The 121,896-nt window shown below is 36.3% G+C and overlaps 2 protein-coding genes across 2 annotated transcripts; both read right to left on the bottom strand.

Annotated features, from left to right (window-relative positions):
* Nucleotides 1-3,630: 3,630 nt before the first annotated feature.
* Nucleotides 3,631-53,165, bottom strand: SCFD1 (sec1 family domain containing 1). The gene is made up of 25 exons (XM_038137488.1): nt 53,062-53,165; nt 47,887-47,957; nt 47,089-47,177; nt 46,007-46,097; nt 45,124-45,246; nt 43,969-44,056; nt 40,225-40,314; nt 38,967-39,022; nt 37,903-37,988; nt 36,074-36,173; nt 32,773-32,912; nt 31,653-31,743; nt 31,228-31,301; nt 30,601-30,682; nt 23,945-24,041; nt 20,606-20,676; nt 19,633-19,712; nt 19,001-19,063; nt 17,930-18,005; nt 15,750-15,803; nt 11,272-11,324; nt 8,743-8,776; nt 7,438-7,503; nt 4,774-4,842; nt 3,631-3,841 (listed from the first exon to the last, which is right to left on the bottom strand). Exons 1-25 carry the CDS (start codon nt 53,090-53,092, stop codon nt 3,818-3,820), a joined length of 1,899 nt encoding a protein of 632 aa, XP_037993416.1. The 5' UTR covers nt 53,093-53,165; the 3' UTR covers nt 3,631-3,817.
* Nucleotides 53,166-53,698: 533 nt separating this feature from the next.
* G2E3 (G2/M-phase specific E3 ubiquitin protein ligase) lies at nt 53,699-76,088 on the bottom strand. The gene is made up of 16 exons (XM_038137487.1): nt 75,971-76,088; nt 73,260-73,318; nt 71,794-71,891; nt 69,766-69,867; nt 68,101-68,225; nt 66,860-67,025; nt 66,087-66,193; nt 64,881-64,997; nt 63,942-64,066; nt 63,703-63,835; nt 62,904-63,026; nt 61,445-61,755; nt 60,630-60,811; nt 60,295-60,467; nt 58,334-58,533; nt 53,699-57,750 (listed from the first exon to the last, which is right to left on the bottom strand). Exons 2-16 carry the CDS (start codon nt 73,297-73,299, stop codon nt 57,518-57,520), a joined length of 2,235 nt encoding a protein of 744 aa, XP_037993415.1. The 5' UTR covers nt 73,300-73,318; nt 75,971-76,088; the 3' UTR covers nt 53,699-57,517.
* Nucleotides 76,089-121,896: the final 45,808 nt, after the last annotated feature.

Genomic DNA, 121,896 nt, shown 5'->3' with positions numbered 1-121,896 from the left:
GTTTACATAAGGGGAAAGACACGAGCAGAAAAAGGGAAAGATAAAAATTTATCAATAGAATTTAAAATTCCAGTGGCAACCGAACTACCTAATGGTTTATAATTGTAGAAAAAAATATGATGCAATGGTGGATTCAACATGCAGGTTTTTGTATGCTAGTGAAGGATGGTATGTGCTGCAGTGACATGCGACCATATTAAGGAGCAGAATGTATCTGAATGTTCCTGAAAACAACTGCAACTGCTGCACAGAATGGGGTTACTAAGCCACTTCCAAATAAAACAGAAGTGGGTCAATTAATCTACTGATTCACAGTAAGAAACATCTTCTCTTATCTCTGAGGCTACACAGAATTCACTGACACTGTGGCTAACTTTTCTGTACCACTAGAACACTGGCCAGGCTTGGCTTTCTCTAAGCCAGAGCCATCTGTCAGCAACAAGTCACAACTAATGAATGATCCAAATAAAGAGAGGGAGTGGATGTCTCCACTGTCAGTAAATAAAGGATCTGGTGCTGTTCCAGTCCAACACCTTTTATTTCAGATCTCAAGAATGCAGTTGAGGTAGTTTTGAAGTAAGTTCCCATGTACCCTCTTACAAACCTTTTACCTCCTTGCTCTAGCCAGCACACTGAACTAACCATTAAGCAATTCCACTTTGGAGTATATCATTTAAGTGGAAAGAGAAAAGCTGCCCTTTGTTCAGCTTTATTCCTGAAGCCGTGCATGCACAGCTGGGTTGGCTGTGTAACTGTGACTGATAGCAGTGCTCCCATTCTCCGCAGAACCTATGGGTTTTGGGAAAAACCTGCTACTTTACATTCCACTCAGATTGATGGAAACACCATCAAAGTATAGCAAGAATTTACTTCTAGCCTAAGAAAGATTTCTATCTGATTTGCATCAGAGAGTATCATACAAATAAGGCCATTTAAATGAAGTGCTGGTCTCCAGAAGCTTTTTTCCTTTATTCTGATCTAATATTTTATTGTTACTTTTTTAGTGTCTAATTCTGAAAAAATCAGAATTTTCACTGAATTCACCATTAAGTCACAAAATATCCACCTAAATATTCTAAAACCTTCCTATTAAAACAGGAAAGCAAGCAGAGGGTTATGTAAAAATGTGCATGTATTCTGAAGTATGTGCAACTGTTTATAAGATTTGTCTATAGTTCCTGAAAGATCGACTGTGAATTTTCCACAGCTGAAGACCAGACTACTAATTTGCTAATTTTCTTCCTGAGAAGAGTTGACACCTGTTCTCCTTCCTGAGAACACTTGACACTCATCATTGTGCTAATGGGAAAGCAGATACCAACGAAGAATTGCCTGTCCTGAGATGTGGAAGCTGGAGCTGCTGTGCCAGAAGCTGGCACTGCTGCTGACGCTGCCTCACCAGCTGGCCCTGTCAGAGCTTTATCAATAGAAGAAGGGGCTAGAAAAGTTCCAAACCTCACTGGTCTTCCATGCAGCACTTAAAATATTTATCAGCAACATGAATGCTGCAATTTTACTTAAAAGACTCCATTAGCCAGGCATAACCTCTCCTTTAAGCACAGGCCTTTAAGAGACCTTTGAAGATACAAAGGGCACTGTGACAGCTGTAAATTGAAGCAGCTTACCAAAGAGAGAGCTTATTTTTAACATCCTTTGCCTCTAGATTAACCAGAGACTTTTTGTACAACCTACTACATTCCTAAATCCAGAAGTACTTGGGAAAAAGGGCCGTGTAACAAAAACTTGCACGCCGTAATTCAGGTTACGTAGCAAGAAAGAAGCATGAGGTATGCACACTGTTACAGGGACAGAGAAGTACTTGCACAACTTAAAGGTTAACAGAGAGTTTCAACTACTACTTCAACTAAACTGGAAAACTATTTTGGAGATGAAGGAGAAGAAGGTTTGAAGTACAAAAATTGTATTTTTATTTTTTTTTAACTACCTGAACCCCAAACTGACCAGTGCCTGCTCACACAGCAGACCCAAAGATCCAGTTATGAAGCTGGGCACGAATGAAGCCCGTCTCCAGTCACTAAAGACGGAAAACAGATTTTTGAATGTAGCCACCAAAGTAAATTCTTCTATCTTTACACAGTTTACTGCAAAAGCAAATTATGTAAGCTGGGATTTAGGAGTGCTTCTTGTTCAAGTGAGCAGTGCCAAGATCTGGACAAAAAACAAGCAGCAGATTTTTCATAAGCTGGTTCAGCCACAAGGTTAAAACTCTTTGCACAGGAAGCACAGTTGAGGAGGGATTATTTCAAGCGCCTGGAACCAACTCCCACAAGAAGCGATAAACACTTTAAATGTAATTTTCTTTTCCTGACACACTTTGGCCTTGTTTTTGCTAACAAACATAGCATATATATGTGTATATACATGAGATTAGAATAACAAACTGCATTTGACAGTGAGTCCTTGCTTATTGAAATCTGGGACAGTGTTCACATGCAACAACTACAATGAACACCATAGTAAATATATTTATTGACTCGGCAAAATTAGAAATTTATAGCAGAATTGTGGAGTAGATTACAACACTTAGACAATTAAAGAACATTATTACTTTTTGATAACATGGTCTAGATTATGGTCTAGATTATGTATATTATTCTTGCAATAGTTTTAAGGAATAGATAAACTGCATTTCTTGTACAGATGTTCTGAAAAACAATCTAGTTGGGGAAAAGGCATTGTGTTTAGTGCAAAACTAACATTCAACACCAAAAAACAGTGCAAAAAGCACTACTGAAAAATTTACAGTAAGACAGTAATTCTCAGAGTTTGCTAATAAACCCACAAGAAATGTTTTCACTTTTGAATGTGTTAGGCCTTGTTTTGAAGTCATATTATTGCTTCACCAGTAGCTTCCAGAGAGGAGGTTTCTAAAGACAGACACCTCCATCTATAAAAAAGAACTTTCATAAGTAATGATAATTCTTTCATAAGTAATGATAATTCTCCAGAATTATCATTAATAATTCTGGAGAATTATCATTACTGGATTCTTTAAACTACTAAACTGCCCCTACTTAATGGAATTGTTAAAAATGGTATTTTAAATACGTGCTGATACAAGTTAAGTGAGTTTTGTGAGTATGACTTGGGTTCTTCCCAAACATAACAGTCAAAGCAGTTACAATAAAAAAAAAGAAAATTATTAAAGATTTCAGTTTTACAGTTTGAAACTGACATGGTTGGCAAGCAATCTTCTCTTAACCTTAAAAGAAAAGCTAAATTACTGTACCAGAAACTTGTACTGAAGGTATCTTCCAGTACATCTTTCAACCATAATGCAAAGACCGCACAAATCAAATTACTTTGGTAAAATAAAAGGGTAAGAACTAGAAGTAGTTCTCTTACACTAAGGCTCTTTGTCTGTGGTCCTGAAAGGCAGTTCTGCTCTTTTGAATTTTGTTAAATAAAGATATTCTGGCTTGCAAGAAGACCATAACTCCTAAAGTCAGACCTGACCTTTTCTTAGAGCCATTGCCCTGCTTACCCTATCAGAAACTTACACATACAAACTTGAAAATGCCATACTTTTCAGCCAGTTCTGTCATATACCATAGCTAGTACTGCAATAAAAATGCAATAATAGTGAAACTGACCTCCACCAAAAACACAGTGGTTTTAAGTTTTATTTCTGAAATGCTGATATACACCGTATTAATTACACATTTTTTTAAAGTTATCATATTAATGAAATAGGTTTAAGTTTTAATATAAGGACAAAATTAAAGATATGAAGATATCTGAATGTTGTAACAATTCTCTGTTGCCATGTTTCCATCCAGGTAATGGTGTTTCAGTCTTATTTCTGGCCAAGTTGGGACAGCTAAACATGAAGAGAAAAAAGTCATTAGATTGCTAATCTTATTCTTTCAGTCAAACAAATATCCAGTTCATATAGCAAATATTTCTGTCCTGTATGCTTTGTTTGTCTCTGAGAACCAAATGTCTTCTGGTGATAGAATATTTAATTCACAACCTCAGAGGAGAAGGCCTGAGCTTCAAATTTTCATGACTGTATCTCATGAAGTAAAAAGTACAGTGTACACAGTCAAGACAAAAAAAAATATTAATTAAGCTGAATGAGGACGTAAAAGCCAGCAAGTACCATTTGTCTCCTTGAAGTGTAACAAGAATTAATTTAGTTCTTTAAAATGTAGTTTTTTGTAACAACTTACTCTCCTCTTAGCAGGACATAAAACCATGGGCAGGGACAGCTACTGAAGGGCTTCTATTTGCTGACCACCATAATAATTTTTATTTTGTATTTGTATTGGAATGAGGCGTAGAGAAGTAATGATGTTTTTAACAGCACTAAAAGACAGAGTTTAGTACAGGTATGGACATCAAGCTCCCACCAGGCCAGTACATTTATATCTATATATCTGAAGATATTTATAAACCAGGACAAAAGTTTAAACATCTTGTAACTTGAAAAAGTTGCAACAAAACCCTAGAAAGAGATACTGTTTGTGAAAGTTCCAAGAACTGACTCAATTTTTTTTTCAGTAGGATTAAGACAATTATTATGGACCTATTTACCTGCATTACCTGTGTGAACTCACATTGATAACAAGTCTTCAACAGCTAATTAAAAATAATGACTTAAAAACCCCACTTCAAGCAAATGAAAATAGGTAGCATGGATTAATCTTTTGCAGATTAATTTGAGTTTTTTTTCAGTAAAAATCCATGGAGATGTAGATAAATCAACTTAAAGAAGTAATAAATATTATAGAGGTTATCAAAGTTATCTACCTGTTTTATAAATTGTGTGGCATTAAAAAGTTCACTGCAGCCATACAGGACATGTTTGCCTTGTTTACCCTAAAAAAGAAAAGTCCATAGGAAATCAATTGTTTAACAGAGTAGTAGATGATTAACAAGCAGTACTTTTTAAAGCATCTACAAGGGGAAATTACATGATCTACTAAATTCTTTTGCACACAACAGTATGCTAGCCTCCTCTTGGAGGCTCCCTATGCCTTGCAATTTTGATGACACATTTTCAGCATGTTGAATTGAACTTTGACTATACATTTATTTATAGCACAATCTACCTCAATGACAGTATAAATATTTGCTTCTTGACATTGTGAGATAGTCTATTCTAGCACAGAACCACAAATAATTAGATTTGAAGGTTTCTCTTAATACTTCTACAAAAAAAATCCCGGATTGTCAAAGCTGAATGAACATTGCTTCCTGTTTCAGAAAGTTTTAAAATACTTTCTCTATGCTTTCAGGAGCAAACTGGCAAAACAGATAGTGCTTAGAAAAATAAAGCCGTGAATAAAATCTTTGTGGTATCTGCTTGCAAGAACAGAGCTGTTGATTTTTCTCTTTTTTATTCTGGAGGAAGACTGATTGAATTCGAGAATAATTAATAAGCTACATCTGTGGAAACAATAGATGCTGAAAGTCTACCACATGGAAAAGCAAATTTTCTTGGATAAGACTGTAAGTGTCACCTGGGAGAGGCACACAGGTTTCCAGGTGGTGGGAGAGAGAATAAAGGTTTTCATTAACCTTCCTTGTCTTTTCAAGAGCAAAGGGCTAAGTGGAATAAAGGTGAGGGAGTCTTCCCCCTTGGGAGGTCAGCTCCCACTGCTCAAGTACACAGTCTGAATGGAGAAACATATAGCACACTTCAGCTGTGACAACTGTGATGAAAAACCTCTGTTCACAGGTTCCCGAAGAAGAAAGAGTATTTTCAACTTCCGACTCTCCATAAGATCTAACATTACCATTTCCATAGTTTTCAGTTCCTTCTATTTGATAAATGACCTCCTGCTTGCCCTCTTATTCCTCTGAAACTTCAGCTTCCTGACACTTTGTATGAAGTGCTGAGTGTTTGTCATCACACCAGTGCCCTGTATATACATATACACAGCAAACCTCAGCTCTGCTAGCATGCACTTACAATCAAGGAAGTGAACTAACCTCTAGGGGATTCAGAAGATTCTTTTTAATAGGAAGTAACAAATAGTCATCCTCTTGGGCATCTTCTGGATTGATATAGTAGCTGAATAGGCTTTGTGTAGACTAAGGAGCAAGCTAAAGGTTTGCCAATACACTCTGCCACAGGCAGATACCTCACAGAATTAGTTATTGAGGATAGTGATGAGTGCTAAGGCAAATCTCAATGATTTATTTGATTTACACTTCTCTTCCTATCCTTTCCTCTACCCAGACCAGCTCTGTTTCAAAATGGCTGCCTGTCAGAGGGAGAAACTCAGCACACAGATTCTGACTTTGCATTCTTCAAAATTTACCTGGACAACAAACTCTCATGTGCTTTGCAGAATAACTGTTTTTCAATGACTAATGCTCCATATCTACTCTTATGTGTGAAAAGCCTCAATCCAATCTACCAGAAGGCAGGACAACTGCACCATGAACAAGGTTAAGATCTGAAAGAAAGAATGGTGTGCTGCTGCTGTTAAATAATTTATTACCTTCAGAATTTTACTATGGTTACTTTGGCATTTTTTTTTAATTCCTGGAAAGTGCTTGAATGCCACTCCTGCCTTCCAGGAACTGTAATGATTTAGTTCTTTTTCTCCATCCACTGATTTTTGGTATCCATGTGTTCTGCTAGTCTGGCCAGTTGGAACCAGAGAAATTAAATCTGTTACACCAGCATTACACAGTTGATTGCATATTTTCTTACTTGTGAATATGACACCTTGTATGATTTCTACACAGAATTAAATAATGCAGTTTAACAGGAATGAGCTTCTATTAACTTAGTAGGGAAACCTTCTAACTGTGGGTAGGTAGTAAATGCTTAGATATTGGTACCAATCTGGTATTTGCTTTAACAGATAGCATGTATTTGCATTATACTGGTTTCTGAAACAACATACTTTATGCTCAAGTAAGATTGTCATACAATAAAATACTGTTATCTGCTGGTCTGAGTTTGAACTGAGTCCATATTGCAAAGCTGCATGCAAAAAAAGCACTGGCATATCTCTTTTACAAGATTTATGAAAAACAGAGAATTCTCAGCAGTACCTTACTTTCAAGGCTATGATATGCTACAGCTGCTTTATTTAACACCAGCACATGAAAACTACTAACACAGCTCTGAAACAGGTTAATTCAGCTTGCATCTGCTGGCAGCTTTCAACCACGTTGATGTGTATGAACACAAAATAAAAGAGAATGCAGTTTATTTACTCAACTCCAAAGGGCAACATGAGCAAAACATCATAAACAGTAAGTCTTTGTTGGTCTGAATTAGTAACCCACAATTTCTACTGATTTCTTACATTCCTTTTTTCCCAGACTCTGTATAGAATAAGGATGTTAAGGCTAAATTCATAGACTTTGTCTCCTAAATACTAAATATTACAGAAAACATGCTCTATCTGGTTTCTTTCAGTTAAGGACTACAGCTGACAGAAGTACACATACCTTTATGTAGTCAATAAGATTTTGATATTCAATATAGTTGCCTCCTCCAACTACAAACACTATGGCCTAAAAGGCAACAGACACATTATTAGAGTATGCATTCAAGTTCTTAAAATTTCAGTAGTGATATAGCAGATACAACCTACAACAAAAATCACCACAATCACACTGCTTCCTATCTGAAAAAAGATATCTGAAGTTTTGGTAGGATGCAGAATAGCAAGCTGAGAGCTTTTAACATTTCACTCTCTTCTATTAAGACATACTCATACATACACATTTTCAACATGTTCCTTTTTTGTCCAGAGATGTCTCCAATGACCACAGGAAGAGATAAAATATCTCCATGGATGTTTATTTGGGCCATAAATAAAATACTTCTATCACAAAGAAATACACCTTTTCATAATTTTTTTATCTTCCCACCTACTACTGGTAATAATTTCTGATATTACAGGCAAAAGCCATCAGTATTTTCTGGGCTGTGTTTAAAAGAGAATTCATGTCAAGAAAAAGGAGACTTAATAGTTGTATTATTGTTGTTAATATTCATTATCCAAAATTGTTTGACCATACTATACGAATTTTATATAGACTTTATCTTATTACTGACATTTTTGGTATGACCATCTGTAGCCATACATATATCTTGGATACCACATGGTAATTCTTTCGTTCCTGAGGATAATTAGGACATTTCATGAGAAATCTGAAACATTTGTATTTTGCCAAGGCAAATATTTTGCTTACAAAACTTCACAGTAACCAGGTAAGACTTTTTCTATTTGTAAATGTTTACATAGAAAAACACAAGAAGTTAAGTTACAGGCTGATAACATTCATTATTTTGCTGATAATAGGCTGATAGTTACAGGCTGATAACATTCATTATTTTGCCTTTTTTCCTTTAACTGCAGACTCCTTAATATAGTCATTTACATCAATGCTGTTGTTAAAGGCTGGACAAAGGATCAAATCTAGAGAGCATTCTGAAAATCTGGTCTAAAAATGGGGAATTTAAATTTCTCACTCAATTATGATATTAGTAAATTCCTATAATTACCTCCCAGAAAATTTTCTACTTTTTTTTCTTCAGTATTAGTTAATACTTACATAGTCCTATGAAGATGAAAAGCTTCAGAATAACAGCTAATTATAATTAATACTAGATATATTTAGTCTAAATGCTTTTTTTGCAAATAAGACCTCTCATTTTCTTAATCATGATCATCATAAATGACTGCACTTCAGGATTTATTTACTTTTAACACATGAACATTGAAAAATAATTTCTACGTGACTTACCTCCTGGAATGGATTTTTATTTCTTGGAACTGAGCTATAAAAAATACAGCACAGATTGCATTACACATTAACAGAAATATGCAAAATAAGAATCATGTACCCATCATATTTATGGAATAATATTAGACAAAAATATAAGATAGAACAATAACTGCCTTTCCATTTGTTATGGAAAATCCTTCATTTTACAGGACTGAATACATGAGTAAATAGGAATTTTACATCATAATTTCTAATGTTGCTGTTTGAATAATAAGCTTTATGACAACAATTCTTCCATAGTTTAAAAGCTCCAACTATAGTGCTGCTACCTAGGAGCAAATACAATGAGTAAAAAATGTGATCAGCATTAGCACAACTCATGGCACCTAGAAATCCTACCTCCTGGAATCTTAGCTAGGTAAGCCAGTCACATTGCAGTGCCTGCATACACACTTGCTGATGCTTCCAGATCTCAAAAACTGCTGTAGACAGCAGGTATGCAGGGTCAGAATGATAAAGGGAGGAAGAGATGGAAATTACAAGTTTGGGTGGTACAGACTCCTCCATTTGAATAAAAGGACAGGCAGCAGGTAGAGGGGGAGAAACCTCTTTTCCTGCATCACCTTGAAGCTTCCGGGGAAGGGGAAAGTGAAGAACAAGTTGTGAAGGGTCAGTCTGCTCTCTTGCCCTTTGCTCACACACTACCACTGCCCTCCTGCCCTGTACTGGCCTGTAGCCCCAGGGAGTCTAACACATCTTATGTTCTAACATAGCTTAAAACCACTGCACGTTCCCCTTCACATTACCTCTTCCCCTATTGCAAGACGTTTTCTCTGAGTGACCAAGAACAACTGATTCAACACAGATTCCAGTGTATCAGAAAAATAGGTTTTAAAATGGAATGGCTGTCTCGAATGTGTTGTTGTGTCTGTCAGGAATACTTCAGACCTCCCATAAGTAGAACCGTTACCCCAGTCCTCCCATTTCTTGAGTATGAGACAACAAATCCACACACATTTTGTGTCATCCTTTCAGAGGACAAAGCCTGTTTGTACTTGAGGCAGGCTTTACACAGGGTAGAAAGATACTGTTTTGCTAGGACTGAATTACAGCAATGCAGTTACTCCTCTATTTAAAACATAGTAAGTAGAAATGCCAGTATTTCTTAAAATGGGAGGAGATTAGAAGATAAAATCAGTAACTTTTTAATTAAATCCATTAATTATATTACTATTTTGTCAAGAAAACTAACATATGTTTTTATTGTCTACAAAATATTTGAAGGGAGAATTAGGCAAACCACTACATGAGTTTTGCTATCATGCCCAAATATGATTTAAGGAACATAACTTGAGTTTACGTACAAATCCCAAACCAGAAATTAAAAACTATCCCCTGTAACGACTGTTGTAGCTACACAGAATGCCACATTTATGAACTGCTGTAAATTAATATTTCTACATTGTTTAAAGCAATGTGAGAACTGTACAGAGAGGGTAAAAAATTGAAAAAACCCTTCAGCTTGAGTAAAATAAATCTTTGCACTTTTGCACAAAATCCCCCAAAATGCTATAAAAGCATCACAAATCAGTGACAGTTGAAATCAAAATGAAACATAAAATACTAGTACTTTTCTCTTTAATAATTTCAAAATTTGATTGTCTTTGAAATTATATAATCTGTAATACTTTTCAATAAAACATACATATAATTTGAAATTTATGTCCTCTTACTTTTCATGTTTCAAGAACAAAGTAGAGACAGAATATTCATGCAAATAACTAAAACCGAGCCTGGATCTACTTTATCCACACTGATCCTGTAATAAAGTGATGCAACCAAATGAGATGATTGCTTTCCCACAGGTTTGATGACAGTTATTTTTAGAAGGAATATCAAAATTAAGTATCTTCTCTGTTGCTAGAATATTAGCTTAGGTGAGACTATCAGACAATTATTAGTTAAAGATACAAAGCAAAATTAAGATTTATAAACTTCTGATGCAACTCCTCTTCCTCTCTTTTACTGGCAAAATAAACTCCAAGCCCCCCCTTCATATGCACATGAACATAAAATGTGCACCTACCAAAACAAAAGTGAATGCAGTCAAATTTTAATATTTTCTTCCAAACTTATTAACGAATTACTAAAGAAGGGCTGTATTAAAATCAAAATTGCCACTGTTCAAAGTGACAAGGAAATTTTGGTGCACTATCCAATGACAATTTAACTTAACAGTGAAAAATCACAAAGTCTCTAAGAAACCAAGCAGTACAACTATGAAGAACTATAACATTTATTATTGCTAAATATTAATGCACATTTCTGTGACTAATGTACACATTAGCACTTATTTTTTCGATTTTTTTTGCAGTGTTATAAGAATTTATCTGACTGATCCAAGTTCACAGTTGTAAATTCCTTCAAGACCAACTGTCTTGACTTAGAATTAATGATTTAAATAATTACTTGTAGTCAGCAAGTAAAATAAAATAGATTTCTTATGTTAGTCTTTTCATGGAGTAAAAGGAAAGAAGCAAAACTCACCTGTCACTGCCTCGCAGCATCTTGGGGTCAAAATACCGGTAGTCATCTGTCTCCTATTAAAAATATGTTTTTATCTCAAAAGATTGGAATTTTGGCTAATGAATTTTTGCTTGTATATATTACATTAAACATTGTTCAAACCGGTATCATTTCCCATCACATCATTCAACATTAATTGTGGTGCCCACTAGTATTTAAAAAGTTTGTATATAACTGAACCGGTACAGAATAAACAACAGTGAGAAGCTATGAAGGGTGCTATTGAGCTTTTTATTTCTGGTTCATCTAAAACTGACTATCACACACTTTCCAAAAAATACACTGGTTGCATAATAAATCCCCACAGAAAGACAGCATGCAGAAAGAAAAATTGTTACCAGCTTTAGAGGAACACTGATGGTTAGTAACAAACATGAAAATTTTCCAGGTAACTGAGATCTGCTATTGATTTAACATTATAAAACATAACACTTCTGTGGCAATGAGTGCTAAGGACAAGACAGATCAAAATCTGCTACTGTTATGTAACTTATCCTTCTCATGTCATGATTTATGACTACTATTAAACCAAAATTAAGCTCTTGAAGAAGAAATGAGTTCCACAAAAATTTGAAAAGTTTGACTCTCTAAACTACAGAAAAAAATATCTTCACACAGAACACTGAGGCACTTCCAATATTTTTACTGGCAACAAGCAGGATTTTTGCCAATTATTATGGATGAAAAACAAAACTTCTTAGTAACTCCTTCTGACAACTTCTTGGCTTTCTCCTGTTTCTATACTACATTTTCATCCAGGTACTGTGAAGTTTAGTTTGTTGATAAACTGCATGCAGAACTACAGTTGATTTTATCTGTGTGCTTACATGCAAAAACCTCTGAATTCTGATGGTTCCGTAGAGCAGAAATAATAATTCTTGAGTAGTAAACAATTTATCTGGGGAATTTACTACAGCTCACATAGAATAACTACCTCTAATATTAAAAATATTTAATATACATGTGGTGGTTACACACACACAAAATACATGTTTGACATTACAAACTTTTATATAATTACATAAAATAATTCTCTTATCCTGCAGTTTGGCTTTTAAAAAGAAAATAATTTAGATCTAATTTCCCACTGAATCTCTGTAAAATGCTTTTATATGCTCCACTGGGAATTTCAGCTGCCGGAGTCTGCCAGCATTCATGATTTTGCAGCTTCATACTTAAAGGTGGTAGAGTGACTCTGGGGTAAAGAGAAAGCTGGGAATGGAGAGATATTGATAGACTTAAACTGAGAGGTATTTGAGAAACCTTTACCTGGGATAAAGAGATTCACTTTCTCTGCTTATTAGAGTGAATTACAGATTAATGACAGAGCTAAAAATCAGAGTTAATAACCATATAACAATTACTCCTGAATGTTAATAAACATATTATATTTACTCCTGAATGTATTACTGCTGTGTTTTTTCACTGTGGGCTTGTGTAAGTAGACACATAGAAAGTGGTAAAGCAATAGAAATGTGATAACCTAGGGATTTTCCACTGTTGCTGTTTAAATACACCATTCCTGCTGAAATCAGTGCTGAGGGTGCAGGGAGAAGAAAGCCTAGTAGATTTTATTTTCCTTAACAAATAGCAAGTCTGCCAATAAAAACAAGAGTATAGTATTTTCCTCACACACAACTGAATTTGTGACTTCCCTGAGCAATTCCAGAAGAAAATAAGTACTTCTGAAGGTATAAACTTAGTTTCCAATATTTCAAATTTAAACGGAAAAAGACCCATGGAAATGTCATTGACTTTCAGCCTGTATTTGTTTTTCTGCAGAATCTAACAGGACCAGTTTGGATTAGAGTTTTTCTTTGTAATGCATGAAAGGTATATCCTAAGTCAGATATGGTAAAGGTACCATATCTGCTGAAATGGACAGTATTAACCAAAATACAGTTTCATTAATATACATCACAAATCACATCTATCTACTTCTTAAGTCAATACAAATGTACACACTGTATTGACAGAGGCTAAACCACTTTTTAAAGGTTCACTTTTCAAAGATTTTCCCCACTCAGTAATCAAATCATTTTCTAAAAGATCCTTAGAAGGATCTCTATAACTCTGTAGTAAATAATGGTCAATTTCACAGATATGAATTAAAATTTGTGTATACTTTTGTTTGTTTATGAAGATTCAATGTTTTAATCAACCTCTATTTAATGACACCAAAACAAAGCAACTATGTTTTAGTTTTATGAACAGAATATTCCTTTATTAAAATACAAGCTTAAAAGAAATTGTCTAAAATCGTGCTTTTAACAATAAATATTATTATTTAAAATATTCACAAGTAACTGATTACTTTTAAGGTCATCAAGGAATGTTTCTGAATATGTTTTTCAAGAAAAGGTTTAACTATAGTTAAACAATCTAGAAAAATTTGAAAAGTTACAAGACAGTATTATGGCCCATAGGATCTGTTCTAGCTGTTCCTGCTTCTGAGAAACTTGAAAAGCATGTGTGGCATGGACTTATTTGTCCTTGCCAGAGAGACAAAAGAAACAGCAGAGACAAGTAACACACAAAGTGATTTACAGACAACTCCACAGAGTTTTGCACAGGATATCATTCTAAATAGGTTTAAGATTTCAACTGACAATAATATATATTGAATGTTTGTGGTATAACTTGTATGTACATTTCATATATTTCCTTTATTGTTGCATAATATCTAGAAAATAAATTATTTACATTCATTGTATGTAAATACAATGTAATTGTATTTAATTGTATGTAATTGCTTGACTTTTCAATAATCTGCTCTAATTTTGCATTACACCTTTTATCTGTATGTACATTTCATACACTGATTACTGTAGTTAATAAGATTTCTTGAACTATAAAGGAGACTTTTTCCTGTGTTGTAAAAAAATAAAATCTTGAACTTTTTTCCTCTCCTTTTGTGTTTTGCCTGCAGTGCAGTAGTTTTCTATTCTGGGAAACAGAAAAGGATCCCACACATCAGAAGATGAACAGAAGCCACAATGGTGTATTTCCACACATTGACCTTTTCCAGATACAATTTCACTTCTGTTGATGGTACAGCAAGTCTAAACACATTCCACAGTGACTCTCTGGCTTGCTTCCTTTAGCTGAAACTTACTCCCAGACTTGCTGTCAGTTTTCCTGCAGGTTAAGGAGAATCAGTCTTTAGGGATTGCCTGGTCTCCTACGACTCAAAAAGTGGGACTCCCTGTTTTGTGCCATGAGTATCAGCCTCTGCCATGGCAGTGGAACAGGAAGCTGCTGACAGATTGGCCCAATTGCTGATTTTTTAAGTAAGAAGATCAATGTTTTCTCCAAATTATCAAAGTGCTGGTAGCTGTTTTCTACTAAGTAAAATGTGAAAAAATCAAGTCAGAAAAAAACCCTCATATGACTTGTAAACTTTTCTCAATCAACACCTAAACTTGTAGCCTGAGGAAGTTAATGTTGATTTAAAAAAAATTGGTTTAATTTTTCACCTTCTTGTAAGTTATCTATAGTTTTAATTTCAGCCTTCTATAGTAAGTGTTCTGGGTGACCTCTGCTGGTTGACTTAAATAATTTAAGTTAGCCTTGTACATCTTTTCCAAGTCTTTCAAACAGAAACAACAATCCACTAACTCTGGCAACAGTGTAAATTCCTTTGTTCGTTAAGAGAAAGCAAATTATCTGCTAAGAATCATGACATATATCATCTGTGAAGTACAACTGAAGAAGATAAATGATTACTTGCATGTTGATTTTCACATTTTACCATTATTTTTCTCTCTTACATACAGTTAATACATGCAGATGAAAGTGGACTAAGAAGAATGCTTTAAATCTAATAATCAGGCCCACTTTTAGTTGCCTTGACTTTGTAGCTAACACATAAGCAATTAAAAAATTGTAACATTTAAATTTAAAATATCTGAGTAAATTTTCACAGGAACAAGGCAAGAAGAGGAATTTTCTGACAAAAACCACCTCTGTCTGCAAACAGAATGACTGAATCAGTAGTAAAATATTTTCCTCTACATAGCCAAGTTTAAAGATGTGTGAAATGTAATTTTCCCTACTAAAACTCTAAATATTTCACTTCTGAAACTGTGCTCTTTAAAAAACCCAAACACTTTGATGCAAAGAAAATTTCAGTCTACAGCTTAATGTAGAAATTTAGGAGCAACAGAAGCTTAGTATAACACAAGTGTAATAGAAGCTCAGAATAGGAAAAATTTAAAAATTATTAGCTCCAATGAGACACAACAAATTGTCATTGTTTAGACTATTTTAATGAAAGAGGTCTTATTAAATAATTATGAAAATGGTGCTATTCTTGAAATAGAGCATGATTGGATTTTTTCTATCATGAAAAAAAATTAGCCTAAGCATATTACACATCGCAGCCTCAAGATTTCATTTGCACCACCTCTCTCTATATTGTAGAAGTCAATTGTACTCACAGGGTTTGACTTCATCTCCATAAGGTTGTCCAAAATACGTGTGACCGGCAGATTCTGTAAAACACAATGTGAAATTGATGGAATGCTGAAAAGCTTACTAAAAACTATTCCCAGGCACACCATTACTTATGGAAGAGTTCACAGAGCATATGAAATACTATTTTAAACAGTTTTCCTCTTACGCTTTGTAAAAGTTAAGCTTATTTATTATCACCTGAATTACTTTTCTGTAAAAAAATGCAAACCTCTGAGGTGCATATAGCTAGGGGATAAAGATAAGACATAAAGTGCAAAAAAAGTGTGAAGACAGGAACAGAGCTGTATTTAGGTATTACCAACATATGCAGATGTGATCAAATACGAATTATTTTAACAATAATTAATATTTAAAAAAAATACGTTGCAGTTAAAGAAAGAATTTTAAAACTGATGCTGATTATTGTGTGATTCTAAAAAAGAACTAATGTTGTCAAAGAAATGGGTAAAAAAAAGCAACCCTGGCAGCAAATTTTTGGATGACCTGCAAAGGAATAAACTGAGATGAAATTCAAGATTACTGTTCCTTATTTAACACAGGAAATCTCAGCTGGGACAAATGACCTGAATATTAAGGAGTTAAACTACTTCAGTTATAATAAACTGAGGGTGAGTTTACATAGCAACAGGATTGGAAATGAGTCTTGTTGACAGAATGTATTAGAAGAGGACATTCCAAAGGATGATCTACATATTACACTGGAAAATTGATGTGAATCCCTGAATTACTGAAGGAAAAATAAAAAGTTAGCTTTAATAGAAATACCACAGACCTACGTTAGGCTTACAAAAATGAGGAAGAATGGCTTCTCATGTGGCTACCCTAAAATACCTGGAGAAGAAATTAAAAGCCAGAAGGGCACATCCTGAAAACAAAGCAAATTGGTTTTTGTGCTCCCTCAGAATGCAAAACATTTTGTACAGAATAATATTAACTCTTTAAAGCCACACATTTAAAGACATGACAAAATGTTTAATACAAGGACAGGAGGAAGTCTCCTGGAGACTATACTTGTTTTTGTAGAGTTCTCAATAAAATATAACCCACAGGCAAGCTGCATATTTAAATTTTCCTCAATCATATTTCATGATATACCACTGAGTTGTAACTCTGCAATGCAGATCATCATTCTAGTCATGGTGAAATTCCTGCAGAATTAACTTCATTAACTGCCCTACAAATCTGAGACCCCAATTTTAAACTTTTCTGTGATAGCTGACACCTTCCATGTATAAATTATGTGTATAACAGGCTGAATAAACATACAATGGCAATGATAAAATTAAGTAAGTCAAAAGGATAAACCTTTAGTTAAGATTTCATTTTTCTTAGTTCTGATACGTTGTATTTCTAATTTGAATTCTGACTCTTCAACTGAATATGATGAATGATCTTTTTTTTTCATGTGAAAATACTACAGAACTAAGATTTTAAACCATAAATATTTATTTATTGCCATCTGATGAAAGTACATATTGGGAAAATAAGGTATCCTCTGTAGAGAAGGAGGTTTCTGGGAACCACAATTCAACATTCCAGCTACAAGTTATACAACCATTTTCTTTTTTTTGTTGTTAATGCTGTTTGTTATTTACATGCAAGTTATGCCCAGAAATATTTTACAAAGTTAAGTGAATATTTGAAGGTGGTCATGTCATTATAAACATATTTGAATTTTCATGCACATTACAAGATTATGGTTGCTGTACCTTATACTCACATGGGAAAAATAAATATTTGAATTGCAAGTAAACAGAGAACTAACACTTTCAGCCTTTTAATCACTCTGAAATAGATTAAATAAATGCATGTAGTTCTAAGTAAAGACACAGATAGTTATATTTTTTTTTTATTGTTTGTTGCTTGAAGGTCTAGTCTACTTTGAGTATTCCACAGCTGTTCTTTTTATAATGCTGAAATCAGTCTTAATTGCTACAAAGAGGTCTTCAAAGAAAATGTGACTTATTCATTACTTATTTGATCTGGAAGTTACAAAGTGGCAGATCTATTCATAAGCAGAGATTTATGTTTACTTTTTTCACTGCACAATGAATTATATTAATATGACAAAGGTACTGAAATTTGTTTTTCCAAATGTTCACAATATTAATGATACACTTTCTGATTGTTTTTTTAAACTTACTTGTTGCTTCAGTACCAAGTTCTTCACTCCTTCCATTACAAACTGTGATCCTGTATTCATAACACGTGAAAACAGACTGAAAAAAACAAAATAAAGACGATGTATAAGATCTTTTTGTTTGTCATTTGTATTCTTAAGCTTTATACTGACATCCAATTCCCAATGAAGTCAACAGGACGTAAGTACCAAGTAATTCAGTTTGTCATAAAATATATTTTTCATATCACACGGCAATCAAGCGTATGGGAATACACTTGTAATCTACCAGATAGATCCTCACCTATCAATGGGAGCTTTGGATTTAATCCACTGAACAGTTTATTTCACAACTTCAGTAACATAAGGATTTGAGTGCTCCTTTCAAGTGGGTATCCTAATGACCAGGGTTATGAGCATCTCCAACAAACCAAAGAGCAATTTTCCCAAGTGAAACAGCACCAGAATTCTCTCTAACCATACTGTCCCACAGATTCCTTACAACAGTGACAGGGCATTCCTGAAAGCAAAGCTGGTAATGAGGATTGAAATCCTCTGAAGAATGGAAAGACCCTAGTCCTATATCCTGTACTGGATATCTATCTTTAGCACAGTAATTTTTTCTCATGTCTTGAAATAAATAACTACACCTTTCAACAAGTAGTCAGACACCCAGTCCAGGACATTCCAGGTGTTCTTGCACCCCTGACAGTCTCCAACCCAGAAGAGAAATGATTTTGAATATACAGGCTGTTTTTATCTTCTGCCACTGACTGCTTTAGGCTCAAAGCAATAGCTGTCACAGATCCAGCTCCTGCTGCTGAATTCCTGTGAGAGTGCATTTAATGTGCAGGTGCAGAGAGCACTGTATTAAGATAGTTTGTGAATTTAGTCACAGATCCTTTTATTTTCCTCTCTATGTGTACTATGCACTGTTAAGGGGAGATGAGTGCTTGTAATTGTCTGTAACTTAAAAATTTTACAAATAGGGAGATGTTTTTTTCTGGGCCCTGTATAACACTAACCACACTTTCAGCACTACTAAAATAGGATAAAAGAACCCAAAGGCTTACAAAAAATTAATCAAAAGCATACCCCAAAGGTTTAGGTGTAGCATTTCCATAGCTGGTTGGAGCTGAAGCCATCTTAGTGAAAGCTCTGTGAAAGCAGGGATAGAAATCAAGTATTTATCTCACACACATACTTCTGTAGAATGTTTCATTCTAGTAATCTGAAAGTGAAAAAACTTCTGCCTTTTGAAGTCTTTCAGGAAGTAATTATTTATTATATGCATCCCTCTTGCCTACAAATATAATGGGAATTAGATTTTGTAGTTAAAAGAGAAGTATTTCATTTAAATAACATGTAAAACTACAATAACTGATATCCAACATGACTCCTTGGTATGAACTGAAAAAACTTTGGAGTTTGAACTAAAACTTTGGAGTTCGAAGTAAAACAAATTTTCAATTAATTAAGTTGTTTCTGTCCTGGATCATTAAGGGCACTACTACATGTCATGTTCTATAGTGTTCTGGCAATACTGGAGCTTAGTTTTAAAATAAGATTTGCATGTATTACCATAACAATGTCAGTAAAAACGTCTACCAAATGAATATTTAAGGATAATTTACAATTTAACGGAAGTAACACATAATTCCTGAATACAATGCTGGGTTCTATATTAACCAGGTAGCCTCATACAGGAGAAAAAAGAAGTGACTTACTTCCATTGTTTTATGTAGCTCAAAGGAGCGAGATTACAACCTGCATCCATCAATGCTTTTTTATACTGCTCCAAGTCAATCTGAAATCATAAAGTGGAGAATTATAAAAGGTTGAAGTTACTCTTAACTCCATGTACAAAGACAAGCTCTCCTTATCTAAATATCAAATTAGCAGTGCAAAGTTATAGCATTGACCCAAGTTAAAAAGTAATTATGAATCTTAACCCCATTTCCTACCAAGTATGGAAATGCAACTTGAAATAAAGTTTGCCATGAGCAGAACCCATTAAACTGAACAGTATTTGTGGAATTAAATCCTGTGCACTTTCAGATATGGAACAGTCTTTATACTAGCACCAATAGAATGCTGGTTTCTGTACAATGTCAAAACAGTAAATAATAAACAAAGAGGAGCTAATATACATGAATACAAACACTTTCTATTCGCCTCACCAAACATTTTTTCCATCACATAATGCTTCTACAGTGTAAGAATTTTCCTTGAAATTAATCACCCTAAGTACAAAAGAAATATGAAGAAATTGTTTCCTGAATTATTCAGATATTGGCAGATGCATTTCTCCTTCATTCACCTGCTAGTCAACTGACTCAATCATTCTTGAATACATGAAGATGAAGTGAAACAAGTCATATTATCATTTTGCTCTACCTACTTCTTTGACCAGTGGAGCAGAGTAATAGAAAGCATGCTACGATGTGTCTTGCAGTAACTCTGATCTAAATATGTCACAATATATTATTCCTTCTTACTAGTCATTAATATTCTTTGAAATGGTGGCTAAAGCTTTGTGAGCAGGCTTCCTGACAATATGACAAAATTTATTTAAAGTTTTAGAATTTCCTGGGCATTTCATACTTCCCTTTGCAAAGAAACAGAAATGTCTACTTGGTGCTGAAATGAAAATCCTTTGTGGTAGAATCTGGTGTTGGAAGCTGTAAAGAACATAGGTACCTCTGAAGGTGCCTGAGCTGAGCTTATGTAATAGATGAGAAATAATCGCATTTTGTCTTCAGGAGTTCCTGCTGCAGTAAGAAAGAAAGAAAAAAGAATTATAAACTACAACTGTAACTATGCTGTTACATAACTGCTCTTCAGCAGTCATACATATGTACATGCAGATCTTTGGTTATGACAATAAATGTTATTGATAACCATGGCCTTCTTCAATGTGTAAAAGGGTAGAAAGACATACAACAATTTCATTAAGAGTTGGGTTAGATATGCTCATTCTTTCTGCAAGTTTTACATTTCCCCCTTTTGTCTGTAGTAAATATTATTCTTCATATAACATACTAAATAAATAATGTAGAGAAATTATGACTTATTTTATGTGGAGATTGCAAACGCTATCTGGAAGTAGGTCCATGAAAAAGCAGACTAAAGAAAAATCATAGAAGCAAAAGCCACAGCATATTATTTTTTTAGTTCTACAACTTGGTTACATAGCTCTATGGTTCCCTGCACTGAAATACCTGAGGACTGCAAAAGCACTGGTATGAACCTCTGGTCAGGAAAAAAAACCCCTGAACTTCCAACTTGCCTTCAGAAAGGATTTCACCTCCTAAATCCTCTTTTGTTGGAGAAAAACACTTTCCATTCTTAGGAAGCATTATTCATATGCAATCATATTCATCTCTCCAGATCAAAAGTTAGACTATAAACTACTACATCAGATTTTGAACACCATCTTTTTTATTTTTCTAGATGAGAATCACTGTTAGTAAAGACAACAGTTTCAAATGAAGTTTTCAGAACAACTTCTCAAAACAAACATTTCAAATTAGAATTCATTATAAAAGCCTGATACTTTTAGTACAATATTTTATAAGACTGCACTTTATTGTACTTGCAGGTAAGAAAATTACTTTCCCCCCCCCTGTTTTTCTTTTTCTGTATTGTTTGTTTTGGGTTGTTTTCCCCTACTATGGAATGTGGATTATGTCAGCAGGAGACCATCTGACCTAATCTGCAACTTTTATTTATAAGTGAGCATATATTTAGTCTGGCAGAAGTTAAGAGTAAGAGCTGTCATAATGAGCATTTATGACTTGGTACAATCTTCTCAAAGTAGGTTTTACTAACCTTTACCAAACACCACCAAGTCATAAGATCAAGAACTGAAGAAACCTTGTACTATCAAAACCAAAACCCAGCTTTCAGGGTAGAGATCCATCTGGAATTCACTTGGGCACAAAAAGCTGTGATAAACACCTGTTAGACTCAGGTCAATTGCCTGTCAAATATTCACTACTTTTTGCTAGACTATGATCTGTGACAGCACAGAGAGGCAAACTGCTCAACATTCTAAAGAAAACCTAACTTGACAAACCTAGAATGGACCACTTTTATATTCAATTGAAAAAACAGCAGGCAACCCCTAGCTCCCATTTTATCACTACTCCAGGGCATGGTAATACCCACTAAAGTGGGGGGCAGCTACTAGTCCTGAGTGGCAGATGAGAACAACACAGTAACAAATGGGAGGCTGAAGCCTGCAGCTGTTGCGTGGTCACATCTAAGTGCTTTCACTAAGAGCTCTGCAGATCCCATCATCTACCAGACAAATATCCCCACACATAATGCCAATAAATAATCCATCAGAACCACAGGAAGACTTGATGTAGTATTCCTCAAAAATGTTTTCTGATGGTATTTCTCAGTGAATCACGCAATATGAGGCTGGACAATTTAACAAGACAGCATGCCTGGAAATAATCACTGTGATTTAACTTAAATCTTTTTCTTACATAAACTTAAACCTAGACAATGCATACAAAATGCTAACATAATACTGTGAAAACCTGAATACTTAGCTTATAAAGAAAAACTAGCTTGTGAATCTAACCTTTCTTTTGTGTAAAACCCAGGAACTTTGCCAATAGGAATGTTGGTAAGATACATCAGGCTTGGAAAACAATTTGCTCTACACTGAACTCTAAAAAGGCATAGAAAATGTGGATTCAAGTAAAAAGTAATTGTATTGATGCTTAATAAAAGTACGGATTGTACATATTCTTAGTAACTTCAAATAAAAAAGTAATGTATGTACTGAATTACAGCTTGACGTCTGACATTAGATTTTCTGAAAGCTTATTAGTTTGCAGACTTGACCCATTATGAGATCTTAAAAATTTTAGCTCAGATTTCTTCCAACTGTGCACTATTTCTCCTACTGCCCTTTGATTATATAGCATGGACACTATTAAAAGATTTTTGTAGAATGTCAGCAGGATGTATATATACTCTTTCAATAAATATGAATCATCATACAAACTCCAAGCAGGCATTAAGCTCAGTATGTAGCTGCAAGACTACACACATAATCATGCAGTAACAACACATTTTCTTGAAGAGCACACTGGAAAAAGAGCAGGAGGAATCCTGGGTCTCCAGATGCTTGAGGTTTGCCAACATAATTGCCAGTGTGTAGACAAGTCAGACATCTTAATTTAAGTTTTACAATTTTGCTCTGCACGTTATTTTCTTCTTCCAGTCAACTGGTATCAGACCACACTGAAATCTGTCAGAGGGTTTTGACACACATCAGGGTGTGACAGACTGAAAGAAGAATTGATGCTGGAATAGTACAAAAAGCTGAGAAGTCATTTGGGTCAGCCTTTCAGAGAAAGACCCCCAGTGACTCCTGCTAACAGAGAACCCGAGCACCCCTGGTGTGCAATGCTCTGATATGTATGACCCATATCTCACACAGAAGCTGGGATGCATTGCTTGTGCTCTTACATGATGAAAACAGACATGGCACAGCTGAATCAACACATGCAAAGCTTCAGGTGAGTCCCAGTGAACTGGCCAATTTACATCTTGTGTCCCTTCTCTCCACTTGTCCCATTCATCTCTTTCCTCACACAAGCAGGAGCTGCCTACATTACAGTCCCTTGATCTCACCAAATTCTATGTTTTTATTGTGTTTAGGAGGTATGTATATGTCATAAAACACGCAGTAGGATTTTAAAGAATTAGTATTGTTCAGAGCACAGAATGCCATGCTACACTACTGAATACGGCAAAAGCACAAAAAATAAAATACATTGACCTTCAAAATAAGGGGTTAGGATAGGATTTTAGTAGAGCTGCAGAAGTAGCTAATATTTTGGATATTACTCAACTGAAGCATTAAACTCTCTAGACTGCTACTGAAGATCAATCAAAAGCTGTTTTCTTTACAAATCTTGCACAGGTTGCTCTTTACCAACCCTGAAATCCAAGCAGGTATAAATTTATTGGATAGCTTAACAAATTTTATACCAAGTTCAGATTTAAAGTACTCACCATCTGGGTCAGAAATCATGTCCAGAAGAGATTTATCCAGAGTGGATTTGCTCATTATTTTTTCCTCATATTCAAAATACACATCCAGCTTTCGACTCTGTGTTTAAGAGTAAGTGTTAGGGTTAACATCTTAAAATTGCGAAATAATATTTATTTTCCCTTTCAAGAGGTATGTAGTTAAAGTTATAAATAAAGTTTTAAAAATTTTATTTTAAGATAAATTATCACTAAAAGTAAGCAATGCTGGCATTATAATATGCTTTTATTAACTCTCAGAAAGTTGACGTGTATTTAATTATCATACTAAGAGTGAAAAAGCAAGTTAAGCAAGGGGTGTCTGCTGTGAATATTGAACTGGAAAAGAAGCTTTATTTTCAACTATGGCTTTGCCACAGCTGAAAACTACATGCCATCATATACATTGCTATGTTGTAAAAGGAAAAAATAATGGTCAAATTAATATTATGTCCAGTTTATTCTGAACCTCCAGGCTCTCAGACCACAAGACAATATTCAATGCATATAAATACGGGAAATTCCCTTATATATTAAGGCATCATCCCGAAGAAACGCTGGCAACTGCCAACTTGGGCTGATATGGAAATACTACCTCAGATCAAAGGCTTGCCATAATTCATTCACACCAAAGATGGAGAAGTTGATAATTAGATTACCTTGTTAACACTGGAAAAGAAGTCTCTCATTATACAATGACACATCTAGATGTTGTGAAAATCCTTTTTAGGGAGGATGGCACAGGGACTATACAAAATGATTGAGGCAAAAGCTTTATGGAAGATATCACATGGCCATGCAAGTAATGACTGCATTGCAGCACATCTGCACAAACAGACAAGCTTTGCACTTATTGATTGTGATCTTACAAGCTAAAAATAGAAAAATGCACTCCAGAACTTATTTTAAAACATTCCATTACAAACCATTTAAAACTGCTATGGCATATTTTATTCAGTGCAGTAGTAGTTGTAATGACAGGACATAAAAACTTTAGAAGTCTGGTTTTCACATATTTCTGAATTCTACTAAAATTATTCCTGAGATCACAAACAAAAAAATTAATTTCAAAAAAGTTATTTTACCACCTCTAAAAAAAAAAGGTAGTTCTCTAGCATAAGGCTATCAGGATATTTCACCTTCTGAGTACTGTAAGTTCCTCAAAAAAAGAGCTAGAGAAGAGAAAGTAAAACAAAAAAGATATGAAGACAAGATTATTTTTATATTGAAAGCATATGGTGATTAGCTTTTGATGCAGGTAGCTATACAACGCTTCCATTTCTCAGTCACCACTTACTGAACTCCTTGAGAAGAGCAGTTACTTGCAAAGCAACAACTTAATTGAAAGCTTTTGTGGATGCTTGCAATTATAGCTTATAAAGTAAATTACCATGAAGAGCACTCAGATATGACCCCCTGCTACTTTTAGGGACAGAAGAATGTCTTCTGCTGATTGTTATAGTGACTATGACTACACAGAAGGTGCATGAAATGAGGAAAAAAAAAGGACTAGAGCTTCTTTCAAGCTATATTTACCTTGAGCTTATGTTAAAAGAGTAGTACGAAGTCTGAATAGAACCCAGCTACCAGCCTTTTTCCAAGACCTTACACCACATGCAATTTGGTATCTGGTAAACCATCTGAGACCTCAATTCTACAGTGCCTTGGAGATTTTCTGTGTTACAGTTTCCTTAAATCTCTCTATAGACATAAAGCAATTGCAAAGAAACTAGTACAATTTTTTAAGTATTTCCATTCTATTCACTTGCTTTCTATGCTTTATCTACATTTGTATCTTGGTATGTGAGGCTAAATTCAATGTTTTTAAGTTAAAATATTTTTCCCCAACAAAAGGCATCCAATAAAAAAGAGATTGTCTTGAAATGTGGAAACTTGATCTTATAAAGTTGAATATATTACTGTTGAATTTGGCAAGGCCCATATTATCTTAGCTGGTGATCTGTTTACGAGAAATTTATTCAGATGGCACGTAAAAATGTACAACATAAAAAGATTCACTGATTCTCTGTATTTGTTTACAGATCAACTTCTAAATAAAATTTTGTAATTCAAACATCAATTACTTTCAATTTTAAGAACAGACTGACAATTGTTAACTTACTTGGAGCACAGGCTAGGTAAAATTCTTCTCAGCCATGTGCAACTTTATGACTGTTTGACTATGGCTGCTGAACAAAACAGATTACCAGCAGCAAAGCAAATTCACTGGTTGCATATATGTGCTATACTTTGAGCCTGAACTGAAACATTAATGATACATGTACACTCACTCTCTTCAAAAAATTTTCCACAATTACTTCTGAAGTGTGAACTCGGCACTCTTTGGCGGAACATACCTCAACTGAAAATCCCACAACTTCAGGTCCACGGTTTTTTTTCTATCCACTGTCTGGTTTTTTTTCTAACCACAACAGGGACATCAGAGGTAAGCAGCAATGTAAAACTTTGAGAACTCTGTCTGATGTGACAAACTAAAGAGACGGATCAATACAGCAAGTCAATTCAGCTGCTTCTTCACTAGATAACTAATGAAAGTTACTAGCAAAGACCTAATCAGGGCATAATAATTTTTCTTATATTTGTCTGCTAGGAATTGGGGGGACACCTAATCAAATTTCATATGGGTTACTGAATAGCCTTAAACACTACTAGTTACCTTTTGATAGATATCCCAGATATGCCACATCAATGAGACAGTTCTCGAAGAGCCAACTTGTCTAACAGGTGCTGATAAGAAGCAGATGTCCCATTTAATTTAAGTAAGTGCAATTTTGCTCACTCAATGGCAAACTCACAGACATGCCAAGAGGAAAAGCTGGGGAATAGGAGCTAAACAATCCTGTAGATTCAATAAAAAACACAGCAAAGAATATGTTCTTATGGGTGCCAAACTGGCAAGCAATGTGACGAAAATCAATAATAATAAAAAATAATAAAATAAAGATGCATTTACATTTACAGTTATTACTTTTTTGCCTCTTGCTCTTGACTTTCTACTATGCCATCATGTTCCACACCAATCTCATTCAAGAGACCTTTCTGGCTGCCCTTTCAGGAACAGGATTCTATATTGCAGTTAAAGTGCCACACTTCAGCTTGCTTTTTAAAAAAAAAAGTATTTGTGAAAGCTTTCAACTTATCATCTTTAGAAACAGGCTGTTTGTAAGCCAAAACTTATTTTAGGGAAAATTACTGAAGTGCATGGGAAAGTCTACTTGAGCACTGTACTCCAAAATGAACACAAAATTCCTTCTTTTTAAAGCAAGTAAGCGGAGGCAGGACCCATTAAAATCTCTTAGAGGGTAATTTTTGTAGAGACTTGCTGGAGGCTCTTCTATCCTCCTTATACTACAAAAGTTCTTAATTTTAGAGAGAGAGAGAATATGCAGAAGAGAGAAGACATTTTCTAAGAAACTATCTGAGGTCTTTTTCAAAGATGCAGACAGAGAACTACCAGAAATAACTGCCTCCAGAATGAGGGAGGCTGGTCAGGTAATTATAGTGTGCTGCTATGGAGAGGAAGAGAAACTCTGGAAGAAGGCTGGGAGTGGCAGACACAGCCAATTCCTTTTCACTGAACTGCACAGAATGATGATTGGAAGGTCACTGTAACTGAACTCAGAAAAAGCTGCTGTTACTAGGAGGTTAATGAATTATCAGTTCTGAACAGAACAGAAAAACAGCCTGGCCCACTATGACATACATATTTCACAAATACATACTAGTTCACATGGTGTAAGACCAAAATGCAACCTTATTTAAAACAGAGTACTTAAAATAGTGGAATTCCTTTAAAATATGAATTTGAAAACTTGAAAAGCTATTGTCAATCCCAATTAAGGGTATCCCAATTAAGAGATTATTCAAAGTATCAGACCTTGAGATCAAGCAGAAGTAGAGATACATAATAAAACCATGTAGGAATTAAAAAAAAAAAAACTAAACCAAAGAAATACAAGTAATTTAAGACAGACAACAATATATATAAAAATCTGTACAATTCTAGCAAGAGATTATCTAACCTATCCCCCAACCATCATTTTAGAAAAGTGTATGTGTGCATCTTTTTATATTCATGATTTAACATACATCAGTAATTCTATTCATATTAGAATGACATGCAAAAATAAGCATTACTTGAAACTTTAAAGCAGCTAGACAGGCAACTCTAGCTCTAAATCTGTTATCTGTTGGGTCCAGACCTTCAGTCACCAGCTTCAGCAGAGGAAAAAACAATAAATGCAAAACAAGGATGCATTTGTTCTAAGCACTGACAATAAATACTCGATGGTTCGCTTCATGAAAAAGTGATGCATACTTTCCATTATTTCACTAAAATCTTAAGCCAAAAAACTGCCAGGACGCGTAAGTATGTGATTAATTTCTGGTTTCCTCTTGCTGTGTCTTAGAAAATGATCCAAGAGAAATGTGGAAAGCAGCTGTAAACCGAACATTAAAGTATAACCACAAGAAAAATTAAATTCACTTAGTATATCCAAAGCAGGTCATGTTGCATTCTTTGCATAGAACCTTATATATATAGTGAAAAAAATGCTCAAATAATTAATATAGTAAAACCCCATAATGGATAATGCAAATAGTCTATTTTAAAGTATGAATGCACTTCCTGATTATTTTAGAAGTGAAAATATAGTAACCTGAAGAAGAGCATGGCGCCCCACTAGCTCCTCACGACCTTAGCACTTACTGGCAAAAAAAATTCAGCCTTATCCTAATCTGGTTTCATTATGTAACTGTGTATAAAACCTATTAAGCACAGAGTCAATGTCTCATCAAAATTTCTTTTAAAAGTACTGGATGAGACACTGCCCTTATAGAGAGTATTTTTGAGGAATCCATTAGGTAGCATACTATCCTGTCTACTAAAATTCCACAGCTCAAGATTGAAGGATACTTTTTCTAACACTGGATGGTGAAAAGAGAGGAGAAAATGGTCAGGAGAAAGCAGTTGGAATAAACGTTACATTGATTCAGTTAAAAGGCTTTGCCATAAGCAAATTTCAGTAGAAAAAATGGGTCCGTCTGCATTAGTTTAAGACAGTTTCCTAAATATCTGGAGATGAACTGATGCTTTCTAAATCCAAAGAAAAGATGATGGAGATTTACATATCAATATCTTGAAGAAACTGCATGGCCATTTGTCTCACAATTTTCTTTGACATTTATACATGAAGAAGGTAAAGAGCCTGAGCACTTTGCAGTACCAGAATTAAGAATTGTGGAGGAATGGACCACCACTCCTAGGGCACTCCCTAATAGCAGGCTCCCTATCAGAGCAGCAAGCCAAAGGCTGGCTGAGTGTCCAGACAAGGCAATTCCTTCAACCTCTAAGTAATCAAGGGTGTTGTTATCATTTAATGCATCTGACTCCAGCTCACTGCCAATAGGGTACTGGAAAGACCAACTGATGTTACTGCCATTCTACATCTTGCTCTGAAACCTGTTTTCAAACCAACAAATCATATACAGAATACTACTGGTTTAGGCCTGCTATTATCATGCCAGAATCTTTCCTGGAAAACTGAATTTACAGTCAAGGTATCAAAATATTAATATTGTTGACTTCCATTTTTTCAGTGGTAAAAAGTACTGCTTTTAAATTGTCAGATATGAAAACTGACATACCTAATAGTGTAAAAGCCCATATATTAACCCCTATAGTAATGACCTAAGCACAGATACTTACCTCTTCTCCAACTTTATAAATATGTAAAATGAATTTATTTATTTAACTGCAGAATTAATCCTTTGTTCATATGGAGTACTTAAAAAATAATTCAGTAGCAATAATAACTGAGGACAGATCTTACATTCTTAAAAATGTTAAAGCTAGCTTCAAAACACATTGCCTTCCAAGAATTTTAAGTAGCTTGGGGTAAAACTCTCTAATTACTGATTTTCAGTGAGACCTGGCGTTTGAAACACCTTCCAAAACTGAAAAGAATTTCAGTGTTTCTGAAAGCCTCATCTATTCACGCTGTGAAAACAAATCCATTTTCCAAGTTATCCTAGCAGTAACCAGGGCCTTCACTAGACAAGAATCCCTCTGCAAGGTCTCTGACAAAAACAGCAGACTTAAAACAGGAAAGACAAACCCTGTTGTGATGTTCTTAAATTATGCACAAGATATCTAACACAGACCCTCCTGGAAAGACCACTCCAGTAACTTGCATCATTATTGCCACATCTCTGGCTACAAGTTTTGTTGGTGAGCAGTGCCCTTCTGACAAACACATATAGAACAGAAGATTGCTTAGACTGAAGTAATGAATTGCCATGATGTATCTCTAAAATAAACAAAACACTACCATCATAAACTTATTTTTTGAAAGACTTCAACCCACAGTAACAGTTGTGGACACCATTAAAAAATGAGAATATACTAGAACATTCTGATAAGGAAAGAACTGGTGTTCTTGGCTTTCCATGCAGAGGCATTCATTCTCTCTCACCCTCCAACAGTAAGTAATGCTACACAGTGAATTCTGAAAAAGTAGCACCATTGAGAAGTCTCACTTCCTTACCTTCACTACCTCAAATATATTTCTTAAGTTAAAGAGTACTACTGACAGAAAACTCAAGTTAGAGAGCAATTGTACCTTTATGTGCTCCAAAACAGCTGTTGCAACATTCGTATGAAGATCAATGAGCCTCTTCTTTTCCAGAAGTTCTGGAAGAGAGCTGAAGAGATTAAATACAAACTAACCTGCTGATTTGCACTGTTAGTTGAATTGTGCACTGTACACAGTAGGTACTAAAACATTTATAGAATTATAGAACAGTCTGGGCTGAAAAGAACCTTAAAAGGTTATTAAAATCTAAAATTACAGAATAGGGCTGGAACTAAAAAATGACAATACAGATGTAATGATTCTCATAACCATACCTGAAAAAGGGAATTTCACTAATTTTTTTTTATGAAGGAATGCAGAGGTTGGTGATTTTGGTGGAACAGTGCAAGCAAATCTATGATGCACTTAGATTTTTGTCTTTGCTGAGGAAAGACTCCAAAGTCAAACACATTGTAGAAGTTACATATGCAAGCACTAGTTTAGGACACTGCATTTAACTTTATCAGAATTATAAAGCATTTAAACTACATTATAGAGCCAAACAGCCTCCTGTGAAAGATATTTTTTCAAAGAATACAGAAAGTACAATAACAAAAAAAATTAGAAATGGTTCACAGATAATTAAACAACATTAATGCATTAATGACTACTTACCTGACAGCTGAAGTTAGCTTAGCTGTATTATCTGAAAGCATACTTATTGCTCCTTCATCCTCCCCTTCAATGCCCTGGGTTTCGAGGAGGGGTTTGAAAAGAGGAATAAAAATAGTCATAATAAATACAAATATCACGCATGCAGATAAAGTCAGTACATTTAGAATCTATTTTCTCATGATGGTAATAATGTCTGGATTGTGCATTTCAGTTAGTATGGAAGTTATATAATTGCAACACAAATGAACAAGAAATCATAACTTTGCATAAAATATGGTACTTCTAGTCCTACTTTTAAGATCATATTATGCTTAAAATTCAGCATGCAATGAAAATTTTTGTCCATGGGATGACAAGGGTGGGCTAGGCATCTCTACAAGCCCTATTATGTTTTACATAAAACACATACAGGTGATAAAACTTACCATGATACTTTTAAGTCTTTTGACTTCATCTTCTTGGGCTCTGTAAGATTCCAGTTCTTGCTGAACAGACTCGGCCACCTCTGGAAAAGGACTAATGCAATAGTCTGCATTAAGCTCAGTTAAATCAACAAACTGAAATACTAGAACCAGACAATAAAAACCTTTTTGGAAATAACAATACACAAATTATGCAGCAGAATCAAATCAGTGAAAATAATGACATCTTGACATAATGTAGGTTTACTTGAACTTTCTAAGACATATTCACTGCTCTCAATAATTTTATGTAGTTTTGTTAAGAACAATTTTGAGCTCTGTAACAAAGAAATAACAGATAAGTATCATGGACAATGAATACTGGCAAAGATCATTCCTTATGTGGTGGTTTGACCCTGGTTGCATGCCAGTTGTTCACCAAGTGACTCTATCACTTCTCTCCTCTGCAAGACAGGGGAGAAAGCAAGGTAGGAAAACCCTCAAAGTCATGGGTCAAGATACAGGCGGCTGAAATAAGGAAAGCTTATGTGTGAAAGCAAAGGAAAGTGACAGGTTTTATTCTCTACTTCCCACCAACAGATGGTGTTTGGCCATTTCCCAGGAAGGCTTCAGTAGGCAGAGCAGTTGCTCCAGAAGAAAAACATTTACAAAAAATCCCATTGAATGCAGCATACTTCTTCTCCTTTCTCTTAGCTTTTATTGCTGAACGGTGGAATGGAAGGGATGGTACAGTATGGTATGGAAAAGTATGGGGTATCTCTTTGGTCAGATTGGGTGAGATGTCCTGGCTATGCTCCCTCCCAAGATCTTGCCCACCCTCAGCCTGCTGGTGAGGGGTTATGTTGGGGAGACAGTGCTGATGCTGTGGGAGCACTGCCCAGCAGTAGCCAAAACACTGGTGTGTTATCGACACCTTTCCAACCACCAGTGCAAAGCACAGCACTGTGAGGGCTGCTGTGGGGAAATGAACTTCATCTCAGCCAGACCCAATACACCTTAAAAAGAAAGGCCCCCAAGCTAGAAAACATTTTCAAATAAGCTTAAAACAGAAATGCCATATATGAAGAATACTTCGAATTTACATTGACTAAATTAATATAAACTGTATACCTTTACAGCTTACCTGCCCTTATGCTTTTGCCAGAATTTATCAGATGTAGTTAAATCATAGGACTTCTTATTTTTTTTCTTAGGTCTAGCACCTGCTGGAGTACTTTCTGTTCCTGCTGATTCTTCCAAGTTAACTCTATTCAAATGGAAATCCTAAAATAAAGAAGAATCTTATGTAAATATTTGACAGTTTAATTGTTTATTCAGTTCTTTATACTCAAAAAAATATTTTCTAGAATATTTTCTAAGAAAACATTAACACAGCTATTTACTAGAACTTCATAAGAAGGCAGGAAACAGTTTACTAGTTAACTAGGTAATAACAACAGCAATATAAGGGCTCCAAAATTACTCACTGTTACTGAACTGTGATCAGTTCAATACTAAACAAGGCAATGAATGTTATGCAAAGACATTTGATTATCTCATATGCAAGCACTCTTCTGACACTGAACTTTGAACACTGTTTTCTGCATAGAAAATGAGTTATTTAGCAAGGATTGTGCTCTAGCAACTCCCCCAAACTTTAAAGTAGAAAACTATCTATGTTGCAGACAAAAAGTGTTTCTAAATCTGTTCACTTACATAGCTACAACATATGTATCAAAGCTGCCAAGAAGCTGATGACATCAGCAACAGGATTAATCACTATAAGGACTATTCAGCCACAACTTCACAGCTCTTTCCCTAATTTTTTGAGCACTAGTAAAGTGGTGAATGCATGATAAAGCAAAACTTTGCAACAAAGCTGCTATTTTCCCATATGGTTTTTTCTTCTTCTACAGATGCATGAACATAGAAACCACATTGCTTTGCTAGAGGACACAATTATGCTCACATCACTAACTGCTCCCTGTGGGTCTTCTAGTTCTTCCCCCCTCTGCCAGAGACTGCCCTGTATTTTCTGCAGCTTACCTATTCTCTCTGCTTTTCAACAAAGAGTATTAACTAGTATTCCACTTGCTGACTCTGTCCTAGCTTTTTTCAAGGACATTTAAAACTTCAAAGGTGCTCTCTGCTTGACAAATAATGATAGAGTGAAATCTTCAACTACACAGAAACTGTTATGAACCTTTTAGAATAGATTTTTTTTCCAGAAATAAAATATCACTTCATTATTGTAAACAGAAATGGATCACTGTGAGTGAAACTGTCAAATATAGTATTAAAATGTTTCTATTTATCCCTTGGCAGGGACTTGAATACTACAAATGATCCATGTCAGAACAGAAACATAACTGAGCAGCTAGTCAAAGGAAACACATGCAGTTAATGAGCATAAACCTCATGTTACAAGAGGTATTTAATGTTTCAGCAAAAAAATAGTATATTTCAAGTACACCTATTTGATAAAAACTTGAAGAGAAAAAAATTAATTTGACTGCATATTTAGCCGTAATTTTAATGGAGATCTATGTTTTGGATCATTTAAACTCACCAGTGACCCGCATTTTCAAGTTAGTTTTGGCATTTACAAGTTTTCCTAAAATAATTCTTATTGATTAATGTTCTTCCTTTCAACTCCCCATTTTGTCCTTATAAGGCTTTCTAACCATGCCTCCATGCCTCTAACCATTTCTCTGTATCCACTGATGAAAGGTTTTTTATTCATAAATAGAAATCCTTTCATGTAAGCATGTTTCTATGTAGAAACAGCATGGTTATAATCTCAATGGATGCAGCACTCAACTTTGTGCCTGGGTAGTTCAACACTGCACAGCACTCCTGGACTATCGTAACTAAGACATTAAACAAAACCCAGTTTGTTTGAAAGCATAGTTTACATAATCAACATCTTGGTAACAATTTCATGGTTATAATTTATGCCCTCTTAAAAGACTACTGCAGTTATTTCACGAAATATTATGCTCAGTATGTGAAGAGTTTGGCAAGCTGGCCTATAAGGTCAATAACTTGACTAGTTTTGAAATTAAACTTTTGCCCTTGTCAAGGAACCACAGACCACTTGGTTACAATTTCACTAAAAAAATTCCTAATCTGTGCACTTTTAAGATGCAACATTTAACAGGTTGGTCCAGAGAAACTACAGAAGCCTGATGCAGTAGAGATCCAATATAATTGAGTAAGTCTTCCAGGGTTATTCCAATACCCCACCAGATCTGTAGCATGAGCTGCCCTTAGCTTCCAGTACATCTTTGATCAGTCTGCATCTTGATGAACTGAAGTCCTATTCCCACTCATGCTTGAGGCCACCCAACACTTATTTAAAAAGAAGCTTGTAGAAATTCACTACTTCTATCTGCAAGTCTCTAGCCAGTTCAACACTTACTGGAGAAAACTTGGGCCAAACTGTTTTTTTCAGATACCCCTTTCCCAAAGAAACTAGGCCAAAAATTGTTATTTGCAGAAAGCACCCTTAGTTTAACAGGAAAGGACTTGTGATAATGAATTAATTACATAAAATAAAATTTACAAGTGCCCTAAATCATTATATTAGTGCTGAAATATTTTCATTGTAGCAACACAAATTTCTGGACACTATGGATGACTATACAGTTCACCATCAACTTTGTATATCAACACATATGTGCATGTGCATATTTCATGTATGCTTCTAACAGTCTCAATAATAAATACAAAATAATTCTCAAAGCCAGATATTGAAATTATTTTCACAAATAACTCCCAGCACACAAAAAACCTCCAGATACTAATTCTCTTACTCCTTTTTAAAAAATTATTTACTCCATACCTATACACAAAATGCACAAATCTGAGGTAAATAGAACAAGTTATCATTCAAGTACATTTCTACTATTGGTTTTGTAAAATAAACTTGAGGAAATAAACACAGCTTAAGGTTATCTAAATTAAAAAAAAAAAAACAAATTTAAAATCTGGTTTAGATTCTTTGCAGTAGGATTGTATGCTACTCTGCACTGAACACCTACACCACCTTGTGGAGAAAAACAGGAAAAAGTATTTTTAGAAGTTCAAACTAAAACCAAAAGTGGTTTAAAAACACATAAAAAGCATTTCTTTTTCAAAACTGAATTGCACTGAATGGAGTCGGGATATTACATAACATACAGATCATAAGCTACTGAAAAAAAAGCCAGGATTGCTGAATTAGCAATCTTCTGATCATACCAAGATTTCAACTTTTAAAATATTTGAGAAATTATTGCTAAATAAACCTTCTAGAGAAAATCTTCCAAGTTGTTCTTTATTAAAACAACTTCCAAATAAAACAGACAAAACAGATTTCAGATTAAGAGAGAATCTGATAATAAGTTTTAACAACAAACTGAGTGAAAAAATAGTTTTGGTAACAAAATCAGATTTATCCTTACCAGAACATCATGCACTAAAGCTTGGTATGTCCACGTATGATGTAGAGGAGTTGCTAAATCTATGTTTCTGTCAACAAGGACTAATAAGGGCCTTTGGAAGCTGAAAAGATGACACTGTGTTAGTACTTCTTTAAACATGGTTAAAGCACCCCAGTAACATCCTGAGTGATATCAGCCACCTTACATATCTATTTCAAGATAAAAGCAAAACTGCCTACTGCTGAGCTCCTCCAACCTTCCCAAAAATAACTGGGGCTGATCACTATGATAAATTCCATTAATCAAATCTTAGTAATGACAAAGAGATTATTTTATCCTAAGTGAAATTACCAATATATAAATACTGAGCAGAAATCAAAACACTGACTTTTTAGGTATTAACTAATACATCTTTGTGTGGATATACATTTGAGTTCCAAAAAACTGTTTTAGTGAGTAGTATTTGACCTTAATCCCCCTTACGATCGTCAAATATAGAATCTCACTTCCAAGGGTTTCTAATTTTATTTTTCTCTTTGCTTGTCCATACAAAAGTCCATACAAAGTCCATACAAAAATAAATTATGAACTTCTGAGATGCACTGTGGTAATTCCATTTTGTAAAAATTGTAAAATTGCAGTCACGCCTAAAGGTCTTGGGCTATAGCTACATGAAAAATTTATAGTAAAGATATGAAGACTGTGAGCTGACAGACCATTATAACAACCATTTCTCTTAAGCACATTATCCCTACAACATGCAGTTGAAGTGCATTTGAACAGAGAAAAAGCATTTAAATTCCATGGTCTGGATTTCCCTGCAGTAAGTATATTCACCTAAATATATAACCTCAAGAGCCTTAGTCACCTGATTCTGAAAAACTAAACTAAAGATCTGAAGCCATTAAACTGGTTAAAGTTTCCTATGTTTCCTTTTCCTTGCATTTCAATTTTGAGGGCAATGAGGCCACACTATCAGGAAAACAAGCCACGCCTCTGAAGGAAAAGCAGTGCTTACAATTCAGTTCCCATGAAAATGAAGAAACTGGTATTTCATAACTATTCTCTCTCCTTTCAAGCTCATTCCTTTTACCAACGTTGATGTTTTTGTCCTTTTATGCAAGCTCTGATTTTAATCTGGGACAAAAGTACAATGACTGTTTTATATGCAGTTAGCAGATTGTAAGTTTCCTTCAGCTACGGTCTTGCCTATACATCTCCTCCGTTTCATGTGCAGTATAAGCTCTCATAACACACCTTCCTAAGGCAGCCTGTGGAGTATTCAGCTATCTGGGGGCAACAGTATACAGGGATGCTGCTGAGAACACATTATCAGATGCTCACAAGCATTCACAAAGGATTCAAATGGTCATGAATTAACAGACCTTAATTATCCAGATGGTAGTCCTCAAGCAGAGTCCTCTGATCAAGAAAGGGATCAGCTGAGAAACAATTGCTTTTGATATAACTAAACTGGCAGTAATGTTCACGAGCAAGAAAATGGGTCCGTCTTTCTTTTTAAGGACTTCAGAGCTATGTTCAGATATCCAACTGCATTTCATAGCCCTGTAAACAGGGTGTATTTACAGAAGTTTGGCTCTTGCTGGGTTTAGAGGCTGAACAAAATTAACTGATTCATAACATAATTTCTGACTTACTGTCCTAGGACCATACTCTTAATAGTTACGAAGTTTTTAAATGGGTTGTGCTGTGGGATTGGAAAACTCCAATCAGTATGTAAATTCTATTAATATGGAATTTGAACCCAATTCTTGTAAATACAGTTTTCAGTACAGTGGTGACTTACCCAGACAACTGAAATATGAAAAATAAAATGACTAACACAATACCTGAATTGGCCAGCTCCAAGTGTATCACCTGTAAAAAGACTGTTTCTGGCATCTCTTAGATTCTCTCTCAGCTTCTTATCCAGTTTCTGAGGATGGGAAAAACAAAACCACTTTTAACAAACCAATGGTTTTCTAACCTCTTTACATGATCAACATTAAAAGATTTATTGTGCTGTTTTTGTAGCTTATAAATGTCTTAAATACAGGAAGACTATGCCCAGTGCACATGGGAAATAAAAAATTTTACATCTATTTTGTCCCTCCAGCATTTTTATCTATGTCCAGGACTACACTGAAGATGTTTCCTTTATGTCAACTAATCTTCTCCCATTCCCTAAACATGCAAATAGAAAATACCAGTAGGAAGCATCAAGAGGGAACCACAGCAGAAGCAGCAAATTGGGTAGGCAGACACTGCCATACAATTGTTTCATTAAAGTGAGATTATCCTCAATATGAGTGCATGCACACTGTATGCTTTAATCAGTATTACCATTTCAGTGACAAAGAAGATCCAAAGAAGATGGAAGAAATGAACCACAGTGACTCCTAATGAATACAGTTCTGAAGAGATTGTTAATTGTGATTTAGTTTGGTCATTTCATCCCTATTTGATGATCAAGTTCAATGTCAGTTTAATTTGCTATACTAAAAATGTCTTGTACTTGCAGGGTTTCTTACCTTACTTGCAGTAAGATAGATAAAAAATTCTTACTGATACCCACAGAGGAACACAGGCCCAACAGTCACTTTTTCAACTGTGTAGATGCAGCTCAATTATAATGCCTATCAGAAAATCTTGGTAAATTCTAGATTAGGAATAATTATTTATATTTCTCATTTATAGTTTCTCATTATCTGATTCCCTAACACTACAGTTTCTACAGAAGTTCTGTGAAACTGAAATCAGAAAGGAAAGTGGATATATCTCTTTTCCAGTTTTATTTCCTTCATAAGGAAAAGGATACTAAATGGCACTAGATCTCTGTCTAGTACTGAAAAAAGTGAAAGTGATGTTTGGAAAGTTGTAAAGCAATGACAGGTGTTTAGAAAACAGTTCTTACCACTGCCACCATTTCAGCTGCAGTTCCTCTTGAGCATCTGATTATAGGTATAGCGCCTAATAAAAGATACATTGACTTCTACGTGCATTGTCATTTTCAGATTCTTTATTACATTACTTTATAAACAACTTTAACATTCTGAGATTAAATAGAAACGTACATAAAACTTTTCTCTTGCAGTCTTTATCTATGAAATGAAAAATACTATACAGAAATATTAAATGAAGTTTTACAGAAGTGAATAGCCCATACAACAATTTATGAGAAATAGAGTATATATTAGAAAGAAAGCTCATCCATTGTTGGAGGGGACAAATTATCTCATACAGATGCATTAGAACTTATTTTCAAAAGGTTAGAAGTCCCTTGAACACAATAATAAATATTATACCACCACAATATATCTGTTACAACTCACTGCTCTGTCCAGGACTATTTATCTATGGTAATGCTATTTTCAAAAGCACATTTTCTGTTGGCTTTCAGGTTTCAAGATATTTAGCTACTGTTTCTCACCTATCTATACAAATACGAAAATTCCAAACCCACAGATTCTAGAGTGACTGAGGAAAAGGCATTAATTTGTATCACAGTAACACTTGAAAGAACTTAATACGCCCAAGGGAAGCTCTCTTGAACAGACTACCCCATGGCAATCCCCAGCTCCCCTTGTAGGAAAGCTATCTCAGATGGACCGATTTCAGTTACAACTTAAGTTAAATGTCATCTCTATGAAAAATGTATCAGCTAAGCATCAAGGAAACTCACAATAAAATAAGTAAACTAAATATATCTTTCTATTCCTTTAGGAAGTTATTTCAGTTAGATCTCTGCAGGGTTTGTGTGAGGAGTTTTTTCCTTCTAATTCTGTGGTGTTTAGGGTTTTTTGGGGGGTTTTTTTTGTTTGGTTTTTTTTTTTTTTTTTTTTTTTTTTTTTTTTTTTTTTTTTTTGAGAATGACAAATCCAAACTCAAAGCACTATTACCTTCATTGCAAACTAGGATTTTGTTAAAACAGTGAATCCAAACCTTTGCATCCATTGGTACTGAAGACTAAGACTCAACTCCCACGAAGGCTAGCCTTTATTGTACTTTGCAGTGATACAAAGCAATAATTTGAGCAAGATCATTATCCCACCCTGTGAATTATTTAGATTTCAGTCACAGCTCTAATTCTGCTTTTAATTTTCTACATGAAATCACTAGACTTCTAGTTATCTCACTGAATATGGAAAATATGCTGGAATTTGGAAACTTACCAAGTGTAACAAAAAAACAGAAGAGACTATCAACAATAGTGTCCATTATAGTTTCCATTTCTGTGTCTGTTATATCTGGTCGGTTAATGGCTAAAACAGTGTGGAAAAAAGACTAGGGTTAAATAAGTTTATGCCATTTTAATAGTGAGAGAGCAATCCTCTTCTTATCTGATGGCTGTCTGTAGTCAACAGCTTTTGTTGTAGAAGAGATTACATCCTGAAATGCCCCTCTCAGCACACCTATTAGCTTCCACCCCCTTTTTTTTCTGAGGAAAAAAACTGGCAGAACTTAATTATTGCTTACTGTATTAGGTCAAACACTACACAATAACCTCCAAAGCTCTCTCACTGCACAGGTATCTTTTGGATTGTGTTACTACTGCATAAACAAAAACCTACTAAGAAGCATGTTATACAAGAGAAATGGCCATCCACTTGGCAAACATTTTTGGGAAGAAAATCCTCAAGAACTGCCTGTATAAAATTATTAATTATAGTATGCAGTTATCTATACTTAAAATTTCTAAACCCCACCTCTTGTATGGAGATTCCTCCTTTTTTCCCTCATAAATTTACCATCTGTCTCTAAATTAGGGTAATTCCCATGTTATAAAATATTTTACTTGACAGATAAGAGAGATTTCCCTCTCACATTTAGGTCAGAACAGAAGACATGCAGCAACACTACCCTTAAGTAACTAACCCTGACAAGAATATAACAGCCAACAGGAAACATCAAACCAAGTCTTATCACAGATCTCAAGTCAAGCACTATCTCAGGATTCATGCCATAAATCCTATCCTTGTTTGTTTTACTTTACCTTTAAAAATTTCTCATATAATTACTCGTCTTATCCTCTTTCTTCAAAAATGAATTTCAAAGCTCTAAACATTAATAAGCCTTCCATCCTAAATTTATGCATGGACAGCCATAACCATTCTCTAACTTTAAAGGTGCTTTTTTTTCCCCAGCTTTTCTCCTGTAAGAACTTTAGAGACATGGATTATATTTCAGCAACTATTCTTAGTAAGCTAAAGTTTTGACTAGGCTGACAGCAGCAACAGAAGTTTCAAGTTTCTGAAATATCAGCACCAAGCAAGGCAAACCATTCCCAATATCTGTATTTTTCTATGACAAAGCTTTGAAGAAATTCACTGGGGCTATCATTCTGTAGTTATCTCCAACTAATGGTCTCCCAGTTTACAGGGGGGAAAAACTCCTCATTTTTACTCTCTTGCCTTTTCCAATTTTAAAATTTATTTCCCATCCTGTTAATATGTTTCAAGTACTCATTTATGATGTTCCAGTAATCTGCATACTGTCAGTGCCTTCTAATTTTGTCTACCATGCACATTTTATGAGCATATTCCTTTTCTTGTACCATAGCAACCAACACAGATCTTTAGGTTGCTCTTTAGATCAACCTTTGAGAAACTTCATTAAGAATCTTTTGGTAAAATTTCTACCATGTTTTCCATAAGTTTCTCTCTCTCCACTCTAACAAGCTTATGGGGAATGCATCTATTACAGAAAAGTAAGCATAACTCTCCTACTTTTTCCTGTTGTACTAAAAAATTCAACCAGATTGTAAAGAATGGTAAAGAAGCGCTCAAATAGCATGAAACAGGATGTCTCAAATATCAACTTTATACCAATACTACTCATTTACTCTTCCTTATACACTGTCTTAGAAAAACAGAATCAGAGGGAGCCTGAGGGATTAACTAGTTGGTCCTCCTTTCCAAAGATGAGTTAAACCCATGTAATTTCTGTATCTAAACCAATTCAAAGAGCTTCCCAGTCATAAAAACAACATAATACTTACAGGTAATCTAATATTTCACTATTTTTAAAGTTAGAAAGTGCTCCTAATATCTGATCAGAAACATTCTTGTTGCATTTAAACTCATCGCTTTTTGTCCATTACTAAACAGAGATAATGTATTGTGTCCTTTCTGTGTACGAAAGTCTTTCACATAATTGAAGGATTTTATATTGCTTATTTGTCCTGACATTACCTCTTGTAAAAACAGATATTTGGTCTTGGTTCACCCATTCAGATAGCTTTGTGGTCACACACAGCAGTGCTGCTGCAAGAATAACAGCCATCTTTAAGTACCCTCAGATTACACTGACTTTTGTAGATTATAAACTGGCAGTCTCCTGGTAGGGTTACACTCCACAGGCAAAAAAGTCCAATTCTTCCTCACCTCTGCACTCCTACTGCCTGCCTGTGTCACATCTAGAACTCACACAAGGAGACAGATCAGCTACCGAGCTCTAATGGAAAACTCATCACTCTCTGTGGGAGATCAGATTTCTGTTCCCTGAGCTTTTGGAAACAGCCCACTTCTACATTGGTTTAAACATGCTGGCAAATTTCAGCAGCCAAAACAGGAAAACAAGTCAGATAGAAACTGATGGGTGTAAAAAATTTTCAGTCATTTTAACTCAAACTCCTAGTTAGCATAAGGAATCTTATGACAGTCAATTAAGTATCTTTATATACACAGGAACACATCACAGAACAATTAGCATTAAAACTCTTCAACATAAGGTTTTAGTGAAAAAAAAATAAATCTACTTTTCAAACAAAAACGCCCTTCATTCTGCCAATGGAATCAATCCCCAGTGTGAGACACCCAGTGTGTGACACACATCTCAGTTATTATGGATCCAGTTTTAAAGAAAGGTACTGACTTTAGATATTGGGCAAGAGAGCACAAAAATCTCACTGCTAAATATTAGACATACAGAAACTTCTCATCTCTATCTGGTCACTAAGGAGTATTCTATGCACCAGGAATTAGCTGCGTGACTTTGTAACTAAACTAAAGCAATGAGGAGCTGCTGCAAAAATAGGACTATCTTGACTTCTGCTTCTTCCCTTTCATTGCATTTGTACATCACACAAATGAGTTGGTATTTTTGAAGGAATGAGTCAATTAAGAACACCCTGCAGCTCTGAAATTACTGGTTCTGATGTAAAAAGAGAGGAAGAGTAAAACTGCAGCAGAAGCAGCCAGACAATATACCCTGTAACATCCAGAGTAAGGGGCAGGAGTGGTGGAGTGGTAGTTCTCTGTACATTTAGCACACTGAATGGATCAGAGGTGTACATAAAATCAGCACAGCGGAGGAAGGAAAATCATGTGGAAAATTATGACAACTAGTATGTAAGTTGACTTGAGCTGCCATAACACCAAGGCAACTGACCTAAGGCAGCCACTTGCTTTTTCTGCTAGGTCCCAAACCAAGTTAAACAGAAGTCTCGAGAAAAAAAAAAAAAAAGATTTCCAGGAGGCTGACTTTACTTGCAACTCTGAACCCTTATGAAGAAGCTGACATGCTTGGCTCACATGCTTGCAGAAGCAATCAGTATTGCTTATTGTCCAGAATGCCCTTTCCCACCCACAGTGACTACATGTGAAAACAATATGTAATTTTTCCAATATTATTGTTGTATAAAAAGTGTTATTATCCATAAATGTCTATATCAGAGTTTCACTTAGTTATTTAAAAATATGTATTTATTTTTCAGTATCGCAATTGCCATGTAATAAAAGATGCTGAAATGAATATCTAAGAACTGCTTCTTTCATGATTTTACATATCTACTAGATTATCCTGAATTCTGAGCAGATCAAAGCAAAATAAGGTAATTGCTGGTTATTAGCTACAACTTCAAAAGTAAATTTCAACTTCAGACAATCCTGTATAATTTTTATATAAATTCTACTTACCACGGTATGAAACAAGTTCTTTGTTTTGGTTACACAATACAAACATATCATCTTCTAAAGTAATAAAATTAAGATATTGATCAAACACCTAGAAAGCAAGGAATAATGGTCAGAATGATCCAGAGTGAAGCATAAAAAAACTCAAAACTGTATGTGATTTACTGCTACATTTTACAGATGTATCTATTAAAAAAAATAAATGCAAGATATTAAAAAGCCTGTGGCAGGGTTGAATGATTAACCCAAAATATTAGAGCACTGGGAAGTGCCAGAACTGTCCAACTTCAATTGCTTCAGTGCACAAAGTTTCAGCAGCTAAGTATCACTGAAAAAACACATGTGGAGAACATTTCAATATTAGAGGTTCACTTTTTATGAATATGATGGACTACAACATAATCAGCACTGAGCTCTCAGGCAGGAGAGAGGAAAGAGGGCAATATTTGAACAATAAGACATTACAGCTCATGAATTTTAACTTTTCTGCAACACACCTGTGCATTCAGGAAAAAAAATTAAACTCTATAGCATAAACTATTAATGAGGCATCACAACTGAAAAGCAGATTTAAGTCAGTTAGTTTACAGTGCTACACCGATTTCCTGCTGCTGGGGACCTAAGGCTTAAACAATACTAGTAGTGTTCATTTTATTTCACAATGTGTTCTTTCTTTCATGCCAGTAGTACTAACTGGAGTGAGAAAAAGTGAATGTATTTAAGTGTATTACTTAGTAATTTAAAGGTTTTGGTGCAGTCATTCAACAAAAATAAATCTCTAACACATGCCTTTAAATCATAAAGGTACAGGAGAGTACTCAGTAAAAGTGTGTACACATGAAATATTATTTCAAATGAGAACTGCACTCCTACTGCTCTTCTTGTATATTTTAGAGATAATATAGAAACATACATGCACTGAAAGCACTCACTCAGATGATGTGATCAAGAATCCTCTGAAACCACTGTATTTCCCCTCTTATCATTTAGCCCAAAAGTCTTGCAACACTTTGCCTTTTGACAGCTGAAGTACGTCAAAAGCTAAACTGCATTACTGGGATGACTGTAGGTTCTGTTTTTTTCCCCAGTATGCCTGAAAATAAGAATGCAGTGACACCTTTAATGGTGCTAATATTAGGGACTGGAGGACTTTCTTACCTTAGCCACTTGAGTTACTGCATTAGCACCAATAGCAGCATTTGCAATATCTTCCAGTTTACTTCTTGAAATGGCAGAAATGAAGTTTAAATAGTAAGACTCATAAAGCTGGTTTCGAAGATCCTAAAAGAAAGGAAAATTTTCCTGAATAAGTACTAATACATTCCTGACTAATTAAAAGAAGAAATCACACTTTTACTATGTAATGTTACAGTTATCCACGATCAAACTAAATCTTCAGAAGTGCTTAGCTGCCTGTTCATACAGCTCTACACACGGTGTTTTGATTACATACCCAGATGTAAACAACCTACCACAGAACTGCAAAAAACCAGGAAATTACATTTAAGCCAAAAGGTAGTAATTACTATTCCACACCTTACTGCTGACCAAAAATACTCTCTGCTCTTCTCCTTACTTTGGCAAAGATGCCAACCTTCCATCCATCTCCTTACCAGAAATGTGAAAAATTGAGGTTAGCCTAATCCAGTCTCCCCACTAAAAGAAGTATCAAATGGTGCAGGTGGCTCAGGTTAGTGTCCAGTCAGGTTTTGAACCTTTCCAAGGATGGAGACTCTACAAACTCTCCAGGCAATCTGTTTCAGTGTTCGGCCACCCTCATTAAAGTAGCTTTTTCTAATGTTAAATAGAATATTTGTACCCACTGCCTCTTGTCTTTTCACTCCCCAAACTCACTCTGAAACACATGAGACATGTTTACCCTTCTACTTGTTGGGAAATTGAAGTTTTGCATAATGATATTTTGGGTAATATTTTTCCGACAAACTTGCTCTAGTAGTTACAGTCACACTCTGGTGAGTGCAGGATTACTTCACACACTTTGTTGTGTGGGCTCTTTTGAAACATCACAGATGCAAGTTACCTGGCACATTCTGTCAATATTTTCTTCTGTTGGCATTACAAAGTAAACAGCTGGAACATCTGGAATAGCATCCCGATCTGAATGCAAAAGCCTGACAGAAAGAAAAAAGACATCTCCAATTTGTTTCTTCTCTGATATGTATAAAATTTAAAAAGTTAAAGAAATTATTTATTTGTACAGACAAATGAAATTTCCTACAATTTTCTTCTATATTTAGCTAGAGTTTTAGCAAGAAAAGAAATCACATTTATGTATTTTTTGGCTGAATATATTAATAGATGTGTTCAAAGTTCATTCAAAGCTTGAGAAAAGGCTTTAAAAGTGTTTAAAAACAGATTATCCGTTCAGAGGAAGCTAAAATACTGCATCCGAAAAGTTCATATGTGAACTGCTGATGTGGTAAAAAACCACTATATTTAATTCTATTAAACTTGCCTTTCCTGCTTGAAGACAAGGTGCCTACATGTTTTTCTCAAGTTTCTGCTGATGTGTAAGCAGGTTAAACTGTATCCATTTGTAGCCTTCACTTAGCAGAAGTTAATAAACTTGGAAAAAAAATACACGAATGTTCATAGTTTCTTCATGACTATTACCACAGCTAAGGAATGATAATGAACTAGGCAAATGTAATCTGGGAAAAAAATACATGAGGAATCTCTTAAAATAATACCTAAAGATTTCATATGTTTGACAGCAGACAAGTAAAATCTACGTGCAAAAAAACAAGCAAAGAACATACACAGTCCCATGAAACAGTTTGTGCCAATATAATTTTAACATATATGATTGCAAAAGGATTTGTAGAGACAAAATAATATCTACTGGATACTTTTTATTTTTGATCAAGGGCCTCCTGTTTAGAGCAAGAAATCCTAATCTGTTCCATTGTTTGTAACGATCTCTCCCCTCCCTGATTCTGCATAATGGCATCTGATTTTAGGAACAAGTCAGTTTATAATTTATAGTTTATAATTCTAGCAGCTATTTATTCAATGATTTTTCACTGATTTGTTATTTACTTTGGGGAATATTAAATAATGTTCTTTTTACAAAAAAATTCCTAATTTTCTAAAAGTACTTACAGATGCAAAGTGATCCCCATATCCCTCAGCTCTTTCACTGACAGCAAAGGTGAGATGATATCTTGGCCAAATCTGTCATAAATGAGAACCTGAAACAGATACACATCATCTTATAAAGTGATGTAAAAAGCAGATACTGTAGAATACAGTGGATATAGGACTTCAGGTTTAGGGAACTACTACCCTAACTCCAGAAGTGCTTCGACACCTAAACATCTACCAATTTACAAGAAATCATTAATTTGTCATGGACTTCCATTTGTGCTTACAAATAAATAAAATATAAAAGAAAAAACAAGAGGAAACTCAGTGATAAGGGGGGAAAAAGAACCATCACTTCCATCTCCTGAAGTGTCTTGTCAAACAAGAGTTTGCTGTTTGAAGTTTGTTATTGTATGTGCAGAGTTTTCCTGACTGCATTTCGGAGAAAACAAGAGGAAAATCAGAAGAGAAAATAGGAATTAGTGAAAAAAGACAATGGATGAAGAGACAGAATATATGCTTTGTAGTACCAAAAACTCCTCATGACCTACAAGTTACATTTTAAAGGCAATAAAGCTATCCTGAGCTCAGATTCTTCAAGCTATCGTTAGTTCTTCCATTTGTATGGGCTTCTTTCTGACTCTGGTATTTTTTCAGCAGTTCTGATACTCAATTCTTTGTATTTACAATACAGGAAAAACTATTTAGTACAAGTTAATAACACAAGAAAGATGAACTTGATTTAGTTAAAATCTGCAAATCTGAACTTTTCTGAACACCATAAAATTCCCATGTTCCAGTTCCAAAAGTTCTTACCTTCCATACTGGTTCTCCTGTGCTGTTTTTAACTGGGGGAACATTGAAGTTCAGCATACGTTTCAAAGCCACTGGAAAATAAAGCCAAAGAATGCTTTACTCTCTTTACACTTCCACAGCAGTGACTTAAATACTTTAGCAGGATTTTATTATACATTTCATTTGAAAGGAAAACCACCACAAAATATAAATACAAGTCACATTTTCATTATTTTTATGCATCTTTGACTGACAAGTGGCTCACATCTGCTAGAATTTATGGACTCCAGAGGACACAGCAAAAGGCAAAGAAGCAAGTTCTGAAACATTAATTCTCCTTAGTTATACAGGCTATATTCTAACAAGGTTTGCCTTAAAAATAATTCCAGTATCTTCCTGAAGGTACATTCTGTCCAGTGGGAACTAGTTTGCTGTATTCCCCTATCTGCTTTTCCTATCCCACAGGAACAACACCGTACGTACCAAACAAAAAATACCTTTGTGCCTCACTAAAATCAATACATAGGTTAAAAGATTTTGAGGACTCATATGAAGAAAGTGCTGGTTTAAGGAATACAAAAATACCCTTAGTTTGTAGCAGGAAAACTCTGAAAGATGAATGAACTTTAATTTAACTTTCCATTCCACACACAAACCAAAGCAGGTTGTTTTACCCACCTCTAATTTATAAATCTATTATGGAATGAATCCTTCCTCATTGATCTGACTAAACAACACAGTATGTGGTGCTCTCCCATCTTTGACTAGCAGCAAAAGACTATTTGTGCTATAGTGCTGATTCTCTTAAAACTCCTAACAAAATCATCACAGAGTTTTGCAAAGAGGAAAAACATGCAGAAATTAGAGTGATGGATACCACTTAGCTCATAAATCGAGAGCAACAGAAACAATTAACTTCTGACTCTGGCTGAATGAACATAGTGCAATTCCTGGGATCTACAGTATCACAAGACATCTCAGGCTGGAGAGGACATTGGAAGACCTCCAGTCCAACCTCCTGCCTAGGGAGGCTCAGCTCTGAGGCTAGGCCAGGCTGCTCAGAGCTTTAACCAGTCAGCTCTTCACAGATAGGGATGCCACAACCACATTGTGCAACCTGTGGCACTGACTGTCCTTGTGGAGAAAAAGCTTTTCCATACATCCAGTTTGAACTTCTTGTTTATGTTATGCAATTTTTGCCTGTTGTGCTTCACCCTACTGCCACACATCACTACAAAGGGGCCTGGTTCCATCTTCTCAGTGCTGCCCATCGGTGTTGGGGAGCTGCTGTAGGGTCCACCCTGAAGCCACCTGGAGAAAACTCCAGGCAGAACAAACCTTAGTGCTACAGCCTCAGCAGAGCCTCTGACAACCTTGGTAGTCCCTGCTGACTCCCTCCAGCTGATGGTCCACTGGGACCCCCTGCAGGTCTTTTCCACAGAGCTGCTCTCCAGTCTGGCAATCAGACTGTTGCCTGTACATGCAAGGGGTTCTTCCTTTAGAAGGGCAGGAATTTGTCATCATTAGATTACATAAGATCTCTGCTGGCCATTCCTCTTGTCCATGTAGGTGCCTCCAAATGGCAGCTCTGCCCTCAAGTATAAGAGATTCCCCTAGTTTGCTGTCACCTGCACACTTAATCAGAGTACACTCTGACATGGCCTCCCACTGACTGATACATATTTTAAACAGGAGAGGTCACAGAATACACTCATGCAGTGCTCTAGCTGTTACCAGCCTCTAGGTAATTATGTCTGATTAATTACAAACCCACTGAGCCTGACTATCCAACCAGTTTTTTAATGGAGTTGTTCATCCATCTAGTCCATGACATCCTAACTTGGATATAACACCACGGTGTCAAAAGCTTTGCTGAAGTCAAGGTTAATGAAATACTCCTGTCCTGTTGCCTACAAACCCAGGCATTTTACCACTGAAGGCAATTAGGCCGGTCAGGCATGATTTACCATACATAAATTCATGCATGCATTTTCTCTCATGTGATGAGAAGTATTTTCCAATAGGATTCACTCAATAATTGACTCCAAAGTGACACTAAGGCCTGGAAGCATTTGCAGGTGAAGACTGAGGCAAAGGCAGCACTGGTTACCTCAGCCTTATCTGTGTCTATCACCACTGAATGACCAGTTCCATTTAACAAAGATCCAACCTTTTTACATTTTTGCTACTGATGTTGCAACAGAAGCACTTCTTTCTCAAGATACATGCTGCACAGCTCAACCTCAGTAGAACTTTAGCTTTCCTAATATCATCTCTCCATGGACAGGCAGTGTTTCTGATGCCCTACTTTATCCTGTGTACTGCCCTTTCAAACACTACTAGAAGTGAAACACAAATATGGGAAAATCCAAGCTAGCACTGAGTGCTGAGTCTTGATGGACTCCAGCCTTCCATTCGCTTCATACTTGTTTCTTTTCTTTTTTAAACACCATGAAGCAGCTCTGAAAACTGATTACAAGCTGCTCCTGGATTCTTTGGCCCCTCACTACTGGTGACATCTTTAGACATATGAGCAATTTTATACAAAGCTGTATGGTTATGTGCTTTGGCACTACCAGAGCTGAAGCAGCTACATTGCAGAGTTTATCATCTTAAGTAAAACTTGGCATAAGCTCTCTGCTAAGAAAGAGTAATCAGACTAGTAACGTGCTGTGACAATCATATCAACATTCAGCAAGTGTCCGAGTTCCTTTTCTGTATTCATACTGTCATTGCATTTACATGAATGCTGAATGTTCTCTGGGGCAAGGAACAGGTTTTTACTGTGCTTGCACAATGATATGCTTTTGTTATGAAACCAATCCTGGTTATGAATCAGGATAAAGGTCACAACGGATGGTGCACATACATGGTAAGACCATAACTAAATGATAAGAAACCTTTTCCTGAGTTTATTTTAGTTGTTGAATCTAGCTCCTTGGAAAAGACCTCCTTAACAGAAGACAACATGGATTCAGTTTCAAAGGCTGACTGAAACAATCAAGTAACAACTGGTGACATGGACAGTGGGACTGAGTGCACCTGCAGCAAGTTTGCCAATGACACCAAGCTGTGTATGGTCACAAAATCACAGAATCATTCAATCTGGAAAAGACCTCCAGGATCAGTGAGTCCAACCTTTGACTGATCACCACCTTGTCAACCACACCATATCACCAAGTGCCATGTCCAGCTGAACACCTCCAGGGATGGTGGCTCTACCACCTCCATGGGCAGTTCATTCCAATGTTTAACCCTTTCCATGAAGAAATTCCTCCTCAATAAGGTGGAGAAAAGAGAGGCCACCCAGAGGCACCGTGACAGGCTTGAGAGGTGGGCCTGTGTAAATCTCAGGAAGTTCAGCAAGGCCAAGTACAAGCTCCTGCAGCAAGGTCGGGGCAATCCCAAGCACAAATACAGGCTGGGCAGAGAACAGATTTAGAGTAACCCTGAGGAGGACTTGGGGGTGTTGGTGCATGAGAAGCTTGACATGATCTGGCAATGTGCATTTGCAGCCTAGAAAGCCAACTGTACTCTGGGCTGCATCCAAAACAGTGTGGCCAGCAGGGTGAGAGACGGTATTCTGCCCCTCTGTTTTCCTCTGGTGAGATCCCACCTGGATAACTGTGCCCACATCCAGGCCCAACGTAAGAAGAACTCGAGCCTGCTGGATTAAGTCCAGAGGAGGAACACCAAGATGATCAGAGGGCTGGAGTACCTCTCCCATGAGGAAAGGCTGAGAGAGTTGGGTTTGTTCAGCCTGGAGAAGAGAAGGCACCAGGGAGAACTTATAGTGCCTTCCAGGACTTAAATGGAGTTACAAGAATCCTGGAGAGGGACTTTTCACAATAGGACAAGGGGGAATGGACTTAAAATGGAGACAGTAGGTTTAGATGAGATATAAAGCAAACATTCTTCCCTATGAGGCTCTGGAACTGGTTGTACAGAGAGGCGGTGGATACCCCATACCTGGAAGTGTTCAATGCCAGGCTGAATGGGGCTTTAAGCAACCTAGTGAAAGGTGTTCCTGGCCATAGCAGGCAAGGAGCTAGAATGAGATGATCTTCAAGGTAGCTTTCAACCCAAACCACCCTATGAACATGGTGAAACAGAACAGAAAAGAATAAAGCTGTACAGAATATGAGCTCAAAGAAAATAGGCTTTATTAGAAAGACAGCAAAGAGAAGATAAGCAAAGGACTTCAGAAGAACGTCAAATAGCACTATCAATGGTAGAGGGCAGAGGAATGAGATTACAAAAAAAGGAGACTGGTACCAAAAAAATAAGCATACTAGTAAAGTATTTAAGGTCAATAGAGACTATAACTGAGATTTTTAGGCAGACGACTCAAAACATATCATGCTAACTAAATGCATCCAAAATCCTCTATACCACCAAAGATACTGCAGCTGTCAAGGAGAAAAGTGTCATGATTACAGCTTAACTACTGACTACAACTTTGGCAAACAAAGCAAGCAGAGGACCATGGAGCTGACATTCCCTGTGCTTTAGGAGTATGTCCAAGGCTTTAAGAAGCAGCATTAAGGCAGAGAAGAATCAATTAAGGACTTTCAGCAATGTCTAAAAAGGGAGTGAACTAACAAACCCTTTACTCACAGAAATCCTCAGGCACAATTAGTTTTGTTGTTATTATCGTATTCCCAATTTGAGGGTCAGTACAGACATGGATGCCCCTCTATTGTCTTAACATGAACATGGCAACAGCAACTTTATTTTTGCAGCATTAAACGCTATTTCCCGTCGATCTTTCTGACGGGCAGAAAGAAACCGAAACGAGGGTGCGCTCCCACGGCCGCGGGAGAAGGCACCGCTCACGGCCCGGGCCCGGCCAAGCCCCGCCCCGGGGGCGCCTTCCACACCTCGGCGGCACCTTCGGCCACGTCCCCGGGGCCCAAGTCCCCCTGCAAGAACTGCGGCGCGGGCTCCGGAGCTCCGCCGCCCCGGGCCCGCCGCCGCAGAGGCGAGGAGAAGGCTGTGGAGGGGCCGCCACCCCGTTGCCGGGAGACCCAAGCCGGGTAAGAGGGCGCGAATCCCCGGCGGAGGCGCGGCGGCGCCCGCAGCCCGCCCCGCGGGGGCAGAGGCAGGCGCGGCGGCGAGCGGCCGGCCCCGCTCCCCCGCTCGAGCGCCGGGAGGGGCCGGTGCCGCCGCGCGGCGGGACCGCGGGCGGGCGCTCACCTGTCTGCTTCTCCCGGATCCCGGCCGCCATCTTCCCGCGCCGCCGGCCCGGCCGCGCCGCCCCGCCCCGCCGCCGCCTGCGCAGCCGCCGCGACACGTGGCGAGCCCCGGGCCGGGGGCGGGCCCGCTCCGCGGCAGCGGCGGGGCAGGGCTGGCGATGGAAAACACGGGCCTGGGCTGCGCCCGGCTGAGCACGGGGCGGGGCACGGCCTTTTGCACCGCTTTTGTATTGAGTAGGTGGTAGGTTATGCTCTCGGACTGAAGTTTCAAGAAGAAATAATTGAACAACTTTGATATAACTATGTCATGACTAAATGGAAGGACTGATGTTTGAAAACCAAGGATCGAGCTAGAAATAAAGTCATGTAGTTTTAGTGAGTTACCGCAACGGAATATAGCTACAAGCTTGCTTCCCTTTGCCTCAGGTCGCACATGCCCACAGGCCCCTTGCCTCCGTGCCCTTACAGCAATCCCACCGGGAAAGAGCCGCCTTGCCGCAGCTCAGCTTTGGAGACAACGGAGAAACAAGCCATATACACCTTTATGTAAATCTACAGGTACACAAAATGAAACAGAAAATAGTGCTAACACCTCTAGAGCTAAAATCTGTAAGTCAACAAAATAAAAACACAGAAGCGACATATTTAATCTTTTATTGCACTTTGGACATATACACGGTATTTCCCACAATTACTGATTATTTCAATACTGATGCTACAAAACATTGCTTGAAGATGCAACAGAGTTTAGGCACTGATCCTGCAGAGTTCGAGCTAAAAAAATTTACAAAATTACATTGTATTGCATAACATTCTAAATACCATAACTTGAAAAATAACATTGTTTATGTAATGCAAAAATTAGAGGGTTAGAGTGTAGCTTTTTTACAAACATTAACAACTTGTAAATGATTTTCTGTATCCATGTGATTTGACACTTCAAAAGTTTTTGCATTTTAATTTTTCTTTTTTCCTATTAGCTATTTTCTTAGGCAAGAAACAGAAAAGTTTGAGCTTGAAACATGTTTTACCATATAAAACAGATTCAAAATATACTTGAAAGGAATAGTTTGTAGGCTTCCATGTTGCAATTCTATTTAAATTAGATTTTTTTATTCTATTTTCAAAATGCATATACAGAATGGGAGTGTGAATGAATAGCTAATACTCTCAAAATTCCCATGTTTTCAAATTCTAGTACATAACATCTTAATGGAAATAACCAAAGGTGCAGCACACAATGGCTTAGACTTTTGGCATGAACAAATTTTTTCTCCTTTGGACTATATTTTACTCTTCATTCAGTTAAAAAAGCTAACAGCTTTTTCTGGTAAGCATCCTCTGAATGGGTGAAAAAGCAAGTCACAAATTTCTTATTCCTTGGTTTTTCAAACATAGAGCTAAAATATGGTGGATTTTTTGTTATATCTATATTGTTAAGGAGACCATACAAAACCCACTAATACTAATATATTACCGTTTAGTAGAAAATTATCACTCTAGAAAACAAATAGCTTATTTGATGTGCTAATTCCAGGTGGAAACTAAGGGTTTGATGCAGAAACTGTGGGGTGAAGTTCTTTGGCCAAACACAAAAAGGACTGCAATAGTTATTTCATGGTGCTGACAAATCTTATAAAAGATGCAGCTTCTATAAGAATTTATTTAATACACAACTGATGCATACACAATTATTCTCCCTGTGTTACAGAAATACTGAAAGTAAGCAGTGTGCCTCAGGCTATGTTTACTTAAAATAAAAACCTCCCCATAATATTGCACTTCAGTGATCTGCTACAACAATAAAAAACCTAGGGTTCTTATAGCTATATAAATTATTCTTACAATGTCAAGACAAGAGAGACAATTCTGTGTTTGGAAGTTAGCTTATTCAATGGAATTCTAATGAACAGTTCAAATAAATTTATGACTGGTCTATATAAATAAATGCTGAAAATTAGGAAATTACTTTCCATTGCAGCATTCAGAAATACAACTTGAATGTATGAAGTATTATATTGGAGTGTCTAGATAGAGCTGATCAAATCAACAGAAAAGGGAAAGACAACTTGTCTTGAATGGGTACACATCAGTATTAGATGATGGGAACAAAATCTGTGCAAGAAAAACCCTTTCAAGCAATATTACATACGATGTTTTTACTGATTTTACTAATTCAGTGTTTGGATATAGCATTGTACAGCAGATCATTTTAAAGTTGACATTTTTTACACCTGGCCTATAGGTTAGTTCTGCCTTTATGTAAAAGCCTTTTAACTACCGAGTTCAAAAGTAATAAAAGGTGTGAACTTTGCTTTTGTAATCTCAGGTATGTTTTGAAGTCTTATGTTCACATTGTTTTGTTATTTCTTTCTCCATTTAAGGTTTTAAAATGCTGTTTATTTAGTTCAAGGTTCTGAACAATTTCTCTTGCCACTGCAGGCAGGTACCAAAAGTCCTTGTCCTTTAAAATTACTCACACTCTGCTTTTACTTTTGTAAAATCTGTACTTCTCATATGGAAGAATAACATTACAGAACATATTTATCATTAGCTAGGTAAGAAAAAAACAAATACTGCATTCATTTATAAAGTATAACATTATATCTGCAGGAAACTCATTATATTTGAAAAATACAAACATACAATGTGAGTCCTTATTATGTAAACAAATTTGTGCCAAACCACTCTCCCTAGAATGGCAACAGACCATTGGGAAGGCTAAGAATACAAAGAATTTATTGACAGAATGAGGGTCAAAAATTATGCAAAGATCAGAACCACAGAATATTATTGGAGAAGACACTGAGAAAATACTTAGTATATAAACAAGTCAAATTACATTCTCCAAGAGATTATATGTTTCTTTTAAAGGAGACTTGAATATGCTTTTTGCCAACAAGCAAAAACCACTGCTATTCCTGTCTTAATTTCTAATATTCTTAAATTTATAATGACAAGACTGATGAGATTACTCATAATGAGAAATGTCTGATCTATGACTTGCAATGATTTCCTTAGACTTTCTATTATTTTTTCAAAAGCACTTATCCATTTATAATTACTGAGGATGTACTTCCTTGCCAAAGAATTCAATGTAAAGCAATCCTGCTTATATTTTCAATTCAAACCAAGCAATATTAGTAAAAAAGTATGTAATTACTTTCCAGGATTTTGAGGAATGTGCATACATATAGATACATACAGATACATATCTATCTATATTACATGTTTGGCACAGCTTATGTTAAGGACATATAGCACAGGCAGTCAAAACTAACAGAGGGAAATAGTATCATTTCAAAACAGAGAGCAGCATACATTTAAAAAGAATGTATTTAAATGTCCTTTTAATGTCATAGTTTTAGCATTAGTAACATTTAAGTGTTGCTGTATAGGAATTTCACTACTTATATTTTACAGCTTAATGGCCCGGCCATTTGCACAAATTACTGCAGCACTGAACTGCATATATTTTATACATATTTTTTACAGTGCTCAGAATGTGCCTACAACTGAACTGGAAGAATTTAGAATAAAAGCTAGAAAAGTGTCAGGCCCAGACAAGCTTGATGGTAGACTGCCTTTAGTTTAACAAAGAGTTTTTACTGCATGGTTGAATGAAAATACTTAATGGAGGACAAGCTTACATGTTCTAATGAGCAACAAATTTTTGTTCTTTCATACTTAACAACTTTAAGTCTAACACCTGTATTTCACTTTGAAAGAGTATTGTTGCATGTTCAAGATTTCCTTCTGGTTTTTACTCTTTTGGCTCTATGAATCATTAAAAATTAATGTATGACAGTAGAATGCAGAAATGTGCAAATGTCAAAGATTTTGTTAAAAACAGAGACACAAGTTCAACCGAATTTTGTTCTTACACTGTATTATTTTACCTGTTTTCTCCAGACCTTCAATGCACAAGCCACATGACAATAAAACTACAAGTATTTTAATTTTCCTAGGTTTTTATGAACCATAAGAACATAAATGAATCAATACAAAGCAATTACTGAAAAAATATACATAGAACTGAAGAACTGCATCACAGTTTTATTCAAGACAACACTCTACAGAAATTATCTTCAAAATGTACTTGGTTTGTTTTTGATAAATAAGTTACCTAGGTATCTGATACAATCCACATACTTACCTGTTACAGAGTGTGGTAACATTTCATACCTGATTACAGCAAAAGCTGACATTTAAACAAATTCTGCAAGAGATGTAGAACTCTTAAAGCCAACTTCAAAAGGAAAATTATTCAGGAGATAGCTTTTTTTTTGATTTGAAAATTGTTTTCCATCAAATAACATTACAACTTTTACCACAATTTTGGAGGAAAGGTCAGAAAATACTAAAAGCACGTTGTCCAAAAATACAGTAGCGAACTGAAAGCAGATGTTCCTGCAGAAAACTCAAGTTTCCAATGTTCAGTTTAATAGCAAAAATACTTACTCCCTTTCAACTCTTAGTGTGTTTCTGATGGTGAGCTCCATTTTATTTTTAAACTGCTGATACATCTTTGTTCTAGGAAGCTCTAAGCAATTAAGAAGTCTGTTTCCAATGGGATACCTTATATGCAAAAATTTAATAGTAGGTTCAGGATCAAAACCAATGGCTGGTATATAAGAGGAGCCTGTTACGAAGAGCAGAATATCCTCCAATGTCACTACAGAGTCACCACCTAAAAGAAAAGGATTAAGCTTTATCACTGATTGTCTTTTACACATAAACCATTACCCTGCATGTTAAGTGCTAAGAGGAAAAAAGCCCTGTATGAAATCAAATCAATATACTGAATAAATATGCACTTATATGGCTACCTAAGAAAAAAGTTTAGCAAGAAAAACCCTCTTTAGTTAGTTCTGAAAAATTTAAAGTGAATACAAAAATCTCTTCTGCAAGGAAAAGACAGAAAACAGTGGTCTTTAAGACTTTAGACTATCTAATAAAGGATTTTTCTGTAGCACTTAGGTTGTGTGTGGGATTTTTGTCTTTTAATTCACCAAAATCCTAGAGCAAATCTTTCAGATATTTACCACTCTAAAAGGTTTGGGCAACAGTTTCAGAAATACTCATTAGCAAAAAATAAGGGGGAAGAAGGAACAATTAGGAACTGATAGTGACTACAAAACCTTGATTCATTTTCATCACTGAAATCTAAAAATCAAATTCTGTATGTATACCAGCAACTAAATAACCTGGACAGGGAAGGGGAGGATTTTTTCATTAAAAACCAAAAAACCCAAAAACAACCCAAAACTTACTTTCCACATCTTGTAAATAGCTCATCCAAAAATCAGCACCATCACCTTTTTTTACATCTGATGAGGAATGGATTGTAAAGAGACCGAAAACAGTTTCTGCTGAAAGTCTTTCGGGTTTGTAGCAAAATATGCTAGAGAACACATCCGGGTGCATTTGCATTTTCTCTAGAACTCCAAGCGTTTTCAAACCCTGCCTAAAACTAGAAGAGGAGGATAAAAAAAAAAAAAAAAGAGTGACCATGCATCAGAACTCATCATTTTATAAAGCTGCAAGATGGGATATTAGAAATCATCCCCATCTCTAGTCTCTAAATCTTGTCAAGAAGGTTACATAGCACTCCCATTTTATCTTGGGAAATGCATTTGACTCTCATTTTAACAATCTAAATGTTTCTGTAGAGCTTTTTGGGGAGATGGAAGAAATACCAGCGATACATAGAAATTAACCTTATTTCCTGGTACTTGACTGTATGTACAAGGTACACTTTTAACTTTAGTAAGAAAACATAGCAATTCTCTTTCTTACAAATAGCTCTTTGGATAACAGTTTAAATTCCTTGTCCATAGACAAAATGAGTTGTCTTAAAAGATAGCCTTTGCTTGGCTTTTGCAAGTTTGCATGTGCTTATATGCTGTTATTTCTGCCTGTGACAAATGCAGACAGCAGCATCCTGGGCTGTACTAGAAACTGTGTTGCCAGCAGCTCAAGGGAGGTGATCTTCTTCCTCTGCTTAGCAGCAGTAAGGCCACACTTTAAGTGCTTTGTCCAGTGCCAGGTTCTGGTAAAGGGTGACTAGGATGCTTAAGGGACTACAGCATAACCCTTTGAGGAGAGGTTCAGAGAGCTGGGACTCTTCAGCTTAGAGAAGAGAAGGTTCAGGTGGAATCTCAACATGTAGAAATAACTAAAGAGAATAGGAGGTCAGAGACAGGCTCTTTTCAGTGGCACCCAGTGGCAAAGAACATCTAACAAATAAAATAGCCACCACTCTAGTTACTCCCAGTCCTTTATAGCAACAAGTAATTTCTTGTTCTACTCACTTATGCCCATCTTAAGCCCATTTCCCAAATGCACAGAACTCCACTACCTCATGGTGTTTAAATGCTTAAGTTTTTAAGTTAACTTAATGTTTAAGTGTTTAATTAATGCATTTGTTTAAATGCACTAATTATTATGTTTTACTTTTTAACTCACTAATCCTAAAGTATGATATAGATTGTTCAAACATGCCAGAGGGCCTTGAACTGAAGGGCTAAATTCTTCTGACCTTTGTTTAAAAAAATCCTCACATTAAGAATCAGTTTTCATCGCTCTCTGAGATACAGTAATCAAATTTGTCAGAAGTAATACTATATGTGAAGTTTAAATCAGGCTATGTGTGTTGGAAAAATTAGCATCCAATAAATTTTTACCGAGCAGATGAAATGTGAATTGGAAGTAAGGCCAGAGACCAATCAAAGAACAGTCTAAAGCAACTTTTCCAGCTAATGAGGTTATCACTACCTCACAGAAACATCAATGCAATGCTTATGTTCTAAACGGGCCAACCTACACTTGTTGACACTACTGCACTCCTAATAGCACACACAAACTCCCTAATTAGAACTCTAGAAAACTCATTTGAATTCCTTAACATATGCTAAACATTTGTAAAACATAAAGATTCTAAATTCGGGCAATTCTGAATTAGAATTAAACATAAGCTAGAGAAATTTTATAGTGCAAAGGTCTTTGTGATGCTGTAGTTTAAAAACTGTGAGTCTGCCTTCATAACGTTGAAAAGGGAATGTAATGTGACCAAGGAGAAGTCAGAGCAGATATGTAGAGAAATAAGTTTTTCAGTTTAACTACTTAGTTAACAGTTGTTACTTAATCAACTGAAAATTACAATACACTTCAGTAGTTTAAATGGGGAATAAGTAAGAATACCAAGAAGTTCGAAAACTCAAGCAAAACAAACCTTTCTAGGGGTAAAGTAATTCTCTTGATTACATGATAGATCAGTATGTCATTCACCAGCATGTTCCTATCACACAAAGCTCTTACAGGTCTTAAACAGCCAGCAGCAGTGAGGAATTCACAGCAGTCCTGTAGTGTAGACTGTAGGCTGGACAGGCTATTTGCATATTTTATCTGCATAAAAAGATAAGTTAGGCACTTGTTTACTACATGTGTGTATACATATATGTGAAAAATAAACCTTTGAATTTCAACAAAATTTATATTTAGTAATTCCTTATTTATCTCCAAATATAGTCTTGAGCAAGAAATAAAATAAAACCTATTGCATATTACCGCTGTTATTGTTTGTGCTACATCAACATCAGCAACATCTTCCAAAGCTGGCTTCACATTCTCTGGACCATAGACAAGACATTTGAACAGTGTTTTGGAAAAGAAACCAGGAGGTGGACCACCATGAACCAAAGAAACGGCAATCATTTTACCAGCTTCAAAATAAAGATTTTCTTTTATAGCTGCAAATAAAAAAATGTTAATTAGATGCACAGAAATTATTTCTGATCCTCATTTTTTTAATAGAAAATGTCACAGTGCTGTTTTCTCTTAATGACTTTTGCTACCTTATGACAGTTCAAACTATAAGACTATATTTTTACATAGGAGTACCACATTATTTTACATCAGCTCTTCAGCCACTATCAAGGGTTGGGAGATATAACTTCCTCTTCCACTTTACACCCAACGCGTATTTAATTCTGAAGCATAAGAACTCAAAGAAGCTAACTTGGGGTCTTTTGGAAGGACACTATGAGAAATAATGCTTGACAAATTTGAGGAAAATAATTAGCAAAGAAAGTGAGTCAGGAAGAAAGAAATTCAATTTAAGAAAACAAATACACTAACTAAAAAGTTCAAAGTCTAGTTATATGCTGTTTTTCCATGGTTGTCATCAACTTTTCCAACCAACCCAAACTTTTAAAATTACAAATCCACACACCATCCCTCTTTAGAATTGAAAAAATAAATAAATCAATCCCTGATTTTTATCCTTCAGGACTATACTTGTCTGACACTCATACTGGCTGAAGCTTAAAAATATTTTAAGTTATACACTTCTCAATTTGTTTTTGAACAAAGCAACTAATTACCTTGAAAATCAAAAGACAAGTTCTTTCCATAAGAGCCTTCAAACAATGATGAATTCTGAAGGTGAAGCATTAACACTTGGAAGAAATGGTATTTTGATGTAGCAGAAGTATTTGTCTTCGATCTGTTTTTGCAGTTTGAGAAATTTACTTCAATAGTGTTTGTTGGACTGAAGATGCGCTGTCTAAATCCTTTTAAAGCGCTACTCCAAATATTTTCTGCATTGATGTTAAGTCTTGTTGTTTTTGTTTGAACTTGTACCTTTAACTCCTTCAGTATATTACAAACTTCCTTTCTGTGCTGTCTTAAATACCTTCAAGAAAATTGCATATATTTTCAGAGGAAATCTATGATTCATAATTAACAACAGTTACACCAAAACCATTTAAATAGTTCATTAAGAACACTTTTTAAACACTGTGGCACATTCAGGTTTTGCCTGAATTGTATCAGTAAAACATTTAGTATATATTTTAAAAAAATTTAACACCGTAGAGGCAAGTTTTAGAATACCTCTAAGAACTGAAAAAAGGAGGTAGAAATAATTACCCCGGCATAAATCAGATAGTGATTTTCTTAATTCAGTGACTCCATCACATTACCAAACAATTATCACACAAGTTGACTTTTAAACAACATGAAACAAGTGAGAAATGGAAGTTTATAATTTTGCATTACAAATGTTTTGCAACCAAATTAGAACAATCGTCACTATAATAAAAAAGTTTGAGTAAGAAGTAAATTCCCTTAAAAAAAACAAGATGTTTTCTTTACTAGCTTCCAACCAAAACTATCTCAAATACTGTATTTACTAGAAATATCTTATTCCCTCATCAGATTTTTTAGCACATAAGGTAGATTCCATAAAGTAACTACTCACAAGAAGATAAAGAACTTTATGTCCTCAAACTGAATAGTCTATATTAAAACATGTTGTTTTAGCACTGACTTTAGTATAGTCATGAACTATTCATATGGTGCAAATACAAAAACATAAAAAATTAGAACCTGTCTAATTAGAAGAAAGCAATTAGAATTCTTTTGATTCCCTATTTTCTAAAGAATGTTTAGCCATGCATCAGCAAGGACAAATATGCATTGCTGGGTTTTGATCCCCTTACCACCTAACCTAAAAACTCCCAGTGGGTTTCATTCTTTTCCCCTCACATTTATAAACAGCAGAAGCCTTTCTCAAGGTATGACTTCTGGTTTTAAATGCATACTCATCTCATTCTTGCAGTGACTATATACACGCATAAATATATATGCATACTATATAGATTCACACAGAGAAATATATATAGATACTGTATATACACACAAATACATATGGATACTGTATATATACAAACACACACACACGCACACACAGAGACCCTCCCCCTTGCACAGTCTTTAGGAAGTACAGTAAAAAGTCACTTGCTAGATTACTCTTCAAAATAAGAAAAATAGAAGAAATACTTGTGCCTCAGGGACCAGTTCCTGTTTGACATCACTGGAGATGGGGACACTGTCACTCTGTTGGATGCTGGCTGTTCTAGGTGTGAGCAAGGTGACAAGTTCTGGCACATTATCTTTGGTGATCTATAAGCCAAAACAGTATTTTAAGAAGATACAACTGAAGAATGCACAAACACTTCCTATTTCAAGGTAGCAGTATAGTTTCCCCCTAAATCAGTATCGAATCTCCATTTCCATGAAGTCCACCAGTGCCTGAACTACAATTTTGAAAATAATGATTCTGTATTTTATTACGTTGTGGTCTTAGGATGTGTTTTTAGTTGCATCTCATACATGAGATAAAAGTCCTGACTAACAAAGTATGTAAAAACTAAAAATATTAGTTTTTACAAACTTGAAAAGTTTTTATTACAGCAAAGGAAAAAGACAGATGTTCATAATAATGTTAAGTCAGACTTCTTGAACACTATTAAAATGAAAAACATACCAATAAGTAAACTTAAAGCTTTGCCATTTGTATGTTCTTAAGTTACTACTAAATTGTTAAAATTCCTTTAACAAGGATCTATCGTTACCAAACTAAAAAGTGGTTTACATGCCACCAAATCCAAATAACTACAGCAAATTTCCAGAGTTCATGGCTTACTCAGAAAACTTCAATCACTAAATTTTATTCCAATTTTACTTCATTTGCAATTTACTGTAGGCTCTTCCTGTGGAATAAGCCATCATTTCCTCATGTTTAAGTATTATCTTATGGCAAAAATCAACTTCTGCGAGAAAACAGAAAATTACACACTGGAGTAGAAAACTGCGTGGAGATCCAGATGACTGCCGAGGGGACTTTGGAGGTGGCTCTTCCAGCAAACAAGGTGTTCCATTTGTCTTTTCAGAGGCAGCCAAAGCACGCCTTTTCCGTTTGCTATACTTCCCTGTATGATTACATTATATTAATTTAATGAATTTTCTAGTAGCAAAGCATGCTTACGTAACCTGAAGTTATCATTTACGAAATCACTGTCACATCCATAACTTCACCTGATTTTGCAAAGATACTTCTGCATTCCATGCACTCCCAGTTTTGCTCCCATGACTTCATAGATGAACAGGCCAAATGAGTCCCACGAGAACCGCAGTACTGGCAACGCTTAATTTCCCATTTACTAAAATGAAAAACATAGGTATTTACAATTAGAGAAGAATGAGGCTAGTTAAAACAAAGATCAACCAACAGAAAGTGCAATCCTGACACTAAACCAACAAAGCATAATTTTATCAGTCTAGTAGAACTGATTCTAATCAAAGAGGCTTTCTTCACACAAGATGTACTAATAACTGGCTACAACAAGAAAAAGAAAAGCTAGTCATGTTCCAGCACCTTGCACTGAATGAGACTACCAGTACCCCCCTGTCCTAAAGTCAACAGATGGCAGGCACTATTTTCTTCTCATGCTGCTAGTCAGCAAGCTCCTCTGTGTTTTATGGGCATCCACCAGTCAGCTTATCCAAATAGTAATTCTTTTAAAGGAGAGCTCTCTAGGGAAACATTCAAACTACTGACCTAAGACTACTACGTTAACAATAACTTCTTGTAAAGCCTGTAAGTATTTTAACACTTAATAAATTGCTGAATCAAACTCTGAATGACACATACACAACAGTAATTTAGGTACATGCTGTGTTGATGCACAAATTCTACTTCAGCCTGTATAAAATGAGGAAAAGGTAACTGATAATCCTTAAATTTGGTTTTCATGGCTTTTATAACCAGATCAAGTTAGACAAATTTAGTATTGAAATATGATTATATTGAGTAAAACAAACACTATCTAGACAGTATGTTGCCTTGACATTAAAACGTGATGACAAAAAATACCAAAACATTTACGTAAGTACAAGTTATAAATAACAACAATGAAAAATATGTCAAAAAACATATTCTATGCGAAGGTATACTTTCCTGCTGAAGTATCATACCTATCAGGTTCATTATAGTCTCTTCCTTTCTTGCAGAGACACCTTTTAACATCACAGTGTTGATAACAATGCAGTAAGTCTTGATATGCATTTTCTTCAAGTTCCCAAGATGCATCCCTGTAAACAAGGCAGAAGACTGTATATCAGAACTCTATTTCTGATTGTTTCAATGGGTTACTCTGTATTTTGAAAAAGATATATGCAATAAACATATGAATATATTTCAATCATGTCATGTTCTGGGTAACAGACGGGGGGCAGTTCTAGGTAACTGAGAGGGGGAAGGAGGAAGAAAAGTCTAGTAACGAAAATAATACTAAAAAATGCATAGACAGACATTTTCTTGCATAAAGTTACTTTGATTTCAAGTATTTATTATTTTTCATATGACTTCAGTGACAGAACACGTCTGCTCTGTCTCCATCCCTTTTTTCTCTCACAGAAAACAAGGATATTTGTTTAGGCAGCCTACTCGAGTTACCACTGAAACTGGTTTCATGAATGGTAACTCAGAATGTTCCAAGCCAGTATGGTGAAGTTCATAAATTATTTTGACTCTTCCTCCTCTCCAGAATCTTAAGCTTTTGTCTCAAGAGGGAACTGATGGTGCTCTCTGAAGAGACTAATAGTTATTAAGGAATAATACTTCTAACAAAGAAGCATCGTTCTGATCTCTTTCTGTTGTATTTTGAGCCTCATCAGGTGATAGAAACAGGAAAAACAGCTTGGAATTTTGGAAGCAGATATACTAACATAACCTTTGCAATCCCTTGGCAGAAGATAGGAGCTGTATGGCTGAGTAATCAGCCAATTACAATTCTGTCTTGACAGAAATTCAGATAATTAAACTTGGACACAGAAGATACACTTCTTAGCAATCTCTACGTTAAGGAAAAATTATTCTCAAGTATTTAAGAAGTGTTTTTATCTTCTAATTGGGTTCAGAATTTAAGTTGAATCATGGCATTAAAAGTGACTTTTCAGAGCTTTCTGTTTTGTGTTTCATAGAACTAATCTCACCTTTGCCTATTTTTATGCATATCTAAAAGGAAACAGGCTTCTCCTTAACAAACTGAGTAATTCTACAACTGAAGGTAGAACCAGCATTTCACATATTAACAGCTGAAGTTCTGTAGAATAAAATAAATGTTTATAACAGCCTATCAAAGTTTTCATACAAGAGTAATCATTAACAAAATTACTTACCTTTCTGGAATGTGTATGCCCATTCTCAACATTTCTTTTTGAAATTTGTCCTTGTTATTACATACTGTGCACCTAAAGAAAAATATCCCAGCACTCAAAGCTTGATACTGTGCCAAGAAAAAAAAAACAAAAACAAAAACAAAGAAACCAGACCAATTATTGAATTACTACCATCCTTAAGATGACAATAAATTATGTCTTAATATTCAGACACATTACATTCATGGGTGTTAAAGCTGGTATCAATCATGATGTGCCTTGCCATTAAAGCAAATGGCAAGGATTTTCTCTTCCTTTAAGGAAAGAGCTCATTAGCCAGAATAAGGCTCATAAATGAAAGCACCATCCTTTTCAGTCAACCTCTCCAGACCCAGCATAAGTTTACAAAAAGAATGTTGTAATTTTTCTAGTCTTGGATTTAGCCAAAGAGAACAGATGATGGATAAATTTTTAGCACTCAGATTTTAGCACTCAGATTCTGTACCTAATGACTTGCAAGAAACTTTTTGAACTTCAGTTCCTAAAAGCAGCAAAGGTATGAAGTATGTATCATGCACACAGAAACACAGAGGGGCCACAGGGGTAGAAAAATTAATAGCATTAAAACATCAAAATCCTTTTGTGTCCATAACGCAATTTTAGCACTGTTCTTCAAAGCTAGTATACTTCATACCTACTACCTACACTTACCAGTAAGCAATTGTTCCATTATTTTTAAACAGAAATGTGATCTCCATGGATGCAAAAAGAACGAAAGGGATAACCTGGATTACCTGCAAGCATTCTCGATGAAACCAAGCATTTTTACAGCAAGGACTTTTCAATACAGTGTACATTGGAAGATGTTCAACCAAATCCAGGCATATTGTGCACTGTGAAGCTCCGCCAGGTTCTTTATCCACAAACTCTTGGACTGGTCTATGATCCCAACAGTAAGATCTAAAAAGAGTAATTTATGGTTCCATTAACAAAACAACATTTTAAGAACCTCCTTCATAAAATTTGAAGACAGCAAAATTAATTCATTAATCCATTTTTCATGAGTAAGTGCTATGCAACAAGCTAAAAATGCAGACATACTGGTTTAGGCTAGAGTTAAATTTCTTAATAGTAGCTTGTATGGTGACGTTTTGGATTTGTGAGGAAATCAGTGTTGATAACACAGTGATGTTTTAGCTATTGCTCAGCAGATCTTGAATAGAGTCCAGACCTTTTCCGTTTCTCACCCCTCCCCACCAGTGAGCAGGCTAGGGACGCAGAAGGAACTGGGAGGTGAGACAGCTGGGATGGCTAATCTCTACTGACCTAAGGGTTATTCCATACCATGACATCCAAGAAATGCAGCTCTAGAACAAACCTTTCTGAAAATGCCTTATCTTTACACATACTTGAGGTAATGCAAGTTGTTTTGTATTAGGTGCCTGCCAGACTTCAATCCATCCAACCTACAAACTCAGCTCGCAACAAAAAGGATAATGCATTCAAGAGTATTTTGACTACAGCTAAGATTCTAGACACGTAACAGTAAAAGAAAACAAAACTTTTTTTGACATTTGATATTAAGCCCATTTCCCCTGCAGTCCATCTCTAATAAACTTGGGAACACAACAAAATGGCAGACACTGTGCTTTGACTGTTGAGAGATACAGGTAGCCAAAGCTCTGCCATTTCCACAAAGACACAGGAGACAGGCAAACAAAAAACCCAAATCAACCTTTATGCAGTTTATTTCAGAGTTCAGAATTTACTGCTCAATTTTATAAACTTAACTACTTGTATAAGCATGAAGTCATGCATTTAAAAGTGCTGAGAATTGAGTTTGTAAATATTAGGTACACAATGTAACTGTTTGACTTTCATGTCTACCACAAATCAGGTATTTGATTGCTAGATAATCTGATGTCATTTGCAACTATCAGCCTATCCAATAACAAGCCATGAAAGAAACCCAAGTCACCTCCTGTATAAATATAATAAAATGGAAATGGAAAAACAACAAAGCCCCAAAACTCACCTGAAGTCTTCCATGAACTGGAAAATGCATTCCCTTTGTAACCCACAAGGAAAATGGTAACTTCGTTTGCATTTAGGAGCTACACATCCAATTGAAGCTCCCTTTTTCTTACAGATATTACATGTCTAGAAATAATTTGTTTTGGAAACAGAATATTAATATTTTAAATACAAGTAAAATTATAGCAATTAAACCAATAGAAAAGTTACAAAATGTGTAAGAAAGAATAGTAGCTAACAGATTAAAACTGTGACAAGACTAATGTGGTTTAGCTCTGTTACAAAGAGTAAACATATGCAGGGGGGCCAGGGTCAAACCATGACATGCAGTTATTTCCCAGACTTAATGTGTTGGTTTATATGCATATTGTCTTGTGACAATAACATACAAGTTGTTTTACCAGTACCTATAGTTTATATAGCTATAATAGGCATATACATATATATTTTTATATATAGGCATCTATAAATTATTTACTCTTAGCTTCAAGCTCAACACAATGTCACGAGGTATTATGAAAGTTTAATTCACTCTTATGAACTTGCCAAGGAATAACAATAGTTGCAAACTCTAGAGGCCCAGGGAAGCTGACTTCAGTTGTGGGGTAAATTGTAATGGAGCATCCAGGCCACCCTGATCTCAGAAACATTCACTAGGCCGCAGCCTGAACCAACTGCACTGGACTAAGCCTCTCTTGAGGCTCATCAGAAACACTGTCTGCTCCCAGGAACTAACAGGTATCTAATGAGCTCTGGTTTTATAACAAACAGCCATGGAAACTTTTTTGTTGTGTGAATAACAACCAAAGTGGAATAGTATTTTTGTTACTGAAGCTTCAGAGAAAGTTACCAAGTCAAATTGCAGCCAGGATGGAAAATTACTGTCTCCAAAGCCATCTTGTGACCCTATGAACAGTGATCCAAAGTGAGACCCTTGGAGATTGATTCCCAGAAGACATGGGGCTAATGAGCATGTCTCAAACACTGGTAACTACATGGCTCTGGAGCCAACCAGGCACTGGTGGCAGTAACACACAAGAGCTGCTGGTGATAACCAAGGGCTATTGCTATGGACATACTGTAAGAGAAAAGAAGATTTGACTGGAGCAGAGGGCCCAGCAGAGAATCACTTTGCTGTGAGAAAGAATGACAGCACAGTGCAAGCACAGGAATGTGGAGCAGAAGTGGGCATGGACTATAGGGTAGGATTTAGACCCCAAACGCCCTCCAACCCATTTCCAGAATGGCCTGAAACAACAGACTGCTCATGATAACCAATTTACATAGGGGCAAGAAATGTACTTTTGGGGTGAAGAAACCTATCCCCAAAAAGGTAACCCTCACAAAGCCCAGGCCAAGTGTGTAAATGACTAATAAAACTTTCTGACCACTAGTGGACCCTCTGACTTTTTTCACTCCTTTTGCCCAAAGAGCAAAATCGTAGGTGCTTCCTTCTCCTTAAGGAATCATAACAATTTCTGCAGGGTTTTCTTTCCTTGTGGCTTCCAAAAATCCAATACACTTGTTACTTAAACGTAAAGTTCAGGTGCTTGAATGGGCTCAGTGCATTGTCCATTGGAGGAAGAAAACAAACCCCACAGGTAGTTCTAAGAGCGCTTAAAAGTTACCTTTTTCCCCTTGTAAATACCAAAGACATCATTCTTACCAGTTTTGCAGCTCTTTTTACTTCTTTTCTAATATCTGTGATCAAAAATCCATCTACACCTTCATCTTCTTCACCCCTCTGCCAAATGCCACTTGACATCAACTACAAAAGCAAATTAAATATTTTATAACATCCACCTAAAGATTTAAAATTACATACACTGTGCTTGTCAAGTAAGAGAGAAGTTTAGTCTAAAAACACTCACATGGAAACATTTTAATGATTAAAAATCTGATACTAAACACATTTTTGTCTGATATGACAATAACCAGTAAAATGAAAATAAGTATTTCATAACATCAGAGTATTGAATAATACTGTAGGGCCTGAGATAGTGCATTTTGCCTTCCTTTTTGAAGTATACAGACTATTCAGATAATTGTCAAACAATTACTTTCAGCATATAAATCTTCAGAGGAAGTAAAATTAAATTAGCCTAGTTAATATGAATGACAATTGTGCTGTGAAGATAATGAAGCACAGTAGGAAGTAACTGTACTGAAGTGTCACCTAAGAGGAAAAGTAATTTGCTTTAGAGGAGATTTAAATAAACACAGAATCAAGTAACTAAGCAAATCAGAAGAGGCTGATGATAATTTAAAGTTAGGCAGAAACATTACAATCTTCAGATAACTGAAGAGTTTCACAACTTGATGCTGTTTATATTCTTTACAGTCTCATTTTATAATTTCAACGTAGTACCATTTAAACCAGTTTTATCAATATTGTACTCAAATAAATGTAAGATTACATACCCAAACCAATTAAATATATTTTTCCAACTGTGAAACATTTGGCAAAGAATAATTAAACTGTCACTAATGTGCCTCTTTGTAGAACTCTTTTCTTATATAACATACACTAAGTAAAATCACAGGGCTTTGCTCATTTTTAAAAGAAGTAGACACAAAAATGTTAAAGATACTGCAATGAGCTTCCTGCAATTAAAATACCTTTCAAATCCTAAAGCTCAGTATTGCATGCATGCCTTTTCCTACCATTTCATCAGGATAGGATTTTTTCTTATCATTTGATATGGCCTTATACAGGAGACAAAATTACCACTAACATGGTATAATGGCCTCTATTTCCTTACAGCTGCTTAAAATTTATTCAAAACCAAATTTCTGTATCTTTATGTAACTTCAGAAAACCTCCACTCTCCTTTGTTTTTAAAGGTTTCAGTATCCAAACTATTAAACCATCTACAATCAACACTCTTTAAAGAACTTGTTGAGAAAACATACCCCCTACGTTACTTCTGATACTCGACACACATTTTAAAACTGGGGAGAACAATTCAAATTATATTTATTAACAAACAAAATACTTCTTTTTTTGTAAAGTAGCAATGTTATTCTAAAGACCTGCAAAAATTCAGAGTTTGAGAGGAAGTTTAAGTATACCTTTGAGAATATGAATCTTGGAAAATGTCAAGGGTGGTAACAAAAGCTGCAGGTACTATCCATAGCTTTGTTTAAATTATACTCTTATACTAATTAGTGAAACTATACTATGGTCAACAGGGTACATATAACTTAACTAAAAATTAGGACTTAAGTGTTACAATGTTCTGTGTAATGTCAGAGAGTGTCTAGCTCACAGCCAGCAAGAAATACTGAGAAATGAAAAAAACCCTTTTCTGTACTTTCCACGCCAGGTGAAATTTTCACATTTCAAATTCTGAAACTACATTTTTCTTATAGGAGGCAATATGTAAGTGCAAAACTGTTCCTTTTGTCTTAACCTTCATTGCTATTTGCAATGATAGGTTAGGAGAATTAATGCATTCCTTTAAATGGAACATAAACAGAATTTAGCTTTGAATAAAGGCTTGTTGGGATTTACTTATTTCATCTGCTGCACCTGACAAGTACAAGCTTTCAAGGCTACGAGTTAAAGCTCACATTTCAAGCTTTGCAACAACAAAATTATTTTAAAAACATGACAGGTTATTAATATTAAATACTTGTTGCACCTTTTTTTCAGATAAAACAGAAAACTCCAAGATCAATACCATACACTTACCAAACAGTAATAATGAACAGTGAGATTGTATTCCACATAGGTCTTCTTTTCTCCATACTTTTCAGGGCAGTCATCTGTCCGTCCACAGAGAACACAGACTAAAATACAGAATCATGTTTATAACCACTGTGAGTGTACTAGAATTGCTATGGATCAGCTACAGAGCAGTAGCTTTCACCTCTTTCAGTCACATGCATCTTCAAGTAGATTACGGGATAAAGGACAGTAGATATCCATTTCCTTATTGTTGAATTTTTAATAGATACAGAAAAATGTACTATTTGTTCCTCCTCTAGTTACTAGAAAGAAAATACTTCACCAGCCTGCTGATTCAGGAGTGGTCTATCAGCCAAGCTAAAGTCACAAGCAGCCTGTGCTCCCAACTGAAATATTCTTCCCCAAACACCCAAAGAGAATTATGAAATGGCCAACAATGTCTAGGTGCATGTGAAATGTCATCCAGTTGCTACCACAGCTTTTAAAAAACATTTAACAATTTGAGACAACACTGCATTTAACTAAAACCTTGAGGATTTCCCACTTACCAAAGTTTCTAGCCCACTATCATAGATCTATGGACTCCCCTTTAATTTCCAGTAGATATATAAAATACATCTACAATACTCTAAGATTAGGAACAGTCACAGTAGTAACAATAGGGCTACTGCTTCAGCCTAAGAAAGTGCTGAATGGTATAGCTCAAACACAGCTCTATGTGATTTGGCTGCTAAATTCACAAGGTTACTTTCTTAAAACATCTGCAGAAAATACTATTTTAAAATAGTCTAATTACAGCAAATAAACCTAAAGAAGTTTTAAGTTATTTCTTTTTCATTTCCTGAGACAAGTGGTGGTTCTAACACAATTTCACATAATGGTTAGGGTTGGAAATGACCGCTGGAGATCATCTGGTCCAACCCCCTGCAAGGCAGGGCCACCTAGAGCAGGTGACACAGCACCTTGTGCAGGTGGGTTTTGGATGTCTCCAGAGGAGTCTATGACCTCTCTGGGCAGCCTGTTCCAGTGCTCTGCCACCCTCAAAGTAAAGAAGCTCTTCCACATGTTGAGGGGGAAGCTCTTGTGTTTTAGTTCATGACCACTGACCCTCATCCTGTCATTGGGCACCACTGAAGAGTCTGGCACCACCCTCCTGGCACCTGCCTCTGAGATATTTATATGTTTTAATGAGATTCCCTCTCAGCCTTCTCTTCTCCAGACTAAACAGGTCCAGCTCCCACAGTCTCGCCTCAGGAGAGATGCTCCAGACCACAAGTCATCTCTATGGCCTCTGCTGAACCTTCTCAGGAACTCCTTGTCTTTCTTGTACTCAAAAGCCTCAAACTGGACACAGTAATTAGATTATTGGAAACTCACCTACTCTTTGAGCACAAATAAAGCAAGTCATGACTAGCATTATATATGCAGATTAAGAATTTTTGAAATTATTTGATAAAAACTTTACTCACTTTTTGTGCTTTGAACATCATAATTATTCATTTTACTCATCCTGAGTTCTTCTGGCTGTCTGTCATGCAAAAGAAACAAGGTATTAAATACATCCAGTGCATTATGAACTGCATTATACACCTCTTTTATGTTTACTTAAAACTGAAAAAAAAAAAAAAGAAGCACACAAACTCCATAAACTAAAAGTGGGATTATGATAAAAGAATATAATAATTCAACTGTTATTGTGGGAGACAGGGGTTCAGAAAGCAGGATGCAACTTTCCAGAAAAAAAAATTCGTAGGCCATGAGAGATATAGCAACTTTTACCTATTTCCCCAAGCTAACAAACAATACATTTTATTTTCAGAAGAGAAAATAAAGTCCAACGCAACAACTAGTTATCCACAACCTTATTTGTACAGAAGAGTTCTTACTTATTTTAAGCAACAGAAATAATGGTTCACAGTTAACCTAAGAAACAGTTCTGACTTCTCCTCAAATAAAGATTGTACTAATACAAAGAACTTGAAAACAAAAGAAATAACTGGGTAGTGATGTGACTATGAATGTAGTCTCCACTGTTTGGAGAAAATGCAGGATCCTGGCCTAATCAGAGAAATCCTGATCCACAAAAAAACCAAAGGGAAAAAAACCCACAAACTAAAAGGGTGAGGAAACCAAAACTGGGACATGCATACAAGAGAATTTACACCATGTAGGACAATGTATTTTACATTCTGAAGTAGAAAGTAATTTATTTAGAAACAGTGATCTAACTTGCATTTCTTTCAAACATCACGTAAGCTGTTCTTTACTGTGTGCCACACCATGCAACCTATCCTAGCCCATCTTGGAAAAAAACCAAAAAACAACCCAAACCAAATAATCCCTAGTTTCTTCACCACAGCACCAAGATGATTACTCTTTCTCAGAACCCTTCCAGGAACACATCAGTAGATCTTTGACTTGCTTTCCCTTAGGAAGCTGAAGAAAGCATTACTTAAGTTCTGCAAGCCAAGAATCACGAGGCATCTCCTGCATCTCCAGGCGGGAACTCAGGTAGGCAGACAGCTCCCTCTTGCAGGCTGAAGCGAACAGGGAAGCAGCCAGTAACAAATCCAAGGGTCAAGCCAGCAGCCTGACAGACTGCGAACTATCCGTGGTCCGGTATTTACAGTTTTGATGACTAGCAGGTATCAGCTTCAAGAACAAACTTTAGGCTAATTCAAACTATGGCAAATAAAGCACTGTAGCAATTCTACTGGAGATCTAGGGAAGGAGGCATATTGAGAAAGAAGAGAAAGGGAGGCAGAAGTCTCAGGCACAAGGCAAGTGCCCTATGCCACTGAGAACCAGAGTAGCTGCACAGAGGACCTTGGCCACAAAACGGTCTAAAAGGAAAACAAACCAAAAAGCACCGCCACTAAATTAGACGAAAACATTCCTAAAGACACACCACACTGATAATCAGATTAAATAAGTGACTACTTATTTCCCAGAAACACACTTCCCTCCTTCTAAATAAAGAGGAATAACTATACTTAATCAGATGCAGAGGGAGCAAAAGACCTTCAGAGCTCACACACATTCCCTGTCTTCAGGATTTCCCCAGGATGGTCACTGACAGTTTCACCGTTCTCAGGCTCCTGAGGTAACACAATAAAGAAACTGCCTACACACGGCCACACAAGCCAAGATTTTTTTTTTTTTTTTGGTAAAAAGCTCTAGAGATGGACAAAGCATACACGTGGCTGGAAACAAGAAAATCACCTTCCCACCTTTTCCTGGCTCCAGCAAAATAGAAAAAGGAAAACGCCACCACAAATTCCCTCTACTTTTCTCACATTCTTTCAGGCAAGTGAACCCAAAGTTCGAATTTACAAGTTAAAAGATAAGCGGATCAACCATTGAGGCCCTCTGCATAGTCATCTGGGGCTTTTCACAGGAACAAAGCAATTCCGCACCCGTCTGTTTGCAATGCAGGAACGACCCCATTACCGCCCAGCGCCTAGAAAACCGGCGTAAATAAAATGTATCTACTTTGCCTAAACAGGCTAGAAAAGTCCTCAGAGTGGGTGTTTAGATTTTGCTACATTCTGTCATTTTTTACTGCTCCATAACGTAGAGCGTCTCAAGAATCTTTTAAATAGAGATTAAAAAAGAAAAAACAAAGCCAGCCCCAAGAGGCTGTGTATCAGGCCCACGTTTTCCCCAGCACAGGAACAAAGGACGTTTCCCGAACCCACCTGTGCACTCCCAATTTCCACACAGTGGGACCTCCAGGTCACCCTGCGGCCACTCCCCGGAGCCGTGTCCCGAGAAAGTCCCGTCCCTCGGCCCCGGCCGGGCGCGGCAGCGCTCCCGGCACGTCCCGAGGAGCCGAGGACGGGGGTTCAGGCGGCCGCGCTGCCCCCGCGCCTCGCAGGGCTCAGTCGCCACCCCCGCCAAGGGCCGCGGCCGGTCCTGTGCGCGACGCCCGCCCGCTCCCCTCCCGTGCCGCACTCCGCGTCTCCCGCTAGCGCGGGGGCGAGAGGGAGCATGTTTGCTTAGTTCTCCCGGAGCTCCTGCCGCTCCGAGCGGCGGGAGCCAAGCAGCGGCGGCTCCCCAGAGCAGCTGGGAGGCTGCCGCACGTCACTCCCCGCACGGCGAAGGAAGGGGCCCCCGCCTCCCTGCCCCGGCAGCTCACGCAGCCCCGCAATCGCCCCGGAGCCCCAAGGGCGGCACTCACCGCTCGGACCCGACCGAACCGGGCCCGGCCGCGCCGCGCGCCAACCGACGGCCGATTCAAACGCCAACATCCGCCCCCTGCCGGAAGCGCGGCGCGGCCCGCCCCGCCCAGCGCCGCCGCGGGCCCGGAACAGCGGGCGAGCCTCTTGCGGGGGATTTACCTGAGGAAACAATAAGTTGCGTTTTTTGTAAGAAATGTATTTTTTTTAATATATTTCTGTCTTCTGCAGCGTGTTCTCAAGGGGCCTAAACTGCCACCGTATCAGGCCGTGGTGACCCTTTTCCCCCCATAGCTGCAATGAAACGGAGTTTCTCAGTGAAGTTGTGTATTTGAAGTTTGCGCTGATGTTTTTCCATTGGAATGCCACCGGTGGTGCACCGTGTCACAAGGGAGCTCATTCCAGCGGCTTTGGGATTTGGAGAGTGCTCCTCCCCTGTCCAGCAGAGCTGGAATGCTGCAGGCCCGAGGTCCATGCGCTGGGAGTGCCGAGCGGGTGTTAGCTCAACACCCAGCCGCTGCACGCTACGAGAGCGGCTCTCTCCGCTCATCCCCGCCCTCCCCAGGCTGGTCTCTCCTATACCTGGTCCGCACCTTTATTCCCCCGGTAACTTGGCTGTTGAGCGCGGAGTCTCTGCAGATCCCCAAGCTAGATCCCAGATCCCTTGGCCTGGCTGGAAGTTCTCTAGCTGCACGCAGAGACGGAACAGAGCGCTTGTCTGGTTAGGCAGGTGTGGGGACCTGCAGCTTGTTTTCACGCAACCGGCCCCATTGTCCCACTGCCTCTCTATTTTCCTGTGCTTCTTCACCCATAATGTACCTTCATCACACCCGCTCCCCCAAACATCCCACAACGCCTTTTGTACCCTAAAATACCCCATAATGACTTTGTTCTTTCCTGACAGATATGTGATCATCTTCCCCTCTCATCAGTTAGGAAGTTCCAGCTTAATCTCCATGGACGGAATGTTTCCTTCAATGGCCTTTCAGAGGCCTGGTCTTTGTCACAGTCTGGGTTACCTCCTGCGTTTGTGTATCTGGAGCTCACCTACTTCTGTGTGTTGGCCAAGTCTTGCATTGTTAAACAGCTGTTAATCCTTCCAGTCTGTACTGCTGAAAAGAAAAGAAGGATGTCTATGGATATGAAACAGGGTGAAAGGTAGAGAAAGACAATTATAGGTAATTATTTTCTTCATTAAAAAAAAAAAAGAAAAAGGTGACTTATTATGTTGATTTTCCTAAATGTACCACAGTAGAGTGGGTGTCCCATTTTATCCAATAACCTATGACCTACCTGCTATCCAGAACAGCTTCCATTCTGCTTCATGGATTCAAATGCACATTTTCAAGAAATGTAGAGTATCGTTCTTGTCTGTACCCTGTCTGGCTTGCTAACTATTCTAATATAGATAAGGAATTGTCACACTGCCAATGAAAATGATAAGCCTTAATGTTGTCTTTTGAAAGTCTGATCCCAGTCTGCCACATTCTGGATGTATCTGTCTCAAGTAACAGTGTACTGAATAAAGGATGTTATTATTATACTTCCTCCATCTTTTGTAATATATAACACTATTTCTGGTATATATTACAGAATATATTTGCTGTATACAAATATGTATGCTGTATGATTCCAAATACAGAATATTTTATTTTGGTTCAGCTGTTAAGTTCTGTTAGAGTTATGAAAATTATTATTATTGTTATTGTTATTATTGTCATTTTTCTTAGTTAGAAATCAGGTAGTCCTACCCATAAGGGAGAAAGACCTCTAAAGGAAGTATTAACATTCAAATGTATCTGAGTGTTCTCCTGGGTTTTATGAATGTTTAATTTTTTTTTAATGTAATGAGACAGTCTCAAATATTTTTCTATATTTATGTAAAACTCTGACAAGCAATGCATCCTCTAAACGTCTGAAGTATGGTAAGCTGTCTAAATCTCCCAGCCACATATGGAGATGCTTAGTAGTCATGTCATACCTTACAAAGTTTTTAGGACGCACGCATGATGGCAGCATGTTATACTCAATTTACATGGTTATGTAATAATAAAATTAACATAATACCTAATAAGGCCCCTATTCTTTAATTGTTTTTAAAAGAAAGATGTCCAGGTTACCTTAAAATTTATATATATATACATTTTTTTAAATCGTGGACTTATTCTTTTCTTCTGAAGCTCACAAAGCACTTTAAAATTATCTTTCCACATGTGATGACCAGCTATAGTTTATATAGCTCTGTTTTTTTACTTGATAGTTTGTTGAGATTCTTAAATTCAGTTTAAAAATGTAAAAAGTTTTTCCTTTTCATCCTGTGTCAGAAAAATTTCCATTTCTCCCGATCCAAATGATCAAACTCTAGACTGTAGATGTGAATGTGCTGTTTTACTTCAATAGTTCATGTTGTGTTTTATGTTTGAAAGCTGTATTTAAATATCAGCTAATACTTGCCTTGCAGAAAGCATTTTGTAGAATAGATTATTGGTGATGCTGATGAAATGCTTTTGATTCAGACACTTATAAAATATTCCAAAAGAAAAATGTATCTGTTTTGCACAGTAGTAGCTTTAGGGAAAATAGTAGGGAAAATGTTTTGAAATTTTACTGCCACTTAATTCTCTGAATGCTGATGCCTTCCAGTGTTACTTAAACCTTTAAAATAGGTTAATGTTTCTTGAGATGTTTGTTTGAGCATACAAATATTTGACATAATTTGTGAGATAAGTAGCCTTGCTTATGAAATTCCTAATCCACCTCAGGCAAGAATCTTACATATAAAGGTAAAGTAGAATAGAAAACATTTTTTTTGAGCATTTATATAAACATTTATTTTAAAGGTGGACAGGGGTTGTTCCTTTAAGGGCTGGTATTTTCTCTTTGATTTATTGTGGAAATCTTACAAGTTTTATACATAAGCAGAAGTGAGCAAACTTAGGTGAAATCTGCTGAACCAAAATTTTTCAGTTGGACAGACTGTAGCCAGCTTATTTGTCCAGTAATAATGAAACAAGAGTGGAGTGAAACAGTTTACCTTAAGCAATCCAAGAAAACTCCGATGAGAGAGCAGTCAGTGGACACAGAAATCAAACAAAATTCAGACCTTGAAATCATTTAAAAATGCATGTTAGATGATTTTTTTTAATTGGAAGGTTTCTGTTAGTTCTCAGCACATTACTTCTGCCAAAATCTTATGGACAGCCTTACTTAAGAGATGATTAGTTCTCTTTCTTAATAGTCTAGGGCTTATGCTGCTCTTCAATGAAACTGTCAGAAAGAGACCCAGATTTTGGAAAGCATGGAAGCATTTGGAAACATACACCTGAATTGTCATTGAGGGCTGACCATCATTCAGAGTTGACTCTAAATTCCTTTCACCTAATATCCAGTCAATCACATTTTCTTTTCCTTTCATAATGATGCCCTGAATATCATTCACAATTTTTTTTACAGATACAAGGACAAATCTGAAAAGGAATTTGCCCTTACAAAAATGAGTTGTTAGATTTTTAAATATACATGTTTTCTTAAGACATTTATGTTTAACTGTGACAATCAAGATGCTAATTTTGCCTTCTCAGGCAATGGTGAATCATCCTCCAGTGCACCCTGCAAATATTTTGTTTTCATCAGACCCAGACAAGACAGAAATATGTGTTCACTCCCACATGAAACCACTGGTGTACCCTGAGGGTGTAATTGTCCTGTGCAGCACAAATACCTTTGAATTACATATGAATGAAAATCCCAGCTCCAAGATCCAGACTGTTTGCAACTTTGTTGATTTGTAACAATTAATCTCTTTAAATAAACATTATATGCTAATATAGGAATTTCACCACAAAAGCTTAGTACTGGAGTCTGACAAAAGCAGAAGAAAAATGTTGATGGCCTCAATGATTGCTCTGCTGATGTGTTTTACTTCAGTATGTATGGGGTTTTTGTGGCCAGGTTTGGGGGGCTGGGGGTGGCTACAGGGGTGGCTTCTGTGAGAAGCTGTCAGAAGTTTCCCCATGTCCTGCAGAGCCAATGCCAGTCAGCTCCAGGATGGAGCTGCTGCTGGCCAAGGCCGAGTTCATCAGCAATGGCAGTAACGCCTCTGTGATAATATATTTAAGAAAGAAAAAAGGTATTGTGCAGATGTAACACATCTCTGCCGCTAAAGAAAAGCAGAGTGAGAAAATATGAGAGGAATAACTCAGCAGACACTGAGGTCAGTGGAGAAGGTGGGACAGGAGGTGCTCCATCTGCTAGAGCTGAGGTTCTCCTGCAGCCCATGGGGAAGACTGCGGTGAGTCAGGCTGTGCTCCTGCAGTCCATGGAGGACCACAAAAATGCAGAGATCCTCCTTCAGCCCATGGAGGAGACCCACACTGGAGCAGGTGGATGCCCAAGAGAAGACTGTGAATCCTTTGGAAGCCTGCACTTCAGCAGGCTGGCAGGGACCTGCAGACCTATGGAGGGAGTGTTGCCAGTTTTAGGAGCTCTCCAAACACAGGCCCAGTCTACTTTAGAAAGCAGACATTGTTTATTCTGTGCAGGGTGCAAGGTGGAGGTTTCCACAAATCAAGCACACCAACTATCAAAACTATTTACTATTTATCTATTTTACAACCAAAGGCATTAATGTTTATTAGCTATAAATGACATGGTTCTCTTATTAATTAATATTCTACCTTCTATTGGTTAATTATTCTCTTACCTTCTCGTGCTAATTAGTCAGCATTCTCAGTCTTTCCCTTGAGTCAGTGGGTTTCCAGGGTTGGTGGTCTGTGAGTTGGTGGCTGCAGATTTCCCCCTGCCGGAATTATGCAATTATGTTTTACTCAGTTGGAGCTGATTCAGCACAGTTGCTGAGTTGGTTTTATTAGTTTCTGCCTTATCTTGCATGTTCTCCCAAATGTCCTTGTGGCCCATAAATGATGCATTCTTTGTGGTTTACCCTTCTTCCCAAGTTTTGTTTAACCTCCCTTTAGGTGTGAGATCATCAGATCCTGTCAAGCCCTAAATTTTAACAAGGCGAATAAGTAATTTGCCTTTCTAACACCTGAACATCACTTAAAGCTTGCTTTTGGCTGCTATCTGTTTCACAGATTAAATCTTTGTTGTTGATTTGGCTTGAAAGTATGCAAAGATCAAACTTTCTTAAGAAAAATTTTACATATTCCACCTTTTTCAAGAATAAGGCATGACCCTATTTCATAACCCCTTCTCATTCCATGTAACTCTCTGGGTAGATTGTTAACTTTTTTGTGACTCTTGGGATGTCAGCACCAAGAGGAGCCCACGCTGGAGCAGCTTTCCTGTTAGGACATGTGACCTTGTGGGAGATCCATGCTGGAGCAGACTGTTCTTGAAGGAGTGCACCCTGTGGGAGGAACCCCACGTTGGAGCAGTTCGTGAAGAACTGTAGCCTGTGGGAAGGACTCACACTGGAGAAGTTTGTGGAGAACTGTTTCCTGTGGGAGGAACCCCATGCTGGAGCAGGGGAAGGACTCCTCTCCCTGTGCAGTGGCAGGAATTGACCAAAACCCCTATTCCCTGTCTCCTTGGGCCATGGCAGGGAGTATGAGGCGGGGAGGAGATAGAACACTGAGGAAGAAGGAGGGAGGGCAGGGGGGAAAGTGTTTTTAAGATTTGTTTTATTCTCATTATCCTTCTCTGCTCTGATTTGTAATAAATTCAGTTAATATCCCCAATTAAGTCTGTTTTGCCTGTGATGGTGTTTGGTGAGTAATCTTGCCCTATCCTTATCTCAGTTTAGGAACGTTGTATTATAGTTTTTTTCCGTCTCCTGTCCAGTTGCAAAGGGGAGTAGAGTGAGAGCAGCTTTGGTGGGTACCTGGCATGCAGCCAGGAGCTACCCACAAGTAAAAAGCGGGAAGGTATCAGGAAGGTCACAATACCTACCTTTTGATGCTACAGTTGAGAGTTCTGGGGGGGAAAGACCTATGCACTGCTCTTATGAAGTTCATGGATAGATGTAAGGAAAATACCAGATGAAGTAAAACATCCAAGGGAGCATCATTTGCTGGTGACAAATGAGTCTGAGTCCTGATTTTTGTATTTGTTACCAATGATTTCTTTTGTATTTACGCAGAAAGGAAATTTGATCATAAACCTCTCTATTACTTCTTCTCAAGGGCTGAGATGAGGTTAAATTCTCAGCTCTGAAATGGCTAGACAACCTGAAATCTTGAGGCTTTAATGGTGATGATATATTCTGCACCTGACTTAGGCTGTGGTGCACTTACATAAGTGTTTTGTGTTTATTTTACTATCCTCTAAAAATTCTTCCTCTTGAGGAAGACCTGTTTTGGAGAACAGAAATAATTTATATTGAGATATTGTCTCATAAGTGTTATCTTATTGCAGAAATTTAGAGCTGAAGTTCACTACCACAATCCATGATTACCCAGACTTCTCACATTCTGCAAATTGCCCAGGATCTGAAAATTGGCTGGACAAAAGATTAAAAATAGTGGGTGATTACTTAATTCCAGGAATACATTCTTTTATTGAATGACAAGGGAAAGCAGCCGTTATTATTTTTAAAAGTACAAACAGTTACAAATAAATAATTTTATTATAAAATGGATCCTTTTTAAACTAGAGGCATGGAAAATTATTCCTATTAAAAAGTCTGCTCAGACATTTTTCTTTTCTCTAAGGTATGATTGTAATAGGAGAAGGTTCTAATATGCATCTACAAGACCACAGTATCAGAACTGTGCACTGGGGATCATCTCTATGGTATAATTTAAAAGGGAAATAGAAAAGTGCCAGTACCTACGACTGGGATTTTTAATACATTAATTATGTTACTTACAACTCTGCTGGATCACTTACAATGACAAATACAGTTACTGTATTTGTTTCAAGTACTGCATTTATTTCGTTGATCTACATCTTATTTATGGACACCAAAATATTAATCAGATGTTGTAGAGGATGTAATATATTCTAACTGACAGATCTCTTAGGCTGCAATTAGCTCTCATTAAGATCTGAAGTCATACTGTATCTTCATTACTTGAAAATTTGAAAATAACTTTTCCTCTAATTTTTGTTTTGGTAATCATATGTGAGAGATAACTATTCTATGAAATTCCAGCATTTTTAAAGTGACTAGCTATGGAGTCACTCTCAATTGTCCAGGGACAATCATCCATAATTGTTGATAAGGACAGCTTGTAGAATCCTTCTACTTTGTCCTGGAAGCAGTGTACTGAACGCTAAACATAATGGCTTGGGAGAACAAGTGTTAGTAGCTAAGAATTTTTCAGTCCAGTGATTTTTCACTAGTGCTCTTGTCAAAGAGAAGATAGGTTTGAGTGGGATGGGGTTTAGCTGTAGAAATTCTGTGAATCAACTGTGGTTGACTAAAACCAGCAGAGGGGAACTAAGCTTCTTTATTGACATGTACTGTTTATACTGCTTTTAGGATAGCACTGTGCTTGCCAAGTTTACTTCCTCAAAATAATCTTTGGATTATTTCATCAGTGAATGGTTTCAACATTCAAATTTTAGCTCTCAAAGCCCATTTCACTATAGTGTTAATCCCTCGCTCAGCGTCATAGCTCTTTTGGCTGTGCAGACTGTAACTGACAAGGTAGTGTTAATCAGCTCAAGCTAGAGTTGAACTCCAATCATCCTGCTTGTGGAATGTTGTTTATTCCTATCAGTAGTTGATATTTTCCTCATAGCTGTGGATCAGTTCAAAATTTATTGATAGCTTTCCAAATTATTAATTGGGAAGAGTGTTATGTATTTGATTTTACATAGACTAGAACAGTGACATTTTTGTTGCCCTGTTATGGACACTCTGGATATGAATACTGTGTCTTCTTTCTGAGGTCCACTATATTGCTTCAATTTATAAGTATTGTTGTAAAATCAGGAATAAAAATTAACTTTTTTGATGTCAACATTCCCCCAAAGCCCCAAAAGTTCACAATGTTAAAATCACTTTTCTCTATAGTTCCTCAGACTTAATTTTTCTTTCAATGACTCTGAATAAACATGTGGCTTTCCACATCTCAAACTTCTCTATCAGACTTACATTTTAGTAGTTCTGTAAACAAGATTATCCAAAATTACTTCATCTGGGTTAAATGCTTTTGAAAAATTTTTGAAAAACTACAGATTGAAAAATGTTTTTTAAAAATTGCAGTTATTGCCCTGGAGACTTGATCTGTTACATGGTTCTGTTTGCTTTTTTTTGTTTTGGACTGTGTGTGTGTGTGTGTGTGTGTTGGGTTTTTTATTTTCTGAAATAAGGTAGATCATCAGGGAGTTGCAGTGTAAATTTCTTCATGCAATGCTGCCACTTTGATCAGATTGACATTGTGGGGGCTGAGTAAGCAGAACATGTTCTGATGTCTGATTCTTTATATTGTCTCAGTAGCCTGCAAACATGGTTACTTGTAATTGCTAATGTGGTGGCTGCAGTGATATGCCTCCCTCCTCTAAGTTATGAAAAGGAAAAATACAACTTCATTAATTCCTTTTTATTTCATTCAGAGTACCAGCCACCATTAGTCTACCAGTAATCTGAGGCAAAGATATCCAAGGAGAAATATTGCTTCTGTCATCCTGGATCTCTGAGGGACAGCCTGTGGCTGGGGAAGCTGAGGCTCTCATCCATATTCTGCCAGTGGCCAAAAGTGTCTCATTTCCCTCCATCTCAGCTTCCTAAACTATAGTGTATGAAAAATGATGTGACTTTCTTTGCAGAATATTTTGAGCACTGTTCTTGCAAGAGATGTGGGCTAATTTTCTTGATTGTTGTTTTCTGTTGTTGTTTCTTGACTTGTAACAAATTAAAATGAAGGTTTGGAATTGATTTCTCTACTGAAAAAGTTGCAAGTGAAAAATTACAGAAAATTACCACTAGATGGAGTCAATGATTTTCTACATTATTCTTCATAGCTCAAAATAATAAGAGTTGCAAAATTATTATGATCACTGAGTTAAGTGGAATATGATAATTTAAGTAGCTCACCTGTATCCTGTTATAATTGCATTATCTGTTCTTTGAACTTTACAATTCTATGATTTTTCACTTCATGTAAAAAGATTTTTTACACTTTGATGCTGAATAACAATATCTTAATAAAATTCTTTATCAGTCTTACAACATCCTGTATCAGTGCTCACTTTCCCCATTCATGTCTCTAAGTTGTTCTTATGATTCTCGTCAATCCTGTCATTTTACAGGGTAAGTTCAATTCTAGTGGTTTCATCCTTTTTATTAATTAGAAATTGATGAGTACGGTGAATTGCCAGACATAATTTTTAGTTCATGTTTAACTAAAAAGACTGTTATGCATTGTTCTGAAAAGCAGCTTGGATGTCATCAACCATCATGAAATGGCAGTTGTTAAGAGTAAGCTGTGCTAAATTTACTAGCACAAAGATTATTTGTTTGGACCTGCAAACTTCACCTTACACCAGGATGATTGCAATATTTTTTTCATGTTGCCTCATGTACAGTCTAACTTCCTTTTCTGAAGATAGCTAGCCAGTCAAAAATGTAATTCACTTTTATTCTGTAAAATAAAACTTATTTTCACTAAAGAGTTGTCCAGATGTTCCAGCTTTCCTCCAATGGGACATTATTAATGTGTTATGTATGAAACTGTGCAGGATACACAACCATTCTCAAATTCATTTTATGACATTTGTGTCCTGCAGTCAAGACTCATTGTGGTTGTCTTTTGTACAAAATGAAAAAAGGAGGTAAGATTTCCCTTCAATATTTGACTACTAGTAACAGACAGATTTTTAGTAATTTGTTGAAGAAACAACTTAATTTCCTGGAAAACATTCACGACAGTACTTAATAGAAACTCTTTCAGCTTCTAGTGAATATAGTCCATAGTTCAGATCTCTTTAACCAGCACTGAATCTTATCTAATACAGCTCTTACCTTATTTTGTTTCTTCTGATAATAGCAAGGAAAAATGTAATACGAATAAAAATTTCACATTACAATTGATGTTTCTGCTACTAGGCAAATTATTTAATGCCTTCAGTGTATTACTTTTACCAAACTTTCAAGAATATTAATTTATACTAAGAAAGGAAAAATTAATGATACCAAAAATAGAATATAAAAATTTTGGATATGTATAATATATACTGAAAACCCCACACATACAGAAAGGTATGTATTGTTTAAATACTATAGGAAAAACAATGAGAAAAGTATGATTTTAAAATCTATTCCTCACTGTAAAAAAATCAAAACTTTAAGTTTTAAAGAAAACAGATAGTTTACATATTTTTAAAAATTATCCCCATCATAAAGTGTTATTGAAGAGGAATTAAGAGATATATCTGAATCCCTTGCTTGCTTTTCAGCATATTGAACTTAGTGAAAAACAGAACTGATGAGGAAGAAAAGAAAATGAAACTTTTTAATTCCAAACCTATGCTTTGTTATATTTCTAAAACCTGACAGATAGTCATATTCAAACCTATCTATAGGTGGCTTTTTCTATTCATGTTGCTGAAAGCTGGACTGAGAATTTATCTAAATCCTGCTAATTATTTTTTATAGAATCATAGAATATCCTGAGTGGAAACGGACCTACAAGGATCATTGGGTCCATCTCCTGGCCGCGCACAGGACAGCCCCAAGACCTCGTTCCTGAGAGCACTGTTCCAACTCTTCTTGAGCTCTGTCAGGCTGGTGCTGTGACCACGTACTGCCCTGGGGAGCCTCTTCAGTGCCCAGCCTCCATCTGGGTGAAGAACCTTTCCCTAATATCCAACCTCTCCTGACACAGCTTCAGGCCATTCCCTCGTGTTCTGTCACTGTCACCACAGAGAAGAGATCAGTGCCTGCCCCTCCTCTTTCCCTCACAAGGAAGTTGTAACTGCAGTGAGGTCTCCTCTCAGTCTCCTTTTCTCCAGGCTGAACAGACCAAGCGACCTCAGCTACTCCTCACATGGCTTTCCCTCCACGCCCTTCACCATCTCTGTTGCCCTCCTTTGGACAATTTCTAACAGCTTTGTATCCTTCTTACTTTGCAGCACCTAAAACTGCCCCAAGCACTCGAGGTGAGGCCGCCCCAGTACAGAGCAGAATGGGACAATCCCCTCCCTTGCCCAGCTGGTGATGCTGTGCCTGAGTCACCCAGGACAGGGTTTGCCCTCCTGGCTGCCAGGGCACTGCTGGCTCAGATTCATTTTTGGTTAAGTATTGTCGAAAACACAATTATTTTTCAGATATATTCATATTCTCTTAATCAACTACTGCTACAGGGCTATAGGCTTAAAAATATAAAGTACGACTTCTTTCATACAATGTAGCAAATACTTTAATAATTTGTGGTATCTTTTCACATCTAAACAAGTAAATGGGTTTATAAAACTTGTTGAATAAAGGTCACACTCTAACAAATTAAATGGAATATACCATATAGGCTTAATTTTGTAAAGTTTACCAAGATTATTTTTAAACCATTTGTAGGCTCAGAGTCAGCTATATTGTGCATCTAATTATGTAGTCATCTCTTGGAATAATCATTAGCCAATCAATTACAGAACTATACTGTATGGTTTTGACGTGTTTGTTTTATGCATTCATAGCTGTTATCAAGAACTTTAATGGCTTACTAACCCCCACTTGTGAATAAAGCTTTTTCTTTTGTAAAGGTGGCAGGATGTGGCAGAATAGAAGCAGTAAGAGTTTTTACACCTCCTCTTGTCATTCTTAATGATTCACTAGTCATGGTAGGCTCTATGCTCTATATCAATACAATTAAATAATCAGTACCTGTAAGTTAAATCACTTCTCACACCCACTAGTAAAAATATGACAATAAAGCTATTCCCACTATAGTTTTTTTTCTGTTTTCATTGAAAGTACTTGCATATAGTTTAGAGACTAGTGCTACAAGACATAAAAAGATACCTAAAACTTCTTCTCTGTATCTAATAAATGAAATAGAAGAAAAGATACATTTCTGCAGAAGTGCAGTATATAATTTTTACAGGGACAAGACACTGAGAGATGGTAAAGTATCTTTTGTTTATTTAATTGTAGGCCCTGTGAATGTCATTAGGATTCTAGACAAGTGGTATTTTGGACTTGAGAATCAACTGTGTGATGCAGTAGTTATAAAATGAGCAGATAAAACATTTTTTTAAAGTGAAGTATTGGTTTAAAACTTAAACTCATTCAGTAGGAGGAAGGTGCTTATTTTTTCTATGAGTTGCTGCGCTAAATTTTCTAACAGCCTGGATTGAGTCTTGACAGCTCAAAAGCTCTGCTGAGTCCATATAAAACCTGTGATCCCTATATTAGATTTCCTTTAGAAACACAGAGAGCAGTGAAAGTTTTTAATCTAAAATGAAGTTTTTACCAATGTAGTTGCTATGAAGTAAAAAATAACTATTATTAATAATTATTTATTAAAAAATAACTATTATTAATAGTGTCTCTGAACTTGTGACTTTCTTAATCTACTCTCAGCTATATTCAGGCACCATGAGAAGTCCAGCTCACTGTCTTTTTAATTTTATTTTGACAGTGCCTTAAAGAAATAGTGAAAAAACAATAAGGTTAATCTCTATGGGTTTGTGTTCTACAAATATTTGATAGCATAATGCAATGCCATCTTAGAATGTACAATATGTCTTCACTATGATAGAGTTATGGGAAGAGGGGTGGAAAAATTAGAGGTTTTTGGGACAGACAGTGTTGTTAGTATTGCTACATTATAGGATGTACTTGGTTGCAGGAAGCTCTTATTTTTGGATGGACATGTAGAGCAAAAGCAGAATTTTGTGCTGATATTAAAACTAACACTTTTATTACAGAGTTCACAGCTAATCTTAAGTGAATAGGGTGGAGTTACCATATCTGATAGATTACTGCTGGAGGATGTCTGCAGAGTAGACAGATAGAGCAGCATGGGTTACATCGAGACTGCAAAGAGCCTCTACTGCCCTGCTCCCATTTTCTGAAGCACAGTTTTGTTATGTGTCTTTTAGTGAAATACAGGAATCAACCAGCCTGCATCCATGATGCTTTCTGAGACTCTTCCAGGGACCAAGCCATTCACATGTATGCTGTAGGTCTTCAACATGCCCTGAGTCCATCCTAAGTCCTTCAGGTCCTGTGAAATAACATGCAAATGCAGGTATGCTCAAGTGGCCTTTGTTCCTCTACAAATGGATATATGGTATTGTTCTGTAGTAGAGTTCAGTGGAGGAATGGTAGAAAGGATCAGAGAAGAAGAGAATGCTAAGCATTTTTGCTCATGTCTATCCCAAAAAAATACTTGGTGGTATTTCAGAGATGTCTCAGCTGAGTTTGTCAGCTGTGCTTCCAGACTGGCACAGAGATTCACAGGTCCTTCATGTCATCTGCTGTGATTGACCATACAAATTGAGATAAAAGGTCTTGTGGTAAGAAGACTCATGACAAAGTGGGGGATGGCCTGGGGTGCCACAGAGAAGGCTGATTTCTGACTTTTTCTTTGTTTGATGGTTCTTTTCTTTGTTGTGTGTGTGTATAGAAAAGTGCTTTTCCCAAAATTGATACTGATGGTAGGCTGCCCTTTGACACCCCCTGAGAGAAGCAAGGACAGTTTGCCAGCTATTACCTCACAAAATGACTTAACAGATACAAATCATACCTGAAATACGTTCAATTAACCATGGCTAATAAAGTCTGTGTGGCTGGATTGGCTATAGATATGAGAGATTGTTAAAACAGGTTATGTGGAAATGATGGCAAAGTGTTCTGGAGCGGAGGCTCCAGAGGGCTGGGGCAGGGGACAGAGGCTGTGGGAGGTGGGGTGGTAGCTGCATGGTGAGCCATTCAGACCATGCATGGACAAGTGTGGCAGGCCTGCCTGCAGTCCTGAGCATGCATTGTCCTTTAGTTTGTGACAATACTGAGCTCCCCCTGGCAAGTATGTTAAAGCTGTGGTGCACAGCTGGTCCAGTGCACCAGTCCTGAAAACATGGAAGATAATGGACTGTAATTGGTGAATTTTGTGAGTGCTGGGTAAGTGGCAGTGAGTATTTGTTTTCTTTACATAGGTAGATGTCTGTAACCTCCCATTTCCCAGAGAGGCTTGAATTGAATTTTGGTCTTGGGATAGTTTTTTTCAACATTTGTCCTGATTTTTCCAGCATTACCATAAGCATTTACATCAGAATGTGACTCATATCAATAATTAGATCCTTACTCACACAGCTTAGTAAATACTCTGCTTATAATATTTAAGCCAACTATTTCCTTTCTGAGACAGAAAGAGTACTTTGAAGAGTTCTAGCATGTGAATTCTAATTCTGTTTTGTAAATATTTGAAGTAATTCCTCCACTTTATTTATATATCAGGTATTTTTTCCAATGATTTTCAAACTCAAGGAATGTCCTCATATATTTGAGACATATTTTGTCTGTATCTCTTTGTCTTTTTATTTAACTGAACTGTTTACTCAACACTTAATATAAATTGAAGGATATAAATAAAGTTTCAGCTGTAGTGCTGATTGATGAGTTTTCCTAGAGAAAGACATCAATGGCATTATATGTTTTTAAGATGCACAACACTGATGATATTTATGAACACATGGTAGGTGTGCATAAATCAGTATGTTTTTGCCATTTTATTGAAGAATTCGAGGTGGGTTGTCATGGTGATTAAAAGCTTCAAAATGCTATTTATTGGTATTATTTTGCTGGGCATAAGGGCATAGTCATTCTGCTACACTGAAACTTTTGTAGTAAAAATAGCAACATTTCTACCTGTATTGCAAGGGCTATTCTAGCAGGGTAAGTAAATAAAGATGCAATGAACACATTAGACTTAAAGAAAATATATTCTTTTATATTTTTTATCAACATAACAGTTTTTGTTTTGAAGCCATTAAGGAGGTTGTCTTTTAAATGGGTAGTGTTTCAGGCTATTTATAAGGTAGCAGAAAATTGTCAACTTCTCCAAATCTCTTTACCCCAGAAAGAAAAAAAAAAGTGCTGGTAACTGGTAAATGAAAGTATTTTCTTCAGATGGAAATGTTACAGAAATTAAAAGCATCAAATATGTTTTGCTGGTATTTGCCTTTACAATAGCATATACTCTATATGAAAAGCTACTAAATTTCTGGTGCTTTTTCCTTAAGTAATTAGTAAAAAACTCTTATAGACCAGTTAAGCATGTTAAAAACAATGTTGTTTTCTGCATGATGTCATTGATGTGTTGTCATTAGTATGGTTGGTTTTTTAACAATTAACAATGAAAATGCTGCAACAAATGCTGCATACATACACAACATCACACACACTCCGAATGAGTAATACAGTTTTCATAACAGACTTGAAGTGATGATTATTAACTAGAATTATATATATTTATATTTAAACTGACACTACAGAATTCTTTTGAGTCTTGACAGATCCGTGGAATATTTAAATGGCGTAATTGTAGTTACCAGACCTCCTGGGACTAACCTGCTGGAAAGAAAGTGACATTTTTCAAAGAGAAAAATGAATTTATAATGTGGAAAAAAGCTAAAAACAAGGTTATGGTGTGCCTGTTTATAACCATTCAGGAAGAGTTTATGTTTATATGGAGTTACTAATACGCTGCAGTGATATACTTCACTTACAGTTAATTACAGAGGGGCTTTGCATATATCTTATTGGGCTCTATATTTCCTGAAATAGAATAAATAAGCCATGCTGAAAGGAAACTTTTCAGATATTTTATTTTTGGTGCATTTGTGTTTAGGAGTTGATTCTCTGCTATTTGTGTTTTCACCACAATAACTTTACTAAATTCAACATACTCTATGGTAATAAAGAAAAAGCTATCCAAAAGTGAAAAATACTAACCTCTCCCTCTGTGGCACCAACTACTTTGGATAAATCACACCCTTTCACTTATAACTGTCATGCATACTCAGATTTTCAATTAGGGAAGTTTTTTCAGTGGTAAACACTGCCTGCTGAGCTTTCCTGTACTGAATAGAATCACAAAATCACCACATAATTTAGGTTGGAAGAGAATTTTTGAGGTCATCTGGCTCCACTCAAAGCAGGATCAACTTAACTAGGTTACTCAGTATCTCGCCTGATTGAGCTTTGAGTGGTGGCAATGCCACAGCTTCTCTGGGAAACCCGCTCTGCTGTTTGACTATGATGAAAGCATTTTCCTATGATCTAGCTGAAATTTCCCGTGTTGCAATTCATGCTGCCATCTGTAGCATGAATGGGGCTGTAATTGTGCCCCACAGAAGGAGTTTGGCTGTGTTTTTCTTCCTAGTGGGCAGCTGAAGACAGCAAGAAGATCATGAAGATCTCCCCTTTGGTTATTCTTCGTAGGACTGAAGGAACCACCTCTTTCAGGCCCTCCTTGTACACTATGTGGCCCGGTGGCTGGCTGATACACACATATATATACATGATACATATTTCTCAGTGCCTGTGGAGATGGCTGCTTTGTCACTATGACATTTTTATAAAATTTTGTTTGTTAGGAGTTTCTTTTTCTGAGAAGTTGAGAGGGTTTTAAGAATAAATGTAAACAAATTGTTATTTGTTACTGTAAAATGTAGCAGGTGCTTCCTTGATTGGTCGATGTGAAATGTTTCTACCTAGTGACCAATCAAGGAGGCAGCAGCTCTTGGACTCTCTAAGAGTCACAGGCCTTTGTTATTCATTCTTTTCTATTCCTGTCTCACCTTCTGATGAATCTTTCTCTCTGTTCTTGTAGTATAGTTTTAGTGTGGTCTTTTTAATATAATATATATCATAATATAATAAACCAGCCTTCTAAAACATGGAGTCAAGATTTCTCCTTCTCTTCACCCAAGTCCTGGCTGCCCTGAAGACCACATCACTGCTTGCTAAGAGCAGAACTAGAAAAATTCATGATTAAGTGTAAGGAAGTGGTTTCAGAAGAAGAAAGCAAATGAGACATTAACTATTCCCTTAGGAACATGTGGAGACCTTAATACCATTATTATCAAGGGTATGTCCAATGCAACAAATAATGCCATCCATGAACTGGCAAGGAAAAGTAAGCCATAAGAACCTTGGAAACTGAAATTCAAGAGAAACATGGCCTTCATGGGTATTGAAGTGACTTTTACCAATATTCTGCCTATGTACTCTGATACTGCCTACAGCACAAATAAAAGCGGAGCATGGTGGGTGACAACTATGTCTTCCTACATTAAAGCATTTTCATTTAATATTGATTTCTACATTATATATATAAATACAATATTAGAAATTAATTAAACATATTTCTCATATTTTCTCACCGTTCTTGTATCAGTCAGGTCACCAGGAGTAATTTTCTTCTCCTAAATGCTCCAGAATAATAAATTAATAATGCATGACCAAGATGAGGTGAAACACACATGACCTTCCTTCTCTGTTACATGCCATTTAGCACCTAAAATCTGAAGTTCCTACCATTGGTTTTCCTGTAACTATGGTTATTAGTAAATTTCAACTGCTATTATTAGGAAAAAAAAAAAAAAAGCTGCCACTCTTTTCAGCAGGAAAATGTCTTCTTTTTTTTTTCCTTTTTTTTCCATAGTAGAGTCATTCCGCCTTTGCTGAAAGCTACACTGAAAGCTAATGTCCAGAAATAGTACCTGCTGCTATGCTCTTTAGACTCTTTCTCCCCTTGACCAGGCAGCAAAACAGGATTTAAAAAAATACACCTACACTAATAATTGCTGTATTGAACCATGCAAGTTGTAAATAAATAAAAGTATTTCTTTGCAAGACATTTGACTAAGTATTTCTTGAAGGTAACAGTATGCAGTTCCAATAACTGAATGACTACCTGTTCCTTGAGATGTAACCATGGTAAAAGAAGAATAAATAAAGGGGAAAAAACCCATAAGCATGCAAAGATCTGTGTTCTTACACTATCTTCTGCCTTCCTCAGAGTAGCGTCACCATCTTGTAGTCGTGCATTAAGCTAAGTGTATAATGAATAGTTCATTCCCTTTCTTAGCTTCTCCTCAGGGAGAGAATTAAATGTGCACTCTTACTTCCTGTTTTGGTGCAGTTTTATTTTTTAATTTTTTAGAAGATTTTTGCAGAAGGTGCCTGAATTGCAGAAAGTTGTCAGAATGAAGGACTCGGGGGACATAACATTATAGAGCAGAACATTATTATGTATCCTAGTAACTATTCTTTTAATCCTGTCTCAGCCTATACAACCACAGAGGTGCAGAAGGAGGAATAATGGCCTATTACCCTTATTTCTCAAATCTGCATGTGATTCTGCAAAGCAAGGCAAGCATTGAAAGGCTGAACTTCTGTGAGCTCGGCTGGACAGCAGCATCTTCTTGGTGTGTGGAGAAAGGTAGGTAGTCATTCCATCCACAAAGCTGTTCTAGAGGTTTTTCTCTTTAGGAGCTACGCACAGCAGGGAAAAACCATTTTGGAAAGGTGACCAAACAAGAAGTGACAGGTGTGTTTCTGAGGTCCTCTTGTTTGAGGCCACTTTGCACATATATTAATTCTTCATTAAAGATGAGAAGCTGGACAGATATGGGAATCAAAGGGTTGAAGGCTGTACAGAGTTCTGTAAAATGTCTGCATGCCTAGCACCTATATAGTAGTGAATTTTAAACAAGTTTTATGCCTTTTCTGTATTTTTTCTTTTGGATTGTCACTGTGAAGGAAAGGGAACACTGTAGCAAAACTAAGTAGAATCTTGAGACAAAACTTAAAAAATGTCTCCTTTCCCCCACCTTATTCTTTTTTGTTTTGCTGAATATTGGGTGAATAAAAATACAAGTAAGAGAGGGAAATATTTCCCTAATATGAAAGAGAGAATTACAAAATGAGCATTCAACTTGAAGAGAATGTCAGGGAACAACAGTACCTTATACTGCACTCTGAAAAATTGTAAAAAGTACAAAGGTTCATAACATATTGTAAAGAAAATTCTTTAGAACTTGCTCTGTTATCTTGGAGGTAACAGACACACCATATGCTGTGTCTGGCAGTTGCTATGGCAACTACTTTTAAAATTTAAGCATGGTGAAGCTATTGCCTAAAATCTCCACAACTTGGGGCCAAATCTTGCTTGATGCTGAGCACCAAGGGAGAATAAAAAAAGATTAAAAGGAAATACTAAAATATCTTTCTTGTTGGCTACAGAAATTTTATCTTGAAATCAATACTAAAGGAGATTTCAAGTCATGGACTCCTGAGGACATTGAAAAAGAGAAGAATGGGATGATTGCAATATCTTAAATTTAATACCATATAAACTGTTTGCAATTAAAATTAAGAAAAACATATTTGTTCATTGAGGCATTTTACATCAAAATTATGATATTTGTAAGACAGTAATCTGTTACTGTTTTATGTATTTGAGAATTCTTGCTTAGAAGTCAAAGATTAGTAAATTTTGGAAGGAAATAGATGGGAAGGTAGTAGATCTTCATAAAATGATAGTGCTTATTAAGACTCACCAAATACAGATTTATGTCCTTGGAAAAATAGTTTTAAATATAATTATGCTTGGACTATCATACCAGCAGCCTGCGTAATGCACTTCTAATGTAAAAGAGGCTTAAAATATTGAATAAGGATGCTTCTAAGAAAAAAGCAGTACAAATGAAATTAAAATGATACTGTTGTTCTTCACCTCAAAAGGTCTATTAGACCATGGTACAATGAATGCTGTTATAAGCAAGATCAGCACTTCAGTAACTGGATTTCTGTGACTAAACTACATCACAAATTCTATCTTGCTCACACGCATTCTAAATGGTCTTCTTGAGAGTTTGCAAAGGTGGGACATAATTCATCCAGAAAACAATACTGGTATACTGTAGCTTTTTACAAGACTATCCATACAAATTCAACTTGTGGCTTGGAGTAATTCAGTAATGGTCTGGCCCAATGTCACTGAAGTTTGTGGAGTTTCTCTATAGATGTCCCCAGACTGTGCTTGAAGCACTGCCCATTCTGCTTACCTTAGCAGATTGGTGGCCCTGTGCAGGGCCTCTCTGCCTTCAAGGGAGTCAACAGCTCCTCCCAGTTTTCATTAGTATCCAACTTGCTCTCTATCCCTTCCAGTCCTGCATCCAAGTCACCAATGAAGATGTTGAAAAGCATGGGACTGAGGATGGAGCCCTATGGAACCCCCCTAGTGACAGGTCACCAGCCTGATGTCGCCCCATTCATTGTCACCCTTTGTGCCTGACCCGTGAGCCAGTTGCTCACCCATCCCATGATGTGTTTATCCAGCTGTGTGCTGGACATTTTGTCCAGAAGGATCCTGTGAGAGACAGTATTGAAAGCTCTACTGAAATCCAAAAGGATTACTTCAACTGGCTTCCCCTGGTCAACTAGGTGGGTTACCTTGTCACAAAAGGAAATCAGCTTTGATTATCAGGAACTTCTCATGAAGCTGTGATCAGCGACTGTTTTGTCTTTCAGATATTTTTCAATGGCTACAGGATAATTTTTCCATAACTTTACCAGGCACTGAAGTGAGACTGACAGGCCTGTAGTTTCTGGGCTCCTCCTTCTTGCCCTTCTTGAAAATTGGGGTAACATTTGCCAGCTTCCAGTCAGCTGGGACCTCTCCAAGACCACTCAAAAATTGAGAGAGTTTTTTTTCAAGATCCAACATCTTGCAACATTGCAAGACCCTTGCAAGAAAGTGTTATTCATCTCAAGTGTCCTTTTCCCATGCTGTTATTTCTCATTGGGTTGAGTCTCAAAGTCCTCCCTCCAAAAGAATGAATTCTGTGAGCTGTGGCTCTCATAAGCTGCTATGAAATTATCAGTGCTATTATAGACAAGAGAAGATTTAAAACTGAAACACTGGTTCAGGCACTAGTCTACTCAGGGCTCTTGAAAGTAATTATTTACATTGTAAAGAAAAATATGTGTTTTAAATGCACTCTGTTCAGTAACAAGGATCATTATTCTATCTTCCTTGCTTTGTCTGCTGCTCATTAATCAATGCCCCTTAATTTAACTTCTAACATTTTTTGATGGACAGCAGCAGTAGAAAAAGTTGGTCGCCAACTCCTTTTCTTCTGTTCCCTGTCCACTCACATTTGGGCCTGAAAATCGTTGCCATGTCTGTGAGAAAGACCGGTCTTGCTGACTGGTTGTTCCAGTTCATGGCCTCTGGCTCTATCCCGGTGATGTCTGTCCTTCTAGAAATGTCTACTATTTGCTTGGTAGACCATTTCTCAAGGGGATGTGCATAATTTTGCCAGAGATTTGACAATTCTTCATGTCACTTAAGATATTTGCTTGCAAAAGCTGACTTGTTGCTGAATAGACACTAAGGCACTGATATTCACAGTATAGCTGATAGCTGGTGGAAATGAAATAATCTGTATTGACACATTTGGAAGTCTCACATCTTTTTCCACTTAACATGCTAACGTGATAATTGCTAGACTGATGATTTTTCCAGTGACACGTCTCCTTTTGTCAATATTTAGACCTGTGTATAGAAAACTTATCTATCACACCTGGCTAATTTTCACTTAATTTAAAAATAAATGAAACATATTTAGTTTGCAGGGTTAGCAGAACAAAACAAGGTTTTATAAACATTTTTCTTGAAACATTATTTGAACGATAGGAAATGATAATGGCAAATGTATATAAAATCTGGCTCAAATGAAAGTGTATTCCAGGAAATTCTTTTAATGCTTAAATAAAACCAATTGAACATTTGAGATTTAATTTTGCTTGCCATTTAATGCAAGGTTTCATAACCTAACTATTTAGGTTATGAAACCTAAACATAATGCCAAATAAAAATAGCAACAAATACCCAATAAAGTCACTTCAATTTCTATCCAGGAGACAGGTAAATTTGTAGCCAAAGTGATTCTATGTTCCATTGTACATTTGTTCACAGGGTTTAAATATTGAATCCAAACAATTAATTCATCTAGGCTTCTATCCTAGCTGTGTGTGCCATGACTCTTGCTATTAGTGATTAGGTAACAATTTGTCAATGAAGGAACATAGGCTGTAGTATTTTGACTATCCTGACATAACTGTAAACATTATTAGCTTTCTTTAGCTTTGGTGCTTTTTGCTGGACTCATCCTCAGGAATGAGTGTGACCATACTGTTCTGCAAGAATAGCTATCATGACCATGGAATGAATCACTTCACTGTTACTTTCAAAGGTTAAAGTCACCACTTTTCTTCTACATGTAATTATCATTCTTGCTGTAGCTCTGTTTTCACACCCATGTCTGGTAACTGTGTTCTACCTGTTGGGGTGGAAAGCTTATTCCCTTATCTTTCGTTGCAGCTGTTCTGTGTAAAGATATGTGCTCACTTACTGGGAGTTCTTACTCCATAACACTTCTTGAATATTTTACTTTATTGTGATAAACACTGATATTCCAGTCACATGACTGAGAATTCAGCCATGGTCAGCTTTTACTTAGTCTGAATGGTTATGAAATCTTACATATAATACAGGTGTTTCACAAGCTTTTCAGTATTATAGATATTCCACATATCCTAGTTTTGGATGCCATTAAGCTAGTAAAGGTGTTTTTCTTTCACACCTTTTTCTTCCGATAATAAGAACCCACTTTGGGTTTTGCATTCAGAAACTTTTGTCTCAGAATCGGAAGGATGGACAGTATTCTAGAAAAGCCCCACATTGAATTTGCAACATTCATATAAGATTTGCAACTGACATATAAATGAGGCACAATTCATACCTTTTTCCACTAGATCATCATATTTCCTGACCCGTCTTTGATATTAATTTGCTTACAATATCACAAATATGTGATCTGAAAAATAACTTTTGTACATTTTAATGAAAATCCAATAAAGAATCTTTTTCTGCTCAACTGCAGTCATCGCAACAGCTTTTTCTTGTAGTTACATGCTTATTAATAAATTCCTGCTGTTCCTTGCATTATGTGATGCAACTTGTGCTGAAACGTGGAAGCTGACTGCTTCTATTGTGTGTCACTCAGTGCTTCTTTGCTGAAAATCTCTGGAATTGTTTCCTTGTCTTAGAAATAAACCTGATATTTGCCATTTAACTATATTCATATTCTGCCTTAATGCCCATTTATTATTTTTTAGTTAAAAGACATTATTTCAGATGTCATCTCTCAATAGATGGTTTTAGTTTATCTTTCGAATAGTTGCAGTTGCTCATGAAATTTCTCAAATAGCTTGCCTTTGATCAGACATCAGGGATTCCTTGTGCATCTTTTGCTGGGTTTTAAGCTTCATATAGTTCACCATTATTGTGTAGGCCTTTAAAATCAGAAATGTGGGTAAGAGGAAAGAAAATGTGCTTTTGCAATCAATACTCTTGTTAGAAATATTCTGTATTATTCTGTCTTGCAAGCCTTGCAAAGGACTCTCATTCTGCAGAAAGATTATGTCGTAGCTTTCCATAACCTGCAGACACAGCTGAGTATCTGATTTCCTGACTAAAAGTGCTTTTTTTTCCCCTACAAAAATCTGGAAACATTGCCTTAATTTCTTTTACTTCTTAAGTTCCTATCCAGACTAAGAGATTTAGAGAACTTTTTTTTTTTTTTTTCCAGAATAAAAAGAAAATTCCCCCAATCCCAGGTAAGTGTCAGAACATTTTTTTTTTTAGAATGCCAGTTACTTGAAAAGTTAGTATTATAATAGATTTGTACCCTTTCATGTGACAATACCCATAAACTTCTGGAACAATAAAAATGAAGTGCAGCCAATGGGTCCAATACTGTGATTTTCCAGCTTTTTTCACAGTCGTTTGATACATGGTGCATTTCTGTATGTTTCAGCTACTAAAATTATTTGGATAGAGGATTTTTTAAAATAAAAAGATAAATTCATAGACTTTGTGTTTCTAAAAAAACCAATGTAGTATATAGATTTTCACAAAGTTTTCAAAATGAAGAGCAAATAAAATTCTAAAATGTGTTATTAAATGCATAATTTTAAATGTTTTAAATTTTGATCCCAAAGCAAAGGACAGAAGGTGTTTTATAATGCTTGAATATTTCTGTCTGATAATGATGTGAACCAGGGCAGAATTTTGCCAAATCCATGCCGTTTTTGGAATGACCAATTTTCTACATAAGTTTGTTCTTTTGTGGATATATTTCCACAGAAGGAGAACATTAGGCCTCTGGTAGGGAAATACAGAGAAACAAACCGAGACACAGAGAGAATAATTTTGCCTTAAGACTAGACAATTTTATAATCACCCTCCACAGCTTTGGGAAACAGGAGTCTTGGTTTTGCATTTAAATCTGTTTGGCAGTATGCACTATGTCTCCCAGCCACTTGGTTATTTGTAGAATTTGCTGTATTCAGGGGGTTTGAAATACTTTAAAACAAATTGAGCTGAATGGGCACCTTAAACCATTTCCTGATTGGTGTGTCTTCTAGCCCCTAATGTGCCTTTCTAGGTCTTAGTTATTTCCTTTTCATAAAAAAAATAATTGCTCTTAAAAATGTCTACTTGGATTTCTTTTGTAAAGAGAGCCAAACTGAGGAGCTCTAGGCAGATTAGCTGGACTGCTTCGTTTAGTAGGCTCTCTGAGCTTTGAAGAATGCTTCAAAAGTATGGAATAAAGCTCTTTTTCTTCCTATTTTTGCATGGGCTAACAACTTCCCAGTCTTTTAATTTGCTGTCCTGTTGCATTAGAGTTCATTATCTTTGTGTTTCAGTTTAGTAATTCTGTCTGAGTTCCTATCCTTTCTCTCTTCTGAGTCCCTGCCGAAAATGGCAATACAAGTAACACAGCAGAAGCTTGTATACGGACAGAAGATATAATGAGAATAACACTTCTCGTGGGAATTAAATGCTGCATCACAGGGTTTCATTTGTAAATATCTGCAATGGGAAAGTGTGTTTAAAAGTGCATTCAGATTCACTGTTTGGAGTCTCTTCTCTTTTGCACTATGCCTGCACTGTTCATATTACAAAACAAGGCATGCAGTTCAGGCCAGATTGAGGGTTAGATATTTAAATTTGGAGAAAACAAGGCCAAAAATGGTTTCAAGGCATAGTAAAGAAAAAAATTACTTTAAATGTACAGCAGAAGCACAAACAATTCTGCAAATATTGGCTGATAATAGCTTCATAAATGAGAAATTCAAAGAACAAAGACTGCAAGTGACTTATTCAGTGTTGTTTGGCCAGATGGTGGCAAAATGCAGGTCTTCAAATGACAGTTCCCATGTGCTGACTTCTCAAGGAGATCATCACATGGGCTGTGAACACACAGATTGTTTTCTGAGTGGAAAACTTGACCTGTCTTGTACCAGTCCAGAAGTCTTTTACAACATTATACACGGGGGGGAGGGGGGGAGAATGGATATGGATAGTTCACACACGGAGCTACTATTCAATGAAAAGGCTAGCTGTTTTCATAACTGAGAGAAAATTAAAAAAAGGATTGTGTAGAAAAAATTAGACCAGCTCTTGTATGAGATTTATTCCCTTTGGCCTAGAAAAAAATCTTCCATCAACTCCTTTGCTTTTTTAAGAGGAAAACTGGGAAAAGCTTAAAATGTCAATGTAGGTATTTTTTCTTTTAATAAGAAAGAATGCGCAGAAAGGTAATCTTGATGTTCAAAGAGATCCTGTCAGTTCTGTTGATGTCAGTATCAAAAGAAGTTGATAATTATCTGAAGAAAACACATTTCTCTTAGTTACTTTCTTTTTTATGAAAATTTCTTAGGTTAATCACAGCAGCAGATCTGCAAGGGTATGTACTGTGCACCTTCACTGCTGCAGCACATTGTCTACCAAGATTCATACAGGCAATTATAGCATTATACCTCCTCTGGCATGACTAAACTTATGTTGGATAGACTGCAAGGAGAAAAACCTAGTTGTTATCTTAAACCTGTATTTCTTGTACAGTATAATTGTACCAAAGGCGTGGGTTAGCTTTTTGCTATCTACAGGTCAGGTTTGGCCATGTTGTGCTTCATGTAAGGGGGACTTTTGCAGGTGCTGAAGGTGAACAGGTGGCTCAGGGAGAATTGTGAGTGCATTTCACTTCTGCATGATTAGTGTTTATTTAAGACAAGTAAGCCTCTGCATTATTATTAAATGAGTTCTTCAGCCAGAATGGGCTCTATTCTGTGGAGCATTTGTCCTGATTTAATCTGTACACCACTGCTCCAAGAGTGTTAACTTGTGAACACACTGGAGGACTTCTTGATGACAGTTTAATTACTAACTGAATTGCCATCAAGGTGAGTTCTGAAAATCATCACAATGATAAAAGAAATCAAAAGGCCTTACTGCAAATGAAGCAGAGATAATTTTTTCTCTTTTTTTTTTTTTTTTATAAGGAACAAAAGAAGTTCTAATACACGATTGCTTTTTGGATTCTCTTTAAAATTTCCTTCAGAATGCAATAACGTAACCTTGTCTACGACTTCCTTTGGTTGGGATCATATAGTGTGATTCAGACAATGACATCTTCAATTCTGCTCAACAGGATTTATCTGCAGAATAGTGCACAGCAACATTTTTTCATTTATTATGTTTCATTTCACAGACTTTTTAAAGGTCTTATAGCTTAAAAGACCATGTGTTTTGCCCATTATGTTTCCTTCAAAACTGCATCCACTAAAAGAAAAGGAGCTTGGAAATGCTAGAAATTCAAAATTTCTCACATACTAATTTGCTCTCCTTTGGATTTTTCATAAAGACAAATCAGGCAGAACATTTCTGTACCTTAGTTTCCTCAGCTGGAGAAGGAGGGGGAAAAAAAGAAGCTGTGATAACTCCCACATATGTTGGGAGGATACATGCATTTGATAGGCTTGAATGGAAAGCTTTACATGAGAATATTTGCAATAAACAATTGCTTTTATTTTGTCTGGCCTCTCATGAAAAGAAACACAGGGTTAATTCTGGAAGCTAATTCTTGGAACTATATTGTTGTATAAATCTAATCTTGTTGTTATTCAGTGCTATATTCTAAAAAACACAACACTTTTTTTCTCTCTTTTCCCCCCTCCCCCAAATAGTACTGCACCATAATTACAATTGCCATAGAGGTAGGAGCAGAGGAATTAAATTCCCTGTAGGTGTCCCATGTAATTGTTCCTAGAGAATCAGAAGATTAAACATGGCAACAATGCACAGCACAAGATAGCCTAAACCTAGTTTTCCTGCAGAACTGCAAATAGTAGCAAATCAAAAGACTGTTCTCCTTAATTACCACTGTATGAGGCATCATGCTAAAAGCAGGCTCACTCTGTAATGTTTTCTATACAATTACAGTATGTACATACAATGCAAGCCCTTATGCACCACCTAATAGACAATATTATACACACAATTATTGCTAACTTCCATTTTACAGGGAGAAATCACTGGTGAGCCTAGGACATTGGCCTCTCAGCTTCCCCAGCAAGCAATACTTGACTAAACTAAGGGAACAGTTTTACTTCCTGAAGCCAGTAGAGACTATTTATACTTAAACACATTTCTTCACAACTTACAGCCTGTTGTATTAGGTGAGAGCTTGTGAGCTGGATGGGCTGCAATCTCTGTGAGGTTTGCAAGCTGGAGCTTGTGGAGTACTTCACGAACTTTACACATTTTCTCTCTCTCTGTATTCTGAAATCAGCTACCCTGCTGATCAGAAGTCCATTTGGGACTGGAACTCAAGTCAGCAAGAGTCAAAGAGCTGAAACAATAAAAACAGTGTGGGGTTTTGGGGAAGAAATTGTCATTCTTGTAGACAGATCTAACATGTAGCAGTCTGATCAATATTTTCTGTTGTTGTTCTGAGCCAAAATAAGTATTGGTACAAGCTGAAATATGTGTCATTGTCCTCACGCACACTTTTCTCAGGATTTTATATAGTCTCATGTTGTTTCTTTAATCAGATTTCAGCTGCTGTAAGGCAGCCAGGTAGTCCAGTAATTAATTTCTTGCTATTTTAGTTTAACTACACATTGAGATTTCCATTCAGTTGGAAAAACCATTTTGCTCTCTGACTTGTTTTTACTGATTATCAGGGTTACTGGATACACTGTGCACTGAATTTTAATTGGCACCAAGCTATATATTTCTAGTGAGAAAAAATGGGAAGTGCTTTTCATTAAATTCTTGGAATTCAATTGTTGTCTTTGAGGATAAAACGATTCATAAGATTTACTGATTTACACATCTGAAGCAGATTATAAATCAACCTTCACCTGTGGCATAAACAAAAGAAACAAAATTGTGATAGTCCTTACTTAAACAATGCTTAGTTATACAATTATTCATGTTGTAACAGCAAGTATTTTACTTGCTGTACAGGGTCAACAGCTGACAAGTGGATTTTAACTTTCAGCATATTCACCTATTTTTATCTAGGAATTAAAATAACTCAATAGTACTAAATATGATCTGAATACAGTTGCATTTTATAAGAGTTTCTTCTAGCCATATTATTACACCAAATGAAAGTTATCCTTTTTATGTCAATACAATGAACTGTTGGAAATACAAATTCTCAATACTTTCTCTGAAGGATGGAAAATGAACAAAGCTCAGGTAAGCAGATTTGCACTGTTTTTAGCATGAATAAAAAGAGATGCACAGTTTTTTCATAACAAGTGAATCAGAAAGAAATACAGTTTAGGAAAGCATCAAACAGGTTTTAATTATGGCATAGTGGACAATCTCATCCACCCAGGAAGCCCAAGTGCTGTTTTTCCAGCTCCTAGTTCTGAAATTCATTACTTCTTCTTGGAAAGAGAGAAAATATTATATATTCTCTCAAATCATCACAGTACAGACAGCTGGGGGGCAAAAAATGAACCCTCTAAAGTAGCTTGTAATTCTACATATTTGCCATCAGTTAATTAAGAGGTAATGTCTGTAATCCATACTTTCATTTCAAAGGCAATAAAAGGATAAAGAGAATCACTAAAGAAAAGAGACTCATTAAGGCATACTGTAGCTGAGGTAACATCATATTCTTGTGTAAATTACATAGACACCTTTGAAACCATTTTATTGGTGCTGATTACACAAAATAAAAATTTTCATTTATAAATTAGGAAAGAAGTTTTATTAGTTTACAAGTGTTTCAAACACTGCAGAATGAAGCAGCCTAAGGATGAAATGTACATTGTTTTGTGATTTGCAGGAGATGCTAAGCCATTGTTAACTACAAATAATGCAAAGAGAGGAAATGAAAAATATATTAATGAAGATGTTGCAAAGAAACTCTCTCAATGACTCTCTCAGTCCCTGAATCTATTTTCCTTCAAACATGGCCTGATTTGTAGTTGTTTGTACAGTTATTAATAGTTTAATTTTATTAGTTCACTGCAGAAAAACCTGATTTACATCTTGTGCAATTAAATGATGAGTCAGCCTCAATCACATACTAATCTTGATTTCTTGAATGCAGCATTGAAGGTGACCTCAATACGTTTTTGACATTGAACTTACAAAAAGCATTCTGGAAAACAAAATTTCGCATTGAATCTAGAGAAAAGTATACCCCAAAAGACATCGCATCTTTCAAAATTGGTGGTGGTGGCTGAATTCTGATTCCATTCAGACCATAATTAATGAACTTCTGGTTTTACACTGTTGTAAATTTTAAAAATGTAGCTGGTAGCCATCTGGTGAAAAAGGTAATGTTGCACATACAGAACGAATATTTTAGGATGGGAAATAGTCTAACTTGTGTGCTGAATAGCTATGTGGGAATTTGCTGCAGTAATTACCCTCCTATCATTAGTGACAAGTAATTGCTATAGCAACCCTGCTGCCACCTGTCTCACACACTCTCTTTCAAACACACACACATACACACACACACACACACTCTCTCACACTCTCACATGCTCTCTCACTACATATTCATAGTTTTGAAACAAAAGCAGAAAAGCCAGTAGCTTAATGTCATTTATTGAATCACTGTTTTTTCTAATCATCAAAATATAACCTCTTTCTCCCCTGCCAACTCCTCATAAATATTTATTAAAAATAAAACATTTGTGTTGTAGAAAATAGTGCTGTTCAACCAAAGTGTCTCTATTCAACACTAATTCTCTGAGGGAGAGAAAAGAGAACTCTCACAGCTTGATTCTTTTTTTTTATATATTTTATTTCATACATTGGGCCTGAGAGTAATTTTGCAAATATGGATATGAATTCTAACAAAGGCAGCCATCTAATATATGTAACTGGTTTGGTATTCACAACTAGGGCAGCTGAGATTTGTTCTCTTTGATTTAGACACATTCCAAACCACCATGCAACTCTGTCAGCACCAGGTATTTCTTTATTGCAGGAAAACACTTCCCCTTTGCACATAATATTTTTAGCTCGTTGGCAGTGGGTAGAGACTAAAGAACAGGCTGGCTATCAAGGTTTCACTATGGCATCATCTAACCCCGGTTCTAGTTTTCTATTTTGCTAGGGCTTTTGACAGTATTAGCGGAACCTGACTTTGGAATTCTAGAATAATCTACAAGAATAACAAAAAATCCTTTGTGTTTGAAAGTACCAGAAGTTCACAATTCCCTATGATTAGGCAGTGAAAGAAGAGAATGGTTGCTCAGCATTTTCTTTTCCAGCTTATGAAATGCCAGCTTTAAACCCTCAGTTACAAGCATTCCTCATAAAGCCATGATCCTGCTGCATCAGCACAGGACAGAAATCTGGCTAACAGGTTTGTCACCACTAGATGTCAGCAAAATACCAGTAACCAAGACTTAGACGTGCAATTTTAGAACCACTTGGTCTCTCTAACCCTATCACTCAGTGTGCTCTAATGCGAAGATGAAATAAAACAGCGTTTGAAATATGAAAGAACTGTGAGGAAACTCGGGAACAGCACGCCTCAACATCCGACATTTGTGCCCCACATGCTTATTCCAACTCTTTTGATGAAAAGAGACCATTCACATTTAATTCTTAATATATATATTTTTTTCCAAAATAAGACAGATTTTCTCATGCTGCTCAGTCCATCTAAAAATAATTCTGTGCCACAGCTTTTCATGTTGCTGTGGAAGAGAAGAGAGATATCTAATGAAGAGGTATTCAGTTTTTTCAGATGAGAAAATAGTATGGAATATTATTTCAGATAAAAGCTTGCTTACAAAAAGTAAATCTTGTAATACTTAAGTGAAACCCATTCTTTTCATTGCATTTTTTGAATAATAAAAAAAAACCTCTTAAATTTTTTTAAAATCAGCTGGGTAATATTTTTAATTTAAAATCCCTTTACAGACTTTTGTTAAGGGTATTAAAAGCTATGTGCCTCCTTAACATCTCCCTGCAACTGCCAGCAATCTGAATGTTTTATTTATTTGGTTTAAAAACTAGCAGGAAGAAACCTGCTTCTGATCAGCTCACTGTTTAGTGTGGAAGGGTTGTCCAGTCATGTGAAGCATGGGTAGACTTCAGCTTTCAAGAAGGAAATCCATGTACTGTCCGTTATACAATTTGTCTCATTTATTTCTGATTAAATTATTCATTCTTTTTCTGATGTTCTATCTCAAGACAATATGGCCTGTCAAAATACAGGGTTTGCAAGCAGAAAGTAGTACTCATTTCCCAGACATATGTAGTCCTTCTGTGCTAAATCTTTAAGCAGTATGCATTAATCTGAGGGATTTGTTGGTAAATTATGCTGTATTTTGTCACCTGTTTGACTTGAATTGTTCCACATATTTGAAGATTAAAGAACCATATATTTTGTTAATGGGAATTTTCTGCTTCATAACAACTGGGAATAACTAAAAGACAAATAAGAACAAACCCCAAAACTCTGCAAACATATAAAACATGAAATGCTGTCTCAAAAACATCATAGAAAGAGCTATCTGACAGTTTATGAAGAAGAGGAAACAGGGGGTTTTTAATGTCCACCAGAAATAAATCAGTGCTATAAATGAGTTGCAAGAGTTGTGGTGCCTTCTTCAGAAGTGCCAGGGGTGCATTCAGCCAGTGCCCAATACTGTAACTCTGCTCCACTGTACATTGAGATTATTTCATGTTTTACTGAAAATACTGGTCTTGTGGATTTGGGTACCTTTTTGAGTATTGCAGAAAAAAAGAATTCCAGAGTTTTTCCTGAAGCTTACTCTTAGAAATGAACAATTCACTCCATTACTTCTGTATTCAGTTCAGCAAAAAAACAAATAAACTTTGCTTTCAGCAATGAAAAGGCATTTGTACAATTTACCTTCTGAACATAGTACACTACTAAAGACAAAAACCTGTGATGGTGAATATCAAAATTTAGTAACTTCTTAAGACTCCAATGTTTAATAGAACCTGATCTTCTTATTTCATCTCTTCCTACCAATTTAGCAACTTTGACCAGAGGAGGAGGAGGAGGCAGAGCTTCCTGGGGGCAATTCTAGGAGATTATACGTTGGTTAATACTTGCAAGAAAACCCAAAAGAGTGCATACATAATTGCTGATGGAAATAGTAGGGACAGCTCCTGAGTCCATGGGCAGCAAGGCTGGTTATTTCTCTAATGTAAGGGAAATAACAGAAGAAAATATCCAGTTCACACCTGACTGTGGGTTCTGCAGACCTAAGGATCATTCTATTAAAGTCAAAGCCCATTAGCAGTGTGTAAACAACCTCTTAGACACTGACTGTTCATGTTGAATATATTTTTACATGTTTTCAGTTCTCATTCAAGGCAGAAATGTCAACACTTTTGCCAGACAGTAAAGGGCAGACATTAAAGGGTGCTACAATCTTGAGGCTGCCATCTGTTATTCTTGAGTGCCAGTCCTGATGGAAAGGAGAGGTGATACTTAAGAAGGATGACAACAGAGAAGCAGTGGGAGGGATTCAAGGGGAGGAGGTTTTGTCAGGAATTTCTGTTGCTCTTTCATATTCATTTTCACTAAAATCTTGCACACACATAATTTTTTTTTTTATTTTTTATTTTTTATTCTGAAGATGAAAACTGCTGTCCTCTCAAAATCTCCTTGATATCTTATGAAATCTCAGTGCCTTATGCATGTGATTCAAATACAAATAAAGGATTGATGGCATTTACAACATCTTCTACAGAAGGCATATTGATGGGGATTCATGAGTCACAAACAAATTGCACATATGAAAGTAAACTGTATTAGAACACATTGCACTTTCATCCAGAGGCTGTTTAAGAAAGCTAAATACTATGGCTTACTCATTATGGAGGAAAACTGCATTTCAAATGGTAGTGGAATATACTGCCTGACACAGATATCGAAATTTCTTTTCCTTTCCCTCTGTTGCCCAAATAGTGAGAAACACCATCATCTTGGTAGGAAGGCAAGGGTTTGAGGATCCAAGATGATGTAGATAGTGGTTTTTTTTCCCACTAGACTTATGCTCAAAAGGAATTTCCAAGTCACTGCTAGGTAACTAGGGATGAGGAAATCAGAATCTTTTATATTTTCTGTCAAAGATCAATAGTTTTATTTCTCTTTCTGACCATCTGCTTCCATCCTTAAAACATCAAATCTACATTTGCATCCAGAGACTTTTGGTGAGATTCTAGATTTCTAGCTGTGATGACAGATCTTTGGAATAATTTTTCCTGAAAATCAGTAGTTATCTGTCAGATAGATGAAATAAGTATTCATTTAGCTGATGAAGGTGGATGATTACCAAAAGACTAACCACTTCCTAGAAACTTGGTATGTACTTTGTAGCTGTCTTGTCCTTCATGATACAGTGTTCAGAATAAATTATGTGTCAGTAGACTGAGACACTCAACAATGCAAGTATATTTACACTGGTGTAGCTGGAAGCAAAGATAGAAAATATGAAAAGCATCAGACCAAGCTGTTACTCAGATCACAATTATGAAACTGTCTGGTGCTGCAAAATCAACCATTAAACATTGAGGTTTCCATTTGGAAGTGTCCCCCAGAATGTGAGTTAAAGTATCTCCCAAGATAGGTCATGTGGAAAATGATGCCAAACTAACTGGTAAGTCAGTAGCAATCTGCAGATTCTATCTTCTTGCAGACTGATCATATTTTTAAAGTGAAAAACTGGGGTGTTGTGTTCAGGGGTTCTCAAGGAAACATTCTGGCACAGGGAAAAGGGAAATTGGCCAGAAATTCAGAAAAAAAAAGCATAAGAAAAAAAAGGGGGCACTCTTCATCTTACTTTCAGTGCTAGAATAGAAAACTGGGACATCTTGTAGTAAGGACAGGTTGGATAAATTTTTATCACTGTGTCACCTCTTCCCTGTCTTCACTCTCAACTTCATTCATTCACATCTAGCTCAAGCCTTGTCCTCTTACGTCAACATGCACACCATCAATTTTGCATGTGATTTATTTTACATTTTTTCTACTCTGAGTTTTGACAACATAATTGAACCATTTTTGCTCATGATTAAGGTCTCCAAGAGAAATTAAACTCTGTGTTCAGAAATGTTATCCCATTCATGTTATGATTTCCCTTCCTTCTGTTTAATCATTTTACACTCAGGACTAACACTTAAACACTGAAACTTCCATCTGACACTTTGGGGCTTAGGGTATTACTCTTTTCTTTTTCCTTTTCTATATTATCTTTCAAGACCAAAGCCTTTCATTTGGATGAATACTCACTTTCCTTAATAATAAAGCCCAAACCTCACCATAGCCCTAAACCTTACATGTGCATATTCCATTCCTCACTACCACTTACTGACTGAGGACCCTGAGCATATAGCTTTAAAGGCAGTGATGAATTTTGCATGCAGGAAGATTGCCTGTGTTAGCTACAAACAGACTTTTCTACTTCTTCATTCTCCCCAAGAGAATAGTCTGCTGAACTACTACATTATCTTTCACAATATTTAATCAGAACCAATAATTATCAGTTTTATGAGAAGAACATACACTTTATTACCATATTCCAATATGTTGTTAGCAAAAGATAGTAAGCAGTCACAAAACAATTCAGAAAACCTACCTAGAGCAATGATGGCAGAGGAATGCCTAACAGTTACCCAGAAATAACTTGGAAAATATGTTAGAATATGCTAGACTTTGAAAAGAAATTGGTTGTCAACCCATCACAGTAAGAATTCTACTATCAATTTATAGATGGTCATAATTGTAAATGCTCAAAGTTCAATTTTCAGGAAGAACAGATGTTATTCAACAAAACTGCTCAAAACATTGCTTCTAAGACCACAAACACCAGCTCTTTTACTATGGCAGAACAACCATGTGAAACAGGGAAACTTTGCAACATGGAAAACATTAATGCTTTCGGATTCAATGGAGAGAAAATACATTAAATTTAAGAATGCATTGCACCTTTACAGCCCTGGAACCTGAGTAGAAAATGCAGACTGTACCATTTAAATCTGTACAGTGAATAGAAATCTGCAAATACGGAATTAAATTCAGTCAAAATCATTGTGTCTTTGATTCTATAAGGTATCGATCTGCTTCTGGTTATCAGACTTGGAAGGTACTGTGTTTAATTTGCATTTGTTTTAATAAAGCAGTTGTCCGAGAAGTAGGTTAGAGGTCGATGAAAACTGAGGCGTATTCATCCCCAAGACGTTTGAAAGGTATAACCATTTAGTAGGAAGGACTTTAAACAATTTAAGAAGAGGGAAAATTGTGGAAGCAAATATAAGCCAACTTGAATACAAATATGTTAATATGGTGAGGTTGTGGAGTCTTCATCTGTGGAGATAATCTTAACACCTGGCACATGGTCCTGAGCAACCTGCTTTAGCTCACCCTGCCTGAGTAAGGTGTGGGGATAATGACCTGTCAGCCTCAACCATTGTGTGATTCTGTGATTCTCCCACGCTTATTTCTTTCATTATCTAGGAACAGCCAAATTTTTCTACTAAAACTCTGTTGCTGCAAAGTAGGATATACAGAATATATCCTGTTTATAAATATGATCTTGTTACCACCAGGAAATAAACTGTCAGTTAATTTAATTAATTAAAAAAATAAAAACACATCTCAGATGAAAGCTAGCTTGGAAGTAGCCCAGAGGTCAGAAACTGAAATCTTTGATGTATGCTTGATTATCTCAGTCTTCAACATATGTCCTTGCATGATGCTGTCTGTAAGTTTCTGAAAATGGTGAAGACACTCCACATTTCCAGTGGGTGTAGGAACAGTGAAAACAAGCAAGAAAGTGAACTTCCTGGATAATGCAATAGAAATAGCATCTCTATGCCCATCTGAAACTTCATTTAACCAGCTAAGGTTTACAGTCAGTCTAACATTACGGTGCTAAATTCATTCAGAGGCTTGGTTGGCTTACTGCAAGTGAAAACAGTATTGCAAGCATTGATGTAATTTCTGAATTTGTCACTAGGCACAGATATTTGGTGGGTTATAGGTCTTTTGAGTCTGAACATTCAAGTCTGCCCATGTAAGCTACATCAAAACAAGAAACATTTGTTTTAAAATCATAAGATGATTAAAACTTGTAAAATAATTCTGTCAGAAATGAGGAATTTCTTCTAGAAATTAGTTAGAAAAGGTTAAAATGATCAAATTTTCACTAATATTTTGCTAATTGAATGCATTTGGGCCCAAATTTTCAGAGCATTTTAAAAAACAAGCATAGATCCAATTCATTTCAGTCACAGCTGTGATCACTTGGCACTTGCATGGATCTGCCAAGGATGACTCAAACAGTTACCTAGAAAATGTGGCCATTTTTAGCAGCCATTAGCAGCCATATGAAAATTTTAATTTAAGTGTCTCAATTACCATCACATTAAAACTTTGTGTTAGATTCAGTTCTCACTGTCACAATTCAAATCCATTATCCTTCATCTGCCATTTCCAGACGCTGTGGTCCTACAGACTTTCCCAGTTACGTGATGGATGAATCAGTTTTCTTTTGATCTTTATTCTCCATTGCAGTTTATCCTTGATATGTTTCCAGAACAGAGTGTAGTCTATTCAATTAGGCAAAATGTGAAAATCTTCCAAGAACAAATAAATAAGGATCTACCACCTAAAACATACATGTAAGGCCTGAATTAATATTGCTGAATCAATCTTAATTCTTGGGTTGAATGTAGAAAATTAATATTCTTGCACTGCAATACATAGTTTCTGAGATTTTTTTTTTTCCAGAAAATAGATAGCAAAAATTAGCTGCAAAGAAACCATGTTGCATTTGCACGTCATCAACAGCACAGAACTTTAGTAGCCTATCTGGAAAAATAGGTGGTAAGTAATAGGCTATTGTTTTTGAGCTGGTGTGACAGACTACACAGCATACTTCACAGATACTTTTCTCACAACAGAAAAATTCTGGAGAAATTAGGCTGGAAATAGTTATAGTTATGTTGGCAGATTGAAGCTCTGGAGCTAATGAGCCTGTGGTCTTAGCACAGGCTAAGTGTTTAAGAATTTACATCTTAGAATGGATGCAGTTTGGAGCTGACATGCCTAAACCACTTCTGGACTGTTTAAATTGGAATACACTGGACTGCATGGGGATCATGGCTGCTGGGTAGAGATGAAGCATGTCTAGTGCACAGTGTCATGGACTATTGAGTCAAGAATGCTTATTGTTCAGGAAATTATGTTGCTCAATTCTAAAAGCATCCTACTAAGATTTAGTATGATTCCTTACTACAAGATGAACTGTAGTATCTAAAAGTTCAAAACTAGGCTGTATTTTGCAAAGCCGAGGTTTTGCTTCAAAGCAGACATAAGTTGAGAATTCCTTATGAAAGGCTTTTCTAGTATGAGGAAATATTTGAAAAAATATTCAGCAGCCAACACCTGACATGAGACTTTCAGTCCAGAGCCTGAAATTTTAGAAAATTTAAATGCAAGTCAAATTTGAATACTAAAATAGTAAAGTGTTAGACAACCTTAGGTCTGGATAATAGCTAAAATTAGTGTCTTTTATGTGTAGGAGCATGTGTAAAAATGATAATATAAAACTGTTACTTTTTTGTTAGCCTACTGCTTATCTGCTTTCACACAAACTAAAAAGCACATAATGGCTTCTATGATCTTATTATTTTCTCACCCCTACCTTGAAACATGTATAATTCAGGTTTTTTAAGGTATCTTCAGAAGACAAGTGGATGTGTGCTTCTCTTTACTGTGGTGGCAATTACGTGACTAAATATTATCAAGGATGTATAAGCTTGTATGAGTAATTTCAATAAGAAATTAACAGGAAAATCATACAGATAAATCTCAATGTTTCAGATAGAACAGATACATATTCTCCAGAAAAATACAAACTCCCATGTTACTAACCACATTATTGTGACTTTCTCAAATGATGAGTAAACCAAAGACTGGGAAGAAATTTGGTATGGTTGTCTTTCATGATATTACTAATATTTTATAATGTCTGACAGTGATGAATAACCTTTCATGTATGTTTACAAAGTAATGGCATAATTGTTCATGCTTGCATGATAATTAAATGTGTTTATGTTTACAATTAGATGTAATAACATAAAGATGGTCTGAACATTTGCCAATGTATCTTCTATCTGAATCTTTTAAAAGATAATATACAGTAGAACTAATTAGGTGACTAATCTTTATGACAATTTATGAGTGTTCTGCATGATACACAAGCAGACACACATACACACATTTACATTCTTACCTACCTTCACAGAATGAGGTGGATAAAGTCAGTAAATTTTTACCATAATGCCTTACTTCAGTCTAAGGCACCTTATCCTTACAGAACACTTGACTGGGTTTGAATTGCAATAAAATATATGTAGTAGTGAAGTATTTTATAATAAAGTTTACACTATCTGATATAAAAAAATTCTTAGTGCTCTGATTTGTATGTATATTTTAAACTAGTAGTATGAATCAATCAGCTCCTGTGGAGGAATGACAAAAGGGGTCTTTTAGATGTCTGACATGAATTTGCATAAGAATAGATGGTTTTTGTATTTTGATAAAGGTGTTTCTTGTTCACTGAAACTGAAAACTTTGAATGATTTTTTATCTTGCAGTGGCATTATAAAGGACAAAAAGCTATAAGTAATAACAATTCAGAAATATGCACAACACAATGTTTAACCATTGCAATTAACCACAATTTTCTTACAGAAAACTGATGAATCATGGGCTAATAAAATATCTCTAAATAAATGCTAATATATTTCTATTTTCAAATGTTCTTTGGAAAACCTTGGCTTAACTTTTAAGGTTCCAAGGACTGGGGATTAATGTGGCCCCATTTCTGATGAAACAAACATTTTATTAAAACTAACCTGTAGGAAACTTAAGCACAGCAGGAGCTTAATAACCTTAGTCCATTGCAGCTTTACAGAACCTAAAGAAGTGGACAGTACATAAGTTCTGCTTAACACATATGATATGTTACAGTTGTAAAACTGTAACCATGAGCAGCTAATCTAATTTTAAAAAATCAGAATTGATTATTAAGCTTCAAGGGAGCTGTGAACAAGGGTTAGTGATTGAAAAATACAGAGACTTCCATTCAAACAGTCAAATTAAGTGTTCAGCCCCTATTTAGGAGCCTTTTCAATATATTTTATACCCTGGGGAACCTAGATCCAACTAAGAGCCATGGCCTGTGGTTGTTCTGCCTACATTTGCAACAGCTTGAGGTATGCCATCTCACATGGTTTAGGGAAATTGCTGCCAGCATAAGACAAATAATTCCCTCCCTCTGGTCCTCAAGAATAGCTGGAAAGTGTAATCTCTCATTATCAAACCTTCTGCTTTATTCTGTCCTGCTGTAGCTCTGTGTCACTGGCCTTGTTCACAGTCATCCCATCTTTGTCACAGATACATTTTTTTAATGTGACAGAACTGCATTTAGTAATCACAAGCTTGACAGATATGTATTTGTAAAACAAAAAAATTATAGAGAGTAAATTTGAAAGTTTCCATCAGTTTAATGTGAAAATCTATACATTTTTTGCCCATGTAGGTTCACACATTTCAGTTGAACACATAAAGCCTTGATTATGATGTAATCCTGTATGTTCTTCATTTAAATAATAAAGATGTTGTCCTACTTGAAGATACCTTGTATTCAGTGTTTATTCTCTCCATTCCAACAATTCCTTTAAATTTATATGTTTCAATAACTTCAAATTTAAACTGTAAAATCAAACCTCGAATTTTGCATTTGTCAGGACCATTATCTTATTGATTCTTTATATGTAAGTAAGTCTATCCAGCATTAACAGATTTCACTAAGGATAAAATAGTGCTCGCTTGCCACTGTCAGAAACTAAAGTACAATCTTACCATTCATACATTCAATCTTGATTTTTACAGCCAATAACTTTCAGATATAATTACTTTGACTTATTCAAATTATTTCACCTGACTCTAATCAGCAACAGGGGTGACCCATCTCATAACATTTGAGCAATCTGAAAACATTAGGCTTTATGGCTCTCTGTACTGAATGAGAGAATTGCTATTGCTCAAATTGGCAAGTCAAGCTACAAGCAACTGAAAGCCTCATGGTCTTTTGGTGACTGCAAAAGCTCTCAAGCAGATCTCATCCCCTTCTGGTCAATGGGAATATATTATATGAGTGTAATCTGTAGAAACAGGATCTTGATTTCTGAGTAGTAGAGAAAATGGCAGAGAACATGCTCCAACATCTCAAAAGAGCTTTGTTAGAAAGGACAGAAACTGTTACTGGAAAATCTGGGAAGAACATTGAGTTTGATATTTCACAGCAAATCAGAGGCAGAATCAAGACTGGCGTAAACATTTTTGAAGAGCAGTTCTATATCTAAGCCCTAAACATTTTACAGAAGACAATTAACACATGTATTTTTTTTTCCTAGCAACTTATGTCTTCAGAGAGGTTATTGGATATTAGAGTGTAATGTAGGTATAAAGGTTAATGATAAGGAAAAACAGGAGGAAAAAAAGTAAGCCTGAATTTATATACCTAAAAATATACACTGAGAGTTGCCCCAAAGGGCCACTACAAGAAATTGTCTCATTTACACAAACTCAGTGCTGTTGTCTTTGAAGTGCGATACAAAATTTTTCTCTTCCAAAAAGATATCATATGGAGAGGAAACAGCAAAGGCTTTGCTAACAAAGTGTATTAGGCTTGTTCCCAACCACATTCTGGAACCTGATTTTACTTATCCCATCACAGTTAACTTCCAACTAATTCTTCTCAACCAGGGCCTTTAATAATAATAATTGGTGAAAAGCTTCTCTCTTCTCTGATTTCAAATATAACCTAGGTTACTTTCCTCAAAAGAACAAAAGGCAGCAGTGCAGCTAGAAACAGTTTAAGATGAATAGGGAGAAATGAATGGCTGGACAAGATTGTCTCTCACAGTCCAATCATTGCACATTAGCTCATATGTATATCTGAGCTATGTATATCTGTTCTCTCTACAGGTTCATGGCCACCGAGCCTTATACATTTCAGTTCTTGGAATAAAATTCAATTTAGTGGATAATGGTTTTATATTCTCCAAGTTAATTTCCTGGACTTATTCCACTCCTCACTCATTTTACTGCAGGAAGAGATTAAAGCATGGGAATGTGTATATGATTGTCACCTCTTTAAATTGGGAATTCTTTAGAATACTGCCTATACATTTTCCTGGGAATTCAGTGATCCATCACTATCAAAATTCCATCCTCTCACCTTAATTTTTTTCTTAAATCTCACACACATATACAAATGTCATAAAAACCTGCCACCTATACAGGCAACATAATTAACATGCTGTGCCTAGTATTGCAGATGCCACCCATGGTCAAATCTTCCCTATTTTGCCAGTCATTTCAAAGCTGCTCTTGCAGAAAATTAGACATTTTATATCAGAAGTCATCTGACCATATTCACTTTCCTCAGCAATTTTGCATGTTTTGTGATATTTTATTCGTAATAAGACTGTTCAGCATCGAAAAAAAATGAAAAATTCCGATTAGTAAAAACAACCATACAAGTTATTTTAATATTGGGATTTGAGATTGTGCATGATTAAGCTGAAGTTTACTGATCCCTATAGCCTTTGAACATCACATATCCCTGGGTGAAGATATTTATAATTCAGAAATGAAGTTTGAGTTGTTTATCTCTGTTATTTCAAAGTAAGAGGAACCTGGTTTCCATCCTGAAAATAGGGCATGGTACTCTGTGTCCCTGTTATGCATTTGAACAGCTCAGTAGGTGATCTGTAGAGACCTCCAGAGCACAAATCTGGCATAGTGTGTCACTATGACACTTGTAATATCTTTATATGATGCAGTATTTTGCAGTCACCCCCACTACATTCCTCAGATGGCTAAGTTTCTCTGAGAAAATTTTAATTTCTATCATGAGCTAAAGTTTGCATTGTGGAAAGGAGGTTTGTGAACAACCAAAGCTGTAGGCAAGAGATTATATGGAAAAATTCAGCTTTTATATCTATTTTTTTCTACCTGAAGATGTTTGATTTTATTGTTTTTAACACTTTTTTGAACTTACATTTTTTGAATGTGTCTTTCAATGCAGGTGTTAGAAAGGAGAAGCTGAAGCAGCCAAAAGGCCATCCAATCTTGGCTTAACCCCATCCAATCCACCTACTTACACTGGCATTGTTTTAAATATATCCTCTACTGAAATTTAATCTAAATAGATTATTTTCTTAAAAGGCTTATTTTGACTAACAATGAGAAAATAATTTTAAACTTAAAAAAAATTAACCATTTTTTATTTCAGTATTTGTTGTGAACCATATTTAAGAAGAAACTGGGGTCAGTATTTAAGTTTTTTTCGTGCTGTTTTTATGTTACGATTTAAGTGGTTATTATAGGCACCTCATCATCAATTGTTAAGAATCGATGAGTATTTCCTTTTGAAGAAGGGTAAAAGGTACATAATGTCTAGGAGAAAATGAAAGGCAACTGTTTTTTCTGTGTTTCAAGTGACTAGAATGGCATAAGCCAGGCCTTAGCCTGCCTGATATTGTGAAATAAAAGGAAACTGGCATATAAAACTCATCAAGAAGGAATTCCAATGGAAAGGTCAGCCAGTTTTGTTAGAGTCAGTGGTGGAAGCAGAAAATAAAGAGAGACTGGTGCAAAAATGCTGACAGGTACTTTTCAGAGGTTAAAAATAGCAGGAAGTTATCTGACTCTGAGTAACTTGTCATGTGAGAAAAACAGGTGGAAGTACAAAGAGGTTCCTCATCCCTTAGTGTTACTAAGCACACTGATTATTGTTTCAAAGCCTAGGAGTGGAGGATTTTTTTTTTTTCCAAACCACCTAGCCCAGCTCTTTTAACTTGATTTTGGGATAGGGAACACGAATTTGTGTGTTCAGACAATGTTTCTCTTACTGAGAGTCTAATTTCATTATAAGGAAACTTGAGTAGATGGCAACTTTTCCTTGTTTTACACTGAACCAGTCTTGTGATAGGTACTCAGTAAGTGATGGTCAGTGGCTTCATTGACTATTACCATGTAAATTTTATCCTCTTATGCAGTTTTATTGCTATTTTTTAAGTCAAACAAGACAAACCTGTTCTAGTTATGTTCTGGTTTCCTAAATTACCATTTGCCTTTTTTGCAACTTGCCAGTAATGACACTGTCTCAGGCAAATGATGAATAGGTATTTTGACTTAGCTCTTAAAAGTGCTCCTTTTCATGTTTCATAGTGAGCTCTACAGAGGAACTCTAAAGAAATTAGTCTGAAACAGAATTTTTATACAAACTCATTCTATACTGAAGGGAAAGTAATGTTCCTACAGCTATACAGTTACCACATCATTTAATTAAAAACAAATTTAAAAAGATCATACCTGTGCCCCATCTTTCTTTTTTTGCTCTCAGTTATGATATGTGGGCTAAATTTACATCAAAATACACATGTACATTCCTCAGTCTTTGCTAAACTTTTTTTTTAGGCAAGTGACTTTTTAAACTTTTATTTTTACTGTTTCAAAGCAGTTATCCTTTCAATTACTGCTTTTCTCTCTTGCATACTTGGATGTCAGAAAGCTGCACCCACTATCACATGACCTAAATATTCACTTAGAATGAAATATTTTCAAAGCAGTGACCTTCCACAGCAGGCTACAAAATTGATAGTAAAAGCCATTCTATTGATGCTTCTCTTTTCCTTTGTTCCTTTATCCTAAGGAAAGTAGATTGGAAATACAGCAATTATTCTGCCTGGATATTGAAAGGGATTTCTGAGCAACCTTGCACAATTGAGCTGGCACATGTAAAAACTGTTTCTGACTCACTGAGCTGGCATATACTGCTAAATCAGCATTGGCAGGACTCCAGGCAGCCTGTCACCAACACTGGATATTGCGGTAAGTACCAGTTCTGAGTATTGTATCCAAATTGGTTTTATTGAATTGTTTCATTCAGTGCTGCAAGGTCTGGCTTAAGAAACTAAAGCCTTGGACTAAAAATAAAAAGACCACAGTGGAACTAAATGTGTGCCAGCTGAGCTATGGTAACTGAGTATGCTATTAATAAAAAAGACTTTGCTTAAATTCCTTTCAATGCCCACATTTTCTTACTCACAGGGACTTTTCAATATCAATCAATATCAAAAGTATCAATTAGTTTACAAATTATCTTTATGAAAGAATTCAGAAAATAAAAACATTGACCAAAACATAGGAAGATTGATTGTTAAGTGAAATACCCATGTTCAACGTTTTTTTTTTTCCTGGAGGGGATACCTTAGAAACTGTGCTCTTTTGCAGGTAAGTAGGTAAATCTTGATATGGTAGTAAATTAGTAATTTTCTCACTTCAGTTTTAGCAGTGCCATATTTTCCTTAATTTTCTGCAGACTAGGAACATCCTCAGAGATAGCAATTACAGTTCAGCCATTCATACAGATTTACTAGTCTGTGATAATTCAGTTGAATCTGGCCTGTATCCTTGGTGTTTAAAAAGTGACACCCATGTGGACAAGATTAGTCCCACATGAACCTAGGCACACATCAAGGAACTTCCAACATGATGAAAAGTAATATAACTAGGTCTCCAGTAAGATTCTTTTACTAAATGCTGTTAACTTCAAAGAGAGAGACAACATAGTAGAGGTAAAAAATATCAGGAAATAGGACATTATAACAATGGAGCTTAAGATCATGCACCCCAGATGCCAGAAAGCCTGTAGAACTCTAAAAAGTCTGTGAGATTTTGTTGCTCTTCCTGTTTGTGTAAATTGGATTAAAGACAATCTCTGTCACCTACCAAGGCTTTAACAGTCTTTGACTGCGTAGCAGACTTACTCATGGGCTTTTGGAAAATAGGAAAAGATCACAGGTCTATGGTGGATAGTGCTGAAAGCCCTGTGAGGGCAATATAAATTAACTCTCTTATTATATTTGCATATAAACAAGTTTACACGTTTTAAATATGCATTAGCTTGGATATATTCAAGCAATGTATTTTTTTCTATAACAGATTAATGAGCATTACTTTGCTCAAAAATTACAGTTAAATTAATGTATATCCTAGTATAGCCTAGAAAGGCTTCTCAGAAAACAAAAAGAGTATATGAAAATCTACATTGAAATCAACTTCAGTGCCTTAACAGTCCATAGAAAACCAAATAGACCTCAAGGTTTCTGACAGAAAATGGCAAGTTTTTCCACCTCTCCAGCTGCAGTCATCTGGTTTTCTCTGTGGCATTGCTGGTTTTTTGCACCTTCAGCTCATGAAGATATGAGTGCTGAAATCTCTTGAGTCTGCTGCTTTTCTAGAACTGCCCAACCCAAAGGAATTTAGTTAGAAGGGCAGCAAAATTTCAATCCTGGGTGTAAGGAACCAGCTTTGGTTATGACTTTAAAAAAATGGTTTCTGTCCTTAATGATTGTGTGATGTATTGTGTAGAGTCATTGATTCTAAGAGGTTTGCTAAAAAGTTCTGTGGTTAGATAATCATCAAAACTGAAATATTTGAATTGCTTTGAGCAGACAGCTAAAGGACATCTTCCTATGTCTGTGAAAGAACA

Source organism: Motacilla alba, chromosome 5 (genome assembly GCF_015832195.1).
Source record: "Motacilla alba alba isolate MOTALB_02 chromosome 5, Motacilla_alba_V1.0_pri, whole genome shotgun sequence".
In the NCBI taxonomy this organism is placed as follows: Eukaryota; Metazoa; Chordata; class Aves; order Passeriformes; family Motacillidae; genus Motacilla; species Motacilla alba.
Note: the sequence above shows the minus strand (reverse complement) of the source record. Positions and strands in the feature narration are given on the sequence as shown.

Bases quoted from the DNA above. Each gene is read 5' to 3' on its own strand.
- G2E3 (XM_038137487.1), bottom strand. From the start codon at position 73,299: ATGAGTAAAATGAATAATTATGATGTTCAAAGCACAAAAA. The intron at 67,026-68,100 runs GTGAGTTTTGGG...TACTCTTTTTAG, and splicing joins CAGTTCATGGAAGACTTCAG to ATCTTACTGTTGGGATCATA. The intron at 61,756-62,903 runs GTATTTCTTCTA...ATTTTCTTGAAG, and splicing joins AACTGGTCCCTGAGGCACAA to GTATTTAAGACAGCACAGAA.
- SCFD1 (XM_038137488.1), bottom strand. From the start codon at position 53,092: ATGGCGGCCGGGATCCGGGAGAAGCAGACAG. The intron at 47,958-53,061 runs GTGAGCGCCCGC...TTTATTTTCCAG, and splicing joins GATCCGGGAGAAGCAGACAG to TGGCTTTGAAACGTATGCTG. The intron at 31,744-32,772 runs GTAAGCTGTAAA...CTATTGCATTAG, and splicing joins TGGCAAAAGCATAAGGGCAG to TCCTTTTCCAGAGGTGGCCG.